The following is a 118,069-nucleotide window of genomic DNA, read 5'->3' on the forward strand; positions in this document are numbered from 1 at the left end:
AATTGTCATTTTAAGCCGCTATGTTTTGTCAATGCAGCCCTTGAGGGCAGAGATCCTGTCTGTTAGGTTCACACCACACATGGTTACTACAAGGATGATGGACTCCCCTCGAGTTCATTGAGCCGTGCTGGTCTCTGAGTTCTCAGCATTAATCATCTGAGGCCCTAGAACCCAGGGTTGCAGAGGTGGGGCATATGGTCTTGGATTCACACCCAACTACTAGCCAAGATGGCTCTCTTGTGAAAACTGGAAAAAAAAGGTCTCTATTCTGGGTGGGCTAACTAGAAAAAAAAGTGAGCCCTCTGGGTGGGCTCCATCCCTAGGACACATGGCTGGGAGAGAAGACTGTGGGCTCTAGTTAAGCCCCACTTGACTCCTTGGCCAGGTGCCTTTGCTTAGTGACCTACCTGCACAATAACTCAGAGCTTTCCTATTTTGCACTCTATAGCCATTCTTCCCTTCTTCCTTGATACGAGCACCCCAATTTTCTTTCTGCAAACATCCGTGTCCTTCAGATGAGGCTGATTGATTTCCCAGCTGCAGAGGGCAAAGATTTCTTGATCTGAGGCTAAGTCAAGTCCAGGGTCTGATTCATCGTGCTTTGTAAGGAAGGAGTCATGTGGGCATGGGACTCACTTCTGGTCATTAAGACACAGGGCCACTTGCTGAGGTTTTGGAAGGCTTCTCACACTCTTCAAAAGGGACCTAAGATAAGAACAAACCTCTTTTTGCTGCCTTGGGAAGAGGCTGTCTGTGTGTGACACCTGGGTGTGTGGCAGCCATCTTGGGACCACGAGGGAGCCAATTTAAGAGATTAAGCAGCTCAACAAGATGGATGGAACTGGGGTCACTGATGATGTTCCTGAGCTGTTAAATTAACCCAGGAGATGTGCCACCTCTGCTCCTGTTGTGTGAGACTCATGAACATGTTACTTAAACAAGTTCATTGGGACTTTTGTTACTTGCAGCCTGAAGCATTCTGATACTAGGAGGAAGTGTCCTGGAACATGTAACAATGTGCTCCTCCTGCATTGGCACTGACCTTGGGGGAGCCAAAAAAGGAGAATGGGGTCCAGAGGACCAGCTAACATCAGTGCTTGAGTAGTGGGGACAGGTCTGCCTCAATTCCGATCCACTCTGGCAGGAAGGCTGCCTTGGGCTTAAAGACTTTGAGGAAGGGAGAGTCTGGGAGAGTGTAATTGGCTAGGTATATGGTCTCTCCACCTGCAAGGTAGGCGGCCCAGATCCCGAACGTCCCAATGGTCATGATGGTGTGGTTACACTGCATGAGCAGCGCAAAATCCTTGGCTGGTGAGCCTTCATTGCCACTGCCGGCAAACACCACATCCCCACGGGAGGCATCAATGTTTTCCCGGCACCAGGCCATGCCGTTGCTGGAGACCACAAAGATGGGGGCGCTGTAGCGAGTCCGGAACCAGTTCAGGGCCTGCTCTAGGTATCGCCGGTCAGCGACCACGCCCTTCCACACGTTGGGCATAACGTGAACGTAGTCCCCCCGGCGCACGTGGACCCCCACGAAGGTGCTCGGCCGGCTCCCATTCACCTGCAGACCCCGCAGAAAACTCTGGGCCTCCTCCCGCAGGTGGTCGTGAAGGGTGAACTCCTGGAGGATCTCGGCGCGCAGGTGGTGGTAGAAGGTCCAGGAGCAGGGGTAGCCGGTGAGGCGCACGTACTCCCCCGGGATGTGGCGGTACTGGTCCTCCATCCAGTCGTTCAGGTGGTAGTTCCGCCAGGGGATCCTGCTGGCCGTGGTGTCGTGCAGGACGGGGAGGGTGATTCTGAAGATGGGGGCCAGAGTGCTGTGCATCTGGGGCGGGATGAAGGCCGGCCGCCCGTTCATCTTGGCCAAGGCGTACAGGGTGGCGTACTCCCCCATCTGGTTCCCCAGGCGGCCTATTGCATTGATCGTCCACATACCCTTCCGCGGGGGGCTGGAGGGAGTCTCCACCATCTTTGACTCCAGCATCTCTAACTCCCACGAGGGTTGCATCTTCACCAGCCGCTGCTGAAGGTGAAATATGGTGGAAGCCGCGAAGACAAAGAGGATGAAGGGGGCCGTGGGGAAGAAGAAAGTTGCTGTGTGCATGGCTGTCAGGGGAGGGAGAGCAGGGACAGTTAGCTTGGGGGATGGAGGCCCTGGGGTGGCCATGAAGCTGGCAGCGCAGTTGTGTGTGCAGACACTATGTGGTTGTGTGTGTGTGTGGATTTACTTCGTGTGTGCATGTAGTGTGAATACTCAGGTACACGTATGCATCTCTGCAGTGCGTGCTATGTGGATGTGTTTACACTGGATTCATATGTGCGTGTTTACACATGTAGATATATGTGCATTGTGTGTGTTCACATGGCATGCGCATTGTATAAGTATGTATGGATATCCATATATTGTGTATGTAGGTAAGTGTGTGTGCACACAAATGGACATCATATGCACAGTGTATATTGTAACGCATGTGTACATGCAGGCACACCTCATTCTATTCTGCTTCCAGATGCCGCAGTGTTTACAAATGGAAGGTTTGTGGCAACCCTGTGTTAAATATAATTAATTTAAATTAATGTACATTGATATTTTAGACATAATGCTGTTGCACACTTAGTAGACTACAGTATAGGGTAAACGTCACTTTTGTATTCACTGGGGAACCAAAAAATTTGTGCGACTTGCTTTATTGCAATCATCACTTTATTGTGGTGGTCTGGAACTGAACCTGAAATATCTCTGAGTTACATCTGTATTGTGTACATGTACGGGTGTGTTTTTTATATATATATATAGTGTGCAGTTGTCTGTGGCTAGATAGCATGTGTGTGTATGTGAGTCTGTGTATATATATGCATACATTATATTGTATGTTTAAATGGGAGTGTTTACAGACTGTGAGTATACATGTATGGTGTCTATATGTGATGAACACCAGTGTATGAATCTACTAATTACTGGGGATCCAGTTTCAAGAGATGTCCACCTTGACATGCCTGCCTATCTGTATCCCCTTCGAAGGGAAACTGCCCTTCCATCATGAGCTCAACCACTTGATCTGGCCACCCTCCTGGCTGTAGATGACCGAACATGAGATAGACACCTGGGTCCCCGGTGGCTTCTCTTTTCCTTAGCTGAGGCGTTGAGAAGTGTAAGTTGGCTCTAAAAGACCAGTTGGCCAATTTTCTCTTGAGCTTTTTTACTGAAAGCCTCAGAGGCAGTTGGTTTTTCCCCTCATGACATTGTTCGGTGTCCAAAAATTCTGTTCAATTCTGACTCTATCTACCTGGACTTAGTATCAGATCCTGCAAGTTCAACAGTTACGTTCCATCAGACTGTCCCCAACTTCAGACACCAGTTGCAAGCCCTGGGCTATTCATACTTCTGATTGACCAGCTATAGATCAGGGTTCCTGTGTCCCCTCTCCAGGTTTGATAATTTGCTAGAATGGCTCATAGAACTCAGGAAGGCACTTTGCTTGTGTTTACTAGTTAATTATAAAGGAGACAAATCAGTAATCAGAAGAAGAGGTCCTTAGGACAAGGTCCAGAAGGGTTCTGAGCACAGAGCTTCTGTCCCCTTGGAGTTGGGGCAGATCATCCTCCTAGCTCATGTTTGCTAATTCAGAAGCTCCCTGAAACCCATTCTTTGGGGTTTTCATGGAGGTATCATTGTGGAGGCACGACTGATCAAATCATTAGCCACTGGTGTTGAACTCGATGTCTAGTCTCTCTCTCGTCTCCAGAGCTGGGGTGGGTGGGGTGGTGAGGGTGAAAGTGCCAATCTTCTAATGGAGGTTTGGTCTTTCTGGTGACCAGCTCCCATCCTGAAGCTATCTAGAGGGCTGGCAAGAGTCGCCTCATCAGTATAAAAGACATTCGTATCGCTTATCGATCAGGAAATGTCAAGGCTTCTAGGTGCTATGTGCCAGGAACTGGGGACAAAGATCACAGATGATTCTATGAAACCATGACAGGTGATGTTGAAAGGGAGCATAGGAGTTGGTGCAGCTGGGATGTGTCAGTTGCAAACTGAAGCAGAGGGAGCCAATTACCAGAAAACACCTGAAGAGATGGATGTGCAGAGACTTCAAGAGAACTTCAATTCCTGCTCAAGAAATCCCAGAAAATCTGCTTATATTTCTTTTGGGTTTTTTTGGGCAGGGGGTGGGGGGAGATTAGGTATTTATTTATTTATTTATTATTTTTAATGGAGGCACCAGGGATTGAACCCAGGACCCTGTGCATGCTAAGCACATGCTCTACCATTGAGCTATACCCTCCCTCCACCACACACACACACACACACACACACACTTATATTTGAATGAGTATACAACCTGTTCTTTTCAACTCTGGTTACAACAGAAATTAGTTCCTAGGATAGGGTGGTTGCATAGCCCAGACCTTCTGAGAACACACAGGAGTCACTATGGTGTTATAGGAGGTAAGGGACTTGGAGAATTCCCCATCCTGGGACATGAATCTTGACCCAGTGGTTTGTAGAGTGAAGCTGTTAATTAAGCTGTTGGCTGGGATTCTTTAGAACAAATTAAAGGTCCCCAAAGGATGAGACTTTGAAGATAAGGTTGCTGAGCAAAAGTAAAGCAGTTGTAAGAAAAGAAAAGCAGGAAACAAGTCGGTTCTGACTCCCCATTATGCGGCTAGAAGCCAGTAAGGGAAAGCTGAACAGGACAATTACTTAATGTCATCACAGTTAATACCTTGTTATCGCCAAAGATTACATCTAGAAATGACTGATAGGCTTTGTCATCTTGCAGTCTAGGTGGGACCAGCACACGTTGCCACAGTGGAAGGCCAGGAGTGGCACCTAATTGTGTAAGATGCGGCTCCAAGAGAACAGGAATGGAGACGTCTGGGAGGAGTCAAAGGAATGATGTTCTCTCAGCTTTTCCAAAGACTTCCCTCTTCCTTCTCTGTGAATGTGAGGTTCCCACCCACGTATTAAAACCTCTTCCTTATGAGCAGGCTATAATCGCAGCATATCCTGGAGACTTTGCACCAAGGTAGATGAAAGATAAAGATTTCTATTTGATTTGGTCTAGGGCTCGTGTTCATGGTCAAACTACTGAACCAAGTGGCCACTAAGAAGAGAACATTGGGGTTAAATCAAGCTAGTTGTGACCTGGCTGAAGCTGGGAAGGTGCCAGAAGCTATGCAGGTATGGTCCTTTTGGGTTAATTGTGGCTGATAGAAAGTTAGCAGAGGGCCATCACTAAAAAGTCTACCAATAACAAACGCTGGGAAGGGTATGGAGAAAAGGGAACCCCCCTGCCCTGTTTGTGGGAATGTAATTTGGTGCAACTAGTATGGAAAATAGTACAGAAATTCCTTAAAAAACTAAAGTTACCATATGATCCAGAGGAACCATTAATTAGAAGATACATGCACACCAATGTTCACAGCAGCACTATTTACAATAGCCAAGATGTGGAAGCAACCTGAATGTCCACTGACAAATGACTGGAAAAAGATGTTGTATATCTGTACACACACACACACACACACACACACACACACAATGGAATACTACTTAGCCATTAAAAAGAATGAAATAATGCCATTAGCAGCAACATGGATGGATCTAGAGATGATCATACTAAGTGAAGTAAGTCAGACAGAGAAAGACAAATATATAATGTCACTTATATGTGGAATCTAAAAAAAATGATACAAATGAACTTATTTGCAAAACAGAAACAGACTTTCAGACATAGAAAACAAACATGGTTACCAAAAGGGACGGGGTGGGGGGAGGGATAAATTAGGTGTTTGAGATTAGCAGATGTGTTACATGTAACAAACTATTATATATAAAATAGGAAAACAACAAAGTCCTACTGTACAGCACAGGGAACTATATTCAATATCCTGTAATAACCTATAATGAAAAATAGTATGAAAAAGAATACATATATATGCATATCTATGCTGTACACCAGAAACTAACACAACATTGTAAATCAACTATACTCCGAAAAAAAAGTTAGCAAAAGACCAAATGTAGCAATATCCCTGCTTCTGATTTATAAGTCACTGAAACCCTTGAGCTATTAAGAGCACATAAGCGTTATCTTTCCAGAAGAGATTCAGGCTTATCAACTACATGCCTGGATTTGAATTGAACCAACTCAGCTGTGGGGGTGGGCCCTTTGGGCCATCCCCAGGTGTTGAGCCCAACCAGAAATAGCTTCCTGGTGGCACAACCTCCTCTAACCCCTTTTGACTTGAAAGAAAGGAGTCAGGGAGGCTGGGGTGACTGAATAAGGTTCATTTCAAAGCTCAGCTGAGTCTCAGTCTTACTGCCCGCAAGTTCCATGTGAGGTCCTTCCTCCTGGCCACTGAAAGTGCAACCTCCGTTCACTCAGCTCTGTATGGAATGTACTTGACACAGTGAGCCGGACAGGACTTGTCTCTCTCTGGTTAAGCACACACCCTCTGGCTGCGGGCTGCTGACTGCCAGCTCCCACAGCTATCTCTGAGGATTAAAACCGTGCCTGGCACATACACACATGCAGTCAGTTTTTCTTCTTCTTTTTCCTAATGGAGGTACTGGGGCTTGAACCTAGGACCTCATCCATGCTAAGCGCATGCTCTAACACTGAGCTATTACCACCCCCCTCCATCAACTTTTGATATTATCCCATATAAAGCAAAAGATGCTGTCTGTATGGGCTCTGGGCCAGTGACCAGTTGGTTCCCATGTTGTATATTGGGTGTATGGGTAAATGGTCAAATCTAGCCCTTAGAACACAGATCATAGAATTGGGGGGAGTCACACATGAATGTGATGAGGGCAGGCCCAGAGGAGGAATCCGTTTCATCAGAGGTGGTGAATTCTGAGATCAACTAAGGTCGCCCCATACATCAGAGACAGATCCTGTGGACAGAGCTGACTTTGGGAGGTTATATCTCTGCGGAGTGATTGAGTATATCTGTGATTCACCTGCCATGACTGAGGTTTGATTTTTTTTTAATGGCATTAAATGCATAAGATAAAGAGTGCAGGTGATGGGCGATCATGATGTGCACTGTATTAAGGAAGTGTATTTTTGCTTGCCCAGCCCACAGACCTTGTTACAGCCTGTTATGGGTTGAATTGTATCCCTCTGAAAAACATATATTGAAATCTTAACCCCTTGGTCCCTCAGAATGTGACCTGATTTGGAGACAGGGTCTTTACAGAGGTGACCAAGATATAATGAGGTTACCATGAGGTTGGCGCTAATCCAAGAGGATGGGTGACTTTATAAAAGGCAAAACCACAGCCCATAGTACATCACAAGACAACGACTGGCCCAAGGATGGCCCATCCACTGGACAGGCTATGATGCTTGGGGGTGGGAGCTGGCTCCAGAGAGTAAGTTGTACCAAGAAGATTCTCTCCCTTGGGAACTGGAAGTTAGAAGCCCAGAGACTGTGGCCCGTTGATTGTGGGCTGGGCAGCTAAAGGGCCTCTGAGGGCCCAGCTGAGGCAGCACATGAAGCCCTGTCTAAGATGAATGGGAGAAATCTGTGAGCAGAGGGGATTCAGCCCTGAGAATCAAAATCAATGAAGATCCTAGAGAGAGGTGAAAGTGTCTTGTGGTCCTAATGTTCTTGGTTCCTGTTCCCTCAAGGCCACGTGGCATTTCATTCTGGTCCAGAACCCACCCCTGATTCTGGGTGGAGAGGAACCCTCTGGGGACTGGGAAGCAGGAAGAAGCTGCGGGAAGGAGGAGGGAGCCCCACGGTAGGAGGAGGCAAGCCTTCTGAGGAATGGCCTCTGCTTTCTTCCCACTGTGGTCCTCTCTTCCCTTCTCCAACTGGACAGTGAGTCCTTGAAGGGTAAGGGGTAGACTTGGCACCTCTGTCTGGCTCCCCGCTGGCCAAGGATGGGACTTGGGACACCGGGGGCCAGGGGGAATGCTTGGGGGAAGGCAGAAGGATGGAGGGAAGGAAGTGAGAGGGGGAAGGAGGAGAGAGAGATGGAAAAAGAGACCAAAAAAAGAGAAAGAGGGGGAAATAGAAAGATAAGGAGGAAAAGACAAGGACAGAACCAAAGACAGGGAGAGAGACAGACAAACAGAGACTGAGACAGAGAGGAAGAGGGAGGCAGGGAAAGGAAGACAGGAAGAAAGAAACAGACAGAGACAGGAATAGAAAGACAAAAGCAGATACAGAGACAGAGAGGCAGAGACAGAGACAGAGAGAAAAGAGGCAGATGGACAAGATGGATCTTACACCACTTGGGTGCCACCTCCAGTCTCTGCTCTGTCCTCGTTCTCTCCTTCTCCAGGACAGTCCCTTTGGGATCTCTCAGTCTCAGAGTCTTCTTACACATACGTTAATAGGTGCTCAGGAGACACATGCAGAAGGGGTACAAGTTCTACCTCTGTCAAGTCCCCCTCTGGCCCCATTTGTTTTTTTCTCCCCCTCTCACTGAGTCTCTGCCAACATCTCCCTGCCTCATTCATTTCCCTACATCCCTACCTTTTTCCTTGCTTTTTTTCCCCCCATCTCCATTTCCCAGCACCTACTGGGTGAAAAAATGAATATTGGAAGAAGAGATTTTCACAATCAAACCTCCTCATCTCTGGACTGGCAGCCAGTGCCTTAAAGGTCCCCTTGAAAATTTGTTTACAGCAGACAGAAAGACAAGAAGGCCAGTTTCCTCTGGGTAAGAAAAAATGCAGAATATTCTAGAACTATGGCTCTCAGTCTCCCTAGGTGTTCCCTCCCTTCTTATCCGGAAAAGGAGATGGGCCACTGCTGAGGGGCCTAACTGGCCTGTAGACCTCAGCCCCCTGACCTTGACCAAAGCTCTGACCTTGACTGAGGCTGCAGGGAGGGGAGGAGGAGGTGGGAAGAGCCTCACAGGCTGTAACCCAGGGTCTGGGAGTGTGGGCCTCGCTGTGAGGCTCTGAAAGATTCAGGTTTGGAGAGAAGCTCTGTGAGTTGTGGGCAGAAGCCTCTAATTATCTGTAGGATCTTGACCAAGGGTCTGTGCCTCTCAGTGTCAACATCCAAAAATTGGAGGTAATAATAACAGCACCGCTCTGCAGGGCTGCGGCGGGATGCGCGCCAAGCGGGCCGGTCCTGTCTTCCGTGGCAGGGGACACACCCCAAACTCACATTAACGTCGGGCTGAAACCAAGTGTCCTGTCTCTCGTGCCCCCCTTCCTGCAGTTTTATCTTAGTAAATTTTAACAACAACCTGGAAAGCAGGTGTAAGCACGTCCATTTGAAAGCTAAGGAAACTAAGGCTCAGCGACTGGTCAGAGAGGAGGGTGGGTGGCAGGCCTGGGGGAGGGCCAGGGCTGGGGCGGGTGCTGGCGAGGAGGGGAGGAAACTGGGAAAGCGGCTCGCTGATGTCATCAGTGGGGAACTTTGGGGAAAGCCAGCAGCTGGAGTCTGGACCAGAGGCAGCTTCTGGCAAATTGGAGGAACCTGCCTTTCCCCCATTCCTCTGAGGTCAGGAAGTACATCTCCTTACCTGCCCTCAGTCTTATAGCTGCATTAGGCCTTGGAGTGAGGGGTCAAGGCCCCTTCCTCCACCTTGGTCCCTGGGTGGGGGGTCACCCCTTGAGGGGCTGCAGGAGGATACAGAACAGAAAAGAGCCCCAACTTCAAAGGAGGAATGAAGCCTTCAGGTCTCTCAGCAAAGAGGCCACCAAAATCTGCGGATAGCTTCTTTTCAACTTTCTCCATCTGGTCCCCTTCTCTCTACCCAGGCCTGGCCTCATCCTCTCCTCTCTTGGGAGGCTGGCCACTGCCTCCTCGCCTCCATTCCTGCCCCACATGAGAGCTGACCCTGCCTCCTCCTCAGTTCACAGCCCTTCTGGGCGTCCTGTCCCCTCCCCCCACCCCACCCCCCCCGCGCCCCCAGGCTTTGTCACCAGGGAGTAACCCCAACACTCCCCTTCCTCAAGCCCAGTTCTGTCACACCCTGGGATTTGCCAGACCTGTTCCTTCGGCTCTGAAAGCCCCTCCCTACCCTTTCCAGCCTCCTTCCCCCAGGTCAGCTCAGGTCAATCAGCTGAGTCCCGGCCTCGCTGCCAGCTCCCCGCTCTCCCTCCGCTCTCCCTCCGCTAGGCATGGACAGGTTTGCGCTGTCCATCCCTATCCCCGAAATTCACACTATCACCACAACCCTGGGGAAGAGCTTAAGACAAAAATGTTGGGCTCCACTTAGAAATCTCCAACTCTATTCTCAGACTTAGGACAGAAATGGTGACTCAGGATGGGATAAAGAAGCCAGGGATCAGGCCACTTCCCGGATAAGGGCTGCCCTGGGGGTGGGGCCTGCGGCCTGGGGGTGGGGCCTGCCGCCCGTGGTCTCTAAGCATCAGGGTCCTGCAGTCTGTCTCCATCTCAGATGGGACCAAGATGGGACCAGGTCATTCAAGTTACTATCAGGCCGGTCCTGGCTTGCCATTGTCAGGTTGTCTCAGGTCGGTTCCAGGGAAATGGTGACGGGAGGGAGGGAGGGTGGGAGGGAGGAAGGAAGCCGGTGGCCTTGGAGGGGGAAGGGAGAGCGATGGGGACGGAGAGGGAAGGGGGTTCAAGTAACCGATCTGCAAGGAAGGAAGGTGGTGGGAGCTGAGAAAGGCAGCCGGCTAGGGGGCTGCCGGGAGGTCAGGTGGCCCGTGTGCTGGGGCCAGAGGAGGTGGGCGCTGAATCTCTGGGTTCAAGTCCCTCCCCAGCCTTCTGTCCCGCGCGCGCGCGTGCGCGTGTGTAACGCGAGTGGGCTGCGGGTGTGGGGAAAAACTCCCCCTCACCATCTCTCACCTGGTTCTGGCTGGACGACAAAGTGGCAGCTCAGCGTGCTCCCTCCCCTCAGGGACGACTTCTCACTCAGAATCTGCCAAACCTTCCAGCACCTGTGGCCAGAAAACCCCGCCCAGAATCTGTTCAGCCTCTGGGAGCCTGTGAGAGGCAGGGTGCCGGAGCTGCCAGAGCCAGTTGAGCCCAAGCTCCTCCTTCCTCCCCAGGTGCCAGGTGCTGCCAGGATGTAGACATGGAAGGCAGCCTGGAGAAGGAGGACTGAGTCCTGCTGGCCTTGGCTCTTCCAGACTCAGCCTTCTCAGGGTCCTACATTTATTTGGGCAAACAACTGTTAGCAGTTACCTGGCCTCCCAACCTCATTCCTCCTTCACACCAATTCCGTGAGAGAGACACTCGTGTGCCCTACAGCACAGCTGAGAAACCCAAGACACACAGAGGTGAAGGCACTTGCCCAAGGTCACAGAGCTAGAAAGTCGCAGAGGCTGGAATATGAAACCAGGCAGGGTAGAATTTTGGAGAACACCTGGCAAATAGCAACTCTTCTCAGTTTCCCTTATTTAAAAAAAGATTCTCTTGGGAAAAGACCATTTTGCATCTCTTAATGGTATATTATGGGTCCAAGCAATGCTCAAGATTGCAGAAGCGTTTTACTGGAGGGGTGGGTGGTGAGGCGGGCATCACCAGAGTCCACAGCACTCCTAACACTGAAAGAGGGACAAGTGGCCCTCTGGATACCTCCCCTACTGGTGACATGTACAAATGCCCTCCTTCCGTCCCCACAAGGGAAAAAAAAAAGGGCTTGAATCCAATCAAGTCTCCCACTGTAATCATCAGTTTTTAGAAAACAAGAGGACAAAGTGTCCAGTGTCTTAACAACATGAGGACGAAAACAGCCAGTAGGACGCCGTCTACAGGACAAATGACCCGGTTTCCCCCATGACTGAATGATGTGGAAAAAAGCAGCAAATTGAGAGGGGTACTTATAATATATGCAAAGCAGATTTGGGGCTCAGAAATAGAGAATCAGATTTTTCACCGGTATGGATGTCTAACAGATTGTTCAAAAGTCATGAGTGGGATTGGCTGATACAAACTACTATGTACAGAATAGAGAAACAACAAGGTCCTACTGTATAGCACAGAGAACTATATTCAATGGCTTGTAGTAACTGTACTGGAAAAGAATATGTATATATGTATGTATGTATAACTGAATCACTATGCTGTACACCAGAAACTATTACAACACAGTAAATAAAAAAAAAGTCATGGGGTTATGGGGCGATTCTTCACTGTGTAACTTTTAGCAGCCCTGGCCCTCAGTCACTAAACGATGTGTTAGCGCCAGACAACCATTGTGACAACTAAAAATGCCTCCCGAGGAACAGTACTCCTGAATTGGGAACTACTACCCTAACACCCTAACCCTTCTTGGGGACCAGGGGTGTGCTGGTAAACTCTTAACAACCATCTCTCTTGAGAAGAAAACCCTGCTTGGTAGCATTTGTCAATTTCCACGATCTAAAAACTCCCACCATGGTCAATTTCAAGCTACCAACAGGACACTGTGAGTCACAGAATTGGAAAGATGTGCACAGCAAAACACGGTTATATCCCCGCCATGCAGACAACAGAGAGAAATAACCGCAAGATAGATTATTGTACAATGTAGTAAGATAATTAGGGCGTGATGAGTTTTGAGCACTCGTTCCCTGTTGTGTAATATATTCAATTGTAAGTGGTATAATTTAATTCTAGGTAATGCTGTGCTTAACAAACAGCAGGCAGCATTCCTAGAAATTTAACTATCAGCTCTCTCTGAAGAGGTGTGTGCTGACTCCAACACACCACTGCTTGGGATCTACATCGCTTGTCTTTGATGCTCCATTCTGGGACTGCCAGTGTCCCCTCTAGGCTGCTCTGGAAAGGTCCAGGTCAAACAGGGCTATTACGGCTTGGGGGCTGGGGGGGAGGGGCTACCATGTCTGTCACTCTCCACTATAGTCCCCAGACTATACCTTCTGTGATTCTATCTGCTCAGATATTTAATGAAGCACATACTATATTCTGGATTTCTTCTGGGGGCAAGGGTATGAGAATCTCTGGGAACTTTAGTACCTGACCAGTATTTGTGAAATAAATTCCTGCAATTAGTATTGTCACTCAGAACTTTGCAAAAGTCTATTTGGTATTCAGTCGTAAAAAGGACTGAAGCACCGATGCACGCTATAACATAGATGGACTAGGAAGACACGCAAAGTGAAAGGAGCCAGGTACAAAAGGCTGCTTACTGTCTGATTACTTATATGATGTGTCCTGAGTGGGCAAATCAAGAGAGACAGAGAGTAGATTAGTGATTGCCAGGGGCCAGGGTGGGGGAATGGGCGTGAGGAGTGATTGCTATAGGTACTGGTTTTTTCTGAGGGAATGGAAATGATCTGGAATTCAATAGTGGTGATGCTTGCATAACATTGTGAGTGTGCTAAAACCCCCTCTATCATACACCTTAAAATGGCAAATTGATGACTGCCATCAGCCTGTGGCAATATGATATGACTGTGTCTCATACACGTCTGAGCCAACCGCCCCCCAATTCTCCCCAAACCCCCACCATGGCACCTGTCACCCCCAGGAGAGATCTTACTGGTCCTAACCCTCCTCTGCCCAGCCAGGCCTCTTCAGAAAGCTTCGATTTAAGTTCCTCCCACACCTCCCTGAGCATCAGCAGAGTTCTGTCTTGCTTTGACTTCCACTTTGCTCTCTTTAGACACCATGGCTCAGAAGGCCAAGGTCACATGGAGAAGGTGACCTAGAGGCAGGTCTTTAATTCAAGTCACTCATTCCCAAATCCCTGCTCTCCCCTTGCCCTGCCAGCTCCTTTGCAGTTTGGGGATCAAAGTTAGTCTGACTTCCTAAACCACCAGGAACTCCCATAACCCTGTTTTATATCTGTACTGCACCTTGAATGATAATAAAACAATAATAATAGAATCAGAATATTTGTAGTGATTGTTGTTTCCCTGCAGGCAGGCGCCCTGTCTATGTTATTTATTGCTGCACAATATCAAGAACTTAATCCTCCCCACTCCCGTAAATTATCACTACCAACTGAGGCACAGAGAGGTACAGCCACTTGCCCAAAGTCACACAGCCTGGAAGTGGCAGAGCTAGGATTTAAACCCTGAACCCATATCTGTTGTGTGTGTTTTTTTAAAAACTATAGTAAAATACACATAACATAAAATGTGCCATCTTTACCATTTTTAAGTGTACAGTTCAACAGCGTTAAATATACTGGCAGTGTTGTGCAGCCAATCTCCAGTACTTCTGCATCTTGGAAAACCAAAACCCTGTCCTCATTACACAGCAACTCCCAATACTCCTCCCCATCGCCCCAGGCAACCACTGTTCTACTTTCTGTCTCTATGAGTTTGACTATTCTAAGCACCTTATATTGTTACGGAAATGACAGGCCAGCCAAGAAACAAGCACCACTCGGAGGGTTGGAGTACTCAGATTTATTACGCCGGCGGGCTCAGAGGGGCTTCTGCTCCGAAGCTCTGAGCACCTCCAAGACGTGCACATGAGGTTTTATAGGGTTAATTACAAGTATGGGGCTATTAGCCAATAAGGTTCAAACAACAAAAAGCAAGGAATCAGTACACTGGAGCTTATCAATTTGGAACAGATCACGTTACTGACACTTGTTGAGCTTGGATTTACGAGTTAGCTTGTTAGCCCAGTAAACTGACACTAAACTTTAGATTTACAAGTTAGCCCGGCAGAACTTATGTCAGTAAACCGACACTTATCACACTTAGATTTGTGACTGAGCTCGTTAGCCCAATAGACTGACACTAAACTTCAGATTTATGAGTTAGCCCAGCAGAACTCAGATCAGTAATCCGACACTTGTTGCACTTAGATTTGTGACTTAGCTTATTAGCCCAGCTGGGCTTTTCCTTCACAATATAAAGGGAATCATACAGTATTTGGCTTTCTGTGACTGGTTTATTTCACTTAGTATATAATGTCCTCCAGGTTCACCCATGTTGTGGCAGGTGTCACAACCTCCTTCCTTTTGAAGGCTGGATAATATCCCATTGTACGGATAGACCACATTGTGTTTATCTGTTCACCCACTAATGGACACTTGGGTTGCTTCCATCTTCTGCCTGTTGTGGACAGTGCTGCTGTGAACACGGGTTCAGTCAGTATTTTGAAAAGCAACACTCACTGCTTCCTCAGCACACAGAACCACTGTTGCTGGTAATAAAAGCTCAAAAGTCTCTGTTGAGTAAATGCAGAGGGGACCTGACACCTACAGAGCAAGTGCTCATGGGACCCTCTTCCCCTCACAGATGGAGAAACTGAGGCAGAGAAGTCACGCCCTTCCCAGGAGCCTAGAGCCAGGATTTGAAGCTACGACATCCTGCTTTGGGGACCCTAGCTCCCTGCCATCCTTCAGTCCAACCCCTGCTTAACAAATGAAACTGGCTGTCCTTTGCGTGGAGTGAGCTGCAGAGAAGTGGGCGGCAGTACAGAAGGGAGATGCACTGAGTGTCACTGGCCTAGGTTCAAAACCTGACTGCCACATGAGGGCTGAGGATCTGAACTCCCCCAGCCTGTGAAACAGCCTGGTGCCTGCTTCAGGAGACTGTCGGGGATAAGCCAGGAGGCCCCATGGGAGAGGCATGAGGAGGTGGACAATTACTAGTAAGCAGTGACTATCACTCTAACCCTGTCTGTAATGGGTACTGAGCACACACACTTTCTGCATTTCCTAGAACACTGATATGAGTTCTCTTGGAATGCAGCTGCCATGCTGTGAGGAAGCCCATCTGTCCTTCAGGAGAGAGACCATGTGGAGGAGACCCAGTTGTCCCAGCCAAGCTCCCTTCTGAGTGCAGCTGCATGAAGAGGCTTCAATGACACCACATGGAGAGAAGAAGCACCGAGTCAATCCGTGTAACTGTGAGAAATAATACATTTTGCAGTTGAAGTTGTTCTGTTGGGGCTGGCTTGTCACACAGCATTAGCTAACTGAAACACCTTCCACTAAAGCAGTTTGCTGAGAGCATGAGGCATGACTGTTTTGCTCCCTACTGTGTCCTCATTGCCTGGAACATTTCCTGGTAGATAGTAGGTGCTCAATTTGTATTTGTTGAAGGAAGGAAGGAAGGAAGGAAGGGAGGAAGGATGGAAGGGAAGGATTTTTCAGAACTCTGTGTCCCTGGCTGATGTCCCTGAAATGTAGGGGGAAGCCAGTAACTGCCCTCCAGCCCCTATGCAAGTATCTAGTGTGCGTTTAGGTGGAGGGCGTACTTATGTATACAAACGTTCCTCAGAGATACTGCAGATTCAGTTCCAGACCACTGCAATAAAGCAAATATCACAATAAAATAAAGCAAGTCACATAAAATTTTTTGGCTTCCCAGTGCATATAAAAGTTATGTCTACACTATATGTCTACTATTAAGTGTGCAGTAGTATTACATCCCCCAAAAAACAAAAAACAAAAAAAACCTCTCAACGCAGTTCCGCCCCTGCAGAGATCCGCGCTGGGACGTACCCCGGGGTGCTCTCAAACCCAGAATGTGGGGCCTGGGCCCGGCTGGGCCCGGCTCCTGGCCACTCTCCGCCCCGGCCTGCGCCCGCCGCCGCATCCCTAGCTGGCCCGGAGGAGGCAGGGCGGCTGCGCCCTTCTGCCGCGTGCCCGCCGCCGCCCCTCCGAATCCTCCGGGGCCCGCACAGGAGTTCGCTACAGAGGGAGGCGGAAGAGGCGGCAGAGGAGGAGGGAAGGGAGATGGCGGCCGTGGAACTAGAGCGGATCCCAGAGACTCTGTAACGCTGCCATCTCCGCTGTTGCGGACAGCTACATCCACTCCCGCGGAGATATTCGCTCCTTGCCCGGGAAGTTCCGTCCAGTTCGATGTTTACAACAAGCTGTACCAACAGCGACGCTTGCGTCAACAGGGCAGTGAATTTTGTGAATTGGAAGTTTTTGCTAAAGTATTGAGAGCTTTGGATAAAAGACAATTGCTTCATCATTGTGTCCAGGCTTTGATGGATCATGGTGTGAAAGTTGCTTCAGTCTTGGCCTACTCGTTCAGTAGACGGTGCTCATATATAGCAGAATCAGATGCTGCGGTAAAGGAAAAAGCCATTCAGGTTGGCTTTGTTTTTGGTGGCTTGCTTTCAGATGCAGGCTGGTACAGTGATGCTGAGAAAGTTTTTCTGTCTTGCCTTCAGTTGTGTACACTCTACACGATGAGATGCGTCACTGGTTTGGTGCAGAAGAAATGTTGTGTAAGGCTGCTTCATGTGCGAAATGGAAACTGCAAATACCATCTGAGTGAAGAAACATTTAAGTTAGCGCAGACGCATTTCGATAAACTCTCAAAACAAGGCCAGCAAGCAAACAAAGCTGCACTCCGTGAAGAACTATGTGCACTCCTATTTGCAAAAAGTCACTATGACGAGGCATATAAATGGTGCATTGAGGCAATGAAAGAAATCACAGCAGGCCTACCAGTCAAAGTTGTGGTGGATGTTTTAAGACAAGCTTCTAAGGCTTGTGTTGTAAAATGTGAATTTAAGAAGGCAGAACAGTTAATTAAGCATGCAGTGTATTTGGCACGGGATCATTTTGGACCCAAACACCCTAATTATTCTGACACACTGCTAGCTTATGGGTTCTATTTACTCAATGTAGATAATATCTGTCAGTTTGTTGCAATTTATCAGGCAGCCCTTGACGTTTGACAGTCAGTGTTTGGTGGCAAAAATATCCATGTAGCAACAGCTAATGAAGACTTGGCTTATTCTTACATTCACCAGTATAGCTCTGGGAAGTTTGGCGATGCACTGTTTCATGCAGAGCTGTTGATATAATTACCCACATCCTACCTGAAGATCATCTTCTTTTGGCTTCTTCAAAGAGGGTGAAAGCACTTATTTTAGAGGAGATTGCAACTAACTGTCATAATAAAGAAACTGAACAGAGGCTCCTTTAAGAAGCTCATGATTTGCACCTGTCTTCACTCCAGCTAGCTAAAAAAGCTTTTGGTGAATTTAACGTATAGACTGCAAAACACTATGGAAAACTTGGGAGACTTTATCAGACAATGAGAAAATTTACGGAAGCTGAAGAAATGCACATCAAAGCAATTCAGATTAAAGAGCAACTTCTTGGGCAAGAAGATTATGAAGTAGCCCTTTCAGTGGGACATCTGGCTTCTTTATATAATTATAATGTGGATCAGTATGAAAATGCTGAGAAACTTAATTTGCGATCTATAGCAACTGGGAAGAAACTGGTGAAGGCTACAAGGACTAGAATAATATGATTACTGAGGCCTCATTAAACTTTACAACTCCACAGGAAATTATGAGGAAGTGTCTGAGTATCACAATGTTCCGTCTAACTGGAACCAGTTGCGACATCAGCAGTATTCAGTGACCGATGCTCCTGAAGACATTGACACCAGTCCCCATCCACAGAAGAAGTGGTGCAGTCCTTCCTGATTTCTCAGAATGTTGAAGGACCGAGATGCTGAGGGAGGACCTCAGTTACCCTTTCCCAGATTCCAGGGAATTCATACTGTGAAATCTAAACCATGTTGGCTTTTGGGGCTGGAATTTGCATCGAAACACTCGTCCAGTCCATTGACCCTATGTGGGTGATCCCTACCTTGCAGAGTGTCCGTAGGAATAAGCATATATTCAGTTATATTCAGCATGTACCACACATCTAAGTAGTCTGGCCCATATTTTCAACCTAGTAGAATAAACAACAGGAAAAATTTTTTTCTTTTTAAAAAAATAATTCATTTTGCAGAAAGCCTGAAAAAGAACTCCTAAATAAAACTATTTATGAGTTAAAAAAACAAACAACGTACATACCTTAATAAAAATACTTCACTGCTAAAAAGATGCTAAGCGTCATCTGAGCCTTCAGTGACTCACAATCTTTTTGCAATAATAACATCAAAATTAGTGATCACAGATCACCATGATAAATAGAATAATAATGCAAACTTTGAAATATGGCACGAATTACCAAAATGTGACACAGAGAAGTGAGCCCATGGTGTTGGGAAAATGGCGCCTGTAGACCTTCTCCACGTGGGGTTGCCACAAACTTTTGACTTGTAAAAAATGCAGTATCTGCGAAGGGAAATGAAGCAAAGTCTGCCTCTGGATACCACTATCCCATTTCATAACCAGGGCCGGCGATGCCAGAAGTTGCTTAATGAGGAACTATCCTGCGTCCCCATGACTTTTGAACATTCTGCCAGACATGAAAGTAGGTGAAAAACTGGTTTATAAGTATCTGATCACAGGATGTGTTCTGCTTATTAACTGTGGAGCTAGAGGGCTTTAGAGGGGCCCAGGGCTGCATGTGAGAATGTGGACGGAAAGCTCCCTTGTGACCACAGGGAAGGTGTGTGGGTGTCCAGAGCTGCGGATAAAACCCTCGACACCCTGTCATCCACCTCTGCATTGATCAGGAGATACTCAGCATAAACTAAAGGACCACTTACAACATCCTTCCAGCCTCCATTGCCAAGGTTACCTGCCATCAGACGGAGAGCTATATGGGGTCGGGACTGGGGCCAAGCCACTCCTAAGCTTGTCCTCTGGCACAAAAAGGGGCTGTGGTATATTTCTAAAAAACCATACTATGGAATTTAAATTTAACAACATGCACAAAAGTAGACAGGATAATAATACAACGCAGCCCCATGTTCCCATTGCATTTTCAACATATTGACAGTCTTGGGCATCTGTACCTGACCCAGCTTCCTCATTCAATCTGTAAACACATCAGTGTGCTCCTCAGATTGATGAGAACCATTTAAAATGTATAAAAAGTACCATGCTGTTACTAGATCCAAATATTAGCAATCATCTCTAAATATGTCATCATATAACACCCAGCCTAAATGATAATTTCCTGGATGGTCTCAAAGCTGCCTTTTTTCCCTTCTAACCACCACCAACACATCCTCATGCAAAGGTGAAGATCCACTGGTCGCTGCCCCAGCGCTCACAAACAAGAGCACTCTTGGCTTTGTGTGTTGTAATAGATCACATTCATTACACATGTATACGTGCCTGGCGCTGGTTTGTGGGCTTTTTTTGTTTTTTTGTTTTTTTAGATGACAGCTTTATGGAGGTAGAATTCACATACTGTAAAATTCACCCATTTAAATTTGTAATAGCCTATAATAAAAAAGAACATGAAAAGGAATATATACGTAAAACTGAATCACTATGCTGTATCCCCGGAATTAATACAACATTGCAAACTGACTATACTTCATAAAAAACATTCACCCATTCAAAGTATAAGGTTCAAAGAGAGTCAATCCTAAGAGTTCTCATCACAAGATAATTTTTTTCTATTTCTTTAGTTTTGTGTCTATATGACATGATGGGTGTCCCCCTAACTTGGGATAATCACTTTATGATGTATGTTAATTGAATCACTATCTGACTTGATTAAGGTGTATATCTTAAATTCATACAGTTCTGAATTTCAAGTATATCCCAATAAAACCAGAAGAAAAATAAATTTTAATAGTATACAATTCAGTGGTTTGTTTTTGGGTTTTTTTTTGTGGGGGGGGAGGTAATTAGGCTTACTTATTTGTCATTAATTTTTACTTAATGGATGTACTTGGGCTCGAACTCATGACCTCATGCATGCTAAGCATGTGCTCTACACTGAGCTATATACCCTCCCCCTTACAATTCAGTGGTTTTTAGTGGCTTGCAGATCAGTGACTTAAAAATCAGAATGGATCCAGAGCTACGCATCAATCCCCACCATCATTTTAGAACATTTTCATCAAACCATTAATCAGTCACTGAAAGCAAAGCCTCTGTTCACTCAGCCCTGCACAGACTGTACTTCACCTGATGACTCAGAGGGTTTGTGACTCTGCGGTTGGTGCACACCCTCTGTGCCCGGGCTGCCCACTCGGCCTCCCGTGCTCGGCAGTCGTGTGATCCTGGAGGAAGTGGCTTCACCTCTCTGAGGGGTTAAACAGTGCCTGGCCCAAGAACCGTATCTTGCAGGAAATGTCCAGAAAGGGCAAATCCACAGAGACAGAAAGCAGGCTGGTGGTTGTCTAGTGCTGAGGGGTGGGTTTCAGAGCGAATGGGGAGGCTTTGCTTTCAGTGGCCCCGAGAAAGGGGCTTATTGGGGGCAGTAAGACGGAGAAGCTTGTGAGTCACAGCCGAGCTGTGTAATGAACCTTATTCAGCAAAACCAGCCCCGCTGGCTCCGTTCCTTTGAGTCCAATAACGCCCAAGAAGGCTATCTCACCCAGGCATCTCATTTCTGGCTGGGCTCAAATTAACACCCGGGGATGACTCAAGGGGCCCAGAGCCCTACCTGGGTTGGTTCAATTGTGGTCCAGGCATATAGTCAAGACTGAGAATCTACTGCAAAGAAATCCTTCACGCGATCTTAATGGTCTCTGAGGATTTCAGCAACTTTTAAATCAGAAGCAAAGATATTGCTGTAGGTCATTCAATGCCATACCTAGCTTCTGACAGCTTCCCTTGTTCGACTAGGTCCCACCCTGCTTGACTCAGCCCTGGTGTTCTCGTAATGGCCCCCGGGTTCCAGGCTCCGACCAGGAACACATGCCCTGGGTGAAGGCAGCCGGAGACATGCTGGCTGTTAATCGCTTGTGTGCTAAGCCAGGAGTCTAGCACTGACCCAAGGCTTGTTCAGTTCAGTCAGCAAAAATGCGTTAAACGCTATATTGGTTTTATGAGGCTGCTGTAATAGCATACCACACACTGGGTGATTTAAACACAATTCTGGAGGCCCGCAACCAGTCTCTTTCAGCATGGGGCATTTCCCCCTTGCGTTTCTGCGTGCACCCTTCCCGTTGGAGTAAGGGCCCACCCTACTCCAGTGTGACCTTATCTTAACGAATCGCATCTGTAAAGATCCTACTTCCCAAGGTCACATCCTGAGGTGCTGGGTGTTAGGATTTCAACATAGCTTTTGGGAGACACAGTTCAACCCATAAGAAACATACACTATGTGCTGATACTGTCTAGTGTGCTGGGCTATGAGATCTCTGTCTTGGGAGATAGTAAGTGGTTTCTGTCCTTCTGGGCATCCTTGTGTCCCCTCTGAGCAAGAGGAAGGCTTTTAAGGGCTTGCTACCTTCTGCTTTGGATTTGCAAACACAGTAAGGAGCTTAGTAAATATTTATTGAATGAATTCGTGTAACTTATTTTTGGCAGCTGGCCAGCTCCTGCTTTGGTACAATAAAAGTTAACTTCCTCTTTCAAGCAGGGCACTTCAAGCACAGGGAACAGAGCTGGGTGGCCTTAGCATTTGGATTAGACAGAACTCAGTACAGAATATCACACTGCTCCATTCGGCTCGCAGATGCCAGCTGGTGCCTGTTCTGTCCACCTGCAGGGCCCTTTCTGGGTAGAGACCTCCTGGCGGGTAACATGAGAGGGTGACTGTAAGCATAGGTCTTCTGAATCTTCCTCCAGCATCTATATGGTACCCAGAACATGCAAGAAAAGATGTGCAGGAAACTAGTGCTCAGTTTCCCGCCCATGGGTGCTATGATCATTCCATAGATTTCACCTTCATCCTCCAAGTCAGGGCTGTGAGCAATGTCACATCTCTTCAGTATGTTCTGTGAATCAGCTTGACTTGGACTGAGAACAAGTCCTCATTCCACTAAGCCGGCCCAAATTTCAGCAGTGGGTTCAATGTCAGGGCAAAGTGGGAACGGGGGCCAGGGGGTTTCTTTTGTGTAATACCAAAATCCTGGGGGCATCGCTCAGAGCCCTGGCGGGAGATGGAACACTCATGGGGGCAAACCTGAGAGGAGTTTAACAGGAAAATTTACAAAGATGTGGGTAGAATGTAGGTTAACTATGAGAGATGGTACAGCTCCCAGGCGCTGGCAACAGTGGGCAGCTGGTACCATCTCTTGGTCAGCAGGGATGGATCTGGGAGAACAAACACCCCAGCTTCACTCTCCTTCCTCTTGTGATTTCTGGACTATGATCCCACTGACCTGGCCAACAGGGAGGCATAGGGCAGGGGAGCCCACAGATCCAGTTTGGGCTGCCTTGACAAAAATACCACACCCTAGGTGGCTTAAACAACAGAAATGTATTCCTCCCTATTCCGAGGGCTGAGAAGTCCAAGATCTGCTGATTTGGTTCCTGGTGACAGCCCACTTCCTGGCTGGCAGATCAATCAATATTTGTTAAATGAATCCATGCAATTTATTTTGGCAGCTGCCCAACTTCTGCTTTGGCCCTTATACATCTTTCTGGTGTCTCTTAGAAGGGTATCAATCCCATTCACAAGGGCCCCACCCGCACAACTTAATCACCTCCCAAAGGCCCACCTCCAAATTCACACTGGAGATTAGGACTTCAATATAGGAATTTGGGTGGGGGCAGGAACATTCGAGCCACAGCAGATAACATCAGACGGCCTCCCAGGGCACAGAGTAGGGTGGAGGAAGCCGGTGATGAGATGTGGTGGGGCAGCAGGAAGGGACCTGCCACATGAGCGTTTTATTGAAATGGGAGATATGGCTGCCAGCCGCTTCTGCACTCCAATGACGTTGCACTTGACAGATAACCTGGGGTCAGGGCTGAGGTTCCTCTATCCTTCTGGCTTGAGTCTCTCCCAAAGAGAGAATCTGGGAAAATATCCTGGCTAAGGTAAATTATCTTGAGGAGGAAGGGCTGGTCCTGAGAGAATGGAGGAGAAAAGGCAAGGGGACCAAAACCAATCTGACTCCAGCAGGGGAGGGCTGGAAATGGACACTGGGAGCTGTTATGGGCTGAACTGTGTCCCCACAAAAATTCTTATGTTGAAGTCCTATGCCCAGTTTATAGATGTAATTAAATTAAAGTGAGATCATTAGGCGGACCCTAATTCATTATGACTGGTGTCCTTAGAAGAAGAGGAAATCTGGGCACAGACATGTACAGAGGGAAGATGTAAAGATATAGGGGGAAGAGGTCACCTGCAAACCAAGAAGAGAGGCTCGGAGCAGATCATCCCCTCACAGCCCTCAGAAGGAACCAACCCTGCCAACACCTCGATCTCAGACTTCAAGCCTCCAGAACTGTGAGACAATAAACGTCTGTGGTTTAAGCCTCCTCATCTGTGGTACTTTTGTTACAGCAGCTCTAGCAAACTAATACAGCAGACTCCAAGTTAGTCTGAAATAATCTTCACCTGCTGGTGTCAGACCCTCCCATACTGACTCAGGCTGCTCAGTGTGATGGGTGGGACACACCGGATGTGACAGTGTGTGACAAGGTGAGGCTCAGATGTAAAGGTACTGTTTCTACCTTGGTCTCTTGGGTTTCTCTCTGGAGGGATCCAGCTACCATGTGGTGAGGACACTCAAACAGCCCCACCAAGGTCCACATCAAGAGGATATGACCAAGAGCCACGAGCTAGCACCAACTTGCCAGCCATGGAAGTGGATCCCCCAGCCCCAGGCAAGCCTTCAGATGACAGTGGCCCTCGCGGAGACCTGACAGCATCCTCACTGGATATCTCAAACAGAACCATTCAGCTAAGCCACTCCTGAACACCTGACCCACAGAAACTCTTAAGAGATAATGTTATTGTTGTTGCTTTAAGCTACTAAATTTTGGGGTAATTTGTTACACAGCAATAGGTAGCGAATACAGAACCTCCCTCCCCAACTCCCTGCCTGCCCCTTCAGACCCTTCTTCTGCTTTCTTTAATATCCTCTTGACCTTACCCCCACACCATGATGACACCATGAAGGACTTAAGGAAGTCAACTGGGGCCCAAAATGGCTCTGGGGAGGTAACAATATTATTAATCATGAAAGGAGAGGTGTTCAACCTCATGAGTATGCCAAGAAATGGGAATTCAAATAATAAGATATTTGGAAAGAGTTTAAAACAGGAAAGAGAGGTGATTGAAATGTTTTCTAAACCAGTGCACCTATGTTCGGTGGAAATGTAAATGAACATAAACAACTATACGTTAACTTTTTCTTAATCTCCAAAAAGGAGTAGGACACCAATAAAAATACTGGTATCTCCATACTTTAAAATACACTGAACACAGGAAAACCAGTACTGTAATCAGTTCATCCAACTTTTGTCCATACTGAGGTTTCTCACAGTGGCATTAGGTCCTGGGGGCACAGGCAGTGCAGGGTGTGAGGTCATCTGGCCACCCAGGTGACTGCCGACAGAGCCATGCTCCAATCTCTGTGGTCCTTGCCCCTAGGTGGTCCGCCTGCTGCTTCTATGACATGTAGACTCTGGGTGCCTTTGCCGCTGCAGGAAAGACACCCAAAGCCCAGAGTTGAGTCCTGCCATCATTGTCAGGCCCTCCCACACTCCACCAAGGGTATCTCCCTGTGATTCATCCTCTCAAATCCTGTTTTCCTCACATTTTTTCATGGTAAGGGCCCATTAAACCCAAAGCTTGAATTCTCAGCTGCTGAAAACATCCAGCTCCTCTTCATTTGAGGGCAGGAAGAGCCAAACTCTCTCAGGAAGCAACTGCAAGATATTTGGACTCCATGCTCCTGGAGCCGTGAAGGAGATGGCCAAAAAAAAAAAAAAAGCCTCTCTCTTCTAGCAGTCCAAATGTTCAGGGCGCGCCACTCGCATGCACGTTAGCAGCCAACACTTACCCCGTGTTTCCAGGGCACCAAGTGAACTTGCTGTGTGCTCACAAAGAGCTGCATTATTTTTGTTTTTCAGGTGGTATACGAAGTCACCGAGAGGTTGTCTGAGGTCACCCAGCTGGGAGGCAGAGCAGCCTGGATTTAAACTCAGGTGTCCAAGCTCATGCTGTCTGTTAGACCCGAAGACGAGGCAGAAGAGGAGCACGGCTAGGGGTCGTTCCCTCTGGCCTGCCCCAGGTTGGCTGCGATGCCCACCCACTCTGGCAGGAAGGCTGCCTGTGGCTTAAAGATCATGTCTAAGGGGGAGTTGGGCAGGGTGAAATTGGCCAGGTAGACGGTGTTCCCACCTGTAAGGTAGGCAGCCCAGATCCCAAAGGTGCCCACGGTGATGACGGTGTGGTTACACTGGATGAGCAGCGCAAAGTCCCTGGCGGGTGAGCCCTGCTGGCCGTTGCCGGCGAACACCACGTCCCTGAGGGAGCCGTTGATGTTCTGCCGGCACCAGGCCATGTCGTCACTGGTGATCACGAAGACTGGGCTGCGGTAGTGGGTCCGAAACCAGTCCAGGGCCTGCTGCAGGTAGCCCTGGTCGGCCAGCACGCCCTTCCACACCCTTGGCATGACATGGACATAGTCCCCACGGCGCACATGGACCCCCACGAAGGTGGCCTGCCCAGCCCACTTGGCCTGCAGACCCCGCAGAAAACTCTGGGCCTCCTCCCGCAGGTGGTCGTGCAGGGTGAACTCCTGGAGGATCTCGGCGCGCAGGTGGTGGTAGAAGGTCCAGGAGCAGGGGTAGCCGGTGAGGCGCACGTACTCCCCCGGGATGTGGCGGTACTGGTCCTCCATCCAGTCGTTCAGTGGGTAGTTCTCCCAGGGGATCCTGCTGGCAGTGGTGTCGTGCAGGACGGGGAGGGTGATTCTGAAGATGGGGGCCAGAGTGCTGTGCATCTGGGGTGGGATGAAGGCCGGCCGCCCGTTCATCTTGGCCAAGGCGTACAGGGTGGCGTACTCCCCCATCTGGTTCCCCAGGCGGCCTTTGGAGTTGATGGTGAACATGCCCCCGCTGGGCAGGTGTCTGGAGACCAGGACCACATGAGACTGGTAGGCCCAGGGGATGGGTACCAGAGCCAGGCGCTGGTGGCAGTGGAAGATGGCAGACACCACGAAGGTGACAAAGAGGAAGAAGATGGTGGACAAGGAAGGGCAAGTGGCCCGGAGGAATTTCATGGTGGCTGCAGGGCAGAGAGAGGAAGGACTGAAGTCGGGGGGATGGCTGGGTGGGCAGGAGGTTCATTCGCTCACTCAGCCCCTCCATGCATATCTAGTGGCCTCCATTGTGGAGGCCTAAGAGCACAGACCCTGGGTCCGTTTGGCCTAGGTCTGAATCCCAGTTCCACCCCTTACCAGTGCTGTGTGACTTTAGTCAAGTTACGTCACCTCTCTGAATCCGTTTCCTTGCCCATTAAACACGAAGATTAGGTCAAAACACTTCAAAGTGCCAATATTCAACCACATTTTACCTACACAAACAGCCATTTCATATGGTCTAACCTAACAGAACTACCTTACAGGTAGTGACATTTGTAACATTTTTAGGACAGTGCCAAGCACACAAGAAGTATTCAGTAAGTGTAAAATAAATACGTCTAGAGTATTTACTACATGAATCCTCACTCCTGGGGAGCTCAGTCTGTTAAGGCTGTGTAGTATGGAGGTTCAGAGCACAGACTGAGGCCAGACAGCCCAGCTTTGCACGTGGGTCCTGCCTCCTCCTGGCGGGGCGCCTCGGAGTACGTTAGTTAAGCCTCAGTCTCCTCTGTAAAATGGGGTTAACCACAGCCCCTGCTGAGCTGCACTGGGAAGGGCCCCTCCCAGGGTAAGAGCTAAGCGCTTCCTGCCACTGTTGGTGGACGCGGTGGATTCAAGCTGGCTGCAGACCCTTCGACGGTCCTTTCCTTGAGTCTGGGCGGGCCTGTGACTGCCTCAGCCAATCAAATATGGCAGAAGTGATGCTGGGCCCTTTCTGGACCAGGACTTCAGGGACTGGCAGTTCCCACCTCCTGCCTCCGTCACATTCTCTGAGCTGCCACCTCAAGCTGCCAACATTTAACTTTTATATTCACATCTGTGATATTTATGTCTTTATATTACATCTTTTTTTTTCTGGTAACGACTTCATTTAGATAATATTCAAATGCTATATAATTCACCCATTTAAAGTGTACAATAGCTCTCCGTATATTCACATAGCTGGGCAACAATCGTAATTAATTGCAGAAAATTTTATCACCCCAAAAAGGAACTCTGCACACCTTAGCCATTCTCACCCCAATCTTCCCATCCTCCCGCCTCCTCCTTCCAATTAATCTACTTTCTAACTCCGTGGATCTACCTAGCCTGCACGCTGCATGTAAGTGAATTGTACAAGTGGCTCTTCGTGATTGGATTCTTTCACTCAGTGTCCCATGTCCAAGGTTTATCCATGTTGCAGCATTTGTGAGGATGTCACTGGTTTCTTTTCACAGCCGACTGATGTTCCATTGCACGGATATGCCTCATTTTATTATCAGTTCATCGGCTGCTGGACTTTGGGCAACGCTATCAGGAATAATGCTGCTGTGAACACGCACATACGAACCTCTGTGTGGACCCAAGTTTTCATATCCTTCCAGTACTTCCCTAGGAGTGGAATTGCTGAGTCATATGATAACTAAATAACTCTGTGTTTAACAGTTCCAGGAACCGCAGACTGTTCTCCAAGCACCTGCCTCATTTTCCATTCCCACCAGCAGCCTATGAGGGTTCTGACTTCCTCACATCCTTGCCAACACACACACTACAGTCTGTCTTTTGGATCACAGAGGGTGTGCCGTGCGATCTCAGTGAGGCCTATACATTTGAACCCACCAAGATCCCCATCCAGCTCCCGCCCCGACTTCACTGGGCTCTGACTGGGCTCCATGAACCTCAGTTTCCCCATCCTTGTAATGGGGTGGATAATCCCTTCTTCTGGCTTGCTTCTTTTTGAGTCAGCCTCTCCTCCAGCTCTCCCCTGGGCTCCCAGAAACGGTCTTTTCACTCCGGGTCCCCAGTGTGTTCTGACCCACTTTGTCCTCTCCCTTCCTCTGTTCCCCTGACGACCCACCATGGAGTGTGACCTGAGCAGCTGCACAAGTCCTGAGACCCAAAGTGACCTGCTCTGTTTCCGGCTCTGCTCGCACCAGCTAGAAATTCTCCACAAATTTGAGAAAGGCAGTCTGGCTTTTCATTTTGTACTGAGCTCTGCAAAGCAGATACAGTCTGGCGGCCACCTCTGTCCTCGAGTATTAAGAGCTCCCTCTCCTGGCCTCACATCAGCCTGCACAACTGAAAGGCCACTGAAAATAATGACTCAAGGTTGCTGCTTCCGTGGTTCCTGCCTGGAGCCAGGCACTGTTTTCAGTGCTTATATTCTGCTCCACAATTCCTTATCTGCCACTTTCCTGAAGATTGGTGGCAAAGCCCAACCGGAATAGAACTCGTCTGGGAACAAATCTGGCCTGAAGAGACCTGCAGCTATTCCTAGACTTGGCTTATCCTGGTGTGACTGCCCACATGTTTTGCTGCAGAAACAATGTTTGATTATGGGATGCTGCCCAAACTGCACTGGGGGAGCTGCGTGATATATAACCTATGCACCCTACAAGGGCCTGAAACATGGGTTCTGTAACATGTCTGGTCCAAAGAGTTTCAGATACGAGACTGTAAGCCTGTCCTGGCTCATTTGGTCCTCACGATTTTCCACGAGGAAGGTACATTTTTAAGCCCATTTAACAGATAAGGAAACTACTGCACAGAGAGGTTAAGAAACTTGCTTTGGGTCACACAGGTAGGAAGGAGGGGGAGCCTAGATTTGAACAGACAGTGATTCAGGAATCTGTGCTCTTAATTATGGTCCTTGATTTTTCCATTTGTCCTGAGGGCGCACATTCCGAGAAACTCTCCTTCCAGTTACTCAGGGGTTGAACTGCCTGGCCTTGTGGGGCCTCTGTGATTTCAGCGACACCAAGGTAGGGATAAAAGATCTGTGGAAGCCCAGAGGTGAGGGTCCCACCCTGCTGAGCCCACTTCAGAGCTGGTCCCTGGGAGATCCTGCCTCCTTTCTGGGGCGCTGTGAGGGTAAAGGTGCCTGATACTTGCGGAACCCCCCCACAAGTCTCCTTCTCAACTCTGGGAATGTTTCCTCTCTGCTCTGCCTGCTTGTACACCCCCTGCCAACCACATTCCGGGGTGCTAATCACCTCAGGCAGCACAGGCTATTAAAAACAACAGTGAAGAAGCAAGCTTCCCTCCAGGGAACCTTAGCTTTAGAAACTTCTTGCTGGTGCGCAGGAATAAAGTGAGCCCTAAACCTTCCTCCTGAGTCTCTCTGGCAGAACTGGCCTTTGCACTGGCAACGCCCTCTGCCTGGGTCGCTCCTGCCCCGATGCCCAGGGAGCATCTTGCCCTCACCTCCTTCAGGTCTCAGCTCAAATGTCCCCTCTGACCCCCACCCCACCCCATCTACTTCCTTCCTTTCTTTCGCTCCAAACATCTGTCACTTTCCACCACACTCTAGAACATAATTACTGTTACTCTTTGGTGGCCATCTCTGCTCTCTCTGGATGGTGAACCTGACAAGGATGGGGATTCTGTACATGTCACACGGGATCTTCAGCAGAGTGTCACACACAGGGGAAGTCAGTCTGAGCTGAATGGATGAGCACAGTGCATGCTGCACTGTGCCACCTTGTCACTCTCACTGCCCGCCCCAGATCCCATGTGTCCCTTCTGATTTGGGGGTGTCTCTATCCTCAGTCCCTTTCTCTTTGTAGGTACCATCCTCACAGCTGACTCTCAAATTGGCTGGCCCCTCCACTGCAGTGCGGGTCACCCTGAACTAGAATCACGGATTGCCTGGCTATGTCCTCCCACCCCAGATGGTAGGTCCCCAAATGTCTGCTTTTCTCAGTGGGAATTAATGGAAAACTTATTTTTCTAGTCAGACAATTTGGGTATGTAACAGAGTTGACATCAAAATTTCACGACAGGTATTGAGGCCTCGCAGGAAATAGGCCATGGCAGAGACCGGCTTGGATCTCTATCCCTGTCAGGGTCCCCAATTTCTCCCTCTGGCCCCTAGAACCTCTGAGGCGTGCGGCATTCTTATCTCCTCCACCTCGTCGCCACCATCTTAGAAACTGGCCCAGGTCTTTGGGTTTTCTGGCGGCTGGTCTGATCCTTCCAGGAGCATTGATTTTTCAGGCTTTAAAGCAACTGGCCTTAATGCTCAGTTAACCCAGAGCTGACAGAAGGTTCCAGAGGGGAAGAGGGGCTGGTTTGGGGTCACCCAGCCAGACACCAGCCTTCCACTTCAGCATGTGGAGCCCTGAACCCGCCCCACAGGTCAGCCCCTTCCCCGAGATCACAGCCACCACGTGATGGGGCTGAGCCTGCCTGCCTGCTCTTAGAGGAGCCCGAAGGGCAGGGGGCTGAGTGTGAGTGGAGCAGGGACCTCAGACCCAGGAAGGTCATCTGGCCACTATCCCTTCCTACCTGCCTTGAGCCTGCTGGGCCAGCTGGCTTGGGACTGTCTGGCTGCAGGTCCCTGAGGGTGACGGTGCTCACGTCCCACACAGTCTTGGGTGGTGTGGCTGCCAGGGGTCCCTGTGAAGAGAGCAGGGAGAGCGTGGTTGCATTGGCCAGGGGACTGGGGTGGGGGTGGTGCTGGATGCTGCCGGCTCTGCTCTGAGCTCCCGCCCAGAAGCCCCACTAGCCTGGGGCCTGAGAACAGCCACTCCGCACTCACTCCCTGGAGCCTACGCTGGAGCCCACGCTGGCCGCCAAGCTCCTGAGGGAGGGAAGAACCTGCGAGGAGCTAAATGCAGAGGACACTCTCTTCCTGGGCGCAGGTTTGGACATCAGGGGTGAAGGGCAGGGTGCATGCAAGAGAGTCAGGGAAAAGGGGCCTGGGTCCTAGGTGGACCCCTACACTGTCCAGGTACTAGGCCTGACTCTGCATCTGGTAGGAGCACAGCTAATCCTTAAGGTCTTTAAGGGGGAACTACGAGGGGACTAAAGTTCCTATAAGGGGTAGGGACTAGGGCCTGGATATCGGGCCTCCCCGGTGGGCACGGGCTGCCTTCTGGATCCCTCAGGAACACTGGGGAACACAGCCTGGATGCCCAAGCTGCTAAGAGCCAGAAAGTGGTACCCCGTGAACCACCCAGGCAAGAGAGGAGAGGTGGGAGATGGGGTGAGGTCCTTAACAAGGCGGGTGCTGAAGGACTGGGGCAAATGCCCAGGGAGGAGTGCAAAGTGGCGCCAAGCTGCTCCGGAGGCGCACAGGGCCATGTGCAGCATATGGGGCAGGGGGAGGATGTGATCCCACCCGCACCCACAGGTGCCTAACAGACTCCCAGCTCTGGGACAAACCTGGGTCCAGATTCAGAACCAGAGGCCGTGACAGTGCAGCCCAGAAAAGTTCTAAGGTCCCAAATCCTAGTGAGCTCCTCATTAGGGGCTACCGGCCCAGGAAAGGGAGAGCGCGGGACATTTCAGCACCAAGTTGTTCCTCCCTCCCACCATTTGGGTGTCTAGATTTCTGGCCCCTCCAATGCCCCAGCAACTGGTCCTGTCCTGTCCTGTCCTGCCTTCTTTATCTACTTCCTCAGCACCCACTACCCCGACTCCATCTGTTCCCCCATCTGCCTTGGGGACATTAGGACCAGTAGAAAAAGTGGGGGCTCTGATTCTTGGACCCTGTGGCCTAGGATGGCAGAAATTATCAGAAATTCCTCAGAAATCCAAGCACAGGGTCTTCCGATCCCAAGGGACACCAAGGTATCTGCCTTCCTGACCCCACAGGGATACCACACTCACTTCCCAACCCAGAGTGACCCAGACATCCCCATGCTGTTCCTTAGCACACTTCTCTGAGCCTTGCACCTGGGTGGGAAAGGGTTAAGGGCAACTGGAGGCTGGGGGGGTGGGTGGCAGGGAGGCCCCTTTGTTTGGGATAATCCCCCTCCCTGCCAGGGTGTGGAGAACAAGGTTAGGGCCCTACATGGGAAAGGGCCTCCACTCTCATCCCAGCAGGTCAGGGCCTGGCCTCTGGCTTCTGATCCCTGGGCCCCGGGCTCCCTGGCCCTTCCCTTCTTCTGCTCCCCTCCCTGCCAGTCAGGCCTGCTGCACTGTCTGCTCTCCTCCTGCTCCACGGGTGTCTCTGAGCCCAACTGCCACTGTCTGTCCCAGCCCCCAGGCTCCCTGGGACCTGGTCTCCGCAGTCCCTGAGGACTCTGCTGCCTGGCCGCCATCTGTCCAGGCCTCCTGGCCTCCCCTTGTGTCCGTCCTCTCTCCTTGTGGTTCCTTCTCCCTGCCTGGCCCTTCCCTACACTTGAGTCTCCTCCTCTCCTTCTGTCTGTCTTTCTATCTGCGTCTCTATCTCTGCCTCTTTTTCTGTCTCAGAGGCTTCATCAATCTCTAAATCCCCCTCCCCCTTGTGCCCTCTCTAGGTTTCCCCATCTGCCCCCTCCTTGCCCCCTCCCCAGGGCCCCTGCCCCCCGACACTGACTGACAGATAGCTCTGGGGTGTTAAGCTATGGATTAGTTCAGGCAAAATTCTCGATTTGGCTTGCGTTCTTTCCCCTTTGGGTTATGTAAACAGTAATTCTCCCCAGATGGAACTATTTTCCTCGCTTGGAAGCAGCTGGGAGGGGTCTTGGGCAGGGCTGGGGGTGGAATGCCGGGGTTCCTCAGGGAGCCCGGGGAGCAGGGCAGAATCAGACCCCTGAAGGCGCCTGAGGCTCTCAGCCAGGCACTCTTCTCTCCAGGTACCTGCCTCTGCTGGAACCATGCCCGTGACCTTGGCCCTCTTGCTCCTCCTGAACCAGGCCAGTGCAGACCCTTGCTACCATCCAGGGGGCGGCCCCCGCTTCTGCCTCCCACCAGTGACCCAGCTGCCTGGCCTGGCCGCCTCCTGTCCCCAGGCTTGTCTGCCCTCCTCAGGGGTGGACTTTGGTCCCGAGGCCACCTGCAATGGCAGTCTGACTCTGGCCCTGGGTGGGACCTTCCTCCTGACGTCTGTCAGCCTGCGATTCTGCACCCCAGGACCCCCAGCCCTGGTCCTGTCAACCGCCTGGGCCACTGGAGGTCCCTGGAGATCACTGTGGCACAGACCTGCCTGGCCCCGGGCCTTGGGAGGCCCCGAGAGGGTGACCTTCCGAGCTGCACCCGGCCCAAAGGCCAGTGTAGTGGCCAGTCACCTCCGCGTGGAGTTCGGGGGTCGGGCAGGGCTGGCGGCAGCAGGGGTGAGAGGCCGCTGCCAGTGCCACGGCCACGCGGCCCGCTGTGCTGCCCGCGCCCGGCCGCCCCGCTGCCGCTGCCGCCACCACACCACCGGCCCAGGGTGCGAGAGCTGCCGCCCATCCCACCGCGACCGGCCCTGGCGGCCTGCCACCCCCTGGCACCCTCACCCTTGCCTGCGTGAGTCCTGGGTCCCCCATCCTCGCTCACCTACCACCTGACCCCATGACCCCAGCAGCTGGTCCCTTGTCCCTGAGGGGCAGGAAGCTCTGTCCTTCCCTACGGCTGCTCCTTCCTTGCTTCTCGCCATGTTCCTCTCCAGACAGGGCCCCTCATCTCCTCCCCTCACTATCCCCCACCACCTATCTGCCCCGAATCTCTGCCATCCCCAGATTCCCAGCTACTTAAACACTCACTAGGGCCTCCAACCTCTCCCCACACTCAGTCATGAGGATGGGTAACATTTCCTGAGCGCTCAGCCCAGGGCCTGGCTTGGGGCACACACTTGGACACTCAGATGGGATTTATGGACTGGCTGGAGGGGAACAGCGCAGCCGCACTCATCGGGACGTCTGGACTCATCAAATCAACCACGTGGGGAAAGTATTCATTAGACGTGTATTTAACCAGCATCTACCGTGTGACTGGCAGGTACTACACAGGCCCATTTTACAGACGAGGAGACCGAGGCTAGAGGTGGAAAGTACCTTGGGCAAGGACAAATGGCCAGTCACTGGCAAGGCTGGAAACTGAGATTGAGAGGCCAAGCCCAAGGGTCTTAGCTGGTCCCTGCCAGGCTCTGTCAAGTGCTGTCACACTAGACGTTCTACAGGCAGACAGGAGCGTGGCCTCAGCAGCCAACCGGCTCAAATCCCGGCTCTTCCGCCTCCTGGCTGTGTGACCCCAGGCAAGTGACCTAGTCTCTCTGTGCCTCCATTTCCTCACCTGGAAAATGAGGATAGCAACAGCATTTCCTTTACAGGCTATAGTGAAAATTCAATAACTTAACATCCATAAAGTCCTTGGAATAAAGCTGAATACAGTACCTGGCACACAGAAACAGCCTCCTGAGTCCACCAGGGTTACCACTCTCCAGACGAGGGGGGTAAGGCCCAAGGGGATGGGTCTCTTGGTCCAGGTCTCATGGCCAGCAAGGGTCAGACAGGACTGGACTCGAAAACAGCCTTCCTAGATGCTGGGCCAACACCGCGCTCTCCAGCTGGACCAGCGCACCCCAGGGCTGCCCAACACCCTCCCTCTCCACGCTGTTTCCAGACTGGCCTCCAGAGTCCAGGCCCTTCCCCATCCCTCCAGCAGCTCCCCTCAGAGACAGGCCTCCTCCACTCCCACCTCCAGCCTGCAGCCCTTGCTGGAGGCTCTAAGTGTGTTACTAATCCTGGGAGGTACCTCCAGTCCAACAGGTACATGTACACACACACACACACCCCCTCTTTCTGTCTATATTTCCATGGATCTCACTCTCTCCATCTCCCACATTCTTTGCCCCTCCCCTCTATTTCTTCCTGCAATGTCAAGTGGACTGACAGACTAAACTACTGGCACAGCTCCCCACTCTGTCCGCATCACCGCTGGGGTCTTCTCTGACCCTCTGTCTCCACCACCTCAGGACTCTGTCCAGTTGGCCCATTCCCACCAGTTAGGTCTGAGGCCCCAACAGAGGAGTGAGGGAGGGCAGACTCACGTGGCCTGAGGGTGGGGCTGGCTTCATCCTGGGCCTGGACAGGGCTTGGGAATTGGGGAGGCAGTCCCTCAGAGGATCACCACACCCCCCTGGCTGAGCTGGGCACTGCCCTCTGAGCCTGGGTAAGAGACCATAGGGTTGTGACGGAGAAGGGTCTGGGTGGACACGGTGAGAATAACTCCTGTGGTGGAGCTACGGGCTTTACAGACACGGTGGCCTGAATACCTCCCCATCCAAGTTCTCTAGAGAGAAGCGAGGTGAAGTGATCACTGTCCAGTCAGAAAGAATCCAAAGCCCAACAGCACCCTCTCATAATCTGAAGAGCACTGCCATCTCTGATGCCTACAAAACCCTGGAGAGCAGAATTGAGATCCCTACTAAATGGGAGGAAATCGAGGCTCAGAGAGGGGGACGCATTTTTGCAAGAACACACAGCTGTCTCAGCTCCCTGACCTGACCACTACTCCTTGGGGTCCTCAGGACCTCCCTGTCCCGACCTCTCAAATTTCCTTAAGTCAAAACCTCTTACATCTCTCCAAAGAATGGCCCATGAGCCCCCTCTGGTAGCATCTCACTCTGGGATTCCTGCTAGAAGTACAGGCCCCTGGGCCCACAGAAGCCCTGGAATCTGAGTTGTTCTTTTTAAACATTTCCTCAGTAATTCAGGTAAGCGGCAAGGTCTGAGAGCCACTACCTTAGAAAATCTGATCAATGCTCTCCAGGAAAACGTACATGTCTCATGTCCTCATGTGAGCTGTGTGAGAGGCATTGGAGTGTGGCTGCTAGGAGCACAGACTCTGGAGCCAGAAGGCCTGGGTTCCAATCCTGCCTCTGACCTCCCCTCAGCTGCAATACCATGGGCAGGCATGGCACCTCTCTGCCTCAGTGTTCGCGTCTGTAAAATGGGGGTGATGATGACAGCACCAGTCTAACAAAGCTGCTGTGAGAAGGAAACATGCCAAGCACTTAAAACATGGCACCTGGTATGTGGTCACTCTAAACAGGCCAGCACATGCTCTGTGTCAAGCCTAGGCCTTGAGTTAAGCACTTTATAGCTAATGGGTTTCATTTAAATCTCATCAGGTAAACACTATAAATGTCATCTGGCAGCAGAGGAAACTGAGCTACAGAAAGGAGAAATCACTTGCCCAGGGAACACAGGGAGACACGTACACATGGGGGCCTGACTCACAGCCCCCGCCCGGAGCCGCCACCCTTCTTTACGCCCACCTCCGGGCTCACACAGACATCCAGCAGCCCTCTAGGGCCTACCCAGCTCCAGTCCACTGCACGGGTTGAAAGAGGAGAAGGAAGAGGTTGTAGGGCCCACACTTACCCAGACCCCCAGGCAGTCTCCTTCCTGAGGGCAGCGGGGAGAAAGGTGGGGAAGGGAAACACAGGGCCAGGCCTGACATGCCCCGACTCCACCCTGCCCCTAGCCTGCTCCTGCAACCAGCACGCCCGCCGCTGCAGGTTCAACTCTGAGCTGTTCAGGCTGTCGGGTGGCCGCAGTGGGGGTGTCTGCGAGCGGTGCCGCCACCACACAGCTGGGCGGCACTGCCACTACTGCCAGCCAGGGTTCTGGAGGGACCCCAGCCAGCCCATCACCAGCCGCAGGGCCTGCAGGGGTGAGTGAAGAGAGGGAGGGGAGGCAGAGTTTGACTCCTGGGTCTGAGGGTAGAGGGGGTTGGGGGCCTGGCTCCCGGGTCTGAGGGAGGAGGGGACAAGGAATTCCAGTCTCCTCAGTCTTGGGGAGAAGAGGCTGGGAGCCTGGACTCCACATCCCTGGATCCCCCCCTCATGTAGCCTGCCAGTGCCATCCTATTGGGGCGACAGGTGGTACCTGCAACCAGACCAGTGGGCAGTGTTCCTGCAAGTTAGGGGTCACTGGCCTGACATGCAACCGCTGTGGTCCTGGCTTCCAGCAGAGCCGCTCCCCCAGGATGCCGTGCCAGCGTGAGTCCTGAGGGACAGGGCCGCACGTCCCAGGTGGGGCGGGAGGGAGACGTCCCAGATTTCCAGTGGGCAGCTGGGGTGAGGGTCCCTGGGAGATGGAAGCTAGAGGCTGGAGGCCGAACTCTGAGTCCTTTGACATGTGGAGACTGAAATTCCAGTCTCCTCAGTCTGGGGGAGGAAGAGGCTGGGGCTGGACTCCTGGGTTTCAGGGAAGAGGGGTTAAGGGACTGGAATCCTGAGTCTAAAGAATGAGAGAACTAGGGGTTTGGACTTCTGGGTCTTAAGGAAGAAGGAGTGAGGGACCAGAACTCCAGGGAGGAGGACAAAGTGGGCTTACACTCTTGGGCACCCAGGGAATACACATTTGGGTTCTGGATGCCTGTACTCCTCACAGGAGGAGGTGGGTACTGAAAAGCTAAATTTCTTCTCTGCTCTCTCCAGGAATTCCCGAGGCACCCACCACCTTGCTACAACCCCTGATGCTTACAGCTCTGGTAAGACAAGCTGGTGTGAAATTCCCTGGCAGCAAGAGGGATTCGGGAGGAGCTGATGGGGCCCCCAGGTAGAGATACAGGGGTGGCCCACTGAGCCCATCCCAAGGGTTCGGACACCCAGCTGTCCATCAGGATGGAATGCGGGATGGGCAGGGGGCAGAATGCTGTAGTCTAGGCCTCAGAAGCCCACTGCAGACAGCCTGACCCTCCCCAGACCCTCAGTGCCAAAACAACTGGAATATCTCCGGGACCAGGTTACACAGGAGACTTCGGAGGTACTGGCCGCAAGAGTGAGTGCTGGTGAGAAAAAGGGCTAGCAGCTGCAAAGGTGTTCAGCTCTGCCTCCAGGCCAGAGTCCCCTTCAGTTTTCTCATCTTAAATGGAAAGGGATGTTGGAATTGAAAGGGCCTTTCCCAATCTAGATTCTAATGGGAGAGCAAACAAATGGGGCGGGGCTGATCCTTACCTTCTTATGTCTTCTTTTTCGCCATGTTTTTGGCCTTGTAGAGTTTCATGATGTCCTTCAGCCTGACATCTGAGGGTCTGAGGTTGCTTGCGCCCAAGACCCGCCACCCACTACCTGCTGATGGGCAGCGCGGCCCTGGCCGACCAGTCTTCGACCGCTAGGGCCTTGCGCTGTCCTGGAGGCCCTGCTTTTCCCTGAGGCGGCTGCAGCAGGAGGAGCGCGCAGGTAGCTGCTCCAGCTTGCGGCCTTAGACTCTGACCTCTGAACCCGGGCTCTAGAGCCGAAGCCTGGAGGCCTCGAATACCAAGGAAGGAACTGGAAGCAACCCGAAGCTTAGGTTTTACCTCCACGTCGCGTCCTTCAGCGAGCCAATCAGACACCGCGGAGCCCATGACGTCACTGGCATGCGCCGGCACCCAGCAGGCACGCGTGATGCTGAACTGAAGGCTGCAAACTGCAAGGACTCTTGGTCTCAGGCTAGGACCCTCGATCTGTGACCTACGCAGCAAGTCCCCTCAATAAAGTCTCACATCTTAGGGAATCTCTGCTGTAGATCCCTGATCCGTGCTGAGAGGATCTGTGGGGGTAAATGAAGAAGGCTTTGAGGAAATCTGAGGAGCCGAGATATGGCTACAGCTCTCTGACCAAATGGCCAATCCAATGAAAGAGCTGTGAGATGTCACTGGGTGCTAGTCAGATTTGTACTGCTTCATGATTGGCCAAAGCCAGTGGGAGGGGAGGGTGACTAGAAAAGGCGGGAAATACACGTGAAGAAAATTCGGCAGTGTCAGATTTCCAGGAAATTCCAGACTGAGTTCTGGTTTCTGATGAGCCCCAGCATGGTCTCTGAGACAAAAATAATGGATCTTTGGGTGAATATCTGAAGAGGATTCTGACAGATTTTGAAGCACAGCCTAAACCGTTTCATGAGTGAATAGCCAGTTGGGAGCCACAGAGTGTTATGACGTGACTTGATGCTAAACAGAAATCTGTTCCCACCCAACAGGCCAGAGCCAACAGGCAGGAAGCAGTAAGTATGATGGAATGGAAGGCCACCATGGCCTATGATCTTCCTTGTCTCCTTGACCTCTGTCCTCACAATTAACCACAAAATTTCAAATTTGTGTGACCTTTGTGGGAGAGTCCCTGAACAAGCAGTTTGATGGAATCTCAGATGAAAGGATATGATTTAAGGTTTACTGGGGCCTAGAGAGCAACGTGTTCTTCCCCTAAGAGAAAAGCAGGCCTCTTAGCCAATGGGGAGTCAGGATGGGCCATGATGTCACAGGGTATTAGGCAGAGAACAAGCCCTCCCACCAATATTCTGGATGTGCTCCTGAGGAGACTGAAAAATGACGGAAATAGCCTTTAGGAAGTGACTGTTTGATCCTCCGACCTGCCAACACTATGCTATGTATAAGGAAGCTTGCCTTTGGCCTCCAACTGAGTGGCCTGGGTTGGGCCATCTCGGAAGCAGGAGGTAGGAGTCTTTAAAGGCTTTTCTAAGAAGAATTCTAGTTTTATAATCTGGCTTTTCCATCCTTTCTTGGAAACAAATCAATCAGGCATTCACCCCACTACTTCACCCTCATACCTATTTGTCAACTTTAATAATAAAATGGTCAGTTATTTTACCAGCAAAGGTGAGTTTATTAGGGAATAGCAGAAGAATTGCAATTGAGGATACGCAAAGATAGGTGACCACACGCAAATACAGAGAACAAGGCAGGGGAACTTGCTTTTAGAGGGAAAAGAAGAGAGTTGGATGGACCTGTAATAACCAAAGAGGCCACTGGAGGAAACTGGGAGTCCAAAGTATGGAGGCTTCTCATTGATCGGGATGCTAAAGTCTCCAATTGGCTGAGCTACAATGGGCAGACGTTTTTCTTCCTCTGCTAGACAGTAACCTAGAGGCACCTTCCTGTCCCAGATGTAGGTTAATCTCCCTCCAGTTAATTGAGAATGCCTGGTAGGGCCTGAGAGCTCCCACTACAGGCCTGTTCCACCTCCAACTCTACCTGCAGTTTCTTTAGTTACATTAAATATGTTCAAAATTCAACCATGTCGACCATTTCCACTGCTACCACTTTGGTCCAAGCCTACACCACTCTATGCCCAATTTACAGTGTCTCTACACTGGTCTCCCCACTACCATCTTAGAATCTTCTTCACACAGAAGCTAGGATGATGACTATAAAACCCAAGTGAGGCCTGTCATTTGCAGCAACACGGATGGACCTAGAGATGATCATACTAAGTGTAGTAAGTCAGACAGAGAAATATAACTGTCCTATGATATCACTTTTATGTGGAATCTAAAAAAAAATGACACAAATGAACTTATTTAGGAAACAGACAGACTCACAGACATATAAAACAAACTTATGGTTACCAAAGGGGAAAGGGAGAGGGATAAATTGGGAGTTTAAGATTTGCAGATACTAACTACTGTATAAACAATAAACAACAAGGTCTTACTGTATAGGACATGCAACTATATTCAATTTTTGTACTAACCTATGAGAAAGAATATATATATATACACACACACACACACACATATATATGACTGAATCACTATGCTGTACACCAGAAACTGACACAACATTGTAAATAACTATGCTTCATTAAAAAACAAACAAACCTAAGTTGGACTATGCTACTACTATGCTCAAAACTCTTAAATGGCTTCCCATCTTTCTTAGAATAAGATCCAATATCCTTGCTCTGCCCTACAAAGCCCTACACGATCTACTCCCACCATGTAACTGACCTCACCTCCTACAATTCTCCCTCATTCACACCTCTGCAACTCTAAAGACCAAAAAAACCCACACAACTGATTTATAAGGATGTTTTCCAAAGGCAACTATACAACCCCTCTGTTCTCATCTTACTGGCAAGAATTTAGTCACATGACCACAGATAGCTACAAGAGAGAGAGGAAATACAGTTTTTAATGCTGAGCTGTCTTGGACCCAGCTAAATAGGATGTTTTGATATCAAGGAAAGTGAAGAAAAAGGATATTTGGAGAAATTAATGGACTTGGCTAACATCAGGCTGTCAGCCAATCAGAAACCAGACATGGGCATCATGAGGCAGAGCAGCGTTTTGGTGTTTCCAGGAAAAGTGAGGCTGAGGTTGGAAGTACATGATGTCTGGTCATAACATTTCATCCCACCTCCTGTGGCCCTAACCTTGGATTTGGGGCTGTTTTGTTTGATGCTGTATCCTGAGCCTTCAGGACATAATAAATAGTCCATAAATATTTGTTGAATAAATAGGTAGGTCCTATTATTGTACCCATTATACAGATAAAGAAATTGAGGCTCCCTGGGGGACGTCACCTTGAGATGGGGGCAGTGATTCAAACCCACATGTGTTTGGGTTTGGCTAGAATCCTTGACCACCTCTCTAGTAAAGAAACTGAGAGAAGTAGAGACTTAGCAACCATCACACAGCAAGTAGCCAGCATTGAAACTTATTTCTCCAGAGCTGAGCTATCCCGTCAGTAACTACTGCTACATTATGGCTGGTGGCTAGCATATCGGACAGAGCAGATAAGGAACATTTCAGCCATTGTAGAAACTTCTTCTATTGGACAGCACTGCTCTGGAGACCATTTTCATGAAGTGCGTGGACTCTGGAGCCAGACTGCCTGGTTCACATCCCTCCTTGTCCCTCAGTTTTCTCATGTGTAAAACGGGGATGATGGTGATGATAATAGGAAATAACTGACATGGCATATTATGAGGATGAAATGAATTAATCTGTGTACATAATGGGCCTAGAACAGTGCCTGGCACAGAGTAAGAGCCATTTGAGTTTGTTATTATTTCATTTTTATTTTTTATTTTGGTGGGAGCTAATTAGGTTTATTTATTTATTTAATGGAATTGGGGATTGCACCCAGGACCTCGTGCATGCTAAGAACGCGCTCTACCACTGAGCTCTACCCTCCCCCACTGCTGTTATCATTTAAATGTCTGGTGTCCACACATCCCCCAGGAGACGCAAACCCAGAAGGTGAGAACACAGATCAGGAGGATTTTGCTGGGCTCCAGGAGGGAGTGGGAGTTGAGAGCAGCGAGTGAGGGGTGAGGAGGCCAAGAAGGGTTGTGGGAACCACACAGGCCTGGAGAGTCCTGGCCCTGCCACCTCCCACCCAGGGGCCGGGGAGGTAGGAGATGAAAGTGAGAAGCGGGGCCAGCCCCATGTGTTCCTTATGACCCCAACTTTGCTCCCAGCGCCCAAGACGAATAGGCGTGAAATCCACATCTGGGACCCACCTCCGGCCTGGCCATTCCCTCCCACCGCTGGGCACTGAGCCCAGTCTGTCTTTGCGCCATAATGGCGGCAGCACAGATGGCTTCCAGAGCTCAGAAGAGACCGTGCCCACCTCAGCATTGCTGATGGCTTCCTGGAAGAGCAGAATCCTGAAATGCATACGAGTCTGAGTAGGCATTTGTCCAGCAGAGGAGGGAGAAAGAAAGGCCCAGTTAGAAGCCAGTTTGTGCAAAGCTCCAGAGGCCAGAGGTCCTGGTACGGTAAGAAAAGAGATGAGGCTGGAGATTGGTGGCAGCAGGGGTATGTGGGGCCTCTAAGACCAGGCTGAGGGCCTGCGTTTTTTCCCCAGGGGCACTGAGGAGCCATGAGAGGACTGTGAGCAGGGGAGGGGCAGGGTCAGCCCGTTGTGAGAAACAGATAGTGATATGGATGAGCACAGAGGTGGCTCAGGTCACTGGAAGAGCTCAAAAAAGGCCTTGACCCAGTCTGGAAGTCAGGAAACTTCTTTCAGAGGAAGTGACAGCTGAGATAGGTCTTGAAGGACAGAGGAAGGATTTGATCATGAAAAGAAAAGCTGAGAAGTAGGGACATTGTCCAGGGGTGCTGGGGAGCTATGGGATGGCTGTTACTAAGGGAGACGTAGGTCTCCCAGACTTGTCCTAGAGAGGCTCCCAGTTTGGGAGGGTGGGGTAGAGGAGAAACGTGGGTACAGTCACATCTGGTATACTGTGTAATAACAGGCAGCCCAGGGCCCAGCCTGGGAGGTCAGGGAAGACTTCCTGGAGGAGGTGAGGACTTGCAGGAAATCCAAGTGTCTCCCAGGCAGACAGGAGGGGCCAAAATTGCTCGGGAGAAGTACCAGGTGCACTGTCTCATTCAGTCCAGCCAGATTTCTCTCCTGAGGATGCCCCTGTGCTCTATGCTGGGTGATGACCCTGGAGAGGGGTCAGGCCTGGGCCCTCGAGGGAGGCCACACAGGACACAGTCCCTCTCCTAATGAGATCTGTGCTCTAATGGAGATAGCACAGGGCATTGGGAAGGTCCACAGGAGGCACAGATCCAGCTTGAAGGTTAGGGAGGGCTTCCTGGAGGAGGAGAGCCAAAGCACAGGTAGAGCCTGCTCTTCCTACAGGGTCAGTCTGTCTCCTCTCCCTCTGTGTGTCTCTGGTTCCTTCATTGTCTCGCCCTCTAATGACTTCCATGTTTTTCTCATTATCTCCCCTAATCCCTGGGGCAGGCTCCTATAAAAATTTACCACAAACTGCATGGCTGAAAATAACAGAAATTTATTCTCTCAATTTTGGAGGCCAGAAGTCTGAAATCAAGATGTGGGCAGGGCCATAGTTCCTCCAAAGACTCTGGGGCAGGATCCTTCCTTGCCTCTTGCAGCTTCTGGTGGCTTCTGGCAGTCCTTAGCTTGTGACCACATCACTCCAATCTCTGCCTCTGTCTTCACATCATTATCTCTCCTGTCTCAAATCTCTTTCTGCCTTTCTTTTTAATGGAAGTATAGGTGATTTACAATGTCATGTTAGTTTCAAGTGTATGGCAAAGTGCTTCAGTTACACATACATATGTGTATATATATTCATTTTTTCTGATTCTATTATAATTTATTACAAGATATTGAACATAGTTCCCTGTGCTACACAATGAATCCTTGCTATCTGTGCCTTTTTTTCTTTTTTTTTTTTTTTTGAAGAGAGAGGTAATTAGGTTTATTTATTTATTTACTTAATGGAAGTACTGGGGATTCAACCCAGTACTTCGTGCATGCTAAGCATGCACTCTACCAATTGAGCTATATCCTCCCCACCTCTTTTTTTTTGTGGGGGGTAATTAGGTTTATTTACTTATTTATTTTAATGGCGATACTGGGGATTGAACCCAGGACCTTGTGTATGCTAAACACATACTCTACCACTGAGCTACACCCTCCCCACCCTCCCCCGTGCCTTTCATTTAAAAGAACACTTGTCATTGGATTTAGGGTACACCTGGATAATGTAGGGTAATCTCACCTCAAGATCACTAACTTATTTACATCTGCAAAGACCCTTTCACCAAATCAGTTCCTATTCGCAGGCTCTGGGTGGAGAGATCTTTTTGGAGGGGGCACCATTCAACCCCTGACATCTTGGATGAGTCACACTCCTCTCTGAGCCTCAGGGTTCTATCTGTATAATTGGGCTAAAATTAGCCCCCATCTCTCAGGGCAATTTCGAGAATAAATGAAGCCTACAGAGTGCATGGTATAGCCCTGGTATCTAGGAAACCCTCAGTCAGGGTACTGCTATTTCTAACTGATTTTTTTGTATATATATATATATTTTTATTGAAATATAGTCAGCTTACAATGTTGTGTCAATTTCTGGTGTACAGCACAATGCCCCAGTCATACATGAACAGACATACATTCATTTTCATACTCTTTTTCACCATAAGTTACCACAAGATATTGACTATAGTTCCCTGTTATATAGTATGAAATTGTTTATCAGGTTTTGCGAGAATCCTTCTGTATTTCTAAGAAAGAGACACTCTGCCAGACTTCAGTATGTGTTCTGTGCGATTCTGTGGGTTTGTAGATATAATTCTTGGTGTATTTGTGGGAGAGGGTGAGCTGAGAGTCTCTCTACTCTGCCATCTTGCCACCTCCCCCCTTCCTCTACTGATTTTTTTCCAATGAGCTGGATTCTTCTGCCAGGCTTTTCCTGCCGCTTCCCCATTTCTCTGCACAGATGTCTCCATCATACTTTCTTCATCTCTCTGTGCTTCCTACCTATATAACTCTGGGCAGGTTGCTTCTGCCTCTTGAGACTTGGTTTCCCCATGTATAAAATGTGAAAATAACATCCTGTATTTCATAGGGTGGCTGTGATGATTACATCAGTGGGTTCATTGAAAGTGCTCAGAACTTTACCTGGTATATAGCAGGTGCTTTATGTGCCAGATGCTTTTGCTGTAATGATTACTGCCTCTGTTCCTTTGTCCTGTCTCTTTTTCCAGTCTCCAGAGGTCCCTCTGTCCTCAAGTGTCTCTCGTGATCCATTTCTGTGTTTCTGAATGACTCTCTTACTGACACCTAAGTATCCTGGGACTTTAAGAGTCTATCTCTCTCCATTGCTCTCTCTCTTCCTCCCCCTACCTGTGATGGTATCTAAAATAAGTCCACAGTCTTTGAGATACTTCTGCTCAAGAGCAGAGGCCTAATCACTTCCCCTTTCAGTGTGGGCAGACCTAGTGACACACCTCTGATGAACAGAATCAAGCAGAAGTGATTTTGTGTGACTTTCGGGATTAGGTCATATAAGACACCTTCTCTCTCTCCCAAGTCACTCAATCTGAGGGAGAAGCCAGTGGCCATGTGGTGAGGACAGTCAAGCTGCCCTGTAGTGAGGAGCTGAGGCCTCTTGCCAAGCACCGTGTAGGGGAGCTTGGAAGAAATCTTCCAGCCCCAGTCAAGCCTTCAGATGACTGCAGCCCTGGCCAATAGCTTACTGCACCCTCATGAGAGACCCTGACTTCTCTGTTGATACCTGAGCCAGAGCCACCCAACTAAACTGCTCCTTAATTGCTACCCCTCAGGAACTGAGACATTCAGTGTTGCTTTAAGCCACTAAGTTTTAGGGTAATTTGTTACGTGACAATGGAAAATGAATACAAACTTTTCTTTCTTGTGTGTTCTCTGTGTCTCTCTATTTCTGCCTCTCTCTGGGTGTCTGTCTCCCTACATCATGTGTCCTTGAGTGTCCATTTCCAATTCTCTACCTCTGAATGCCTCTGTCTTCCTGATTCCTCTTTAGTATCTCCCCTTATGTCAGTGTTTCTGTATCTGGGTCTCTGTTTCTGTCTGTCTGTTGGTGTGTGCTGGTACCTCTTCCTCTGCATGAGTCTCTCTATATGTAGATGTGCATGTGTGTCTGCCTCCTTCTCTGTCTCCTCCTCTCTGTGCCCCGTGCACGAGGTGTGTGTTTCTATGCATCTCTGTCTTTAGATCTTATTTTCTGTTTCTGTCTCTCCTCTCATACCTCCTGCCTGGCATCTTGCTGTTCCATCTCTTAAGTGCTCTGTGGGTCTCTCTCTGTCTCTGGGTCTCTCTGCTTCTATCTCTAAGTTTGTGTCTCTGTCTCTCTGCGTGTCTCTGTCTCTCTTTCTCTGCCTCCCTCTGTATCTGTCTCGTTCTGTATTTTACCCTCTCATTCTGGGGGTCTCTACGTGTCTCTTCTCTGTGTACATCAGTTTCTGCATCTCTTTCATTCAAGGTATGTGAGTCAGTCTCTCTTCCTCCTGCCCCCACCGCCGCCGCCCCCGCCCCCTCATCTCTTCCCTGGCTCTCCCTCCCTCCTCTCTCCATACCTAGCTCAGCTCCTTTACCCTCTCCAAGCCTCCGCAGTTCTCTGACCTCACCTCTGCTCTCTTGCCTCTGCCTTCCCAGCTCCTCCTCCCACCTCCCTCTCCCTTTCCAGGTCTCTGCCTCCCCCTCCTGGTCAGCGGCCCACACCGCACTCCAGTCTCCCAGGGGATCCGTCAGCCGGGTTAAGGGAGCCCCTGGCCGAGGCCCGAGTGATGCTTCGGGCGGGGGCTGCAGGCGCTGGCGCAGCCTCTGACCCGGGCCCCCGCGAGCTGGGAGACCCCCGATCCTCCGGGGCCAACGGCCCTGAGCACGGAGACAACGAGGACTCTCCCAGCTCCACCTTAAGCGCCCCCCCTTCCGCCTTCTGCGGAGGATGGAAACTGCCAGCTCTTGGGCCCCAGGTGTCCGGGGCCACCCCCGCCCCCATGGCCCCAGCGCGGGTGGGAGTGGGGACTAGCCCTTCAACGACCCCTCCATCCTGCCCCTTAGACACCAACCCCTACACACGCCAACCCGAGGAGGAGGGTTCACTGCTGTGAGGACCCCCCCACACCCCAAACAACGACAGAAAATTAAATAACACCCAGAGAGAGAAGAGAGGGAGAGGGAGGAGGGAGGAAGGGAGGAAACAGAAGAGAGGCACAGAGAAACAGAGAGAAGAGGCTGGAGAGGAGGAGGTGGGGGAGACAGAGGAGCTGGAGACCGAGAGGGAGAGAGTGGGGAGGACAAGGGGGAGAGAAGGGAGAAGGAAGAGGCAGGAGCAGAGAAGGGGGAGAGGGAGGAGGAGAAGCAGGTGAGAGCAGTGGGGTGGGGTACGGAGTTAGGGGGCTGGGGGAGCTTGAGGAAAAGAGAGCCAAGAAGAGGGTGTGGATTAGAAACCAAGAGGTAGCTGGAGGGAGAAGCAGAAGGCAGAGAGAGGAGAAGGAAGGTCGGGAGGGAGAGGGAGGCTGGAGGGTTCGGGAAAGAGGCAGGAGAGGCTCAGAGAGGAGGAAAAGGGGGGGCAGGTGGGGTGGGGGTTTCTCCACCCCGGCTGCTTTAGTAGCTAGGGAACTGGGACTCCCTGTGGGGAGGAGAGGAAGGCTGGGGGTCCTAGAAGGACAGGATTCCAGAAAGAGGGGACAGAGCTGAGAGAGGGGGTCCAGAGCATTGGGAAGGGGTCGCCCAGAGGTCTCCTGGGGATGGGGGGTGCAGCTCGCCTGAGCGCCCCTGGAGCGCTGGTTCTCTGGGCCGCACTGGGGGCGGCAGGTAAGGCCTGGGGGTCGGGGCAGGGGCCCCTGAGGGAGCGGTGGGGGTGGGGATGCCAAGGAGAGGGGTTCAGGCTGCTCTCTCCCCAGCTCACATCGGACCCGCACCTGACCCTGAGGACTGGTGGAGCTACAAGGATAATCTCCAGGGAAACTTCGTGCCAGGTGCAGCCAGGGCGGGGACCCAGGAGTCTGGGCTGCAGGCGCCTTCTTCCTGAGACTCAGGAGCCCTCTCCTCCCACCCCTGCCCCAGGACCCAGGAGTCCCAGCCCCTTCCTCCCTGCCTCCGGAGACCCAGCCTCTGAACGGAGTGGGACATTATACATGTGCATTTCAAGTAGTGAGTGGGAGTGAGTGGAAGGCAAGGGAGTATGGGGGTGGAAGAGTGCGTGCGTGTTTGCAGGGAAAGAGGCAGGTAGATCCTGGTTCCAGCTGAGACCAAGGGGTTCAGCGGTCCCGTTCCCCGCCTGATCCAGGCCTCTCTTGCAACTCCTCCCCAGTACCTTCATTATCCAGCTGTGGGACAAGGGAGACTGAGAGAACTACAACTCCCATGGCCTCTGGCAAGGCCGGCAGAAGACTGGTAGGCTGGCAACCGCTGGGCCTGCTGGGAGTTGTAGTTCCTTCCCCAATGACGATTTAATATAGGTTTGATCAAAGAGAGGCTTGGAGATGCTGGAGAGTGGTGGGGGTGGGGTCTTAGGAAACTCCTCCAAGATTCTTCTAGGACCCGAGATTCTGGATTCGAGTCCCCTCCCTCAGAGCCAGGAGTCCATATTTCCAGCTCTCCATCTCCTGGGATCCAGGAGTCCAGACCACAGCCTTCCCATCAGATGCCAGCATTGGCATCTGGTCCATATTTCTGACTCCCTTTCCTGCCTGCCACACCCCTGTTCTCAGGGCCTCCCTTCTGGGGCCTGGTGAATGCAGCCTGGAGTTTGTGTGCCGTAGGAAAGCGGCAGAGCCCCGTGGATGTGGAGCTGAAGAGGGTCCTTTATGACCCCTTTCTGCCCCCGCTGAGACTCAGCACTGGAGGAGAGAAGGTAAGGAGCTTGGTGGGAGGGGCTACAGAATCCATGGGGACTAGGCATGAGTAGGGGTGGGGGGGTGAGGCATTAAGTTGTGAGGCTAGTCTTGGGGAAAGAGGCCTGCCTACACACTAGGTGGAGATGAGGTGCCTTGTAGTCTAAAATGGCTTACCTATTCGTCTATCCTCCCTAGTTTTCCCATCTCTTAGAAACAATGGTAAAATAGACCTTTTCCTGTGCCAGGCACTGTTTTAAAACTTGATAAATCCTTGAATCCTCACAACAACCCCATGAAATAGGTGCTATTATTACCCTTATTTTATGGATGCAGAAACTGAGGCACAGAGAGGTTAAGTTACTGGCCTGAGGTCACACAGCTAGAGAGTGCTAGGGCTGAGATTCAAATCCAGGCAGTATGGTCCCAGAATCCATGCTCTTGCCCACTTTGCAATACCGTTTCTTCTAAGAGTTGGCAGTATCCTTCACTCAGCCACCCCAGTCAAAAGCCTCAGAGTTATTTCCTATCCCATTTTCTCCCTCACTGCCACTTCCCATCATGTCTTTTCTGGTCTCCCTGCTAAATATCCTTCACTTCTTGTCCCTCCACTGCTGTCACCATCTTGCTCCTGGACCAGTGCCATAGCATCCTTGATGGCCTGCTTCTCTGCCTCTTGCAATCCATTCTCCATCTCCAGCTAGAGAGATGTTTTGAAATGCAAACCAGACCATACCACTCTCCTGCTCAAAAATCCTATTAGGATAAGTAATATCAGCAGACAGTTATATAGTACTTACCATGTGCCCGGCATTGTGCCAAGTGTGTTATATATATTCAATTATTTAAATAAAAACACAAAATACTCCATCACTGCCCACAAGGCTCTGCACCATCTGGCTCCCATCACCACTCTCTCCATGGCTCACTGAGCTCTGGTCCATTGGCTTCTAAAACAAGCCACCTCAGAGCCTTTGCATTTGCTGTTCCATCTTGTGGAATGCTCTTCTCCCTGCTCCCTGCAGCTAACCCCGCCTTATCCTTCCTGGCTCCATTCAAATGTCAATTCCTCATGGAAGCCTTTCCTGACACCCCACCCCCACCCCAATCTAGACTGGGTTTCCCATTCTGCTTTCTCAGAACTCCCAGTTCTTCCCAGCATGAGCACAGGATGTAATTAATTAAGCACTTACTTCTGTGATTCAGTATTTATTGTCTGTCTCTCCTCCATTCAAACAGAAGCTCCAGGAGGCCCAGAATTTTTGTGTACTTGCTCATTGCTCTCTTCCTGGAATCTGTGTCATAAAGTAGCAGCTCAATAACTAGTTGTTAATTAAATATATTCACCAGTATTAGGCATCTACCATGGATCAGCACAGAGCCTGGCAAGACTTTAGTGTTCAAACTAAATGGTCGTTGGCAGCGGGAAATGTAGGAGTGGAAAACAGTAGGGAAAAGATTTTCTCTGTGTGTCCCCATAAAGGCTTCCACCTCTCCCACAGCTCCGGGGAACCCTGTACAACACCGGTCGCCATGTCTCCTTCCTGCCCGCACCCCGGCCCGTGGTCAACGTGTCTGGGGGGCCCCTCCTTTATAGCCACCGACTCAGCGAACTGCGGCTGCTGTTTGGAGCACGGGATGGAGCTGGCTCTGAACACCAGATCAACCATCAGGGTTTCTCTGCTGAGGTGGCGGCCACTAACCTCTAACCCTCGACTTTCACCCTGAGTCGACCCAATTCCTCCCACCTCCCCTCTTCACCCCATCCTCCTTCCACAGAGCTGCCCCCCAGCACTAATCCTTAACCTCAACAACTCAGAGCTGTACCCATTCTCTCTCCTCCATTCTGCTGGAGGACCCCACTCGCTTTGCTCCCTTCCCAGGTGCAGCTCATCCACTTCAACCAAGAACTCTACGGGAACCTCAGCGCCGCCTCCCGGGGCCCCAATGGCTTGGCCATTCTCAGCCTCTTTGTCAATGTGAGCCCAGGCAACATTTGGAGGGAGAGAGGGGCTGGAACCTGGGGTCTGAGAAGAGGGCCTCTGAGAGGGTGGCCCAGACTCCTGGGTCCTGGAGGAGAAAGGGATTGGGGGCTTGGACTTCTGGGTTCCTGTCTCCTCACCTCAGACCTCCACACAGGTGGCTGGTAGCTCAAACCCATTCCTCAGCCGCCTCCTTAACCGTGACACCATCACCCGCATCTCCTACAAGAGTAAGTCCCTGGGCATTGGGGCGTAGGGGTGGGATGTGCACAGAAGGGGAGTTCAGCAGGGGCACCCCTCTTCACTCTGGCCTGCTATTCCCGCAGATGATGCCTACTTTCTTCAAGACCTCAGCCTGGAGCTCCTATTCCCCGAATCCTTTGGCTTCATCACCTATCAGGGCTCTCTCAGCACCCCACCCTGCTCGGAGACTGTTACCTGGATCCTCATTGACAGGGCCCTCAATATCACCTCCCTCCAGGTGAACCCGTAGGCCCATTCCCCCCATCCCTGCCACCCCAATCCATTCCCTGGCTTAGGTGTCGCTTTGCCTCACCTACCCTCCAACCGCCCCTCACCCCGCATTGACAGGGAATTAGAGGCGGCGATTCGAGGGTCTGACAACCCTTGGGGGTCGGGTGGGACTAAGCAAGACCCCGCCCACTCGCTCCCAGGGGCGGGGTTTCCTTGTGACGTCACCAGGGCCATTCATTATTCACTCGGAGTTTCCCACCCCACTTCCACGGCAGATGCACTCCCTGAGACTCCTGAGCCAGAATCCTCCGTCCCAGATCTTCCAGAGCCTCAGCGGTAACGGCCGGCCCTTGCAGCCCTTGGCCCACAGGGCCTTGAGGGGCAACAGGGACCCCCGGCACCCCGAGAGGCGTTGCCGAGGCCCCAACTACCGCTTGCATGGTATGATCCAGTCTGCAACCCCTTCCATGTCTTGGTCTAACCCGCCTCTGTGTCTCCCCTTGGTGTCTCAATATGATACAGTCCTTACTTCCCCTTTGCTGCTTCCGTGTGATCCAGCCTCCTGAGCTCTCGCTCGCCCTCTCAGCCTTCCCTCTTTGTGTCAACGTGGTACAGCCCACCTTCCCATCATAGACCATTGCTGGTCCTTGATTTGTCTTTCCTCTTCACTGCTTGCAACTTGCAACTTGGTGTTTAACCCGAGCCCCCTGGCTTCCTTGTGGTACGATCAACTACTGGTCCGTGGTTCTTATTACTATGGCTTTCCGAAATGGTACGCCGCGAATCCTTTTCCCTGTTTCCATGTGGTACAACCGTAGCTGTTCCATAATCTGACATCCCCCTTACTGAGAATCAACATGGTACAACCCACTTCCTTACTGCCTCCTCTTGGTTCAGCCCACTGATCTAAAGTTCACCTCTCTTGTCTTCTCAACATGGTACAGCCCACATATCCCCATGAATACCTTCACATAGTTCTGCCTAAAGCTTAAACGAGTCCCTTTTCCACTCTCCTCCTGCCTTCCTATGGTTTAGCCCCGTGCCAGAATCTTACCATTTCCCTCAACTTCTCAACCTGGTACACTCTGGTTCCCCCTTCGCAGCCTGTGGTAGAGCCTTGAGCGGCCCAATCCCCGCCCCCTGCACGCCTCCTGCACTCCTTTCTATCTTGCCCTAAACTAACGCCCCCCTCACCGGTGTCATCTTACAGTGGATGGTGCCCCCCATGGTCGCTGAGACTCGTCATCGAGGATTGCGCCGGCCTTTCCCAAGCCTCCTCACAAGGGGAGGGGAGTCACCTCCAAAACAAAGCTATTAAAGGGACAGAATACTTCCTGTATCTCAGTGGTCTGATTCTAGGCGCCGTGGGGAAACATCTGGGTGTTAAAGAATAGCAGCCTTCTTCTAGAAACCAATATCCCTCTTCCTAAACCCCACAACTCGGTTTTTTCCTTCCTGTTTCCCAGAACAGTCATTTCGGTATGTGGCTCCTTTAAGCGGCGTTCTACCCCTCCATCCCCCAGCCTCTTACCCCCCCAAGTCAGGCAGCACGCGCAGAGCCATGTGCTTCCCCCTCTCGCCTGCCTCATTGGTCCGAACTGGGTCACAGTCCCGCCCCCAGTGCTGTCTCCCATTGGGTAAATGTAGGTCAGGGTCCCGCCTCCCTCCAAAAGGCAAGGTAACTTCACGCACTGAGCCCCTCTCTCACTCCTCGGCCTTGGAGGATCCAGGGGTCCCATTGGCTGTACATCTCGAGGGGTCGAGACGTGATTGGCCTGCGCTTTGAGCCAGAGGGAGGCACGCGGCTGGAGTGCAGGGCCCTAGAGTCGGGCGGGGGCCGAGAGGAGGGGTGAGCGCTGTGGCGTCGGGTGTTTTGGTTTGGCTTCTTTTTTTTTTTTTTTCCGCGAAAGAAGTTTGCTTTGGCCACGCCTCAAGGCGGCCACCTCCTCCTGCCCTCTCCCCCGCCCCTCCGCGCACACCTCTCGGTACAGATTGCAAAGCTCCTTCCGTGGAGAGAGCTGCAGATTTTGCAAGAGCCAGGCTCGCCCACCTTGTAGAAGGAGCGCCTTGTGTCCTCTTGAACCCTCGGTTGCAAAGAGCCGGTCGCCTGATTTAATCACACCTCACCCAGACTGTATGGTCTCCTGGGACCCTCTTGAGTTGCACGTTTCTGCACCGAGGACAGCAAAAACACGTCGCTCCTAGGATTTGCAGTGTTCTGGATACTGGAGGCTTGCAAGCTACGCTCGCCCGCCCCTGGGCAGACACTCGCCCGAACCACAGGAGTGTGCCGCTGACTGGCAGGCCAGCTCTTCGCCTCTCCATGAGCCCGTGAGCCTGCCGGCAGGTGCCCGGCAATGGCGCGGCCCGTGAGCGACAGGACCCCGGCCCCACTGCTGCTGGGCGGCCCGGCCGGGGCCCCCCCTGGCGGGGGAGCGCTACTTGGGCTGCGGAGCCTTCTGCAGGGGACCAGCAAGCCCAAAGAGCCAGCCAGCTGTGAGTTCTAGCCCCAACCTCGCCCAGCTCAGAAACTACTCTCTTAGGGACTCAACTGCTGGGGGAGGGGTGTCCCGCAGTTACCTCTTATGTGCCAAGAGTCCATCCTCCCAACCTTTATCTACTCAAATACTTAGTTGTTGGGGCCCCTAGATCACTCAGTACCCCAAAGTCCTGGCTCTCTCATACCCGTCCACCCCAAGGACCCAAGACTAAGCCCTAGAACCCTCTTCCTTTTGGTTCCGAGAATCTGGACCTCTGGGGTCCAGGGAGAAGGGAGGGGGTGTGTCGGATGCTCACACGGTAGTTACACGGGCTTGGGCGGGGCCTCCTGGGGTCACATGGAGTCTAGGGATGAGGAATGTGCCCCAGGAATAGAGCCCCTTCCTGCCCCTTACAGATTGTGGGGGCGGGGAGAAAGGGGTACAGTGCTCAAGGAAGGGGACAGATTACAGAGGAATTACAGAGCTGTCATTCTTTCTCTCACCTGCCCAACTCTCCACCTACATCTGTATGAACTTCTGTCCCCCTTGTGTGTCTCTATCCCTTTCTGGGTCTCTGTCCCCATCTCCCTCTTTGCATCCCTGCCCTCCCCTCTTTCTGAGTCTCTATCCCTCTGTGCCTCTCTCGGCCTGCCGCCCCCATCTCCGTCTTTCCTCTCTGGGTCTCTCTCCCTCTCTGAGCCTGTGTCCCCTCCTCTCTCTGGATCCTTGCCCTCTCTCTCCGATCTCTCCCTCACCTCCCTTCTGTCCCCTATTTCTCCGGATCTCTGCTGTGTGGGTCTCTATCCCCTTGTTCCTCGTGTCTCTCTCCACTCGGAATCGCTTCTTCATCTCTGTCTTCCTCTTCTATCCCCACTCTCTCCGGTCTTTCCCTGGCCTGCAGGTCTCCTGAAGGAAAAGGAGCGCAAGGCGGCTCCGCCGGCAGCCGCGGTCCCGGGGCCGGGCCTGGAGACGGCGGGCCCGGCGGATGCCTCAGCTGGGGCGGTGGTGGGCGGCGGGTCCCCGCGGGGACGCCCGGGGACCGCGCCTGGCCCAGGTCTGTTGGCGCCGCTACTGTGGGAGCGGACGCTGCCGTTCGGCGACGTGGAGTACGTGGACCTGGACGCCTTCCTGCTGGAGCACGGGCTCCCTCCCAGCCCGCCGCCCCCCAGCGGCCCGTCGCCAGCTCCCTCACCCGTGCGCACGCCCGCACCCTCCCCGGGGCCCGGCTCCTGCGGCTCGGCTTCCCCTCGCTCCTCGCCGGGGCACGCCCCCGCCAGGGCTGCCCTCGGGGCCGCCGGCGGCCACCGAGCAGGTGCGACGGCGGGGGCGGGGCAGGGCCCTTGTTGGGCGGGGCTTGGACTCCAGAGGGCGGGTCTGTGCGACACTGGGGGCCAGGATAGTGGTACTGGGGCTGCTCACCCCAATTCTGAATCTCCTAATCGGGATATGTCGGGAGAGGAGTCCGGATTCTGTGTCCCCTAACGGATCAGAGACTAGGTGAAGTAGTGTGTGGACTTTTATGTGGGACGTTGAGGATAAAGGGTCTGGATATTCGAAGAGCCGGGACTGGGATTCCAGAACACCGGAGTTATTAATTGGGGAGTGGACTATGCCCCAGAATCTGGGCCCAGAATCAGTGGGACTTGGGTAGGACCAGAGCTCCTTCGCTCTCTACTGGGAGAAGGCGAGGGCCAGGCACAGGCTTCTGTTTCCCCAGGACATAAGGGACTGGCAGCCCTGGTTCCTGCGTTCCACAGTAGAGAGGGGCTGGGGACCTGGGTACCGGAGTCCTTCAGAAAGGATTTTCATTCTAGATCTTCTATTGGGGCAAGGACCCAAGGGCCTGGGACCCCCAAATCATATATATCCTAGTGGCGAGGGCGTTGGGGGCCTGAGGAGAAGATCCGGGGGCTGCTTTTCGAGTGTTCTCCCGAGAGCAGAGGGGTCTGGATCCTCCGAGGTTGAGAGGTTCGAGCTGAGAGACCACCCCCAAAGAGCAAGAGGAAAGGTGTGCTCCCTCGGGCACCTTGGGGTCCCCAAGTGCGGACTGTAGGTGGGGGATTCCTGGACCCACCTGCTCCTGGTCCGACCTTCGGGCCGAATCAGTGCCCTCCCTTTCCCAGCAGCACATTCCCTCGCCACGTGAGCCCTCTCCTCCCTCCTCCATGCTTCGCGCTTCGCGCACGCGCGGTCACGCGGGAGGGGGCGGGGCTGGGGAACGTGAGGGCGCCTGTGGCGGCAGGGGGCGGGGCGGGAAAGCAGGCGCCGGCACGTGACTCGGCCCTGAACCTGTGTCCTCAGTTGGCCCCGGCTTGCTCGCTCTTAAAGGTACAGGCCGCCCTTCCTCGGGAGCCAACTTTCCGGAACCTCAGAGCCATTTATTCACGTCACTAACTCTTCCCAGCTAGTACCTTTTATGAAGCTGACTTGAGGTCTTTTCGTTGCATTAAATTCCTTTTTCCTGAACAGCCTGGGGTCTTAGCTTTGGTTGATGATTCAGTTAAGAAGGGTAGACTATAAAAAAGAATGTAACACTGTGACTCTGAAGTCCTGAGGTTTTAGAAGCAATAGCCCAGGTTCCTGTGTTACTTAGGGTAAATCACGTGTGATTGGGCCTCAGTTTCCCTGTGTAAAAATGGAGTTGGTTCCATGATTTCTAAGTATCTTTGTGGCTTACAGAACCTTCATATTTTATATTAGGGAGGTTGATCCCTGGTGGGCTTTATGTTGGACCCTGTAAGGGCCTTCCTTGTGGTGGATATGATACCTAAGCAGGGGGTAGCCTCTGGGAACCCTCTCCCCAATAAATACACACTCAGGCGGCACACTCTGTTTCCCCAAGGCCTGACCTCTCGGGACACACCCAGCCCTGTGGACCCAGACACCGTGGAGGTGCTGATGACCTTTGAACCTGACCCAGCGGATTTAGCCTTGTCCAGCATTCCCGGCCATGAGACCTTTGACCCTCGGAGACATCGCTTTTCAGAGGAGGAGCTTAAGCCCCAGCCAATCATGAAGAAGGCACGGAAGATCCAGGTGCCAGAGGAGCAGAAGGTGAGCATCACTGGGTGTGGGACACAGGCTTTGAGGGCATAGCCCCACAGGCAGGGATGGCCCTTTTCTCAGAGTCAGGCCTGGGCTTAGCTCGGATTAGCTCTCACGTTCTCCTAACCTACAGCAAAGGACCTTGGCCACGGGCTGCACAGGGGGCGGAGGTTTGGGTTTGAGACTGTGCAAATGGTATCACTGTGGGACTCAGACTCAGCCAGCCCTGCTGGGCCAGTTGTATAGGCTTAGAGGTTCTTTTAGGAGGCGCCAAAACCCTCACTGGAGCAGGCTTCAGGCTCTACCAGGCCCAGATGCTAAGGACAGCATCCCTTAGGAATGGGGTATCAGCTGGTTTCTTCTGAGCAGCCAACCAGGCTGGGGTTGGCCCTTTAATCTCTGATTTAGGACATCCTTCAGCGTGATTACATCTGACTAGGATGAAGAGTTTGCCAGCCCCTCTGGGCCTTGTTTCCTGGGCCTGGACTACTTACTGGTGAGAGGCCTCAGGTGTCCATTAGCCGCTAGGGCCACATTCTGATTTGGGGTGCTTTGGACAGTGACTGCATGTCTCTAGAATTCTGTCTTTGCCAGTTCTGAGGTCTTCCCTAACAAGAGGTGCCTGGGCTTCTCACACAAGAGTTTGCCATGCCCTTGTGTAAGACACAACTACTTGAAGCAGTGAGTACTGCCCTATACCCCAAATCTAGACAGGCGGTTTCTCCTGCCACAGGACCCTGTTGCTCGGGACTGGTTTGACCCTAGCAAGCAGGGACTAGACTTTAATGAAATGCGGATGGAGGGGCATCTTTTGGAGCTTTGGGTGGCCTTTGTTACTGAGGAGTGGTCCTCCTCTGCCACCAATTCCAAAGCTGGTGCGGGGAGGTCTCAGGTAGACCCCTTTGCAACCAGGGACTGTTAGGGAAGAGGCAGCTCCCTGGCCTCTATTCAAAGCCAGTGGGTCAGAGACTGGCTGTGGTCATTGGGACCACTTAGACCTCACTTTTGTTTGCTGAGGAGGGATGAGGTTGCCTTGGCAACCAGGTCAAAGGGCCCAGCTCTGAGAGAATTTTTATGGGACACCAAACTCCATCACTTGGGAGCCTAGGCTTTCGTTAGCAAACAGGATCTGGAAAGGTGATGTATAGGGCAGTGCTTTTCACTGGGAGAAACCCTCAGACCCTGAAGGCCTTGTTGCTAGGGAACAAGCATCTTTAGCAAACCAGGGGCTAACTGCAGGCCCTTTGTCAAATGAGAGCTCGTCTGCTTTGCACAGCAGAGACTTGAACCTGACTTGCTTGGGGTGGGATGCTATCTCATGCCTGTTGCTAGGGGCCTGCTCTCCTTAGCAACCAGGGCCCTTCAAGGGCAGACCCTTGGGTACCCACGCAGGGGAGACCCGGTATCCTTTGGGCCCCACTGCTGGGTGAGAAGCAGCCTCAGGGCTCTCTTAGATGGACTCTTGTCCTTAAAGGCACCAGCAAAGCTGTTCCTCGCTTCTCTCGCTGGGGCTGGGCCCCGTCTGGACCTCAGTGCTTTCCCATCCCTTAGGACGAGAAGTATTGGAGCCGGAGGTACAAGAATAACGAGGCGGCCAAGCGGTCCCGCGACGCCCGGAGGCTCAAGGAGAACCAGATATCGGTGCGGGCGGCCTTCCTGGAGAAGGAGAACGCCCTGCTGCGGCAGGAGGTGGTGGCGGTGCGCCAGGAGCTGTCCCACTACCGCGCTGTGCTGTCGCGATACCAGGCCCAACACGGAGCCCTGTGAGGCCGCCCCCACCCCCACCCCCACCAGGCGGAGCTCTCCACCTCGCTCAGACTTGCGCCCTGCCGCCGTCTTCCCTCCCCGCCCTGTGGTCCACGGGCCGGCCAGCTGGGTTCCCCAGGGACGTGATGATGCAGATAAATACATTTATATTTTTAAGAAAAAGCGAGCCTCCCCCCTCCCTCACGGGGGCGGGGAGGGTCCTCTGTGTGTGCCCCGGGCACGTCGGGGACCACATCCTCCCACCGCCTCCGTTAACACGATCCTGAATAAATCTTGAGAACCCCGGAGCCAGCTGTCGTGGGGGAGGAGGCAGCGCCCTGGCCCCAGTTCAAGGCCAGCGGGTCACACTGGCCCCGGTCCATGGGTAGGCCTGGGCTTGGGTCCATAAAAGGCAGGAGCTGCTGGAAGTGCCCAGAATCCGATCCCTCCCACGGGCTGCCGGATGGAGGAAGGGGCAAGGGCCTGAGAGGAATGAAGCGACTGCCTTTATTGCATAGACCTTTTCAATTGCTTTGAACATTGGGGCCAGGGGACGCACGGGAGACAGAAGACAGGAGAAACGAACTTCCCCGCCCCCACCTGCGGGGAGAGGAACATTAGTGCAAATCGGAGTGCCGGCCCCGGGGAACCTGCCCCTCCTGGGCTGATTGGCCAGCTTAGTGGAGGCACCGGAGTGGGCAGGGTACTAACCGGGCCCTGACTGGCCAATTACCTAAGGCCTCCCCAGCCCGTACATTCCAGGTCGCGTCACTGGACGATGTGTAAGGCTCCGCCCTCAGCCGACCTGGCCTCCTACAGGCCGGAGGTGAGGGTCTGGAGTGAGCCCCGCCCTAGTTGATCAGGCACTACCCTTGGGGAGAGCCCATTCCTCCGTGACCATGAGGACCTCCACCCCTTGGAATTCAGGACACCCTCCAGCATCACCTCTGGTCCCCTAGGGGAGGGCGCAATCCTGAGAACGGTTCAGGACCGATGTGCCCTTTGCCCTACCTCTAGCAGCCACGCCACGCCCCCTCGCTCAGGCCCCGCCCCCGCGGGCTCCAAACAGGATTGGGTTCACGGCTCCCGCCTAGGGCAGCCTGCGGGACCAGTGAGCAGTGTACCGAGGCCCGGATGCACTTGCGCCTGCAACGGCCCATACTCCACCTGCTCCCCGTCCACCGTGAGCACGCCGCGGGGCGTGAGCGGCTCAAGGCGGAAGGCACGAGCCGCGGCGTAGCCCAGCTGGGGACAGCCCAGGCTGAAGTGGCTCCCACGCTCCATGGCCAGAAAAAGGCGCAGTAGAGCTGCCCGAGAGATGCCACTGCGGACCCAGAACAGGTGCACAAGACCGTCGTCAAAGCGCGCATGGGGGGCTGCCAGCAGGTCAGCCCCCAGGTGGCTAGGTGAGATGGCTAATATAAGCACAAAGTCCCCCTCCAGTGTTACCCAGCCTGGGGGTAATGGAGTGCCCAGAGGAGGGAGAAGGTGGTCAGGTGGGCCCCCAGGAGAGGCAGCTATTGAGACATCAGTGGTAGGAGGCGGGAACCCAGAGGATGCTGGTACTTCCGGGGCCCCCTCAGTGATGGGTGAGAGTAGAGCTGCCTTGGGGGAGTGGGGGGGAGAGAGCAGCAGTGGGTCCGGGGACAGTGGAGCATCCCCAGCCCCACCCCAGTCCCTGGCCAGCTCTGGGCCCCCACCATTGAGAGACAGGATGGGCAGGGGTTCAGGTGAGCCAGGGGAGGTCAGCGCAGGCTGGGGCAGAGGCAGGGGCAGGTCAGACACTGAGCGATGTAGGGGTGAGTGGGCCACAGGTGGGGCTGGGGCTGGGGCTAGGGTCAGCTCTGACTTGGCACGTGGCAGGCCATGGGCAGATGTGGGCGAGGCAGGTTCCACAGTGGCAGGGAGGTAGGAGAGGCGTCCACGGTAAGTGTGCAGTGTGGCGAGGCCCAGGACCGTGCCCAGTGTGAAGCGGGCACTGCCCAGGGCCCTGAAGCGCTCGCTCTGGATGTCCACATCTGACACAAAGCCCCAGGCCACAGACAGGAAGGAGAAACAGCGGGAGCCGGAGGCCAGCGTCACCGAGAGCAGGTCCAGTGGGCAGCCACCACCCCGGCAGAGCAACAGGGAGCAGTTGAGCAGCAGGTCAACGCCCAGGGCTGGCTCAAACCTTCACAATCAGACATGGAGGGACACATTGGGAAAGAGGAAACAGCACAAGGCAGGAAGGAAAAACACACAGGCAGCAGACATTGGGGGAAACCAGGCAGGCCACGTCCTGGGCCTGCCCACAGCCATTTGGCCACCTCCACATGGACTCCTTACTGGGCCAGGATTCCTGTCAGGTTTTTCATTCCATAAGCATCCACAGAGTGCCTCCTATGTGCCAGGCACAGTTCTAGGCACTAGGGATACAGCTGGGAACATGACAGGCAAAAACATCCAGGAAGGGTGTGGGGAGCATGCTGCAGTCAGACTGATCAACGTGACTGACAGTGGGACTCTTTGGGCTGACGGGAAGGTGTGGGGCAACTGTGCCAGGCCCATCACCCCAGGAGGGCTCCTCCCACCTACCCCCCATGCTGGTTCACAGCTCCTGCCAGTGCGTTGCCAGAGCCGCAAGGGAGGATGCCCACGGGTGTCTTCACAGCTTCTTCCCAATCCGGGCGATCCAGGAGTCCATTCAGCACCTGAAGGGCAGGAGACCAGACACCAGGCGTTGGTCCTGGCCTCCGCAGTCCCCCAGGGCTCAGGCTTCGGGCGGGGCACTCATGCCCTACCTCGTGCAGCAGCCCATCTCCTGAGACTGTGACGATGCCATCCCACTCGCTCAGGTTCAGCCCCTGGACCAGCTCCCGGGCGTGGTTCTGTCGCTCTAATGTGGGGAACCAGGCAGTGAGACCCGCTGTCCCACCCCCACCCATCACCACTCCCCAGGACTCAAGAGTCCTAGCCCCCAGCTCCCACCTCCATCCTGACCCTGCCCTTACCTGTCTGGATCAGGTTGAAGGACAGCCCAGCTTCAGAGATCATGGGCAGCACATGGTTCTTACACCACTGCCAGGCCAGGCCCCGCCCCCCAAAGGGATTGACCAATAGGAGCAATCGGGGCGGCTTTGGCAGAAGCTCAGGGGTGATTTCTGCAGAGAGAGGGGAAGGAGTCTACACAGGTCAGGGACCCAGGCCCCTCACATCAGAAACAGTAACTTCAAATAGCCTCCAGTGGAACTGGTGGAGGGCCAGCATTGGAGCCTGGCGGTAATTAAAAGTATTTTTCTTCTCCCCAGCCTCACCTGCTCAGGCCAGGTAAACAGCCCCGCCCCACCTCCCAGGCGCTGGGACAAAGGCAGGGCTTGGGTGTCTAATTCCAGTGCCCTTTGGATCCATGTGTGGGAGATGGAAGGGGAGCTGTGGTTTCCACTTTCCTCAACCCCAAACACCTGGAACCCGGGATCAGGTTACTCCACTATGCAAGGCCCTCTCACTGTCACCAGCCCTTAGGGCCCCTAGGCAGCAGGCAGGATCCTGGAGGACCAAGAAAGGCCAACAGATGGGGACCCTTGAACCTTTACCTTTCTGGGCCAACTGAGTACCCTGGGGGTGGAGAGGGGGGACGGGGCTCTGCCCAGAAGCCTTCTCTGACCCCCACAGCTGGGTTAGACGCAATCTCTGGGCTCGAGATGCCCTAGGGGATCTCCATGAGTGCCTGTCACCATGGGTGGTGACTGAACACGTCTCTGTCTGCTGCTCTCACCAGCCCGGGAGCCTCTGACTCATCTGGGGTCGGGACCCACGGAAGGGGGAAGGGGGCAGAGATGGAAATTCAGTGAGAGAGCCGCAGACACAAATCATTGCTCTCTGCCTGGGATTTCGTTCCTTCTGTAGCTCACCCCTGTCTGTGTATCGCTCTTTCAGTACAAACCCAGAGACACATCACACAGACAGACACACAGAAAAGCAGAGACAGAGATGCCCACAGAGGGAGATCCGCAGAGACATCGAGGGAGCCTGAGGACAGAGAGGCTGCCCAGTGCCTCACCCCCGTCCCCAGGCAGTGGCAGTCCGCGCAGCAGACACATGAGGGCTGTGGCCCAGCGCTGGGCCTCAGTGCGGTTCTCCTCATAGGTGGCTGCCCCGTCGGCCCGGAAGGTGCGTGTGGCTCTGCGCCGGCCCCCACGCCGGCCCCTGGGGTAGGTGTAGATGCAGAAGTAGGCTGCTGAGTCCGAGGGGCTTCGGCTCCGCAGGGTGCAGCAGCCTGAGACCTCGGTCAGCAGGACCAGGCCACCCCGGGGCCGGGCTTCAGGCTTTGGGCGCAGCCGCTGGATGTGCAGGGCTTGTGGTGTGAGAGTGAGAGCGAAGCGTGGGCCACGGGCTGGGTAGGAGCCAAACTCGCCATGCAGGAGTGGGGTGCTGGCGGCCAGTGGTGGTGGGGGGGCCATGGCCTCTGCCCTGTCCAGGGCACTCCTAGGCCTGTGTCCCCAGCTCCAGGTCAGCTCCTGGTCTGGCCTCTGTGGGGAGGAAGGAGGGTGGGAGTCAGAGTCCAGGACCCCCACAGTGGGCAGAGGGAAGCAGGGGCAGGGCCTGTGGATAGGAGGAGACAACCAAGAGTGCTGACAGGCAAGATGGCGCACCAGAGACAGGACCTGACAAATGTGGGAAGGCTCTGAGGAGCCAGGGCAGAGGTCAGTTGGACAGGAGGCCCATATCCTGGAGGGTACACACCCAGGCATGCAAACATTCATTCATTTCCCAAATAATTATTCAGTACTCTCTCTGTGCCAATCATAGAGCAGGGCCCAGCAAACACAGCAATGAATGAAACAGACAAAAATCCCTGCCTTCGTGGAGTTTATATTCTAATCAGAAGACAGGAAAGCAAGATAAATCAAATAAGAATCATGTTGGGTGATAAAGGCTTCAGGGAAAAATTATGCAGAGGAAAGAGATCAGGATGGTGGAGATACATGAATAGACATGCAAAGACAGAGAAAAACACAACACATACCCACAGAGTCATCACTAGATAAAGTAACAAGAGACACTCAGACACAGAGAAAAAGAGGGGTAAGGTCTGAGAGCCAGGAAAACACTGAGAGGAGACAGATAGCTTCAGTGAGATGAAACCTAGTACGATGAAAGATACTTAGAGAGCTGAGTGAGAGTTTAGGGGCTCTAGGGGGCCCTCTGAGGGTCAGAAAGACAACAGAGTTAGAAAGGAGGGAAAGAGCAGACAGGAAAGGCAGGAGGTAAGGGATGTAGTAGCTGGAGAGACTGAGAAAGGGGTGTGACTTGGAGGGACTAAGGGGTCAGCGAGGTAAAGGAGCCACATGCAGACACCTGCAAGGGACAGAGGCCAAGAACTGGGCCTGAAGCACTGACCTGGGCGTCTGGCCGCCTGCTCTCCAGGGAGAGAGTGGGAGCTGGGCCTGAGGTCCCTTCCCCCTGCCCTCTGCCCAGTTTCTGCCTCCTCCTTCCAGCTCACCTTTGTTCCTCACTGCCCCACCCACCCAGCCACTTATCAGTCCTGCCTCTGGCCTTCCCCAGGCTCAGAACTGCCCCAGACACACCCCCATCTGTGGACTCACTCTCAGGAGCTACCTCTGCCTCCTACCCTTAGAAGGTCCTCAGGCCCCACCCCTAAACTTGCACCGCCCCCCCCACCTCAAAACAGTCTTAGGCACAGAGCCCTAGATCTCCCTCAGCCCTGGGCCTGAGCCTCCATCCCTACGTCCCCAGGTCTCTGGCTTGGTCTCCATTCTCCCCACCCTCCAGGTACCCCGCACCAGGACCTGGGTCTCCATTCATAGGTCCCTCTAATCCTAAGCCTGCGTCTCTGTCTCCGGTTCTACTGGTCCGGGCCTCCATCCCCACCCCATTTCCAGAACCCAGTTCCAGACCTGGGTTTTCATTACCGGATCCCTCAGTCCTGGTTCTGGTTCTCCATCTCCATCCCACACCCCTGATACCCCAATCCTGGGCCTGCGTATCCGTTCCTCTTGGTCCCTCAGTCCTCCAGACTCGGGTCCCTGCCCCGACCCCCGGACCCTTCTCACACGCCAGGTCCTCCTCCAAGCAGCCCCCTCAAATCAGCACCAACCGCCCCCATCAGACCTAGGGGAGGGGGGAGGGTGTGCATCCCCTCAGCCAATGGTGGCGCAGCCGGCCTGAACCGCACCAATAAGGACGCGCAGGGGCTGGGCCATCCGACTTGCGAGCTTGGCGCAGGGGCCTGCCGCCAGAGAACTGGGCGGGGTATCGCGCTTCGCGAGATCAGCCGCCATTCTAGGTGAGGGCAAAAGCGCAGCAGGGGCGGCTTCACGGCCGTACAGCCAGCGATCCTGTCGCCATTTTTATTAAGGGCAAGTGAGCCCGCCCCGCCCATTCTTTGACTTTACGAAGATAAGGGATATCGGAAAGGACATCTTTAGCTGCAGGTAGAGGACTCTAACACAGGTAACAAAGATCCAGAGATATGCAAAAAGAGTAAAAGAGAAGCAGAGTCAGAGGCAATAAGAGAGTTGGAAAGAGTGTTGTCTCTTTTTCAGATAGTTACAGAGAGTCAGAGAGACAGATAGAAAGAAAAGCAGGGATAAAGACAGTAGAATTAAGAGTATGCAAGGTCAGGACACAAGAAAACCCTGAAAATGACGGACACAGAGAGAGATGGGGGCAGACATTTTTGGAATGAAAACCAGGGAGGAAAGGCTCATTAATTCATAAACTGTACTTGGGCCCAAACCAGAGTGGGGGCAGCATGACACAAATAACTGCCCAGTGAGTGACCCAATTACATGGCAAGACAGAGACACAGGAGAGAGACCTCTAGATCAGGAGTGAGGGAGGGAGAGAATGTAGAAGGCCCATAGGCTGCAAGGAACTTAAACCAAAAGACTGAAAGCAAAGATGCTGACAGAGACAGAGAGAGCAAAGACATGGTGAAACTGAAAGAAATCAAGGCAAGAATATCAGGTGACCTAGAAAAAGACAGAACTGTGGAGAGAAAGACACATGCTGAAGGAGATAGGGACTGAGCTTGCTAGAGATAAATGGAGGAAGAGGTTCATTTACTGTCAAACAATGTACCTAGTGTTCAACCCAGAGTAACAACAGCACCAGATAATATGTGCCAAAGAATGTCCCAGAGAAAGAGAGGGACAGAAACCCAGTTAAGATGGAGAGACAGGAAAACACAGTGTGTGAGCTCAGGGCTCCAGGGGAAAGAAAGACAGAGACCAAGGAACAGGGGGACAAGGAGGAGGAGGAAATTGTGCCCCATGGTATGGTGATCATGACTTTCAGATGGACCCTTACCTGGTCCTGCTGCTCCTCGGATTCAAGGTGTCCATTTATCTCCCAGCCCACTGCTGTGTTACCACATCAGTGAGATTCTGGTCCTGGGTCAGAGGCCATGGGAGGGTGGTTTGGGCAAGGAACTAGGCCTCATGGCTTGGCCTGTGGCTCTGTGGAGGAGAGGTGAGTAACTAGGAACATCAAGGGCAGAGTACAGGAGGTCAAGCGAGAAATGCTGGAGGCCCAAGGGGCAGGGCCTTTACAAGGAAGGAGAAAAAAGTGTACAAGTCAGCTTTGTCATTGCCCCAACCAGTCCATCTTGTCCCACCCAATAAGGTCCCATCCAATAATTTTAAACTGAGCACTTATTCTGTAAAAAGCACTGTCCTGAGCATTTTAATTAAGTTACATAATACTAGAAAACACTCTTTGTGCCAGGCCTCTTATCCCCTTTTTGGAGATAAGGAAAGTAAGGCACAGAGAAGTTACAAGACTTGCCCAAGATCACAGAGAGGTTGATTTGCCCAATATCACAGCATGAGTAAGTAGCAGAGCCAGGATTTGCATTTGGTTACAAATGGCATCACCATTCTCGAGTTTTCTACTCATCCCCTCTCTCCATCCCGTCCTCCAAACCCGGAGCCTCAGCTTGCCTCCTCTGCGCTCCAGTAAAATGCACATCCCTCTCACCGAACCCGCTGGGCCACCTGAATCTCTCTGGCTGGGAAAAGCAGCCTCCGGGTGACAGAGGCTGAGGAGGGGTCAGGGAAGGGCCATCTGGAGTCAAAGGGAGAAGCTGAACCTAAAAGGTGGAAATGCAGGATGCCACAGGCTGGGCTGCAGCAATAAGAGCTCAGGTTAGAAACCTCCTGAGCTGCTGCCGCGCCTGGAAAGCTCAGCAAGAGATAAAGCAGAGGTGAGCCTGATAAGGAAAAGCCCAAAGCATGGAATCAGAGATTTCCCAAGGCCCCGACTAGCTGAGCCAGCCCTCTCTGGGTCGTCCAGGAGCCACAGAGAAGCCGTCAACGTCGGGCCAGAGCGTCACCGCCCAACCTGCCTTCCTAGCGCCGCGAGACATCTCTCTGGCTCCCAGATCCCTTTCTTCCGGAAGACTATGGAGAACAAGGACTGGTATGACCAGAGAGGCTTCCGAAGTGCTGGCCCTTCCCTCCTTGGCATGGCGTTTGTTCAGCTTTAGATGTTCCTCCATCCAATTCCGGAATCGCCCCTCTAGTCGGTCCTCCGATTCACCATAGAGAGGCACGAGTCGCGGTAGAGCGTGCCGTCGCGCCCATGTGACGTCACGTAGGCGCCACTCACTGAAGGCTTTCCCCGCCCACCGGGGCTCGTCTCTTTCTTTCCGGATCTGGCTAAGGAGTAGGCGCCATCATGGTGAGCGCGTTTTGCGGCGTTTGGGGTTCGACCATCCGCTGCCATCCGCTGCAGTCTCGGGCTGGGGACGTTCCAGAGGGAGGCAGGGATTCCCTGGTGTCTGAATGAGGCGACTCCTGTGGTTGGGAGCTATTTGGGGGGCCCGAAGACCATGGATGGGAGTCGTATCAACCTTCCGCCCCTCCTGTACTCCTCTACGGCTCCCGTTTAATAGATGACCAAATTGGTCACAATGCCAGTAAGTGGCGGAGCCGGATTCGGACCCAGGATTCCGAGCTGGTCCCACAGCCACGGTTGCCTGTGCTGCTTCTGGACCTGTCACTCCCCAGCCTGAAAAGTTGTGTTCTTAGGGGTGTCAACCGTCCGGTGCCTGAGTTTTGGGGACCGGCAGGCCTCCGAGTCTCAAGCTCCTACCCACTTTATCATCTTGCTTTCCCGGCCTCTGCCCAGTTTGTTCATCTATTCATTTGGGGACACGATAATTTTAGCTCAACTTAGTTTGGGAAGAAATAAGTGCTCATCACAGGTCCTTGCACACGTTAAGTGCTGGCTAAATGGGTGCTATTAATAGTTAAGTAATTCTTTACAGCTCATGACAGTACAAAACATTTTCAGGAAAGCGAGTGGGGGTGTAGTGGAAATCGTGGGTTTTTCAAGTTTTTTATCACTAAACTGGGAAACTACTTCATAAGGTGGTTGAATTCAAGGAGATAGTGCATGAAAGGTCGTTGTAGGATTTGGTACACAGTAATTTTAAAAAGCGCGTTGCCATTATAATTTTACAATCTGCCCTGGGTTGAAATGTTTTTGGTCATGCTCCACGTGTGGGAGCGAGCTTTGGGAGCTGAAATAATACTGAGGTTTTTGAAAAACACAACTTGTAAAGAACCAAAAATTTGAGTTAATTTAGCTACTGTGTTAAGATCTCTCATGGTGTTGTATGCCGTGTGCTGAAAGCTTTTCGTGTAGAGTTTTACAGAGGGGTCATTTGAGGCTCAGGGGATTGTAAGTGATTTTTCCCAGGGGTCTCCCTGTGGTAGACTGGGATTTATTGTCTCCAGAGACTGAGGCTTTAATTCTTAGAGGTAAGGTAAGGAATAATTGAGAAGGTTTACGGGCTGAGTAATCGGCCAGATCAGAGTTGAGTTCATGGTCTTCCTTTAATCCCTGCAGGGAGTTGACATCCGCCACAACAAGGACCGAAAGGTTCGGCGCAAGGAGCCCAAGAGCCAGGACATCTACCTAAGGCTGTTGGTCAAGGTGAAGCTGGGGCCCGAGACTTTCAGGCAAGGCCACCCCAGAACTACAAGTTCCAGAGTCTCTGTGCTTGTATTGGTTCCTTCCAGGGGCCTGCAGGGCAGGCTGGAGTCTGATTCTTTTCCAGAGATTCCTTCAGTGTTTTTAGTTTCTGGGTTTGTGTACAGTTTGCAGGTGTGGAGGGAGATTTTCTTGGTCCCTGGCCAGGGCCTGGGCCAGCTCTCCCCCTTGGGCTTGATGGGTTGGGAGAAAGCCCTAAGTCCTTTGTTTACCTCTTTGTTAGAAGGCTGGGAGGGAGCAGGGAGTGGGCTGCCCTGGGTTCTCATTCTCTTTTCTTCCCCTCCAGTTGTACAGGTTTCTGGCCAGACGAACGAACTCCACCTTCAATCAAGTTGTGCTGAAGAGGTTGTTCATGAGTCGCACCAACCGACCACCTCTGTCCCTTTCTCGGATGGTGAGGGACCAAAGCTGGGAACATAGCCAAACTGGGGGGCAACTGGATCATGTCTGGAACTGGACTGCAAGAGGAAGGGCAGGCTTGGAGCTTTGTGGTAGCAGCCTGGCCATCACCTGGTTTAACCTCCACCAGTGGTGGGCACAGAGCTCTGATCCTCTGGTTGTAGGTGAATAGCAGGGGTTTTGGACTGGCTTGGCCTCATTTTCCTTCTCATTGGTTACCCGGTGGGGGGGGTGTTAGAATGGCTTTATGAGGTCTTTCTGAGATGTCATGTCACAGAGCAAGTCTTGTGTGTCAAACGCTTTCTGTAGGAGAGCTGTTAACAGTCTGAGGTGCATTCCCTTCTCTGGAGATTTTCCCAGGCTGGACCTGAGGTTAGGGTTGTGCTAGGTTTTGTGGTTTGTTCTTTAATTGACGTATAGTGATTTGCAATATTGTGTTAGCTTTTGGTGTGTAGCAGTGATTCAGTTATACATGTAAATACATATTCTTTTTTCATGTTCTTTTCCATTGTTTATTGGATATCAAACATAGTTCCTTGTGCTATACAATAGGCCCTTGTTTGTTTTATTTTGGGGGGGGTAGTAATTAGGTTTATTTATTATTTTTTTAAATAGAGGCATTGGGGGTTGAACCCACAACCTTGTGCATTCTAAGCACCCACTCTACCACTGAGCTATACCACACCACCCTTATTTATCTATTTTATGTACAGTAGTTTGTATCTGTTAATTCCAAACTCCTAATTTATTTCTCCCCATCCCTTTTCTCCTTTGGTAACCATAAGTTTGTTTTCTGCATCTGTACATCTGTTTTTGTTTCGTAAATAAGTTCATTTGTGTCGTATTTTAGATACTATGTATAAGCGATACGGTATTTCTTTCTCTTTCTGACTGACTTCACTTAGTAAGATCATCTGTAGGTCTATGCATGTTGCTACAAATGGCATCTTTTTTTTTTTTAACGGTTGAGTAGTATATGCATCTGTATATTATGTACACACACATACTTTATCCAGTCATCTGTTGGTGGACATTTAGGTTGTTTCCGTGTGTTAGCTATTGTAAGTAGTGCTGCTGTGAACATTGGGGTGCATGTATCTTTTCCAGTTAGAGTTCTCTTTGTATATATACCCAGGAGTGGGATTGCTGGATCATATGGTAACTTATTTTTAGTTTTTTAAGGAACCTCCATACTGTTCTCCATGTTGGCTGAGGCTTGTGCTAGTTTTGAGAGGTGTGCCATGGGTGGGTTTAGTCCAGTAGGCAAAGCTGTTGGTCCTCGGGATTCCTGGAGCAGTGGGATTGGACTAAACCACCAGAAGGGACTTACCTAATACGTATCTTTCCCCTCCCCACCAAGATCCGGAAGATGAAGCTTCCTGGTCGGGAAGGCAAAACAGCTGTGGTTGTGGGGACCATAACTGATGATGTGCGTGTCCAGGAGGTGCCTAAGCTGAAGGTGAGTGGGGAGGGGGCTCAGGAGCATGGTGAGTGGGTCACGAGCACAGGCTGAAGGTGAGGTCCTACAGACCTGGCTCACATCCTTGTCCTGCTGTGGGGCAGGCAGGCATCATGCCTGGATTGAAGTGGGGTTGTCATTAGCATATTGATGGCCGGTGTCCCTGGGCAAGCCCCTGCTGGGACCCTGTTGATGGTGCTGGCTCTTGAGCCAGCCAGTGTTCAGAGCTAGATTTCTCTGCCACTTTGTCATCTCTGGACAAAGCCCCGGATCTCTTCAAACCTCGGTTTCCTTCCATGTAATAGCTGCGGGTTGTTGCTGTGTTAAAGGAGTTTGTAGAAGTAAAGTGGTAAGAACAGCTTTTGTCAGCTCAGGAAGTGCCCTCTAGTAGTTGGTGGGGTTGGTTATCAGGCCGAGCAAGCAGTGGGACGCCTCTGCTGGGCCTGGGCAGCAGCCCTTGCATTGCCATCTAGGGGACTCTGAAAATGCCTGTCCTCTGTGTCCCCCAGGTATGTGCCCTGCGAGTTAGCAGCCGTGCCCGGAGCCGCATCCTCAAGGCTGGGGGCAAGATCCTCACCTTCGACCAGCTGGCCCTGGACTCGCCCAAGGGCTGCGGCACTGTCCTGCTTTCCGGTGAGTGACACTTAGTGGCGCAAGGCTGGTGGGGGTGTGTGACCACTGGCATTCTTTACCTTCCTAGGCGTGGGAGGTCAGGGGCACTGCTGCCCCAAGTCAGCCTGAACCACCCCTTCCTTCCCCAGGTCCTCGCAAGGGCCGAGAGGTGTACAGGCATTTTGGCAAGGCCCCAGGAACCCCACATAGCCACACCAAGTGAGTATACCCAGCCCTGACTTCCCTGGGCCCCGGCCTGCAGGCCTAGGCCTTGCTGTGCTCTCATCTGCTTCTGTTTCTCCTACTTGTCCAGCCTCGGGCTTCCCTAGAACTCCCCACCCCATCTTACCCGCTCTTCCTTCGGAACTCGGCTTGAAGCGGTATTCCTGGGGGTGCTGAGCTCCCTGTGCTCTTCAGGGCCTATCCCCAGCTTTCAGGCGGGGCTTGCATTTTGTTGAGTTTCTGGGGGGCCCCGGGCCCAGTGCAGGTGCTGCAGCAGCCACTCCTGGCATCTTGGCTTCCTGCACTGCCAGGCTTTTCCAGCAGCCAACTCGGTGTCACCACTGATACTCTTGGGTTGAGTGGGGCCCCCTTCCCGTGTCCCCCTGCTACTGTTAGAGCAAGCAGCACTGCTCTGAGCCCCCAGCTCTCAAGCAGGCCCTGGCCGCCAGGGGGCATCCCTGGCTCCATCTGTAACAGGGGCCCACGCTCACCATCCCTTCTCTCCCCGCAGACCCTATGTCCGCTCCAAGGGCCGGAAGTTTGAGCGTGCCAGAGGGCGACGTGCCAGCCGCGGCTACAAAAACTAACCCCAGATCTTGCCTTGTTATTAAAAATTGATTTTGGATGCTGATGGCCCTTTGTGTGTTCTTGGGGAAGGTTGGGGCCAGGGGGAGAGAAAGGATTGGAGCCTGCTAGTGAAAAAGTCTGTGTTTGGGCAATTGGATGCCGCACCTATATTGATGGAGACCAGCCTCAGGGATGGAGCCCCTTCAGCGGTGCTGGGGCCGAGTCAGTGGATCCCAGGCGCCTGCCCGCCGGTTTCCCACACCAAGCCTGCCGGCACCCTCTGGCAGAGTCAGTGTGTCTGGACCTAGCTGCAGCTGCACCTGTTGGGACCTCGCAGCTCCTCCCCCCATAAGGCCAAATCCCCACCCAAGAGCCAGGTGTTAGTGCACCTGCCTCCTTTCAGGATTAGTCATGCCGACTCTTAAAGCACCCTTGCTGTCCTCCCGGATGGGGTTGGGTGGGGCGTGGACAGGGAAGTATAGATGGGGTAGGCCCCTGTGGGAGGGTGTGCGTGGGAACAGGCAAGGTCCTCCCCTACCCCGAAGCCCGAGTGGTGAGCTGCTGTCCCCCAGGTGAGCAACCTGTTGAATGTGTTCCTGGGGCTGGGACCTTCCCTTACACTCGTCTGGCTCCCCAGACCTCCAGGGACTTGGGTCGGCCCTCCCCCTGTGTTTGCACAAGGGGCTGGGTTTCCCGGATCCCAGGCAGAAACCTGATGAATAAGGCAGGACAGCCGGAAGAACCGCAGAAACACAAGCAGGAAATCTCCAGCTGCCTGATCTGACTCTGAAAAGGCAAGAGGAGGGGAAAGGGATGGAGACCTGGATGTTCTGGGGAAGCTGAGGGGGCCGGGAGGGAGAGGAGGCGGCCTGGCATTTCCTCTCCTTTCTCTTTGCAGGGTTGGCCACTGGTCTGGAGGAAAGGAGCTCCCTGGGTTCTGGGGTTGGAAGGAGGCGCTGCTGGTTTGCAGGGGTACGAGGTCCTCAGACCAGAGGTTGGGTCAGGAGCTTGAAAGGGGACCAGAAGGGATGTGGAGTGGTCCTTGGCCAGGAATAAATGGGTGGTCTGATAGCAGGAGAGAATGGGATTAAGGTAGCAGTCCCGACTGTAGGACAGACGGAGACGACTGGTGGCCCGGGAGACAGGCAGGGGCAGTAGCCTGAGGAACAGTGGCTAGTTAGTCGTGTCCTCAATGTAGATGGGCTGGTTCCATAGTAATGAAACCCCCGCCGAGGACATCCACCACTGGGGCAGCCCGAGTGGGTGTGAAGGTCTGGGGAGCAGAGTCCTCAACCCAGAGGAGACTGACCTAGTTCCCCAGCTGGGGAGGGGTGATGCCAAGACAGGGCTGGAGTGTGTTCTTCTACGGCTGAGAGGAGACCCAGAGAGGGCTTCCAGGATGGTCAGCCAGTGAGAGCTGGTGAGCCAGGTCGGTCGTCGGGAGAAACAGATTTGAACGGAGCCAGCTGGGAGCTGCTCCCAGCAGTCAGGTATTGAGCTTGTCAGTTGGAAGCAATTAGTGTCTTCTAGACGAAGAAACAACCAGAGAGGGTTAGTCTGATGTGCCGTTGGCCGGGGGCAAACAGGCAGCCCGCCCTGCCTTTAACCAGGGACAGAGACGAGCAGACAGCCTGTGACCTGGAGATGGCGGTGGGGTCAGCCTGAGCCAGCTGCAGGGTCAGTTGGGGCACTGTAGAGCCAGTGGGCTAGAGGTGGAGGTCGTGTCGTGTAGCAGAGATGGGCAGCTAGTTGGAGACGGTGTCAGGTGGTCAGCCTGACCCTTAGAGGCTGGCAGGACGCTCAGATGGCTGGTGGTCTGTTGGTCTGAACCCCATATGATAAGTAATCAGAGACAGCCAAGCCCTTGGATACCCAGCTTCACCGTCCTCTCACCTGAGTGGTCCGATGGCGGCCTCCCAGCTGGCAGCACTGGAAGGAACGGAGTCGGGCGCTGGGGGGCTGCCCCTCACTGAGGCCAGCCCCAGCTGCCTGTACTCCGAGGGCCAGCGGCTGGCGCTGGAGGCTCTGCTGAGCAAGGGCGCAGACGCGTTTGAGGCCTGCCTACAGCGCGAGGGGCTGCGGCACTTCCTGAGTGGAGATGAGGTCCGGGGCCTGGAGGCGGCAGCCGAGGACTGGACAGCAGCCAAGCAGGAGTCTGGCAGGGCAGCTGATGGAGCCACCGCTGCTGACGGGGACTTGGGCAGCCTGACCTACTGGCCTGGACAGTCGGAGGAGCCAGTGCCCATGCTGCGGCTGGGCTGGCCGGAGGACTCGGCCTGGAAGGGTATCACCCGGGCACAGCTGTACACTCAGCCGCCTGGTGAGGGCCAGCCATCCCTCAAGGAGCTGGTGCGCCAGGAAATCCAGGCCGCCCACAAGGTGGGGGCCTCGGGGGCCTGGTGTCCCTTCCCCAGACCCCGTCATCCTCACCTGTGAGTGAGAGCACGTCCCCTGGCATGAGGCAGGCCCTCCTGGAACTTGCAAGTCCACACCTCCCAGCCCCTAAGACCTGGGCATCCACACTTCCGGGATCTCATCCTCACCCTCTTAGATGTGGTGTATTCTAGCATATTCCACCTTCTCCCCAAGACCTGGGTGCCTTAGGCATCGATGCCCCTTGGATCTAAATATGACCCACCCTGATCTTGGCCATCTACCCTACCCTGCCTCCTTCCAGTGAGGGTCCAGACATCTCCCCTGCATCCCCTTAGCCTGTTCTTTATTTTTATTTCTTAATTTTTAACGGAGGTACTGGGGATTGAACCCAGGACCTTGTGCACGCTAAGCACGCACTCTACCAGCCTTTTTAAAAGATTTTGTGTGGGGGGGAGGTAATTGGGTTCACTTTATTTATTTGTTTATTTAGTGGAGGTACTGGGGATTGAACACAGGACCTCAGGCATGCTAAGCACACACTCTACCACTAAGCTATATTCTCCCCACTCCCAGGCTATTCGTTATTTAGCAGTTTATCTTTTTCTGCTCCCACGCTAAGTGCTTTATATGGTTTAACCTCCATAATCCTCAGGAGGGCACCATTAGGTTGAGACTTAATGTACCCATTGAGGAGATGGGGAAACAGACGTAGGAAGTTGTCTTTTGCCTGTAAGTGGCTGAGTAGGGATTTGAACCAAGGCCTTCTGGCCAGTGAGTGGGGGTTTATCTCCACTACCTTTTTCTGCGCATAAGATCTAAGCCCTCAGCATCCTCTGGTTCACAGAGCTCTCCTTGGTGGCCTGGCACTTAATCCCTTCCCACCCGGCATGCTGGGTGTTCCTGAGGACCAAGTGTGCAGCTGCCCACAGTGCCCTGTGGGGGCCTCCAGCCCCTGACCCCTGGAGCAGGGCTGCCCTGTAGTGTCACAACTCAGGGGACACCATTCACCATTGCAGATGTGTGATTTGTGATGACAGCTTTCCAGCAGTTAGAGGCCAGGATCTCAAGGAAGGGCTGGCTGTTTTCTTCTCATTCACACATAGGCGCTGCATGAACAGCAGTGCGTGTCTGGGGGTCTCCCCCTCAGCCCCCCTAAACATCCCACAGAGAGCCTGGGCCCTTAAACCCCTAGCCCCCAGAGCACCTCATCCCCAGAGCCCCACCCTCAGAATGTCCCCTGGGCCCCAGGCTCCACCACAGCCCCTCTTCCCCACCCCCCAGCTGGTGGCTGTAGTCATGGACATCTTCACTGACCCAGACCTGTTTTCGGACCTGGTGGATGCAGCCACACGCCGCCGGGTGCCCGTCTACCTGCTCTTGGACCGTCAGCAGCTGCCTGCCTTCCTGACACTGGCCCAGCAGATGGAGGTGAACCCCTGGGCCACTGAGGTAGGGGCCTGGCCTGTGTCTGGGAGCACTGGGGGCAGCTGGGCCAGACCCTTCCATGGGGTCCTGGGTCATCGAGGTGGATGCCAGCTGAGGGTCCCTTGAGAGCTGATGCCCATGGCATAGGGAGCGGGGGGATCTCCCCATGCGGTCCCTCTGAGTTAGGGGTATCTCCAAGATACCCTGAGGCTCTGGGGAAGCTTGAACAGACCCTTCCAGAGAGTCATGGGCCACCCAGGTGGAGGCCAGGATCTCCAGGCCTGGAGGGGTCCTGAGCCCTTGGCACTGGGCAGGGCTTTGTGGGGTCGGCCTGAGCAGGGGGTGTGCCTTCCCCACCCCAGAATCTGGACATCCGAGTCGTACGGGGCTGCAGTTTCCAGAGCCGCTGTGGTCGGCAGGTGAGCGGCAATGTTCAGGAGAAGTTTGTGCTGCTGGACAGCGAGAGGGTCGTCTCAGGATCCTACAGGTGCGGCTCCCCCCGACCACGCCACCGGTCTCCTGTCCCCAGCTCTCCCTCAACATGTTCAGGCAACAGGTGGCATCCCCTTCTCTAGACTCTTTCCTCATCTGTAAAATGGGTCTAAACACCCGGCCCCAGAGAGTAGGTGTCCTGGAGCAGAACAAGCTGGCACTGGCTGGGTGCTGGGCTGCTCAGTGGCCTAGGGGTAAGTCTTTTATCTCTTTGACCATGTGTTTCTTATCTGGAAAACTGGGCCCACAATTAGGATGTAGGAGTTTCAGAACCAGGGGAACCTGGATTGGAGTCCTAGCTCTGCCTTGGGTGAGTAACTCCACCTCTCTGAGCATCTATTAAAAAAAAAAATCAGAGCCAGGGTACAAATGGCCAGTCCCTCTGACCATTTCATCTCCCTCCTCTGCTCTATTTGTGGTCCCTGGAACCTGGCTCCATGACTTCTTAGCTCGTGACCTTGGGCGGGTGCCTCTCACACCCCAAACCGCAGTTTCCCATCTGGACAGTGTGAAAATAGCTACTTCCAGTGTCCTCAGAGCAGCATGTGGTGGGGCACGTGGAGTCCAGGGCTGGGTGGCTTGGGGTTGAATCCTTGCTCTGCCAGTTCCTAGCTGTGTGATTTTGGGCAACTGGCTTCACCTCTCTGTGCCTCAGTTTCCCCCTCGCCACTGTGGGATGATATTGTTAGTGCCTCTAGGGCAAGGTTTCTCAGCAGAGGTACTACTCACATTCGGGGCTAGGTGATTCTGTGTTGTGGGGGGCTTTCCTGGCTGACCTGCAACCCTGCTCTCTACCCAGGAGATGTCAGTAGCTTTCCCCTTCCCCAGTTATGACAACCTAGTGTCTCCAGACATTGCAGCTGCCCCCTGAGGGGCAGAAGTGCCCAATTGATGACCACTGCTCTAGATTTGGGCTTCAGAATCACCTGGATGACTTGTTAAAACCCCGATTTCTGGGCCCTACCCCTCTTCAGCCGGCCTAGGATGAGGCCCAAGAATTGGCATTTCTGGCAAGTTCTCCATTGATCCTGCCACTGCTGGTCCGGGGACCACACTTGGAGAGCTACCAGCATCCAGACTGGGAGGTTTTGAAGAGAACCTACCATCCCAGCTTCACTCGGAGATTCAATGAGATACCGGTGCCTGGCATATAACATAAGAAGTGCTCCATGAATGTCAGCTGTCGTTTATTATTATTATTACTTTTTTTAACCATATTTCATCAACTCTAAGGTGCCACTAAAGCAAGGAAGCTTCCTGTTGAAAATGTGAAAAGATACGCATCTTAGAACCAACAAAATACCAACAAAATTTAGTGGTGGGGACCCGTGCCCAGTGGGTCCAGCCGAACCCACTGGGCACGGGTCCCCACCACTAAATCAGGCCAGAGGATGCTTTGCCAAGCACTGGGCTCTGGTGGACAACCCTAGAATGGATGAGGCCAGGGCCACAAGAGGTTGTCCAGGGCCTCTGGCCATTTAATGGGGGAAGAGGGTGGAGGCAGGGGGCACGGGGAGCGGTGGAGCCGGGAGACCAGTCTTGAGCCCTGCCTTCCAGGTAGGTCACAGCAAATGTTGGAGCAGCAGCAGCATGCCCAGCACCAGGCCAGTGGTGGCCCCCGCCATCCAGCTGCCTGTGGGGTTGGGGGCCCCATTGCACAGGTGGCCGGTGCAGCAGTTGGTGACAAGGCTGTAGGTGATGCCCATGTAGCTGACGGGCTCCTCGCGGCCGCACAAAGTGGCCCGCGTGCAGCCTTTGTTGATGATGGGGCCGGCACCCTGCGCCACCCCACGGCCCGTGAAGCAGTCCTCGTCATCGTCACAGCGCATGTGGGTACCGGGGCAGCTCAAGGAGTCGGTCAGCTCACAGAAGACGCAGTCCTTGGCGCCCGTCGTGCCTGGGGGCAGAGCGGTCACCAGAAGCAGCAGCCAGCCAAGGACCATGGTGGCCTGGTGGCGGTGACGGTGCCCAAGCCAGGCCGTGGGCTTCCTGGACCTCCCGGAACTGCTGAATGACACTCCTCACGCCCACGAGACTTCTGCCCCTGGTTCTGGTCTCCCAGGGTCAGCACCCGGCGTGTCCTCGGTTCCCAATGCTCCGTGTCCCTCTCAGGAGCGCCGTCGTGACCACGGCTCTCAAGTCCTCGGGTCTCAGAAACTCCCCCAGGACAGAGACGAGCCAGTGGCTGTGGTCCGTCAGGAGTCTTTGTGGAGCGGAATGGGGTGACCTCACAGACCCTCTAGGGTTCCCACTGGCCGCTCTGGGGATGAGGTCATAGGTGGGGGAGGAGTGTCACAATCTTCAGGGCAGGCTGGGAGGGAGCGAAGACACCGCCACCCCGCCAAGGTAAGGATGCTCAAACCCACCTTCACCATCCCGGCTGCACTTGTCCTCTCTGCTGGGTGCTGTAGCTGCTAAGGCACAAGATACACAGCCCAGGGTGAGCAGGGTTTTTTCAGATGGGCAGACCGAAGCTCAGGAAGGGAAAGTGGCATGTCCAAGGTCCCCAGAGCCAGGACTAGAGCCCAGGTTCACTTAATTCCAAAGAGGGCATTTACCGAGCACCAGCCGTGGGCCAAGACCTGTGCTAGGGACTTTAAATCACAGCCTCTGTGATCACAGGAATATTAAGGGTGCAGCTGACCACAGCTCACAGGTTGTTGGTGCTGGGCACCTACTGGGCACTGTGCTCGACCCCATGTCCTCTCATTCTAATCTTCCTATGTTTTAGCTCCATATTACAGATGAGCAAACTGAGGCAGGGAGCAGGTGCACCCAGAGCCTGGCACATGGCAAGTACTTAATAAATGGCTGTCATTATAGGAAGCAGCCAAGTCTTAAAACAGTCCCTGAGAGTGTTGAAACCCTGTCTCTTTCCAGAGAGGGAAACAGAGGCATCTCTCGGTGGGGATGGGGCTGAGCCCAGGTTTAAACTCGAGTCTGATTCCAGATGATAATTTAAGTACCTTAACTCATGTCCTCACATCAACCCTCTGGGGTAGGTACTTCATTGTTCCCATTCTACAGAGGGGCATGTTGAGGCTGGAGAGGTGGCAGGACTTACCTGAGGTCACACAGCCTGCCCTGGGACCACTTGGAGGTGATGGGGGCTGGGTCAGGCCTCTGGGACCACTTGGAGATCCTGACCCCTTAATCTGTGCCCCTCAGCTTCACATGGAGTGACTCACGCCTGCACCGGGGCCTGGTGACTCTGCTGACCGGTGAGATTGCCGATGACTTCAGCCGTGAGTTCCGGACACTGTATGCAGCCTCCTGGCCACTCCCGCCCGCGCCCACCCCAGGACCCTTTGTCAGAGCCCCGGGGGAGCTGCAGCTGGCGCACAGCCCGCACCGTGTGGCCCACCGCCGCTCCATGGCCCCCGCATTGCCGCCACCACTACCTGATGGCTCGCTGGCCCAGCGCCTGGCCGCCTGCCGGATCTTCAAGGAGGACTGGCAGGAGACCCCAGCCATGCCAGGGCCAGCTCTCAGCGACATCCTGAGGAGCGTACAGCGCACCCGGACCCCCAGTGGCCCCCCGGCTCGGCCCAGCCGCTCTCTATGGGACCTGAGCCGCCTGTCCGAGCTGTCAGGCTCCAGTGACGGTGACAATGAGGTGAGACCTGGTGGCTGGTCTGAGAGAGAATAGCTGGGAGAGGATGGAGGCATCTGAGGGCCTGCCACGTGCCTGGCCCTGTGTGGGGGCAGGGAAAAGCAAAACTGCTCACTTCTGTTCATAACTGCATCGTCCGCTTCCTGTACCCATACTGTGTGCTGGGCAGGGGAGCCCTGGGTGGCAGGGGCAGAGACCTCATGAGCCCTGGACATGAAACCTGGCATGATTCTCCAACTCTGAGAGCCCAGGGTGGGTGAAGGGTGGAGACTTGCCCTCTCTGAACCTCAGTGTTCTCATCAAGGATGTGGGCTGAGTGGCTGTCCCCATCCTCAGTTTGCTTGGGAGGAGGAGTCAGTAAGGGTAGAACGAACTAGAATCATCATCATTATCATAAATTCCCCCCAAATGGAATTTATTTTGCCTTCATGACATCCTTATCCCAGGTCAGTGAGGCAATGTTCATGCTCAGTTTTATGGCTGGGAAAGCAGAGGCTGGGAGAGGTTGAGCCGAACTTGCTCAAGGTCAAAGCAACGATCTTTTGTGGGCTCCTAGACGTGTGCCAGGCTCCAGGCCAAGTGCTTTCACTGTGGTTAAATTTCACCTTTGCCACAACCCTACGAGGTGGGTGTGATTACAGCTCTCCACCCACTCCTTTCACTGATGGGGAAACTGAGGCATCAGGGAGGAATCAGAACTCAGCCCTGGTTGCCTCTCAGGCAGGGCTTTTAAATGCTCTGCTTGTTGGCTTCCTGGATTTGAGTGTCCTGGGGTGTTGGGGAGGGAATTAGGGGAGCTCAGCTGCTTAGACACTGGGGTTCTAACAGCCTGCCCCAATTCTTTAGGGGACCCTGGGCAGGGCATCAGTATCCCCAGCAGTAAAGCAGGCTGTGGAGAAACCAGTGGATCCTCCCTGGATGCAGGCAGACTTGTGGTCAGTCTCTTAGCGAGCTGTGCCCTCTGAGTCTGTTTCCTCATCTACCTGGGAGCTCAAGGCCTCTTCCGAGGTTGAGCGAGAAATGTCCCAGGAATCGCTTCCCTCAGTCCGCCAAGGGAGGGGCAGGGGCAAGGTCCTTACCTCTACCTGATCCTGAGCCGCCCTCACCCAGCATCACCTCCCTTGGCAAATATTTGCTCCCCCCACACAGCTGCCAGCTGCTTCCTGTTCCTTCCCAGCTGCAAACATGCCCAGGGGGACACAGCTCCTTGCCCCCTCTGTAGGTCTGGGGGTCCCCAGCCTTCCTGCTCACTTCCTTCCTGGCTCTGGAGACTCAGGGGTCTTCTCGCCTCCTCGTGGAGTTCACCCCACTCTTCGTTCTCCCTCACCTCCCTCCTGTGTCATCTCTCGCCTTCCTGTCTTACCTTCCTTCTCTCCCTTCTCCCTAACCACCTTCTCCATCCTTGTTCACCCTCCTCTTTCTACTCCAGCTCTGGGCCCCCAAGAGCCTCCTCTCACCTCCCTCTCTTTCCCTCTGCAGCTCAAGAAGTCCCGGGGCTCCAAGGACACCCCAGCCAAGGCCCTGATGAGGCAGCGGGGCACTGGAGGGGCTCCCTGGGGTGAGGCAGACTCCCGTCCGTTGGCCTGGTCCCAGCCCTGGGGCAGCACCCTGTCCCCCATCCCTGCCCGCCGCCTCCGCTACCTGTCCCCGACCCAAAGGAGGCTTGGTAAAGATGCTGCATGCAAACTCCCAGAACCCAGAGGCGTTCGGCAGCCAGACCGGGCCGCCCAGCCAGGAATCCAGGGGTGGCCCTGACAGAAGCCAAAGCCAAATGGGACTGGCCTGTCTCAGGATATTTGGACAACTGTCACTTGAAGCCCCTAGCCTTGCTATCATGCCTTGGACAAGGCTTCTGGCCTCAGCGTCTGGGAAGCGGAAAGGGGTTTTATTTTTGTTTTTGTTTTTTTCACTTGTTCTAGACCGTGGGCAAGCCCCAGTGCCCACTCTAGACCTCAGTGTCACAGCCTAGAAAATGGGCAGAAAGTCTCCTCTGGCTGGGAGCTAGAACAGCACACATCCTTTTCTGGCTGGATCAGAACTTCTCTGAGGAAAGGCCTGGCTGAGTGGCTCCCAGGCTGGAATTGTGTGGGGTGAAGATGGGGAGTCCCTGAGACAAAGGGGAAACTTCTGCACCCACTGTGCTCAGGAGCTGAGGATAAACTGAGCTTGGCTGGGGAGAGGAGAGAGCCCCATCCAGGGCCCAGTGCTGAATCGGGAGGGACTGGAAATCGGTGAGGACACACCTGCTGGGGAACAGGCCAAGGCCATGGAGAGGGACCCAGCAGGAGCTGGGACTGTTTTGTGGGTACCAGTGGGTGAATTGTTGGGGCTGCCTTTTACCTCTGCCTAGAATAAAGCTGCTTCATGCCAGGAACTTGCATTTCCACAGCCCAGTGGGAGGCCCAGGAGTCCAGGCCCCCAGCCCCCTCCTCCCCCAAGGATCCAGGAGTCGAGGCCGCAGCACCCTCACCCTGGGGAAGTCGGGTGCCCAGCGCTGGCCTCCCTGCCCTACCTTTGCCTCTGGGCGAGACTTCCGAGTCACAGACTCCACCCGCGTGCCAGGTGGGTTAGAGGACCTCGTCCTCCCCAGGCCTCTGGTGGCCCCCGAGGGGTCCTCGCCCGAGCCTCCGCGGTCCGCAGCGGCGCCCCGCCAGCCCTCGCGCGCCCCCTGCCGCCGGGACGCCACCTCCACAGCGCATCGTTGAGCCCGGGCAGGAGGGGTGTGTTTATTTTTAGGGTGACGGGTAGGGGTGCTCAGAGGCCTGGCTTGGGGCTGGGCTGGGGTCCGGGCTGGGGTCGGGGTCCGGGCTGGCGTCTTCAGGGGCCTCGTCCCAGGGGAAGTTCGGCAGTCCCCGCATCTGCTCGCGGTAGATGCGGTCGAAGGCTTCGCTCTGCGCCACCGTGAAGTGATTCTTCCAGTCACCACACACCCCTGGCGGGGAGGGAGGGAGGCCGAGGTGAGGAGCATCGTCCCCTGCCCTCAACATCCCAGCACCCTCTTTCCCACCTCCTGGGCTTTGCCCACGTTCCCTTTGCCAGAAGCACTGCCCTTCCCCCGCCCCCCCATCTCCAATTTGCCCCTTTACCTCCTCTGATGATGACTAACAATGGCCAGACCCCCGGGCACCATTCCCTCCCTCCCCCCCGCCCCACCCTACTCAACCCTCCAGCAGACTTCTCACCTTCCTGCACGGATCTCTTAAATCTCTACCCAGAATATCCGCCTCCCCATCTAGTATTCCTGCACACACTCCCAACCTTTGCCTTTACAGTTTCCAGATCCTTCTGCAACCCTTGGCTCATGGCCCCTTCCTCCATCTTTAAAGCATCTTCTACCCTCTGACTCTGACCCTCCTTCACCTTCTTACAAGGACAGGTTGACTGTGACCTGTCCCTCTGCTCCCTGGCTAGAGCAGGGTTTCCTCGCTCCAGCACTCCTGCAACGCCCTACCTTACCTCCATTTATTGCTCTGACATTGGGAATCAGTGCTGTCCCAGCACTCAGTGGGTACCAGGCATAATGATGAAGATTGGCTGGGATTCACTCTTTAATCCTCCCAGCAACTGAGCAGGCAAAGGGCTTGGCTCTGCTGGTTCTGTGTGCCCCAGATCAAGCACTCTGAGGCTCGGGTTTCTGATCTCACAGGAGGATAATCTGAGGTACCAGCCCTTACCTGGAATCCTGGGGCCAAAGTAATTTAGATCACAGTATTTTGAATTTTAGCAGGTCCCCACACTGCATGTTACAAGACACTCTGAGTGAGGTCTGGGGGTGGGGCTCCCTGTGGTGGGTTAATACCCACTTCCCGACCAAGATGTTTTAAGACCTAATTCTTGGAACCTATGAATATGTGACCTGATAAATCACACTTTGCAGATGTGATTTAAGTTAAAGATCTTGAGGTAGGGAGAGGACCCTGGATTATCTGTGGACCCAATTTAATGGCAAGCATCCTTATAAGAGGATGAGGGAGGGTCAGAGTCAGAGAGTAGAAGATGCTCTGAAGACGGAGGAAGGGGCCGCAAACCAAGAGATGCGGGCGGGTCTGGAAACTGTAAAAGGCAGGGAACCGATTCTCCTCTAGAGCCCCCAGAAAGAATATGGTCCCAGTGAGACTGATTTTGGACTTCTGACCTCCAGAACCATAAGGTACGAACATGTGTTGTTTTAAGCAGTTAAGTTGGTGGTATTGGGTTACAGCAGGAACAGGAAACTAATACATTTCCACCCTCACCCTGAATCCAACACTTGAATATTTCTGGGGTGAACGTTAATGCTAAGAAGGGTTCACGAAGACTTGAAATAGCCTCATAGTGGTTTGGAGCTGGCTATGAAGAAAATGTACTCAAGCGTCTTCTTCCAGTTTAGAGCTCTCTGGGAGTGGTGGGCTTGGGAGGACAGGCCCCTTGCCAAGCCCTGTGTGCAGAGTCAATCCTGGGTCCACAGTGACCCCATAAATGCAGTTCTGCTCCAAGCACCCCATGTAAGAGCTAGAGAAATAGGCCCAGAGAGGTTAAGTAACTAGCCCAAGCCACACAGCCAGGCAGTGGTCTCATGAGCCTTGGAGCCCCCGAGTCCTCACACCTTTCCGGAGGAAGGCACCATGGCTCTGGTCCAGCAGGCTGGGGGGCAGCAGCGTGAAGTTGGACATGGTGTTGGCCTTCATGGCATTGAAGGACGAGTGTGCCACGACGGATTCGAGCGCCTCCTCACCCAGCGGCCGGCCCAGGAACTGGCAGATGCGTTGCACGGAGCTGTGGAGATCCTGGGGACAGGGGAGAAGGGGCAGGGGATGAGTCAGTGGAGGAAGGGGACCCCAGATGAGAAAGAAACTTCAGTCCCAGAGTTTGGATTCCTGAGTCCCAACCCAGATCTGGAATCTGGGTGATTCTGCCTCTGCCTCAGTTTCCCCACCTCCAAGCCAGGCAGTTGGGCCATGACCTCTGAGGGGTTTTGCAGTTTAGGGTTTTGGAGGGTTCTGTAGGGAGGGAAGGGGTGGGGCTGGGTCAGAGGTCACAGCAGGGGGCGGAGGTCAGTTCAGCATCTTATGCAGAATCACCCTCTTTCAGGTTGGAAAGTCACTGTGGATTGTGCGCCTATTGTGTACCAATCTCTAGTCCAACCCCCTCATGAATACCTGCCATCGGACCTACCAGTAGCCTTACAGAGAGGTGTCATTACCCGAGTAGGTAAATGGAGGCTCAGAGAGGGGAAGACACTTGTCCAGGGTCACACAGCTAAGGAGGAAAACAGATCTGAGTCCCCAAAGCCCACATCCTCCTTTCCATCTTTCTGCCTTCCCTAATATGCAGCGCCTGGCACCGGTCAGCTCCACCAACCCCACGGCCCCGATTTTCCAGGTCATTCTTGGTTTCATAAGCCTCCATCCCTTTATCCTGTTGAACAACTAAGGTGTCCCAGAAATTCAAACATGTTGGCAGTTCCTCACACCCAGGGGCAGCCCAGAAGCTCTGTCAGGCTGCGTGGCCCAGTTTTGGGTTTGGAGAATAAAGCTTGATGGAAAAAAGGGGGGGAGGGGTAGTGCTGAAATATTTTCTGGATCTTTCCATCAAAAGAGATTTACAAGGGTGGGGGAAAAAAACCCATGGGGCCCACAGGGAAGACCCCTACCCTCTCTAGGTTATAACCTCCCTGTTTCCTCCTGTATAAAATGGGGGCAATAACAATATTGGGGTGAAGCATAGAAAATTATCTTTTTTTTTTTTTTTTTGCAGCTCGAAACTGGTCAAATACGGGCATTTCATGTTGTTTGATCTAATCTGTACCTCACCGATTACAGGGTTAAACCAAGTCATTTGTGTGCAGCATTTGGTGCCTGACATTTGTCAGAGAGGCTGAAACATTTGATACTGGGGCTGTTACTAATCAGATAGGCCCTCGCTCAGTACCTAATCACTCTTACTTTGCTCACTATACTAACTGTTTGCAATAGCTTGTCAGATGGTTATAATACGCCAGTGCCCGATATTGTGGCCCTCACAACAACCCTCTGCTCCAGCGTTTTTCACCCATGTTAAGGATGAGACTTCTGAGGCTCTGAGAGATTTTTTTTTTAACATTTTTTATTGATTTATAATCATTTTACAATGTTGTGTTCTGAGAGATTTTTAAGGGGATTTTAAACAACAGGATCCTACGGTATAGCACAGGGAACTATATTCAATAACTCATAATAACCTATAATGAAAAAATATGAAAAAGAATATATATTTATCACTGAATCACTATGCTGTACACCAGAAACTACCAACATTGTAAATCAACTATATACTTCAATAAAAAAGAATATAAATAAACAAGAAACTATAAACATTTTTTAAAAAAAGATTTTAACAGCTTTTTCAACACCAAAATCCAGGCTCTTTAGGCTGCAAAAAGCACAGACAGAAAGGAGGGTACAAAAATGCATGAAATGCACACATGGGAAGAGAATGTCTGGGAATGTTGGTGAAGGAATGTGTTGAGAGCCTCTTAAGTTCTCAGCATCTCAGGACACATATTTGTTAAGAACACAGAACAGTTGGACACATTTACTGTGGACTGGTGCATCTAGAAGCCCAGCATCTCCTTGCCTGGGTAAAGCCATAGGCACTCTGTATGGCCCCTTCTTCTAGGCAGCCCTCCCTGATTGCCCTAGCCGGAAAGTTTCTTTCTCCCGGGTACCTGCCCCCAGGATGTTCAATGGGGTCCAGATAGGCTCCCTGTCTGACTCCTAAGGCTGTTTCTTTCCTTTGCTTCCCTCCGCATTTCAGGTCACAACCATCATTAAACCATCATCGCTTCCCACGTATCACAGTTCTTCATCATCCCATTTATCCTGTCACCTCTGCTCAGAGCCCAGCTGGGGCTTCCACCAACTCAGAGAAAAGCCAGAGCCCTCACTGTGGGCCCCATCCCCTCTCTGCCCTCACTTCCCAGCACCCCCAACCTCGGCTCTGGCCACGGCGGCCTCTGCTCTCCTTGAAATACATTAAGCACATGCTCACCTCAGGGGCTTTCCACTGGCTGTTCCCACTGCCTCCTCCTTCCCCACTCACCTTTTTTCCTCAGCTCTTTGTCTTACCGGAAGGGAAGCTGGCGGGCATGAGGAGGGGAGGGGTAATAGGGCTGCTGGGCTGAGGTGGGGGTCGGGGAATCACCTGCTGCAGCTCCTCGTAGGTGATAAACAGGAAGTTCTCCTTGCCCTGCATCCGAATCCAGCCCTTAATGTGGTCGAACCAGGAGCCATACTGCACTGCGGGCAGAGGGGCAGGTGGGATGAGGGGCGGGCAGCTGGCCCCCCCTTGCTGGGGCTCAGAGGAGCCCAGCCTGTCCCATGTGGCCCCAGGCCTGGCCCCTCCCAGCTGGAGGCCTCCCCCCAAGCCCCCTACATTGGGCTCCCCGTGTCCTTCTGTCTCCCGCTGTGTCTCTCTAATTCCGTCTCTCTCCGCTTCCATTTCTCTCTCTCTTGCTTCCTCCATGTCTTTCAACCTCTCTCTGGTTCTTTCTCCCCGTTTCTGTATCTCATTGTCTCTGTTTTCTCTCTCAATCTCTTGGTCTCTTCTCTGTCTCCATTGCTCTTTATAATGCCCGGTATCTCTGTCTCTCTATCTCTCTGTCTCTTTTTTCTGTCTCCTACCCATCCCTCCTCTGTCCCTCTTCCCATCTGGGTCTACCAGGGGGTCCCCCACCTTACTCTGCCCCAGTCCTCACCTTCGCCTTTGAGGAAGTTCTGCAGGAACTGGTCAGGCGTGCCAGGGTCCTTCAACTGCCTGGCAATCTTGGAATAGTGATAGAGCGAAACCACAACATCCCGGGGGTTCCGGCCCATGTAGATCACCTGTGCGTGGGTGTTGGGAAGAGGAGAGATGTCAGCCCAGCAAGCTGCATGCCCTTTTTCTTCTGATCCTGCAGCAGGAAGGACTCAAGCTAGACTTCTCAAGGGACTTCCCAGTTAACGGGAGCTCAGATCAATCCACAGGATGGAGAGAGCTCCTTCCAACTATGTTCTAGGAATAGAGAGGGACTGTTTCTAGACCAGGTGGAGGCACAGTTTGGCTTCAGGAGATAAAGAGAAGAGGAGGAAGGCATAGGGTTCAGGGTGGGGAGATCCTGGTGAGGGCTACTGACCAACAGAGAAAGGCAGCCTCCTCTCCTGCCTATTCCCAAAGCCAAGACCCCAGCCTCATCCTTTCCTGCGTGGACTCTCACCCTAGCCTCCTCCCCAGCCTCCCAGCCGCCACACAACGCCAGAAGCTGACCCTGCCCTCCTTGGCTCTCCAGTGCCCAGGGTGGAGTCCTGGCCCCTGGGCCTGGCATTCCGATCTGTTTACCAGCTTCAGATTCCACAACCAACCCTACTCCAGCCCCATCAGAGATGTCCTTCCCCAAGCCAAGGTCAGCCATGCCTACATGGCTAAACCTCCAACAAAAACCCTGGACACGGAGGCTCAGGTGAGCCTCCCAGGTGATCGATGCCCTGTGCGTGTTGTCACACGTCACTGCTGGAGGACCGAGCACGGTCCATGCGACTCCACTGTAAGAGACAACTCGAAGCTGGTGCCTGGTCTCTCCTGGATGCTCCCCCAGGCACCTCTTCCCTTCGCTGAACTTAATCTTTACCCTTTCTCTGTAATAAGCTGTAACTGTGAGTATGACAGCTTTGCTGAGTTCTGTGAATCCATCTAGCGAATCACTGAGTCTGAAAGTGGTCTTGGGGACCCCAAGATTGCAGTAGCCGTCTCTTTTCTGTCTGCACTCATATCCTTCCTTGGTGATCTTACCAGTCTCCTGGCTTTAATTTCTCTGTCTCTGTATATCTGTCCGTCTCTTTGTCTTTCTCTCCATATATACATATCTCAACAGATTGCAAATAGATGCATCCAGCCTACATCCGTCCTGTCAAATCCAGATTTGTCTATCTCACTGCCCACTGGCAACCTCCCCCTGGACGTCAATGGGTCACAGCAGAACTCCCCATCTCCCCCCAGATCCTCTCCTCCCCAACCTCCCCATTTCAGTTGATGATGGCCCCATCCTCCCAACTGCTTAAGCCAACCCCCCTGCCGTCACCTTTGACTCATCTGTTTCTCTCACACCCACATCCCATCTGCCAAGCAAAGCCTCTGGGCTCCACATTCAAAATACACCCCTAAACCCAGCCCTTTGCCTTCACCTCCATGGCCATCACCCTGATCACCTCCATCACCCCCTTCCACCTAGCCTATGGCCTCCTCACCACCACGCTGCTTCTGCCCTCTCCCCGACAGTCTGTTCCCCACTTTGTAGCCAGAGGGCACATGTGAAAAACTAAATTGGCTCCATTTCTCCTTTGCTCAGAGCTCTCCCCTGGCTCCTGTCCCACTCAGAGACAAGCAAACTCCCCACCAAAGTCCACGTGGCCCTGCACATTTTGGCCCCTCTTACCTCCCTGACATCATCTCCACTCCTCTCCCCCTTGCTGACTTGGATCCAGCTACATAGTTCCCCTTGCTGGGCTTCAGGCATGCCATACCCACCCCAGGGCCTTTGTACCTGCTCTTGCCTCTGCCTGAAATGTTCTTTCCCCAGACATTCCACTGGCTCCTTTCTCTCACCTCCCAGGTCTTTACTCAAACAGCACCTTCCTACTGAGGCCTCCATGACCACCCTATTTATCATTGCAATCCCCACCCCTAACTCTAGTCCTACCCTCTCCCCCTTCTCACTGTGAATTTATCGCCTTGGACGTGTTAAATATTTTCCTTATGTAGGCCATCTGTTCACTGCCTGTCCCCTTTAAAATGTGGCTCACGGGGCAGGTGTTCTTGTGTGTGTATTTACTGCTGTTCTAGATCAGGGCCAGGCACATAGTAGGTATTCAATAAGTATGTGCTAAGTTCGTCAGTTAGTTAAGCCCCCCTCCCCCAACACCCGCCCTTCCTCCATCACCTTAGCCTTGGAGTTGAAGAAGTCCTTGGTGAAGAGCTGGATGGGGAGGTGAGAACTCATGAGGCGGGGGCTGGGCTGGTCGGGGAGGCTGAAGGCACCCATGATGGCCTCACACCAGGGTGACCGCTTCCAAATGGGTACCGAGTGAATCCAAGAGGGGTCCCCATCCTTGAGGATTAAGCTGATGATCTCAATCATCCAGTTGGTGCCTGTCAGGAGAAATTGGGCAAATTAATCAGAAGTGGGGAGGGGTGAAGAGAAGGATATAATCAAAAGCGTAATGGCTGCATCTATTGCACAATTTGCTACCTATTTTATTGCACAGATTTCTTAAAACCAGCAAAGAAGTCAGGGGTTGGTTATCTTTTTTTTTTTAATTGAAGTAGAGTTGATTTACAATGTTGTGTTAGTTTCAGGTATACAGCAAAGTGATTCAGATACATATATATATGTATATTCTTTTCAGATTCTTTTCCATTATAGGTTATTACAAGATACTGAATATAGTTTCCTATGCTATACAGTAGGTCCATGTTGTTTATCTCTTTTATATATAGTAGTGTGTATATGTTAATCGCAGACTCCTAATTTATCCCTCTATCCTCCGCCCCCTTAGAGTTGGTTATCTTTATTTTAGAAGCAGGAAACTGAAGCTCAAAGAAACAAAGTTGCCAGCCAAGGCAGCAGAGCTAGGAAGCGGCAGGTGGCAGGGACTGGCTAGCTGTCCACCCATCCCCATTTCGTTTCCCTACCGGGAATATCATGGGACTGCCTTTTTCCAGCCTCCCCTGCAGCTACATGTGGGGCCATGTGACTGGGTTTTGGCCAAGGAAGTGCAGGTGGCAGCGATGTGCAGACATTTCCAGGCCTGGCCCATAAACACCTACCACGTGACACCCGCCCTTCCCTCTCTGCTGGCTGGATGCAGAGATGCCAGTGGAAACTGGGGCTCCTGGGGATGGCAGAGCCATGAGTTGGAAGGAGCTGGGATGCTGGAGACTGCATAGATTTTCCCCCACTTCCCTGCATCCATCCTGCACCAGTTGGAGTTTATGGGAATGAGAAATAAACCACTGGGTTCAGCTTCTGAGATTCTGAGGCTTATGTATTAGGACAGAAGCCCTCTGTTAATACACGGAGGAAACTGGAATTGAATCTAGGTGTCTAGACTTAAAATCTCAGCTCTGTTCACTGCCCCTGGTTGGAAATAACACTTTGATTTCTGTGGGAAGCCACAGACTCCACACAGAGGGAAGAGACCTCATTAATGACCCAGTTCATAGGTCCAGATTCTAGGAGACTACAGGCAGGTTAAATGAGAAATAATAATAATGTTAATGATCACTTGGAATTTTTTTTCTTCTTCTTTTTAAATTTTTCTTTTTTCTTTTTGTTCAATCACTTGGAATTAGTATTCTATTGTCTTGGATTCTAACAGCTACCCTGTGCCAGTTCTCAATGTATTGCCTCTCAGCTCCAAATCCGCACTGGATTGGTGGGTTTTGTGACATTGGAGCTAGACCCTGGAAACATTTCTCCCTTGCCAGCTAGCGCAATGTTAATCTTTGTCAGTAGAGGGCGCCAGAGGAACCCTGTAGAAGGATGGGCTATCTCTTCCTGGTTCTCCTGAGCTGCTGCGGGCTGGCTCTTGTGATGGACAGCGGCCAGCAGTGCAGGGGACACCAGTGGCACTTATGCCTCCGCCAACCCCCCAGCAAATTTCCTTGAGCGCTTTTCTTCAGCCCTAGAGGGAGCAGCTACTCTTTGTATTGGCTCTGCCTGTATAATCCCCTGTTACCAGTTAATAATTCTTTTTTTGTAGGTGGGTAGAAAATATACATAACATGAACTAGACCAATTTAAGCAGAGGTACTGGGGATTGAACCCAGGATCCTGTGCATGCTAAGCATGCACTCTGCCACTGAACTATACCCACCCGTCCCCCCAATTTAACCATTTTTAGGAGTACGGTTCTATGGCATTAAGTACCTTCTCTTTATTGTGCGAATATCACTACAGTCTAGCTCCAAAGCTGTTTCAAACAAAGCCTGCTGTTTGGGGAACAGATTTCCACAACTTCTATGAAAGGCAATTTAGCTATATTCATCAAAATTGCAAGTGCACAGAGCCTCGGACCAAGCAATTCCATGTCTAGGAGTTTGTTCTGCAGTTAAGTGCGAATGTGTGCGAATGATACATGTACAAGATGTGGCACTGTATATCAAGGCAGAAGATTGGAAACTAGTAAATCCTAATCAGGAAGGAACTAGTTAAACAAGAATTCTTGTACAGCTGTTATGGAATACTGTGGAACTGTAAAAAAAAACAAAAAACCAACAACAGGAAGCTCTTTGTTTACAGTTCTCAGATGGGATGATGTCAAAATAGAAGGCAAAACCAATCAAAACCATGACACAGACTGGTGTGTATCACGTGTTAACTTTTGTGGGAAAAAAGTTTTAAAAAATTATGTACATTTTTGCTTGTACATGCACATTTTGGAAGGATACATGGGGACTACTGGTGGCTGTGGGAGGACAGAGATTTTACAGAGTAAACCTTTTGTACCTTTTGAATTTTGAACCATGAATATATTACTAAGAGAGAAATTAATTAATACATTTTAAATTTAAAAAAAAACTAAAAGAATAACTGGACATCCATATGGAAACAAAGAACCTTGATCTATATCTCATGCCATATATAAAGTTTATCTTAAAATGGATCAGAGACTTCAGTGTGAAATCTAAAACTATAAAACTTCTAGAAGAAAACATAAAGACCATCTTCATTGGCCTTAGTTTAGGAAAAGATGTCTCAGACATGACATCAGAAGTCTGATCCATTAAAGAACAAATTGGCTGTTGGATTTCATCAAAAATTTAAACTTTTGCTCCGAGAAGACACTGAAAAGAGAATGAAAAGACAAGCCACAGACTTGGAGAAAATACTTGCAAAAGGCATATCTGATAAAGGATGTGGACTCAGATTGTATAAAGAACTGTCAACACCCCATAATTAGAAGACCAACAACCCAATTGAAAAGGGCAAAAAACGTTTTGGACAGATACATTATCAAAGAAGATATATGATGGCTAATAAGTCCATGAAAAGATGCTCAACATAATTAGCTATTAGAGACGTGCAAATTCAAACCACAATGAAATACTAGAATACATCTGTTAGAAAGGCTTTTTAAAAAAATCTGACATTATCAAGTGCTGACAAGGAAGTGGAGCACCTGGAACCCACCAACATTGCCAGTGAGAAGGCAAGATGGTAAGCCAGCTTGTAAAAAATGCAGGATGGTTCCCATTTTGGAAACCAGGTTGGCAGTTTCTCATAAAGTTAAGCATATGTACTTCCCGTAAACTCAGCGATCCCACTGCTAAGTATTTACCCAAGATCAAGTGAAAATATATTTCCATGTGTAGACTTGTATGCAAAGCTTCATACTAGCCATATTCATACTCACCCTAGAGTGGAAACAACACAAAGTTTCTTCAACAGATGAATGGGAGGAACTGACCACAAAGGGGTGTGAAGGAATTTTGGGGGGGGATGGAACTGTTTTGTATCTTGATTATAGTGGTTCTATGACTTTGTCTATCAAAACTCATAGAACTTCGAGAGAAATGAAAACACATCCACAGACAGATTTGTATGTCAATGTTCCTACACGCATTATTCATAAGAGTAAAAGAGTGAAAAAAAAACTGATTGTTTGTATGACTAAACAGAATACAGTACACCCATACCATGGAATATTATTTAGCCATAAAAAGGAATGAAATATTGACACAGGCAACAACATGGATGAACTTCAAAAACATGATACATTCAAAAGATGAGATCCTGGGTTCAATCCACAGTACCTCAAAAAAAAAAAAAGAGTTCCTTCCCCAAATATTTATTGAATATGTGCCAGTCATATATTATTCAGGCTCAAAGACTACACTAGTGATCAAGGAGCTGTGTTGTATTGAGGAAACCAGAGACGAAATCAACAAATGAAAATATAACACAGTGGCTGGCAGCGCCGAACAGTATGAGGGGAGTTAAGGGGTAGAGAAGGACAGGATGGGGATGCTATTTTAGCCAGAGAGGTCAGGGAAGGCACCCCTGGGACGGTGAGCCAGCCTAGGGGAAGGGAGGGATCTGGGGGAAGGGCGCCTCCTGGCGGAGGAACCAGCCAGTGCAAAGGCCAAGCTCACCCTGGTCCTGAGCCCACCAAGGCGCCTTCCGAACCTCCTCCCCGCTTTCCTCTTTCCATTTTCCCTATTGTGCCCTTCTCATCCTCTGTCCCACACCCACCCCAACACTCCCTAGCACCGTCCCCTCTCCCCGCCCCGGCCCAGCAGTTACCTGACTTGGGGTAGGTGACGATAAAGATGTCGTCATCCTGCACATCCGCGTTCTCTGCCATGCTGATGCTCTCGGGTGAGTAGATGCCGACGGGGAAGGGGATGCCTTTGTACCTGAAGTATTCGCCTGACAAATTCTGGCTGTAGGAGGGTGGGGGAGACACCGTGAGGACTGGGGAGGAGGCTAGGACCGAGGTCACCCTTGGGAGGGTGGGAGACCAGGGGCCTGCGACTGAGCAGATTTCAAGGTTCCAGGAGCCTGCACAGGGTCCAGCTTCACAGCGGAGGCCTCCGGGACACGTGGCGGCAAAAAGTGGCGGAGGAATCTCAGGGCAGGTGAGGAAGGGCACTGAGGGCTGCCTCCACTTGCTAGCGGGTCCCTGACAAGGAACTTTCTCTGCACCCCATTTCCTCATTCACAAAGTGAGGATGATTTATTAACTCCCCTAACAACGCTATGAGGTGACGATGCTTATTCTCCCCATTTTCTGGATGAAGAAAGTGAGGCACAGAGAGGTTGAGTGGCTTGCCTAAAGCTACACCGCTGGCGGGGCATGCAGCACCTCCCATCTGCCGAGGGGGGCTAAGCACTTTCCATACATCTACTCTTCACCCCAACCCTCAAGGAAGACACCAAGTCACCACCCACGTTACAAACGGGGAAACCAAGGCCCAAGCAGTCACCCTTCCTAGGCAGTCACAGAGCAGCAGAGCCCAGCTGTGGAGTCCCCGGGAAGCTAAAACAGCCTTAAGCTTCCGGCCCCTCACTCAAGCTGCTTTTCCAAAACCCCTGCAATGGGTTCATATAGCCGTACACGTAAGTAAAATTTCCCAAAGTGAGACGTTTTAGGAGCCATCCGTTTAATCCGATGGCTCATCTGTTTAATCGCACACTTTCCCGGGGTCTTCTGTCTGTGGTGTGGGAGAGCGATAGGGATGTTGGGGACTTGGGTAAGGAGAACTCGAGTTGGAGATACATTTCATTGGGCTGGCGTGGGACAGTGATCAGGTCTGCGGTCACCTCTGTATACAGTTTGGGGATGGGGAGCTGGCTGGGTACAGGAAGTGCTTCCAGCAGCATTGCTTGGGCTTAATGACCGGAAGGCTTGGGTCCGAGGTCAGATTACCCATCACCTGTCCAAGGGCACCTGGAACCAAAAGTTTTGGGTGGAAGAGGAGACAGGTTTGAAGCCAGAAGCTGGTGTGTTATTTTTCTGGAATATGTGGGGTGTTTGCCAGCTTTCAAAGCGAAACTACTTGCTGTCATTTCTTTTCTCACTCTAAACAAACATTCCCACTACCTCATGTTGCAGTCACACGTACTGATCCTTTTTCTCAGAGAGAACCTCCTCGAAACCAGATAAGCTTCAGGCCCCACAAAGCCTGGATCCGCCCAGTCTTGGCTGCCACACCGTACTACTTACCATTTGTGGTCCTTTATGGTAGACTTAGCACAGTACTTTGAGCCGGAAGAAAAAATTATGTGTGTGTAAGTGGGTCATATTGTCTGTGGATTTAGTTTTAGGATAGCGAAGAGGATTTACAAATATTCTGTTACATAAAGAAGGCTGGGGTGTGACCACACAGATGACACTCAGAAACACAGGATCTCCCAGAGGATAGGATTCCAATGAGGGGACATTCAAACGGAGGGACAAGTAACCTACAGTATTAGAAGGTGGGGTGGCCTTGTGGGGTGGGGGCTGATGAGGGGGCCGGTTTCACCCGCGTTGCCTACTTTGCAAAATTTGCTGAGCGGTTGCCTGAAGCTCTCTGCACAGCACTCATGTTTTCCTTTAATAAAACTTTCAATGAATGAATGAATAAAACAAAGGGGAAAAAAACCACCTTTCCTACTAAAACAATTGTTTTGAATAAAAGGGGGTGAGATGTGGGGCCTAGTGAGGTTGAAAACCCAGCTGACTTGCACAAGCCTTTTCTGGTCATTCTTCCTTGTCTACCCAGTTGACTAATGAGGAAACTGAGGCCCACTGAGGGCTGAGACTTGCCCGGGACTCTCCCAGTGATTTTGTTAGTTTGTTTTTGTTTTGTTGTTGTTGTTGTTTGCGGGGAGGTAATTAGATTTATTTATTTTTTAATGGAGGTACTGGGGATTGAACCCAGGACCTTGTGCATGCTAAGCACATACTCTACCACTGAGCTCTACCCTCCCCCACTCCCGGTGTCCTTCCCGAAGGCCTTGGGAGATTTGAGGGGTGAGGACTTTCTCTGGGGCTTGGTACCAGGCTCAGGCTTACAGCAGAAGGACAAAGGTGGAGAACTGTGTCCTCTGCCTGGAGTCTCAGGAGGGCTCTGCAGAGCCCAGGTGAGGCTCAGTGCAGAAAGCCAGGGTTTCCCAAGGGCAGTGTCCCAAGGCAGGCCTGGAGGAGGCTGTGGAGGAACCTGGCATGTGATCTATGGTCGGCTGGCAAAGGCCCTCTCTGTCCCTGGCTGGGGGCTGTTCCCAAGGAGACAGGGAAGGAAGGGCTGGTCACCTCAAAGGGGTAGGGGTGGAGGCTTTGCAGGCCCTGCTTCTAAGTAACCAAAGTGGAACTGGTATGAATAGGAGTGTGGTTCTGGAGCTGGGCCTTGTGGGCTCAGTCTGGTTTTGGCACTTGCTAGCCCAGTGAGACCTGGTGCTGCCTCGCTTTGCGCCTCAGTTTCCTCAGCTGTAAAATGGGAATAGGAGAAATGGCATGGTGTGCTGGTTAGCAGCATTAACCCTGGAGCCGGAATACATGGGTTTGAAGGATACCTCCGCCAGCTGTGTGGCCGTGGGCAAGTCACTCAACCTCCTTGTACCTCAGTTCTTACATCCATCAAATGGGGAGCATAATAAACACTACCTCAGAAGGTTGTTGTGAGCATGTTAAAAAGAGCTTAGGACTGGGCCTGGCACAGAAGTAAGCACAATATACGTGTTTGTTAATTTTTTAAAAAATAGGTTTAGTTGGAGGGTTTCATGCGGCAATGGAAATAAAAATGATTAAGATAGAGCCTGGCTCCTAGTCTGCATTCAATAAATCTGGGCTAAAATTACTGTCATTATACCAGTAATAGAGGCAACGTTGGGCATTGTGTGAGCCCAGAGGAGAGGCTGCCTGGTACAGCCTTTGGCACACAGTAGGCCCTCAGCACATTGTAATTACTTTATTGTTCAGGGATGTCATCAGTTATCCTATAGGTTGAGTGCAGCCTGGGGAATTAGTGATGTCACTAGTTGCCAGGCAGATTTAGCCCAGTGGGTGGAGCCGTGAGGTCATCAGTTACTAGGCGGATTAGCTGGTGAAGTTGCTGGGCCTTGGCTCTGATGGGTCAGATATGCTGTCTCTGTGCCCGGAGCAGCAGATCTCACCTCTTTGAGCCTGTTTCCTCACCTGTCACATGAAGATAACAGTAATCTCAACCTTAGGGTTTTAATGCCTACCTGAGGATTAAAAGGGATAATGTATGTTAAGCACCAGGCTCCTGATAAATGCTCAGGACTTTGAAGGTCCCTTCAGCGTTCCTTGCTAGTTTAGTCTTTGATCTCACCAACAAAACAGCTCCTTGAGGGAGAAATTTCCTCCCTAGCCTACGGGAGAGAAAAACAGAGATGCTAGCAAAGCAAAGATCCTGGATCTTTCAGGTATCCCCGAAATAGTCACTGGATGCAGAAATGTATATATATGAGGGTGTCCCACCACCCCCCTCAGCGCTTACAATCTCCAGATGGGGATCCAAGCCCCACCCTAGGAGGCCAGGGTGGAATCCACAGTGTTAGCATATTGACTGAAGGTGTAGTGAATGAATGAATGAATGTGTAAATGAATGAAGGGAGTTACCGGGACAAAAGTGGAGGACCATCAAAGAGCCCTTGCTATGTCCTTTCAGCTGCCTCTGTGGCTCTCAGCCCCAGGCACTTTAGAATCCCCTGTGGGGACGTTAGAAACTCTTAAAGCCTGAAATCACTCAAAGCCAATAGCGTTCAAATCTCACCACTGGCTCTCCGAGCCCAGAACAATCAGTTGCTCAATAAATGACTGGGCGTCAACAGTCAATAAATAACCAAGGCACGAAAGGGAGAGGACTGGGGTCTCCCAGCAGGTTAGGAGGCCACAGATAACAAAATGGGCATTGAGGGAAGGGGAGCGATTTGGCCAAGGCCACGTGGCGAGTACAGAGCAGAGGTGAGCCCGAGACAGCTCTGGCCCAGTCCCTCCTTCCCGATGTACCCCTCGCTCCAGCCAAAGCCCCCAAATGCACCCCTGGCCTTTGTGTCTGCAGTTCCTCCCACCAGGAATGCCGTTCCCCCTGCCGTTCTCTGCGCTTGAGCATGGAGGCTGGCTAGGAGGCCCGCACTGGGATTCCGGCTTGGCTGAATCTTCCTGTGTGTCCCCAAGCAGAAGCTGTGCATTTCTTTCCCTACCTTGTAAATTAAATCTGGCCCCGGGTGACGTTTTTTCTCCCTGGGTTCGGAGCCCATTTTGTTCCCATGCCCCGTCCAGGGTCTGGCATGCTGCTCCCTTGGCTGGAGCAGAGGAATGCAGATGGCAACTGAACTGGGGCAGAGACCAGCAGCAGGAGGAACAGGGGACACAGCTAGGGCCCACACAACAGGCAATGGGCCAAGGACGTACTTAGCCTCCTCGAAGGGGCCTGGCCTGGCCTGCCCTGCTAGGGAGACCTCAGGACATGAGACTCTAAGAACCGCCCAACATGGTGACCCTCCTGCCTCCCACTGCCCTACAGTCCACCAGGCTCTTCCTCTCCGTCCTCATTGCCCCCGGCCAGCTCAGGTCTCCTCCTCGCCCCCTGGACCCTCAGCCCAGCCTGCTCTCCAGTCTCTTGGCCTCCAGCCTCTCCTTCCTGTCCATCTCTGAAATGGCCTGGAATGCAAGGCCCTATGTAGCCTGGGGCCTGCCACTCCTCTGGCCTCCTCAGACTCCGAAGACCCTTCTGGCCCCAGCTTGGGAGGAGGGGCGGGGAAGCCACCCTTGTGGAAATGCTATGCCAAGGGCATGCATTAAATTCACAGACCTCTCCTAGAACCCCATGAAGTGGGTCTTGAGAGCCTCACTTCATGCCAGAAGCAGTGGAGCCCCAGAGAGGTTAATATATTTTCTTAAGGTCTCACAGCAGTCTTCATAGGAGGTCTCAATAAATACCTGTCAATGTGCTCCACTCCTTCCTCCTCCACTAGGACACAGTGTGTCTGCCTCCTTCTGTGTTTTATCCCCTATGCCTCGCATACAACAGCTGTGCAGGCAACAAACCCATCCTTGGTTCAGATTCCCTGGTGTTGGGGCTCAGTCACCACCTCCAGAGGCAGCCCAGGCCACACAGCGGGGAGGAAAGACGGGCTGAGGTTGGACAGACTTGGATTTGGCCCCGGCTCCTTTTCCAATTAGCTGTGTGATCTTTGTGGAATTAAAGAAACCTCAGCTAAAATTGGAGTCAGAGGCCTGAAGGGGGAGCATTCATGCCCTGCCATGAACTCATTTGCTCCAAACCCGAGAGAGAAGCCTCCGTCTCAGGAAGGTGAGTCTACTTACCATCCGGCGGAAGGAAGGAAACTCCCGCCCATGATGGCCCAGCCAATCAGAAACTGAGTGGCCCAGCCAATCAGAGACTGTAGCAGCCCAGCCAATCAGAGACTGTAGCAGCCCAACCAATGGAAAACCTCCAGACTTTGGAACCCTCCAATGAATTCGTTGGTTGTCACAGCCCCTCCCAACTCTCCCTTTTCCCCTGTAAAACAACTTCTCCTCCCTTGTTCTCTGGATTTGCCAATGGGAGACCACAGCTTGCATTTCCCTAGTTGCAACTCGTTTCATTATTCTCAAATAAACTCACTTTTGCTGATAAAATAACTGACTATTACATTACTAAAGTTGACACCTTGTATACATGGCTTGACCTCTCTGTGCCTCAGTTTCTCATCTGGAGGAGCCTAGGAAAGAGGGCACTTGGTAAGGATTAAAATTGCTTTCACCTGTCCCTTCTCACCAGGATTACTGCGCTCACTTCATTATTGGTCTCCCTGCTTCCACCCCTGCCCTCTACAGTCGTTCCCCGCATGGCAGCCAAAAGGATCTGGTTAGAACCTAAGTCAGCTCCTGTCCCTCCTCTGCTCAAAACTGTCCCTCGGTCTGTCTCACTCAAAGTAAAAGCAAAGTCTCACCATGACTGCAAGGCCCCGCCTGATTTGCCCTGATCCCGCTCTGCCTTTATCTTCCCCCTCTCGCCCGTGCTCACTCGGCTCCAGCCAGACAGGTCTCCTAGCTGTTCCTCCAACACTTCAGGCTGAGTCCTGCCTCAGGGCCTTTACACTGGCTGTTTTGTCTTCCATTCAGGACTGTGGCTGGCACCCTCACCTCCTGCAAGTCCTTGCTCCAACATCATTGCTTGTCAACGAGGCCTCCCCTGACACGCTGTTTGCAGTTCAACCCACCTCATCCCTTCACCCTGCCTTGTTTTCCCATCACACTGCCCATGACCAGCTCTTACGGTTTACATATCATGTTGTCTCTTGCCTTTCTTCTGTGCTTGTATGCAAACTCCAAGAGACCAGCGATTTTTGGGGGGGAGGGGGTGGGAATCTGTCTTGATTGCCAATGTATCAAACCACTGGCATACCCAGAGAAGACCCCCAGTCAATTTATGTTGAAGAAATAAAAAATAACTCTTACAGTGCTCCCTGGCCCGACACTCCTCACTACATTATGCGCTTTAATTCATTTATTCCCTCAACAACCCCAGGAGGCCACCCACTACAGTATTGCTATCCTTGCATTACAAATGGGGAAATGGAGGCACAGAGAGGCAAAGTCGCTTGGTGAATGTCACACAGCTGCAGCGGGCAGAACTTTGGTTTGAACCCAGGCAGTGTGGCCCCACAGTTTGCACCCCTAACCACTCAGTGCCATGGGGTAGCTCCTCCCCACTCCCCATAGGGTTCTCCTCAAATGTGCTCTTTCTGGGCGGGGACTGTGGGGGGCTGGGGGAGGGGGTGGTCAGGAAGACATAGGTTTGACCTCAGGCAATTCACATAACCTCGATCAGTCTCAGTGTCCACCTCCCTCCCCTTGGTCGCAGGAATATTTAACTCCTAGACATATGCTATTATTATTATTATCATTATATGATATTATATATTGTAGATTAATATACCTCAATGAAATATCTTAATATAAGCACAGATTTTAAAGTGGAGTTTCTCCCCCTCTTGGGGGTTCACCCAAGAGAAACAAAACTTTCGTTCAAGTGGGAAGGGGCCTCTGTAGCACCTTGCCGGCCAAGGAGGCTGCTGGGCTCAAAAAAAAAAAGTGGGGGGAGGGTATAGCTCAGTGGCAGAGCACGTCCTTAGCATGCATGAGGTCTGGGGTTCAATCCCGAGTACCTCCATTAAAATAAATAAATAAATAAACCCAATCACCCCCCCCACCAAAAAAAACAACAGAAAATTTAAGAACTTGGCAGAGGGAGGGTATAGCTCAAGTGGTAGAGTGCATGCTTAGTATGCACAAGGTCCTGGGTTCAATCCTCAGTACCTCCTCTAAAAATGAATAAACCTAGTTACCTCCCCTCCCTCCACCCACTAAAATAAAATGATTAAAAAATTAAATAATAAATAAAATATTTAAAGAAAACCCTTATGTTCACACTAATGTCCGTACTAGCATGTTTATAGCTGCCCTACTCATAATCTCCAAAAACTGGCACAACTCAAATATCCTTCAAAGGTTGAGTGGATAAACAGTGGTGCACAACCACCACACGGTACTTCTCAGCAATGGTAAGCAAGAAACCATTGATACCACAGCCACATAGATGAGTCTCAGAGGCTTTGGGCTGAGTGAAGGAAGCCAGACTCAGGAGGTCACAAAGTATATAATTCCATCCATATGACTGTGGTGGGCTGAATGATGGCCCTCAAAGAGGTCCACGTTCCAGTCCTTGGAACCGGCAAATAGGTCCCATTGCACTGTCAAAGGGATTTTGCAGCTATGATTATGTTAAGGATTTGGAGCTGGGAAGAGAATCTGGTTGACCCTGAACATGATCACAAAGGTCCTTAGGGAGACCGAAGTGTTAGAATTGGAGAGGGAAGAGGTACTCATAGGTCAGAAAGGAGAGAGCTTGGAAGGTGCTACACAGCTGGCTTTGAAGATGGAGGAAGGGATGAAGGCAGCCAAGGGATGCAGGTGGCCTCCAGAAACTGGGAAAGGCCTGGGAGGAGATGGGAGGCCTGCAACCCTGCCGACACTTTGATTTTAGCCCAATGACCCTGATTTCAGACTTCTGACCTCCAGAAGTGTACGAGGACAAATCTGTATTGCTTTAAACCAATCAGTTTGTGGTCATTTGCTGCAGCAGCAATAGGAAACTACATAATATTTCTGAAAAGACAAAACTATGTGAACAGGGAATAGATCAGTAGCTGGGGGAGTGGGGTAAGGAGGGGAGGGGAGAGGGCAGCTGGGGATGGGGGAGGGTGTGACTACAAAGGGATGGTGGTGCAGTCCTCCATCCTGATTGCAGTGATGGTTACACAAATCTATGCATGTGTTAAAATTCATAAAGCTATACACTCCCCCACAACACAAATCAATTTGACTGATTCATTAAAAAAACTCAAATAGACACTTAACACTTAACATTAGCTATTTTTATAACAAGACATCCCGCTGGCCAGGGTCCCTTTAGGCTACCCGGGTTTATGCAGAGAAGTGACTCCTGCCTAAGTGACAGGCCTGCTTTGGATTTGCTGTGTGACCTGAGGTCACTCTCAAGCCCTCTCTGGTCTCACTTGAAGAATGAACAGTGATTTGATGGGGCAGGGAGCAGATACCAGGGGCCTCTTTTCCAGGGACCTCCCAGTCTGATCTCCAAAGAGAACTCCCCATTCCTGGTAGCTTTAGGCCTTTTTGCCTGAAATGGGGCAAATTCATTCTTTCAGCCCACAAATACTTACCCAGCATCTACCTTGTGCCAGACACTGGGGGACACAAAAGTGAGTGCAGCTGACAAAAACCCCTATTGCAGGGGGAGGGTATAGCTCAGTGGTAGAGTGCATGCCTAGCATGCACAAGGTCATGGGTTCAACCCCCAGTACCTCCATTAAAAAAAAAAGTAAACCTAATTACCTTCTCCTCTCCCCCAAAACACTCAAAAACAAAACAATAACAATGTTTTATAAAATTAAAAAAAAACCCTATTGCAGTTTATGTTTGAAGGAACAATAAAATTAACAAAATGTTCTAAATGTTGTGTATTGGATAGTGATGGGGGAAACAAGCAGGTGGGGGCTAAGGAGCAGGTAGGGGCTAGGGAGCATCTAGGGTTGGGAGGGTTTGCAGTTTTAGGTCGCTGGAGTCAGGGGAGGGCCCTCGGGGGAGGTGACCTTTGAACAGACTTGAAGGAGGTGAGGAAAGAGTCATGTGTGGGTATCAGAAAGAACAGTGTGTGCAAAGGAGGGAGGGAGGGCAGGCTGCTGGGATTCTGGGGTCTTGTGGGACTGGAACTGCCCCCCAACTCCTGTGTGTGGACCCTATCGGGCCAAGAATGCGATTGCATCTGGCTGCGGCTGCGGCTGCGGCTGCGGCTGCGGCTGCACCAGGAGTTTCTCTGCAGCCCCGCGGTCCTGCTGACTCACAGCGGGAGCCTGCGATCAACCCTCCTTTCTCTAGAGAACGCTGCCAAGACTCCACTAGTCTGAGCTGCATTCTGTGCGCCTCCGTTCCCAGAACACCCTGTGCAGTGGTCAGCCGCCCCACCTTTGCCTGGGCTGTCTCTCTTACAGGAGTGCTCTTTTTCACCTCTCGAAATTCCACTTGGAGCCCATCTGGGCAAGCATCTCACATTCTCTGGCCACCTCCACCTCAGCGGAATGACTCATGCCTTGGGCAGAATGCAGAAAAGGCTCTTTGACTGTCCTGCCCTCCCCTGCTGCGGCAGCAGGGAGAGTAATTAGAGTAACCTCTTTGGGAGCTCACTTGGCAACGTTTAAATTACACAGGCCTCCTCTGCTAAAGAAAACATTCCCTCCATGCACATGGTTCCCCACCTCAGCACCCTGTTTGCTTCTTTTACAGTCCTTTTAATACTTAGTAACTATTTTCTTTGTCTATTAACTTCTTTAAATCAATCTTCCCCACTAGTAGTGGAGCTACAAGGGAGCAGAAATTCCCCTCCTCACAGGTCTCCCCTCCAAGAACCAGAGTCTGACAGGCAGGCAACACTCCATTATTTTTGTTAGATGAACAAATGAACATGACGCCCCAGAATTTTAAGGGATGTCGTCCCCCCCCCGGAAGTGCCTGAAGAAATACGTTCCAGTGTGAAGGAAAAGCCAGGCTGGGCCTACTCGTAAATCTAAGTGTAACAAGTGTCAGATTACTGAGCTGAGTTCTGCTGGGCTAACTGGTAAATCTAAGTTAATAAGTGTCGGTTTGCTGATTCCCTGCTCATGTTTTTAACTTTTGCTAGCCAGCTAGATTTTCAGAGAGACATATCTGGCCTTGGAATGTTAGTTTGCTGCCTCTCTGCCTCCACTTTTGTGATAATGATGCTGCTAAAGCTGTTCCATGCCTATTGGCCAAATACCCCAAGCTTGTACTTTACCCTATAAAACGTCTTGGAGGTGCTCAGAGCTTCGGAGCAGAAGCCCCTCTCAGCCTGCTGGCATAATAAATCTGAGTACTCCAACCCTCCGAGTGGTGCTTGTTTCTTGCTGGCCTGTCATTTCCATAACATTTCTGGAGGCCCCAGCGAGATTCAACCACGTCGGCCCCTTGAGCCGCTGGACTGGTGGCTCCGGCCGACTGGGGGACCGGACTTCAGCAGGGAACGAGGTGGCGCCGCCTGACAATATTGCGGGTTCTTCTTTGTGACGGTGACTCGGCCCCACCCCGTGTCGCTGAGCTACAACCAGAGCCAGACTGGGTGGAGGGATGGACAGACTCACCAGGTGGCCGTCCGGACAAGGTAGGAACCCCCGGGAGGAATCAGGTCCTGTCCCAGTGGACAGAAGAGGAGGCGGATCCCTCCTACAGGAAACAGGATACTATGATTGATGGGAGGACTGTTGTTAACGTGTGTGTGTGTGTGTGTGTGTGTGTGTGTGTGTGTGTGAATGTGCAGCCTGTGAAGCATGCGATCAGGCTCGAGTTTGTAGCTCCACGGCATTCCGCTACGGAGTTCGAGTGAGTCCCATCCTGCGGTTCCGTGGTGACCTCATACGGCTCAGGGCGGTATCGGTCCCTCAGGGTCCCGATCGGAGTCAGCGGCTTATACTGACCCGCCAAAGCTAAGAGGCACCTTCGTCCCCGCGAGGGGAGCGGCCCGGCGGACGCAACGAAAACCCTCCCTTGTGCAACACCGGCACAGGGTGGCTACACTGGGAGGGAAAGGGACATAAAACAGCATAGAAGTAAACGACCCCTGTGCCCTTGGGGACTAAAATGAGACTACTTTAAAAAAGTTTCAGATGCAACCTTGTCACCAGTCCCCCAGAATATCCTGTCGCGATTAATAAACCACCCTCAATACTACCCCTCTGTCTAAAATACAGCCCACAAGACCTGAGCCAGAGGGAGCCACCCCAGGACTGGCTAAAACCCTCTTTTGAGGTCCCCTTTTTGGTCCATTTATTCTGCCACCGGATGGCCATCCCGGCCTCATATTTTGTCAATTTAGGCTATAGAGAAGGCTTTGTGCAGGGACCCCCTAGAGCTCATCCAGGCCCAGGGGAGCCTCAGGGACAAGTGCCTATTGTGAAACCCTAACTCACTGGCAGTTCTTCCAGCCAAGCAGATAAATATTAGGCCCAGCGAGGCAACAGGGTTTTTTTTTTTAAAAAAACTTCGCTGTTCTGAGTGGAAAAAAACAGAAATACTGGGGTCACAGTCCTTGGTGTCAGGAGCAGACCCACACCTATAGGCCGTAAAATCTGTCAACTAATAATAATGGGAGCCTCTAAATCAAAGCCGACAGTTCTGGACTGCACGATTAAAAATTTCCAAAAGGTGTTCTCAGGAAACTATAGCGTTTAATGACCCCTGGCAGGCTCCATACTTTGTGAAAACTTAAATGGTCGACCTTTGGAGTTGGGTGGCCCTCAGGAGAAACTTTGGACCTAGCAACAGTGCCAGCAGTCTATTGAATAATCACTGGAACCCCAGGCCACCCAGATCAATTCCCTTACCTTGACTTCTGGCTAAATATCGCCCAGAATCTACCCTCATGGATTCAGTTCTGCTTAAATGGATCTGGATGATGCAAGATATTAGCAGCTCAGCTAGTCCAGGCAAAAAAAAAAAAAAAAAACACCAAAAAACCAGATAGAGAAAAGCCTGTTTTCCAGGGAGACACAGAGGATGAGATGTGCCTGCCCCCTCTTGTATGCCCCCAACGCACCGACACCTCTGGTCCTACTGGAGACACGGCCACCCTCTGTGTCACCACCTCCCCAACCTGAGGACCCAGAGGCAGAGCCCAGCCCCCAGCCTGAGCCTGCAGGAAGGAGACTGTGCTCAGCACAAGCCGGGAGAGCAGCACCTCCGGCCCTCCAAATGCTGCTGCGGGAGACACAAAGGCCCCAGAAAGCTGGGGAGGACGGGACTGTTCAGCCCAAGCGCCCCATACTCTGCTACCAACCCTTTAGCACTGCAGCCCTTCCCAATTGGCGCCATCATACTCCTTCCTACTCTGAAAAACCGCAGGCATTTCAATCACATCATGGTCTGAACAGAATTAAAATAGAGCTTCCACAATAATAGCAGATGAAGTGCCACTGGTAAATTGGTCAGAATTTTTGGCCTGCCCTCCAAAAAAAAAAAAAAAGAAAAAGGAGCAAAAAGTGTTGGAGCGGGCTGCGTTTAACATCAGGAGGAACGCCCCAGCACCGCCTCCACCTCGGCGGCCACTGCTGCCGCCACCACCGCCGCCACAACTGTCGGGGAGCGCCGGCCCCTGCCCAGTCCCGAAGCGATGCTGGGACAATCATGGGGCTCTGTCACGAAGACATGCCAATATTTGGTCTCTGTCCAGCCCACGATGATTTCTACTTGGTGGTGTGTGATGACTGTAATCAGGCTGTCAAACCGCAGGCTCTGATTGACCTCGTAGAGTCTGTCTTTCATTCTCACCGGCCCACCTGGGAAGATGTTCGCCAGCTGCTTCTGACTCTTTTCAGTACAGAGGAGAGGAGACACATTCTCACTGAAGCACGAAAATGGCTACAGGGCCGAGCCCCCAGGGACACATTAAATGTTCAGGGGTGGGCTATGACACAGGCCCCTGACACCAGACTAGACTGGGACTTTCTCTCGGAGTCCTGACTCAAAATGTGGGGCCTGTGGCCTATTTGTCTAAAAGACTGGACCCTGTGGCATCAGGATGGCCACCTTGTCTACGGGCCCTCGCTGCCACAGCCCCCGGTCCACGAGGCAGACAAACTCCCACTGGGACAGACTTTAAATGTAAAAGTGCCCCCCTCCATGGTGGCCCTAATAAACAGCCCAGGTTACAAATGGATAACTAACACAAGGATGACCCACTACCAGGGGCTTCTATGTAAAAATCCAAGAGTCCGTCTAGAGACTGTGCAACCTTAAACCCAGCCACATATTTACCTGAAGGGGAGGGGCAGCCTAACCACGACTGTAGAAAAATCATCAAAAAGTGTACATGAGCAGGCCTGATCTAACCGATAAGCCCCTGCAAAACCCAGACCTGGAACTTTTCACAGACGGCAGCAGTTACATGCAGGATGGACAACGGCGAGCAGGTTACGCTGTAACAACAACCCGAGAGGTAATAAAGGCGGAGTCCCTTCCCCCAGGATGGTCTGCTCAGCAAGCAGAGATTTGGGCACTGGTCCAAGCACTAAGGGAAGGAAAAGGAAAATGAGTCAATATATACACTCTTTCCAAATATGCATTTGCAACCTTGCATGTACGTGGAGCCATCTATAAGGAGAGAGGACTTTTGGCTGCTGGGGAAAAAAAGATCAAAAACAAAGAAGAAATTTTACAGTTACTGGAGGCAGTATGGGATCCAAAGAAGGTGGCCGTTATGCACTGTAAGGGACACCAAAAAGGAAATGACCCTGTGAGCCAGGGGAACAGGCTGGCTAATCAAAAGGCAAGAGAGGCAGCCACCTAAAAACACCCAATAATTAACATTATGGCAGCGCCAGAGCTACCCACTGCCCCAGAATATAGCCATGACGAAAACAATTGGGCACAGGCCGAACAAGGGAAGGAAGCAAAGGATGGATGGTGGATCATGACGGATGGAGGGGTTTTCATCCCGGAATGACTAGCTTATCGCATAGTCCAACAACAGCACGAAGCCACACACGGGAAAAATGGCTTTGGAGGCCCTCCAAATGTGATATTTCCTGATTTCTCATCTCCCTACTCTGTGCGCATCAGTCTCCCAGCGCTGCTTGCTCTGTGCTGAAAACAATCCAAAACAGGGGCCCACTGGGCCAACGAAAATACAACGATGCACCTTGGCTCCCTTCAAAGATTTAAAAGTGTACTTTACTAAACTTGGACACAGTAAGGGCTATAAGTACCTGCTGGTTTTCATCTGCACCTTCACAGGGTGCGTAAAATCCTAAGACACTAAAAACCTGCTGGAACCCACACACAGCATACCGGCCTCAAAGCTCAGGGAAGCTGTTAAAGCTGCAGGAATCATCCCTTGGATCCACCACTCCAGGGTTATGAGAGCGACTTCACCTCGGACAGAGGGTCCCTAAAGAATTAAGAGCATCCCAGGAGACCCGCTCAAGATCAAGATCAAGAGGGACCAGAAGAAGATGGAGGAGCCCTGCTCTAGCCACACCCGGAAGCTGGCTAGTCAACGCACGGCCGAAGCTTGAGGAAAGCGCAGCGAAACTGTTAAATGTATTCCTCTTGTGCTCCCTCGCCTCTTCCCTTGTTTGCTATACCAGCCTGCGTATTGGCAGTGGGGCTGGCCAGCACCGCCCCACCCGACTGGGATATAGGCCATAGGATCCTGATAGCTATTTTATACTTTGTTATAACTAGTGCCATCACCGCAGCGTCATGTCTAAGATAATCATAAGGCTGATGTTACTGATGCTAATGCCCTCACTCCCCTTGCTAGTGGGGCTCGAAATGGCAGCAGGGGTGGGCACAGGACTTGGTGGCATAGCCTCATCCTCTTATTACTATTATCAGCTTACAGGTGAGTTCAGCCAGGATCTCTAATAAATAACAGAAACCCTGGGAGTGCTGCAAAATCAGATTAACTCTCTGGCCGAGGTGGTCTCACAAAACAGGAGGGGTCTGGACCTACTCATGGCCAGAGAGGGGGGACTGGGCCTCTGCCTTAACGAAGAGTGCTGTTTTTATGCCAATCAATCAGGAATTGTCAGAAGGGTGGTTCAAGAGTTACAAGACCGAGTGAAAAAGAGGAAACATATTTTAGACAAGAGCCCATGGACAGGCCCGTGGGGCTGGACCTCCTGGCGGGCACCGTTCATAAGTCCCTTGCGCCTGATCGGGCCCTGTGTCCTGAACTTCCTGACCTGCTTTGCCAGTGAGCGGATAGAGGCTATGAAACTCCAGATGTTAGTCTCCAATTATGAGCCCCTGCAACAGGTAAATGATGATGCTTACTCCAACAAGGGTTGTGAAAGCACCAAGAGGGGGGAATGTGAAGGAAAAGCCGGGCTGGGCCTACTCGTAAATCTAAGTGTAACAAGTGTCAGATTACTGAGCTGCGTTCTGCTGGGCTAACTGGTAAATCTAAGTTAATAAGTGTCAGTTTGCTGATTCCCTGCTCATATTTTTTGCTAGCCAGCTGAATTTTCAGAGAGACATATCTGGCCTTGGAATGTTAGTTTGCTGCCTCTCTGCCTCCACTTTTGTGATAATGATGCTGCTAAAGCTGTTCCATGCCTATTGGCCGAATACCCCAAGCTTGTAATTAACCCTATAAAACCTCATGCACACGTCTTGGAGGTGCTCAGAGCTTCGGAGAAGAAGCCCCTCTGAGCCCACCGGCGTAATAAGTCTGAGTACTCCAACCCTCCGAGTGGTGCTTGTTTCTTGGCTGGCCTGTCATTTCCGTAACACCAGGACTGCTGATTCCAACAGTGTTTATAAGACCAGAACGACAGGGAACCAGATAAACAAATCAGGACTGGATGAATAAATCACGGCCAGCAAACATTGGAATCCAGCCATTCTAAAGGAGGCGTTTATGTTTTGATAGGGATTTGAGTTACACGTATTTTTCTCAAAACTGGCATGCTGCAGTCTTTCAGTGTTCTGTACATAAACATCATCTTTAAAAGAAAAACATAAGCAATTATTGAAGTCCATTTAATGATATGCAGCCTGGAATGTTTAAGGTGGTATGTTCTGATGTCTGCAATTTACTATTTTGAAATGCATCACAAATATGGACGGATTGCTGGATGAAGAGAAAGATAAACAGATATATGATAGGACAAATGTAATAAAAGTTTTTGAAGGAGAAGGTATAGTTCAGTGGTGAAGTGAGTGCTTAGCATGCACAAGGTTCTGGGTTCAATCCCCAGTACCTCCATTAAAAAATTTTCTTAAATTTTTTTTTAAAGTTTAGGTGTACTTGGTATAGAGGAGTGTTCACTGGATAACTCCTCCAATATTTGTATATGCTTTGAAATTTTCATAGCTGTTACAAAGAGTGAAAAGGCAAGAGGCAGAGACAGATATCAAGTAGCATCTTAATTATGTTGGAAAAATAAGTAAAAACAAGCTATACACGTAAAGAGAAATTCTCTGGCAGGCAAGCATTGAAAGAGTTGACTCTGGGGATGGGTCTAGGGTGGTTATGGGAACTAGAACTTTCCGCCTTTCTGTACGCCTTGAATTTGAAATTATGAACACAGCGGCAGTGACTGCCACGTGTCTGCCCTCTGCTTAGCATAATATTCTTGACATGTATCCTTGTTTGTGTGTACATCAGAGTCTGTCCTTTTTATGGCTGAATAGAATTCGACTGTATATATAAATCACAGTGTGTTGACCCGTGCAGGCCCAGCTATTATACATAAAACCACTGTGACCATCCTTGTCTTCTTGTGGAACCTAAGTTCTCATTTCTCTTGGGCAAATAAGTAGCATTGGAATTGCTGGCTCATAGGGTGGGGGTCATATTGCTTGGATTATAGTAACTTTGTAGATTTGAAGGTCTGATAGGGTAAATTTTCCTTCCCTGTTCTTTTTTCTTCCCTTGGCAATTCCTGCACATTTAAAATCTATACACACTTTTAAACGATTAAAAAAAAAACCAATTGAGATATATGATTGACATTACTTTTATGATAATGATAATAATAGAGAAAAATTTAGCTAAAGAAATTAATCACTCTCTTGAAATTCTCAGGGTTCTTGGTCCTGCATCCCTGGCTGTGTCTCTCAGCAGATTCTTTGTGGGCCTGCTGGCCTGCACTGCCCGCCCCTCCCCTGGGTCCCCAGGCCAGCACAGCCAGTGTTGTTCCACTCCCACCATCAAGTTCAACTTGTTCCCTGCGTTCTCCATGCTCCACCACTCAGTTGAATCTCTGCATGTGCTGTGCCTTTGGCCTGAAGGCTCTTCTCGATTTTTCTCTCTTTCCTTACTCTCTACCTCTTTCTCTCTCCCTTCCAACAGAACTATCCATGATGATGGAAATGGACTTTTTTTTAAAATGAAGATACTGGGGATTGAGCCAAGGACCTTGTGCATGCTAAGCATACGCTCTACCACTGAGCTCTACCCTCCAGCCCGCCCCCCACTATTTTGCACTGCTGCTGTGGCCACTGGCCACATGAACCCTTGAAATGATGACACTGCAAACAGGGTGCTAAACATTTACTGGTATTTAATTATTACTGATTTCAACTGAAACACTGACACTCCATTCAATTCCTGGAAAATTTTGGTCTGGAGTTTGGACTCAGTGATCCCATTTGGGGTGACAAGTGCCCGGTGAAGGTTATGGCCCCAGAGGGGCAGCCTCCCCTGTAGTTCGAGGCCCCTGTCTGAGCCCTTTGTCTGGCATTGGGGGTAAAGAGCGAGGTCTCTGGAGCAAATCCCAGAGGTGCGAGCCCCCCCGCCCCGGGCCTGTTTTCCCATCTGTAAAGTGGGAATCCTAGCATCCTTGCCCTCACAGGGCTGTTGTGAAGCTTTGCGCACAAGCCTGGCACATGGCCAACGCCCAGGAAAGTCGTAATTATTATCCTGCTTCACCCCATCCCCACCCTTCCTGGTCCCTGGGTTCCTGGCTCAGGAGTGGTCACAGGAATTAGAGAAGGAGGATGGAAAACCAAGCAATCCCTGACTCAGCAGAGAGTAGCGGGTCTGGCCTGTCCGGTCCCGGGGCATCACCCACCACGCCCATTTCACAGATGCGCAGCTCCGTCCATTTCACAAGTGCGCAGCTCCCACAGCGACCCTGTCTGTTGGGCGGGTCCCAACTGGTGAGCGATAATGGGCGGGGTTTGAACTCAGGGTTGTCTTCCTGCAGGCTGCTATTCTTGCCTGCAGTGGCCTTGTCCTCAGGGCCCTGGCCCAGGTCCTGGCCGGGACCCCACTCCCTGGTGAGTAGCTGGCCACACCTCTCCTAGGACTTTGATTCAAGCCTCCCGGCGTGACCAGGGTCTCCCTTCCCGTCTTGGCCGTCGCTGCCAGCGATGGTCCGCTGGGTTCCACTCTCCCTCTCCTAGAGCCTACCTTCCGCAAACAGGGCTGCTCAGTTTTTTCCAGCTGGGTCCTGAAGGATCCCCCTTCCCGATCCTTGTGCTGGACCCCCAGGAACACGTCCCCCCATCCACTCCCCAGCCTCTAGAGAGCAAGCGGGAACCAAAACACATCCCACTCTTCACTCTCCACGCCTGGGTCCCTTTGCTCAGGGGGAGGTGGGAGCTGTGAGCACCTCTTTTTAATTCTTAGCAAGGCACTTTATTAGTGGAGGTCCAGAACCACCCCGCCACTCCTCTCTGCCTGCCCAGAATTCCACCCAGGCGACAAGATCCAATATCTAATTATTTGTTTATTGCGTTTTTATTATCGGACCGCCTCCCCTTGGGAGAAGCAGCTCCATAACCCACAGGGCTTATGCTTCAAGTAGCTGGCTGGCCTTCTCCCCAAGGAAGGAGGGGCTGGGGTTGTAAAACCAGGGTTGGCAGCCTTAACCATAAGGAGGGCGAGATCAGAAAGGACCCTTTTGGGGGTTCTCTGAGATCAGAGGGAGGGGAGGGGCAGCAACCGTGAGTCCAAATGCCAGCTGGGCTTCTGGCCTTGACCTTCTCCAGAAGGGCCTGGACAAAGTACAGCCCAGTACACAGGGTATCCAGGAAATACAGCAGAACACTGAGGACCTACTAAGCCTCCTGTTTGGGCAGGGGCTACCTCCCTGATCCTGCTGCTCCCTCATTCTGCTTCTCCCCAATTTCCTTCCGCATCTGCCCATCCCATCCAGGGCGTGACAGAGTCAGGCTGTCCCAGTTCACATCCTGACTACACCTCACTTAACAGCTGTGTGACCTTGGGCAAGTCACTGAACCTCTCCGGGCCTCAATTGCTTTTGTTATAAATGGGATGATCATAATTAATCATTCACCTGAGTTAATCTCAAACAGTTGTTGTGAGGATAAAATGAGATATACGTGGGAGATATTCAGCAAATGAGCATTAAAAAAATTCTATAGGGATTAACGCCTCTTGGGTTTGTCTCTGTTGGCTCTGCCGCCTGTAAACTGTGCATAAATGCCTGGGTCCTTCTTACCTCCTGTTTCTAACTTTTTCCTCTTTAAATTTTGGTTTTGCCCTTCTGATCCCTTTTTAGTCCATGGGATACATACACATCTACATGGAACACACAGAGAATTTCTAAACCATAATTCATAACATACCCCATGAACTCAGACATTCTGAGCACTCTGTCTTGCGGGTCTCTCTGGCCTCCTCCATGTCCCGCTGGCCTCCCACCACCCCACACCCCAACCACTGTCCCAAGTTAAATCCTTGTCAGCCACTTGTGTTTTTTTTAAAGACAGTTTGATCACATATGCCTGTAACAATACATTGCTTATGTTTTCTTTGTGGGGGTGGAGGTGAGGGTTAAAAGAATCAGGCTGCAGAGGGCGTCCTGGGAATCGCTTCTTGCCCTTGACATTGAGTCACTCATTCACTTCCATCAGCTGGTGTCCATTGTCTCCTCTCCTGCCTGTCCTCCACTCCCGACTCACCCTGCAAGCACCAACTCAAAGCCTGCCTAATCTCCCCTCCATTCATTCCTTGACATCATCCTCAGAGACTTTGCAGGGCCCCCAGCCTGTCTCGGTCTGTGAATGGGTCAGCCTTTTGGTGCCATGGTACGGGCTTGAAGCTAGAAGTGTGATCTGGGACCTACCTGTGGTGGCCAAGAGTCTTAAGGAGGAGGAGTTTCCCTGATGAGAGAGAGGGAGGTCATCCCAGGCAAAGGAGACGTCAGGTGCAAAGGCCTGGAGGTGTGAGATCTGGACTGGAGGAGATGTGGAAGCAGCCAAGTGGGACCCAGGCAGTGAGGAAGGTGGGGATGGAGAGAGTTGTGCAGAGGCAGTCCCACAGAGGGAGTAGGGCCGGCAGCAGAACCCCAGCTCCACTCCCCCATTTAAAACCAGAGCAGTTCCGTTTTGATCTCTATTACATATTTCTGCTTGGATGTAAGATTTCTCTTGGACCAAGGAATCTGTCTTAAAAAGATTTTGGAAATTGTCACTGTGGATGCTGGGGAGCCATGGAAGGGACTTGAGCAGAATAAGCCCAGGGGGCGATTAGGAGATTAGAAAAGACTGCTCTGGGAATCCCAGCCGAGAAAACCTTATATGCAAAGTCACTGGGGCAGGGAACAGTGAGGCGTAGCCAGGGAATCTGAAGTAATGGGGCTGATGGAATGCAGGTGAGGGAGAAGACTGTACTGGAGAGGCTGGGGTGCCTGGACCTGGAGGGCCTCGGGACTGGGAGCAGGGGAGGGGCAGCTCTGGGAAGGACTGGAGGTGGGGAGGCCTGGGCGAGGACCTAGGGGTGAAGATGAGGCCTGAGCTGGGGCCATGGGAATGGAGAGAGTCAGGGGACAGGGGAGTGAGTTGGGGCGTGACAGGGTGTAGGAGGGAGAGGAATGAAGGGACAAGGACAATGTTGGGGGGAGGGGGCCTGACGTGGTGACTGGTGGGGCATCCCTGAGATGGCAGCGTGAGAGGAGGAGCAATTCTGTGGAAGCCAATTCTGCACAACCCTGGACATTGTGTCAGAGGGCCCTGGGGTTCAGTGCCCTCATGAGAGGCATTTTTCTGGATCCAGGGGATTCCAGAAGCTCACGGAAAAGGAGGTTTGAGGTCCTGAGGGCACCTCCCAGGGGGCTGCAGAATTCAGGTCCAGAAGTATCTTATAGGTGAGGGTTATTTACCCCATTTCTCAGATAAGGAAACTGAGGCTGGGAGAGAACAAATGACTGGATCAAGGTCACGCACTGAGGCCAACTGGCTGTGTGAGGGCAGAGAAGAGAGAGGCTCCCAGGGCCTGGTGGGAGGTGAAGTCTTCCTAGAGACAGGCACCCAGGAGGGAAACCAGCTTATCTCAGGAGGGAGAAATTGCAGCACCCAGAGGATGCAGAGAAAATAATGCCGAGGAGAGAATGCTGGGAACTTTCTCAAGCAGAGCTGGGACCAGCCTGGTGGCCACTCTCACCCTGAGAGGCACAGAGATACCATCAGGCTTGTCTATGTCACACAGCAATGAGAATTCAACTGCTCTGATCTCTGGAGTCTGGGGCACGAGGATGAGGGAGGGGAGGGGAGAGTCTGAAACAGTACAGCCAGGAGTGGCTGGAGGGGCCCAGGAGGCCAGGAGAGACTCGCCTGACAGTGAAAGATATCAGGGGTTGGACATCATCGAAACAGCTCGCTGTGTGATCTTAGGCAGGCTGCCTGCCCTCTCTGAGCCTCTGCTTCTCCTCTGAGAAAAGGAGCCATGGGGAGTGGGGTATCCCTGAGGCTGCTGAGGAAAGGAGAAACCACAGACTTGGGAGTTAGATAGATGGAGTTCAGATTTGCTTCCAAGCAGCATCATGATGGCCCTATCACTCTCCTGCTGAGCCTCCGTTTCCCCATCTGAAAAGTGGGTGCTATAAAAATCTGTGACTCATCCCTAGGAACAAAGGAGCCACACTTCAGAGGTGAGAAGTGATCTGTCCTCACCACTCCTACAAGGACTGAGGAGTCTCAGGTCCCTCCTCTGGGCCCCCAAGTCCCCCCAGGGGGCATGGCTGTGGCTCTGGGGCTCTGCTCCCTCCAGAACGCCGCCCATCTCTGCTGTTCCATCCTCCCGCAAACAAAGTGGCACATTCAGAGCCCCCAGGAGGGAAAGCACCCCAACTTGCGGGATTTGGGGGGTGTCTGGGGAGGAAAGGGGGTGCAACAGGCGCCCTTGTTTCTGCAGCTAACACACATCCAGTGCCCTGCTCTCATCCAGTCTGATATCAGAGAGACTGAATGGTTTCTGGGCCCCTTGGACAGACAGAGAAACTGAGGCTCTCAGAGGGACAGGGACACCGCAGGCATCCCACTGGTGACTCAGCCCAGCCTAGGTCACTGACTCCCTTCTCAGGAGGGACCTGCACCCCGGGGTGGACGAGCCCACCCAGCCCAGCCAGGTCTGAGGCTCCGGGAGGCTGGGGGCCACCTTGGCAGAGGCCCCTGGCTCTTGCTCCAGGCCACCTCCTCCAGGGGAGCTGTCATCGCACACCCAGGTCTGGACCTCACCTGATTTCCGAGATGTTTTTCTCATAGGGTTCCCACGCGGCCTGGTTCCCGGGCTCGGCAGGCCCGTCCATGGCAGGAGGGCGAGGGTGGGGAGAGGAGGACGTGCTGGGAGCAGGCGGCACAGGGACCGGGTATGTGCAGCCCTGGCGTCTGCCACCGGGGGAGCCCGCCCGGTGTCTACCTCCACGCCCAAGGGGAGGGGCGGCACCCAGCCGGTTCTCCCGGCTGCTACCCACGCCTCCAAACGGGGAGAGGCCAGGAGAGAGCCACCCTTCTGCGAGGGTGGGGAGGACGGGTGACAGGCACCTCCTGGGCATCTTGCCCCTGGCTGGTGGCTCTGGGCAGGTCTGTGCCCACCAGGAGCCTCAGTTTGCTCGTCTGACCACAGAGCTAACCCCATCCCAGAGTTCATTCATTCACCCATTCATTCATGCCTTTATTCATTCAAAAAATATTTATTGAGCGCCTCCTGTGTGTCAGGTGCTGTTTTAAGGGTTAGGACACCACGGGGAACCAGACGGACAGAAACTGCCCTGGAGGGCTGACACCGTAAGGGGCACACTGAGAAAGAGATCGAGAGACCAAGAGAGATGCAGCTAGGATTACAGGGGCACAGGCGGGAGAGGGACACTGAGGGACTGACAGAGGGTCAGGGACAGCAAGAGACACCAAGAGACCAAGGGAGAGACAGAGACACACAGAGAGACAGAGATGGTGAGAGAGCAAGGGGAAAAGAGAAACACGG

At 52.1% G+C, this 118,069-nt stretch overlaps 10 protein-coding genes, 1 long non-coding RNA gene and 1 pseudogene across 23 annotated transcripts; 6 read left to right on the forward strand and 6 right to left on the reverse strand.

Annotated features, from left to right (window-relative positions):
- Positions 1 to 912: 912 nt before the first annotated feature.
- Positions 913 to 31,142, reverse strand: FUT2 (fucosyltransferase 2 (H blood group)). Its single transcript, XM_006208670.4, has 3 exons — positions 31,068 to 31,142; positions 10,795 to 10,886; positions 913 to 2,109 (listed from the first exon to the last, which is right to left on the reverse strand). Exon 3 carries the CDS (start codon positions 2,105 to 2,107, stop codon positions 1,091 to 1,093), a length of 1,017 nt encoding a protein of 338 aa, XP_006208732.1. The 5' UTR covers positions 2,108 to 2,109; positions 10,795 to 10,886; positions 31,068 to 31,142; the 3' UTR covers positions 913 to 1,090.
- On the forward strand, positions 16,598 to 18,350 carry LOC102530985 (amyloid protein-binding protein 2 pseudogene; annotated as a pseudogene).
- Positions 24,644 to 37,128, reverse strand: LOC102531228 (galactoside 2-alpha-L-fucosyltransferase SEC1-like). The gene is made up of 3 exons (XM_072966711.1): positions 36,854 to 37,128; positions 31,068 to 31,178; positions 24,644 to 26,725 (listed from the first exon to the last, which is right to left on the reverse strand). The coding sequence occupies exons 1-3, from the start codon at positions 36,930 to 36,932 to the stop codon at positions 25,698 to 25,700; spliced, it is 1,218 nt and encodes a 405-aa protein (XP_072822812.1). The 5' UTR covers positions 36,933 to 37,128; the 3' UTR covers positions 24,644 to 25,697.
- Positions 33,365 to 38,611, forward strand: NTN5 (netrin 5). The gene is given in 6 exon segments (XM_072966715.1): positions 33,365 to 33,995; positions 36,957 to 37,145; positions 37,324 to 37,473; positions 37,915 to 37,935; positions 37,938 to 37,967; positions 38,475 to 38,611. Coding segments are annotated over 6 exon segments (1,053 nt in total). The 3' UTR covers positions 38,507 to 38,611.
- Positions 38,612 to 42,789: 4,178 nt separating this feature from the next.
- CA11 (carbonic anhydrase 11) lies at positions 42,790 to 53,140 on the forward strand. Of its 4 annotated transcripts, none has more exons than XM_072966716.1 (9): positions 42,790 to 42,981; positions 48,413 to 48,487; positions 49,223 to 49,365; positions 50,848 to 51,033; positions 51,229 to 51,324; positions 51,485 to 51,557; positions 51,654 to 51,808; positions 52,077 to 52,242; positions 53,012 to 53,140. In XM_072966716.1, exons 1-9 carry the CDS (start codon positions 42,876 to 42,878, stop codon positions 53,035 to 53,037), a joined length of 1,026 nt encoding a protein of 341 aa, XP_072822817.1. In that variant the 5' UTR covers positions 42,790 to 42,875; the 3' UTR covers positions 53,038 to 53,140. The 4 variants fall into 4 exon arrangements, with proteins under 4 accessions (XP_072822817.1, XP_072822818.1, XP_015098412.2 ...); XM_072966717.1 differs by having other exon boundaries at positions 49,253 to 49,365; XM_015242926.3 differs by lacking the exon at positions 42,790 to 42,981 and adding an exon at positions 47,276 to 48,323 and having other exon boundaries at positions 49,253 to 49,365.
- LOC140685464 (uncharacterized) lies at positions 43,992 to 51,983 on the reverse strand. Its single transcript, XR_012075434.1, has 4 exons — positions 51,888 to 51,983; positions 51,468 to 51,549; positions 50,539 to 50,640; positions 43,992 to 44,215 (listed from the first exon to the last, which is right to left on the reverse strand). It is a non-coding gene; the product is annotated as an uncharacterized lncRNA (long non-coding RNA).
- A 327-nt stretch (positions 53,141 to 53,467) lies between the features above and the next one.
- On the forward strand, positions 53,468 to 59,380 carry DBP (D-box binding PAR bZIP transcription factor). 2 transcript variants are annotated; one of them, XM_031681979.2, is made up of 4 exons: positions 53,468 to 54,297; positions 55,183 to 55,593; positions 57,124 to 57,335; positions 58,878 to 59,380. In XM_031681979.2, the coding sequence occupies exons 1-4, from the start codon at positions 54,159 to 54,161 to the stop codon at positions 59,091 to 59,093; spliced, it is 978 nt and encodes a 325-aa protein (XP_031537839.1). In that variant the 5' UTR covers positions 53,468 to 54,158; the 3' UTR covers positions 59,094 to 59,380. The 2 variants fall into 2 exon arrangements, with proteins under 2 accessions (XP_031537839.1, XP_072822811.1); XM_072966710.1 differs by lacking the exon at positions 53,468 to 54,297 and having other exon boundaries at positions 54,308 to 55,593.
- A 176-nt stretch (positions 59,381 to 59,556) lies between these two features.
- SPHK2 (sphingosine kinase 2) lies at positions 59,557 to 67,567 on the reverse strand. 8 transcript variants are annotated; one of them, XM_006208496.4, is made up of 7 exons: positions 67,416 to 67,567; positions 66,384 to 66,532; positions 63,112 to 63,580; positions 62,063 to 62,212; positions 61,853 to 61,947; positions 61,647 to 61,762; positions 59,557 to 61,242 (listed from the first exon to the last, which is right to left on the reverse strand). In XM_006208496.4, exons 3-7 carry the CDS (start codon positions 63,509 to 63,511, stop codon positions 60,150 to 60,152), a joined length of 1,854 nt encoding a protein of 617 aa, XP_006208558.1. In that variant the 5' UTR covers positions 63,512 to 63,580; positions 66,384 to 66,532; positions 67,416 to 67,567; the 3' UTR covers positions 59,557 to 60,149. The 8 variants fall into 8 exon arrangements, with proteins under 8 accessions (XP_006208558.1, XP_072822799.1, XP_072822798.1 ...); XM_072966698.1 differs by having other exon boundaries at positions 67,420 to 67,553; XM_072966697.1 differs by having other exon boundaries at positions 67,016 to 67,504.
- A 76-nt stretch (positions 67,568 to 67,643) lies between these two features.
- RPL18 (ribosomal protein L18) lies at positions 67,644 to 72,394 on the forward strand. Its single transcript, XM_006208497.4, has 7 exons — positions 67,644 to 67,754; positions 68,928 to 69,014; positions 69,358 to 69,465; positions 70,831 to 70,929; positions 71,439 to 71,562; positions 71,691 to 71,760; positions 72,275 to 72,394. The coding sequence occupies exons 1-7, from the start codon at positions 67,752 to 67,754 to the stop codon at positions 72,348 to 72,350; spliced, it is 567 nt and encodes a 188-aa protein (XP_006208559.1). The 5' UTR covers positions 67,644 to 67,751; the 3' UTR covers positions 72,351 to 72,394.
- Positions 72,395 to 72,889: 495 nt separating this feature from the next.
- Positions 72,890 to 82,610, forward strand: FAM83E (family with sequence similarity 83 member E). 2 transcript variants are annotated; one of them, XM_006208673.4, is made up of 6 exons: positions 72,890 to 73,124; positions 73,229 to 74,709; positions 75,988 to 76,155; positions 76,494 to 76,618; positions 79,792 to 80,239; positions 81,716 to 82,610. In XM_006208673.4, the coding sequence occupies exons 2-6, from the start codon at positions 74,236 to 74,238 to the stop codon at positions 81,989 to 81,991; spliced, it is 1,491 nt and encodes a 496-aa protein (XP_006208735.1). In that variant the 5' UTR covers positions 72,890 to 73,124; positions 73,229 to 74,235; the 3' UTR covers positions 81,992 to 82,610. The 2 variants fall into 2 exon arrangements, with proteins under 2 accessions (XP_006208735.1, XP_031537835.1); XM_031681975.2 differs by having other exon boundaries at positions 75,988 to 76,134.
- Positions 78,079 to 79,885, reverse strand: SPACA4 (sperm acrosome associated 4). The gene is made up of 2 exons (XM_006208498.4): positions 78,990 to 79,885; positions 78,079 to 78,883 (listed from the first exon to the last, which is right to left on the reverse strand). Exon 2 carries the CDS (start codon positions 78,564 to 78,566, stop codon positions 78,186 to 78,188), a length of 381 nt encoding a protein of 126 aa, XP_006208560.1. The 5' UTR covers positions 78,567 to 78,883; positions 78,990 to 79,885; the 3' UTR covers positions 78,079 to 78,185.
- A 331-nt stretch (positions 82,611 to 82,941) lies between the features above and the next one.
- SULT2B1 (sulfotransferase family 2B member 1) lies at positions 82,942 to 117,511 on the reverse strand. The gene is made up of 7 exons (XM_072966719.1): positions 117,325 to 117,511; positions 94,533 to 94,672; positions 90,168 to 90,376; positions 87,951 to 88,077; positions 87,398 to 87,492; positions 84,822 to 85,002; positions 82,942 to 83,168 (listed from the first exon to the last, which is right to left on the reverse strand). The coding sequence occupies exons 1-7, from the start codon at positions 117,393 to 117,395 to the stop codon at positions 82,969 to 82,971; spliced, it is 1,023 nt and encodes a 340-aa protein (XP_072822820.1). The 5' UTR covers positions 117,396 to 117,511; the 3' UTR covers positions 82,942 to 82,968.
- Between the last annotated feature and the right edge of the window lie 558 nt (positions 117,512 to 118,069).

The sequence above is a fragment of the Vicugna pacos genome, chromosome 9, assembly GCF_048564905.1.
Source record: "Vicugna pacos chromosome 9, VicPac4, whole genome shotgun sequence".
Taxonomy (NCBI): domain Eukaryota; kingdom Metazoa; phylum Chordata; class Mammalia; order Artiodactyla; family Camelidae; genus Vicugna; species Vicugna pacos.

Coding starts and splice junctions, on each gene's coding strand:
- FAM83E (XM_006208673.4), top strand. CDS start 74,236: ATGGCGGCCTCCCAGCTGGCAGCACTGGAAGGAACGGAGTCGGGCGCT. Junction 76,619..79,791: donor GTCGTCTCAGGATCCTACAG/GTGCGGCTCCCC, acceptor TGTGCCCCTCAG/CTTCACATGGAGTGACTCAC. Junction 80,240..81,715: donor CCAGTGACGGTGACAATGAG/GTGAGACCTGGT, acceptor TTCCCTCTGCAG/CTCAAGAAGTCCCGGGGCTC.
- LOC102531228 (XM_072966711.1), bottom strand. CDS start 36,932: ATGTCAGGCCTGGCCCTGTGTTTCCCTTCCCCACCTTTCTCCCCGCTG. Junction 31,179..36,853: donor GAGACTGCCTGGGGGTCTGG/GTAAGTGTGGGC, acceptor CTCTCTTCACAG/GGACCCCTGGCAGCCACACC. Junction 26,726..31,067: donor GCCCAGCAGGCTCAAGGCAG/GTAGGAAGGGAT, acceptor TCTGCCCTGCAG/CCACCATGAAATTCCTCCGG.
- SPACA4 (XM_006208498.4), bottom strand. CDS start 78,566: ATGGTCCTTGGCTGGCTGCTGCTTCTGGTGACCGCTCTGCCCCCAGGC.
- CA11 (XM_072966716.1), top strand. CDS start 42,876: ATGCATACGAGTCTGAGTAGGCATTTGTCCAGCAGAGGAGGGAGAAAG. Junction 51,325..51,484: donor TTCTCAGCCTCTTTGTCAAT/GTGAGCCCAGGC, acceptor ACCTCCACACAG/GTGGCTGGTAGCTCAAACCC. Junction 51,809..52,076: donor TCAATATCACCTCCCTCCAG/GTGAACCCGTAG, acceptor CTTCCACGGCAG/ATGCACTCCCTGAGACTCCT.
- SULT2B1 (XM_072966719.1), bottom strand. CDS start 117,395: ATGGACGGGCCTGCCGAGCCCGGGAACCAGGCCGCGTGGGAACCCTAT. Junction 90,377..94,532: donor CGTCACCTACCCCAAGTCAG/GTAACTGCTGGG, acceptor TTCTCCTGACAG/GCACCAACTGGATGATTGAG. Junction 87,493..87,950: donor GAACTTCCTCAAAGGCGAAG/GTGAGGACTGGG, acceptor CTCTGCCCGCAG/TGCAGTATGGCTCCTGGTTC.
- RPL18 (XM_006208497.4), top strand. Junction 71,563..71,690: donor CGGCACTGTCCTGCTTTCCG/GTGAGTGACACT, acceptor TTCCTTCCCCAG/GTCCTCGCAAGGGCCGAGAG. Junction 71,761..72,274: donor ACCCCACATAGCCACACCAA/GTGAGTATACCC, acceptor CTCTCCCCGCAG/ACCCTATGTCCGCTCCAAGG.
- FUT2 (XM_006208670.4), bottom strand. CDS start 2,107: ATGCACACAGCAACTTTCTTCTTCCCCACGGCCCCCTTCATCCTCTTT.
- SPHK2 (XM_015242920.3), bottom strand. Junction 61,948..62,062: donor CTTCAACCTGATCCAGACAG/GTAAGGGCAGGG, acceptor TCCCCACATTAG/AGCGACAGAACCACGCCCGG. Junction 61,763..61,852: donor GAGATGGGCTGCTGCACGAG/GTAGGGCATGAG, acceptor CCTGCCCTTCAG/GTGCTGAATGGACTCCTGGA.
- DBP (XM_072966710.1), top strand. CDS start 54,639: ATGGAGTCTAGGGATGAGGAATGTGCCCCAGGAATAGAGCCCCTTCCT. Junction 55,594..57,123: donor CGCCGGCGGCCACCGAGCAG/GTGCGACGGCGG, acceptor TGTTTCCCCAAG/GCCTGACCTCTCGGGACACA. Junction 57,336..58,877: donor AGGTGCCAGAGGAGCAGAAG/GTGAGCATCACT, acceptor CCCATCCCTTAG/GACGAGAAGTATTGGAGCCG.